General features: G+C 34.8%; 2 protein-coding genes, 1 long non-coding RNA gene, 1 other non-coding gene and 1 pseudogene across 6 annotated transcripts; 2 read left to right on the plus strand and 3 right to left on the minus strand.

Annotated features, from left to right (window-relative positions):
- Positions 1-2,447: 2,447 nt before the first annotated feature.
- Positions 2,448-12,184, minus strand: LOC124986875 (uncharacterized). The gene is made up of 4 exons (XR_007109112.1): positions 11,901-12,184; positions 5,869-5,938; positions 5,583-5,682; positions 2,448-2,501 (listed from the first exon to the last, which is right to left on the minus strand). It is a non-coding gene; the product is annotated as an uncharacterized LOC124986875 (long non-coding RNA).
- Nbn (nibrin) lies at positions 11,971-46,897 on the plus strand. Of its 3 annotated transcripts, XM_047555665.1 has the most exons (16): positions 11,971-12,126; positions 16,482-16,615; positions 18,470-18,618; positions 19,031-19,190; positions 21,717-21,820; positions 25,530-25,647; positions 26,206-26,399; positions 32,100-32,197; positions 36,434-36,563; positions 38,426-38,677; positions 39,853-40,300; positions 41,144-41,209; positions 42,210-42,365; positions 43,375-43,488; positions 45,495-45,544; positions 46,720-46,897. In XM_047555665.1, the coding sequence occupies exons 1-16, from the start codon at positions 12,090-12,092 to the stop codon at positions 46,748-46,750; spliced, it is 2,241 nt and encodes a 746-aa protein (XP_047411621.1). In that variant the 5' UTR covers positions 11,971-12,089; the 3' UTR covers positions 46,751-46,897. The 3 variants fall into 3 exon arrangements, with proteins under 3 accessions (XP_047411621.1, XP_047411628.1, XP_047411635.1); XM_047555672.1 differs by lacking the exon at positions 38,426-38,677; XM_047555679.1 differs by lacking the exons at positions 19,031-19,190; positions 21,717-21,820.
- Positions 46,898-51,339: 4,442 nt separating this feature from the next.
- Positions 51,340-51,413, minus strand: Trnav-cac (transfer RNA valine (anticodon CAC)). Its single transcript has one exon. It is a non-coding gene; the product is annotated as a tRNA-Val (tRNA).
- Positions 51,414-52,870: 1,457 nt separating this feature from the next.
- Positions 52,871-84,855, minus strand: Osgin2 (oxidative stress induced growth inhibitor family member 2). Its single transcript, XM_047559274.1, has 6 exons — positions 84,555-84,855; positions 78,524-78,678; positions 70,262-70,398; positions 69,600-69,791; positions 61,877-61,968; positions 52,871-59,225 (listed from the first exon to the last, which is right to left on the minus strand). Exons 1-6 carry the CDS (start codon positions 84,596-84,598, stop codon positions 58,193-58,195), a joined length of 1,653 nt encoding a protein of 550 aa, XP_047415230.1. The 5' UTR covers positions 84,599-84,855; the 3' UTR covers positions 52,871-58,192.
- Positions 84,856-84,997: 142 nt separating this feature from the next.
- On the plus strand, positions 84,998-91,078 carry LOC124967903 (keratinocyte-associated transmembrane protein 2-like; annotated as a pseudogene).
- The last annotated feature ends 24,506 nt before the right edge of the window (positions 91,079-115,584 follow it).

Here is a 115,584-nt window from a genome sequence, read left to right on the forward strand (position 1 = left end):
CACCCTTCTTGGTCATTTGTGTCTGTTCCTTAAGTGCGCGTTTAAGTCCGTTGTAGATGGCGCGCTAACTCACAAACTACCAGCGGATCAGTATCTCAGATTTAAAACAAGGCTTTGCTTTTCCTAGAGAAGCTGCTGCAACTTTGCAGGACACACCGCCGCCTATCGCCGAAATGCAGTGTGGCATGGACCGTCCGGACAGTTTTTCTCCCAAAGGAACTAATACACAAAGGCAGATGGATCCTGGAAGAACAGGGGTTTGAACCGCAAGGGTCTGTTTACTTCCCCAAAATTTTTTTCCTATTTTTGAGGCTTGGAAAATTTTGAAAAAAACTCGCAAACCATGGAGCATAGAAATACTGAAAAAAATAAAACTTACATATCATGAATGCATTAGATACATATAGCAAAGTCTATTTTATCATGTACTATCAAAAAATATGCACGAATCTTATTTTTTAACGTCAAAAAAGGCACACAAACATGGACCATACATGGTGCTATTTGTTGTCAACAGAAATGTAAAAAAGGTCAAGCTTCAGTATTAAATCATAGATGCATAAAATTAACTGTAGTACATATTATATTACTTTAATCATTTCATAGCCACTTCCTTTTGCTATTTCTGTGAGCTTGGGTGTCACCATCTTTTAGGTGATCTGCAGTACATATTGCAGTAAAAAGCGATCCCTTGAAGTTCTTTCATATTTTTTTGCTGACTATAACATAATCATCCAAAATATGTGCTGACTGTTTATGTTAATGGTAAGGCTTCCAGTTGACAGCAGGGTATTACTAGTTAAGTTTGGGAGGAGTTTCAGAAGGGTGGGTTAATTTACCATTCTTTTATCCCCCTTCAGCACAATAGTGAGCCTTCAACAAACATTTATCCAATGAATAAGTATTGATATTGTTGCCATTTTCTAAACATGGGAAAATAAAAATAGAGGAAAACTTGTAGCATCCATAGGAGTTACTAAGGAATAGACTAGAAGCATGAAAGAAAAATGCCATTCCAGAAGCAACAAATTCTTTCCATTAGGTAGGAGCCATGGGATATAACCAACTTAGTGCTTGGCGCTATATTTCTTATGAAGGCTAATATTTCTCAAAATTCTTTTGGGTGTCAAACTGCTCAACATCCTGTACGTATGTTTCACTAATCCTCAGAAGCATTCATGAAGTTTACACTATTATTATCAACATTTGGGAAACCAAGGCAGAGAGCAGTTAGGTAAATTTTTCAACTTATGGAATCAGATGGAATCTGAGCCCAACTGTCTTGACTGTAGTGTTCTTGCTCTTGGCGACTGTACATGTACTGTACTGCTGAGGTTCAAAGTGAGTTATATGTCTCATGAGATGTGTAATGTTTAACAGGCTATACACTCTGAGTTCCTTATCTGTGAAATGCAGATATTAAGCACTCACGAAGTTCTACCTAGGTACAGGTGAGATTATATATTTAAAACACTTAGAACAGAGCCCAGCACATCAACAACCAGTAAACACTATTATGTACATAAAGAGTGGACCAGTGTTCATCGAAAACTAGAGGAGAACCTCTGACATCATTATTATAATAATGTTTCTTTTTCATGGAATCACAGGCTACAAACAACTATTAAGCAAATTTAACAAGATTATATACTACATAGTATATATACCAAGAAAATATACTATCTCATGGGGAAAAAAAAAAGGTGGGGGAAGAAACTTCAAATGCCTTGGTCAAAGCATTAGTACCTCATAATTACTCACAATACTATTTAAGATATTTGTTAAGAGAGTTTTTATAAAACCTGATATACAGTACCCAAAATCAGTTTATAAAAATGTATTTGGAAAATAAATAAATAAATAAACCATAATACACACACACGCACACACAAAAAAATGTATTTGGACAAAGGCTCAACTTTTCTGGCCCAGGGGAAGAGGTTGAAAAGAGTGATCAGTTCTACCCAGCCTGGCAATGTAAAGACAATTAAGAATACAGAACTTACTTGGGAAGCTGAGGCAGGAAGGTCACAAGTCCAAGGCCAGTCTGGGCAACTTAGCTGCCCTTGTCTCAAAATAAAATAAATAAGTAAAAAGTTCTGGGAACATATGGGCTGGGGTTGTGGCTCAGTGGTAAAGTGCTTGCCTGGCACATGTGCGACAGTGGGTTTGATTCTCAGTACCACATATAAATAAATGAATAAAATAAAGGTCTATCGACATCTAAAAAATACTTTTTAAAAAAAGTTCTGGGAATGCAGCTTAGTGGTAGAGTACTTGCCTAGTATGTGTGAGGCCCTGGATTTAACCACAAATAAACCCTGGGTTCCTCAGCTTTTTGTCACTGTGAACAAAATACATGCAAGAATAGCTTAGATGAGGAAAAGTTTATTTGGACTCATGGTTTCAGAGGTCACAGTTCATGGTCCACTGATTCCATTGCTTAGGGCCTGAGGTGAGGCAGAACATCATGACAGAAGAGCATGGCAGAACTCAGCAAACTGCTTAGTTCAAGGCAGCCAGGACACAGGGAAAGAGAAAGAAGAGAACATGTGTGTGAGAGGAGCCAGGGATAAAATATAATCCCCAAGGGAATGCCCCCAGAGATCTACTTCTTACTCCAGCCACCACTCAGTAGTGCATTCAAATTATCAATCCATAAAGTGGATTAATCCTTTGATGAGGTTGCAGCTCTCATCATTGCCCCCACCTTTGAACCTTATTGTTTTGGGGACCATAATGTATTGGTCTCCCAAATATGGGCTTTTCAGGGGACATTTATAGATCTAAACTATACACACACACGCACACACACTAAAAAGAATATGAGGCTAGCCACAAAGTGGCACACATCTATAATCCCAGCAACTCAAAAAGCTGAGGCAGGAGGTAAATTCCCAGGCCAATCTCAGTGATTCAGCAAGCTTCTAAGCAACTTAGTGAGACTAGCATCTCAAAATAAAAATAATAAAAAGGACTGGAGATATAGCTCAGTTATAAAGCACCCCTGGGTTCAATCCCTAGTACCCCCCCAAAAAAAAAAGTTTTAATTCTCCCTGTTGAAAATAAAGGAAGAAGTTCCCCTAATTCCTTTTCTTAGAGCATTTACAAATGGCCCCTTCATACCCACAGGTTCTGAATTTTGGAGTTCAACCAACCACAAATCAAAAATATTCAGAAAAAGAAAATTGTATCAAACATACCAACTTTTTTCTTTAGTGTTCCTAACAATACAGTATTACAACTATTTACACAGCATTTACATTTCACTTGGCATTATAAGTAACCTGGAGATGATTTAAAGTATAAGGGAGGATGTATAGAGGTTATACGCAAATATACTAATTGTCTATGTACTTTTATCCAGGGCCTCATGCTCATTAGGCAAGGGCTCTATCACTGAGCTACACCCCAGTGCCATCATTTATATAAGGGACTTGAACATCCATGGAGTTTGGCATCCATGGGGATCCTGGAACCATTCCCTGGGGACACTAAGGGTACAGGACTTTTTTTTGTTTTAAGTTATTGCATTTTGTAAAACTTGTGCTATGGTTTGGATCTTAAATATCTCCTAAAGGCCCATGTATTAAAGGCTTGGTCCCTAGCCTTTGGCATTATTAGAACATCATAGAACTTTTAGGAGGTGGGCCTTGTGGGAGGAAGTTAAGTTATTGGGAACATGCCTTGAAAGGGATATTGGGACTCTGGAACTTATCTCTCTCTTTCTCTTTTACTTCCTGGATGCTATGAGGTGAATAGGCCTCCTCTACCATGTGCTTCCTCTATAATACCATGCTGTTACAGGCACAAAGGAACAGGGTCAAGTGACCATGATCTGAAACCTCTGAAACTATGGGCCAAAATAAGCCTTTGCTCCTCATAAGTTGTTTATCTCAGGTATTTTGTTACAGTGATGGAAAGCTGACTAACACAAATTGTCATTATAAATTCTTTGTCTTCGAAATGTATGTAAAATCTTTTTTTAAAAAAGGCTAAGTAAGCCTCTTGCTAGCTTTATAACCCAGCAATGTCTTTCTCAGGGATGTAAAAGCCATCCCTTTGAAATGTAATCCACAAGGAAGAATCCTCAAGGAAGGTCCTTGTAGGTAGGAACCTAATATTTGACGGTTCTGACTCCAAGCTGCAAACCTATTTTCTGTCATTAAGATATGATAAGTTTATTTTTCCTTTGGATTGAACCAGTTAGCTACCATCCCAATTACCAAGTAAATTTACGATGAACTATGTGACAAGTGTAGCTGCCAAGTCCTCTTAAGCATTAGTTATTATTTATCACAAGAACATGTATGAAGATGTTTCTGCTTGGCTGTAGAAGGCTAAGCTTTTGTTATGTCTTTGCAATCTCTTCAGCAGATTGCCTGCATGGTTTGACACTTATTCAATAGTAAAACAGTTTCCTTTCTCTTCTGACTTTGTGGAAAGGTTGTCTGGAGTGGTAGAGATTTTGTCTTTAATTCTATTGCCCTAATAGCAGCAAGCTCTGGGCAAAACTCCTGGTGCCCAGTCCTAAGCTGTTTAATTACAATGGCCTGTACTGCCAGGAGGATAGAATCGTATCTTCCAGAAATGGCTGGAGGGTTGCTTAGCCTTGTTTTGCACAGGGAGTAAAGTGACTGAGTAATTCTTTAACTGATTTCTCATTACTAAAGAACATTAGAGGGCCAACCTGAAAGGAAGAGTCATGCTTACTTCTGGTGGGAAGTTCCAGACATGTGCCCACTGGCATTTTTAGAAGTCTGAATCTATGCATGAAGAAAGAAACTAAAGCTGATAATGTTCCTCTCTCTGATTTCTGACCCAGCATTGACTCTAGGCTGTACACCCAGGGATTGCTCCAGAGTAGAGCTCCAACTACTCTGTCCAGTATGGGCTCTGGGGTTCATAGCTACACTGAGAAGCAGTTCATCTGGCTATTTTGTTGTCATGATTCTGCTACAAATTGGCATTTTGCTATTGGGCAAATAAACTTTTATCAGTTATATTTTCCTCAAAATTAGGAAAAATAGTGTAAATTACAATCACTAGAAATTCTAAAAATCTGTGATTTTGCAAATAAACTTGATTTGGCAGAAATATTATAGGCCACCTGGTGTGGTACTAAGGAGGTCATTGAAATGCTGTTAAGATAAAATAACTGACATGTCTTATGTATCTCTGTGTTTGAATATTTCATCTAATTTACACATTTTAGATGATTATTTCTATGATTTTCAAACTACTTTGCATTCATTAATTAGCTTTTGAATGACTTCTTCAAGGGAGGCTTACCCATGATCCCATTATATAGGCTTATTTATTCTTATTCTGTAAAGTCAGGTTTTACATTCCATAATTTGGGGTTTTACAGTCTTTTATCTTTTGATTTTTTAAAAAATAAATTATGGCCAATCTGATTCAAAGTGTTTCAATTCATTCTATTAATTATACATAGATTAACCTCACATATACTATTATATTCACATATAAAGGTTTAAAAAGTATGTTAGTCAGCTTTTCATCGTTGTGACAAAATACTTGAGATAAACAGTTTAAAGTAGGAAAGATTTATTTTGACTCACAGTTTCAGAGGTTTCAGTCCATGATTGGCTGGCCCCATTGTTGTGGACTTGTGGTAAGTAAGGCAGAGCATCATGGTGGAGAGGGCATGGTGGAGCAGAGCTGTTCATGTCATGGCATCCAGAATGCAGGAGAGAGAAAGAGAGAAATCCAGAGATAAAATATACCCTTCACAGGCACATTCCCAGTGACCTACTTCCTCCAACTGAACCCCACATCCTAATAGCCATTCTGCTATGAATATGAGGTTAGCATCCTTATGAGCCAACCACTTCCCAAAAGCCTTACCTCTGAAAATTGCTGCATTGAGGACCAACCCTTCAACATGTGAGCCTTTGTGGGATGTTCCAGATCAAAACTATAACAACAAGTAAAACACAGAAGTTAAACTACTTATTCTAGTAAAGTATTATTGATTTGATCAATTTCCAGAGTCATGAAAATACAACTTGCATCAACACATTTTCTCCATATGGTTCTCATTCCTCCAAACCCCACTGTCCTTCATGGTTCCAACATATGTAATAAATGGAAAGAAGAGTAAAAGAACTTTAATGAGTAGTCAAGTTCAACAGTTTATCCATCACTATGTTTAATGCTAGAGATATAAATATGATTTTACAGTAAGTACATAAAAACATCTCAAACACCATGCCTACCTTCAAAAAATGGAAAATAACCTAATATTTGTTTTACACCTACCACATATAGCATAGTATCTCATTTTTCCCTTAAAATAATTCTACAAGGCAACTATTATGTAATCCTACTTACAGATAAAAGCTAGTTTTTTTTGTTGTTGTTGTTGTTGTTTTTTTTTTTTCGGTGCTGGGGATTGAACCCAGGGCCTTGTGTTTGCAAGGCAAGCACTCTACCGACTGAGCTATCTCCCCAGTCCTCAAAGCTAGTTTTGTTAGTTAAGTGTTACGTGATCTTGAAAACAAGTAAATCCTAGTTCTATTAAACCTATACTTTCACTTAATCTTAGTTAAACATTTTTGGCAGGGTTAATAGAATTTGAGGGAATGGCAAGAGAGTCTTTTAAATGTTCTTAAGATAAAATGAAGGACAAATAAAAATAATTTTAAAAAGAAAAAAATTGTTTTAAAAATGAATGAACCTGAGAGAAGAAATGAAGATTAAATAGGAGAAAAGGAAACTGATAAATCAAAACCCTAGAAAAATGAAAAAAGATGGTTTAAGTACAAATGGAGAAATTAGTTCTAAACTAAAAAGTCAAATCATGGGGCTGGGGAGATAGCTCAACTGGTGGAGTGCTTGCCTCTCAAGCACAAGGCCCTGAGTTCAATCCCCAGTACCACCAAAAAAAAAAAAAAAAAAAGTCAAATCATATCCTGAAGCCAAGATAAGAAAGCAAGAATGAGATATGGGTAAAGATTCTAAAAGAAAAGAAGTTTGTCTTGCCATTATACGTATATATGTGTATATATATATATATATATATATATATATATAATATAAAACATATATATAATATATACTAAAAGCAGAGTACAAGGCTATTCTTACATGGATTCCCTCAATTAGATATGATACCACAGGGAAAAGATGACCAGATTTGAGGAGTTTGGCAAAGGTCTGAAATCACTCTTCAGGGTTATAGAGAATGGGTTTCTTTTCTTTTTTTTTTTTTTTAATTGTAAACAAATGGGATACATGTTGTTTCTCTATTTGTACATGGAGTCAAGGCATACCATTTGTGTAATCATAAATTTACATAGGGCAATGTTGTTTGATTCATTCTGTTATTTTTTTCCCTTCCCCCCCACCCCTCCCACCCCTCTTTTCCCTCTATACAGTCCTTTCTTCCTCCATTCTTACCACCCTCCTTATCACTAACCCTAAACCTAACCCTAACCTAACCCCTCCCACACCCCATTATATGTGCTCATCCGCTTATCAGCAAGATCATTCATCCTTTAGTTTTTTGAGATTGGCTTATCTCACTTAGCATGATATTCTCCAATTTCATCCATTTGCCTGCAAATGCCATAATTTTATCAGAGAATGGGTTTCTTAAAAGCAGGAAAACACACCAAAGAATTTTGGTCAGTAATTCAACTAATTTTAGAATTTAGGGTTTCCATTAACTCCATATCTTCTGAGATGGACAGATTTTTTTGCCTCTGTAGGGAAGGTTTTTGTAGGATTGACTCAGAGTTGGGAGTTTGGAAGGGCTCATAGATAAGTGAGTTGTAGAGCTGAAAGCAAGAGCTAAGAGATCTGAGAGTAAAAGTCACTCTGAGAGCTACAGCTCAGTACCAAGAACTCATGTGAGAGTAAAAATGATCAAACTAAAGATCCTGGTATCCAGCTTGGAAAGAAAGGAAGATAGAAGAAGACCAACAACCTGGGCAGTGGAGGAATCAGAGACCTGGAAGAGATTAAGCAGCAGGTATGATAGGAGTGAGCACATAAGCTAAAGACCAGGCAGCTCCTGTCAGAATGCAGGATAATAATGGTGAGGGTTCTGCTGATGTGAAGATCTAGAGTGTGGCCATACAAGAGGGCAGTACATGTCTGCAGATGAAAGTCACAGGAGCTGAGAAAGTGAAAAAAAAAAAATGTAAACCTAGTGTGTAAAATGATTTTACTAGTATAGCTTCTGATTAACTCAGAAAGATGGCAGGAGCTGGGATAGAGTAAAGAACTCTTACATAGGTAACAATGTCCTCAGTGAATATGGACAAGTGATATGGACATATATGTGATAGGTAATACTAACAGGAGGTATATAGGATAGTCATGAAATGATCCTGGCCTATGAGAGATGTAAGTATGTAATATGCTGAAATGGATGGGGGACATAGTAACTCTACTGGTGGAAAATTGAAAGAGTGGAGTCTCTTGACCCAGAGAGAGCTTTAAAGATGGGTAGTAGGATATGGCATCCCTAGGAGGAAAGATAAAAGCAAGCCAATAGGTATGCTCAATCTAAAGAGTGAAAAGATACCATGGATGAATGATACAAGGTCAAGGGCAGCAATCTCAATAAAATGTCAGTCTCCCAATTTCCTGATTTGAACCAGTTTTCCCATCCAGCATCCATTGGCTGAAGAAGAGACAGGGCTGCTGGGAAGAAAGACCCTACACAACACCATGACGAGAATATGTGGTGAAGACTTCCTCTGCCCCCTTTGTACTCCCATTCGTTCCCCCAAAGGGACCTGTGGCCACTCACTTGGGAAACCATATGCTGAGGAAAAGAGAATTTTCATTTTGAGGACTGTTGTACATGATGATTACTGATACTCTACTAGTCAGCTTTGCATCACTATAATGAAATGTGGTACATGGGTTACTTATGAAATAAGGAGAGATTTTACTTTGGCTCACAGTTCTGGAGGTTCGAGTCCCATGGTCTGGGCCTCTGTCAAGGGTGGCACATCACAGTGGGAACACATGTTGGAGCAACTGCTCACATCTCCAGCCAGGAAGCAGAGACAGAGAGAGAAGGAGATATGCGGGTCCCACGATCCCTTTCAAGGATATGCTCCCAGTAACCTAAGGACCTACCACTAGGTCTTACGTCTTAAAAGTCCGTAGCACCTCCCAATACCATCACCTTGGGGACCAAGCCTTCACATATAGACTTCTGGGGAACACTCATGCAAACCATAGCAATATGTTAGAATTCAAAATATTATTGTGTCTACCAGTTAGAGTAGAGGTATACAAGAGTCAGATAGTGAAGTCCTTACCCATATGGTGGCATATAGCGGGGTACATGGAGCACACAAACCTCTCTGATGGTCATTTTCCTAGTTTCCAAAAGTATAACAGAAATGGACCTACTTGTTAATTAGTCAACCCCACATCAGTTTCTTGCCTATGATGTAAAAGCTGTCAAAATGGCCAATAGGGAGCCTCTGAAATTGCACAATCAACAAAGTAAATAAAAAATAATATAGAGGAATGGTAGCTATTTTGCTCTAAAGAAATCATTTTTAGAGAAAAAAAAAAAACAGTAACTACTGCAACTGGACCAGGTAATAACCCCAATTAGGACCACTGTACACTATGTGAAATCTTACAGAAGCAGCTGGGCATAGTAGCACACACTTATACTTCCCCACAACCTGTGAGGCCAAGACAGGAAGAAGCAAGCTTGAGACCAGCCTGGGCAATTTAGCAAAACATACAGCAACTTAGTGAGACCCTGTCTCAAAATAAAAAAGAAAAAGGACTGAGGGTATAGCTCAGTGGTAAAGCTCCCAGGTTCAGTCTTCAGTATAGACAAAAGGATGAAAGAAACAGAGAAAAAAGTCTTACAGAAGCAGAGCAACATAACTTCACATAAGTGGTTTGAGGTAACTGGTATGAGGAAAATGTTCTATCCCAACTTTGTCAGAAAGCATAGTCTACTATGAAAGTATTCACATTCAATCAGCATAAGTAATTCCAATAAGATTCCTAGATATACACCTATATATCTGTTTGTTATAAACTTGAACCTATACTAAATCCTGTGAATATGTACTGATCCCAAGTAACAGAAAATATTTACAAAATCCTAAATGCTCCAAACCAAAACTTTTTAAATGCTGACATGAAGCCACAAGTGGAAAATTCCATACCATGAAACTTTGTTTCATAAAAAAATTTATTTAAGCTGAGGACATTTCTCAGTAGCAGAGCATGTACTCAAGACATGGAAGACTTGGGTTCAATCCCCTGTAACAAAATAATGATAATAATAATAATAACAATAAAATTAAAAATAAAATATCATATAAAATTACCTTCAGGCTATGTGTATAATGTATATGAAAGATAAATAAATCTCATGTTTTGACTTCAGTTTCATTCCCTGGATATCTCATTATATATATGCAAATATCCCCAAATCTGAAATAATCCAAAACACTTCTATCATGTTTTGTAGACAATCCTGTTTTGTATGACATCTCATCATCAATTTACTACTAAGTAATTGATTTTGGTGCAATTATAATCACCTAATTTTATATTTATTCAATAAAGTTATATCCAATGACTTTATTAAATTCAATTCAAATAATTTGTCAACAGATTCTTCTAGATTTCCAGTGTACTCAGTCACATCATTTGTGAATAATGACAGTGTTGTTTCTTCCTTTCTAGTCTGTTTTGTTTTTCTCTTTTATTATTGGTTAGAACATCCAATACCATGTTTTCAAGACCAGCCTTAGCAACTTGGTAAGAGCCCTTCTCAAAAAAATCCTAAATTCAATCACAGTAGCAAAAAAAGAAAATTAAGAAGACATCAGGCTGGGGATTTAGCTCAGTTGGTAGAGTGCTTGCCTTGTAAGCACAAGGTTCTGGGTTCTAACCCTAGTACTGCAAAAAAAAAAAAAAAAAAAAGAGAGAGAGAACAGAGAGAGTCTTATTTCATTCCTGATGTTAAGGGAAAATGATCAATAAGTTATCTTAAGTATAATATAAGCTGTACTTTTTTTGTAGATGTCCTTTGTCAGATCAAGAACGATCCTTCTATTCTTATTTTGCAAAGAGCTTTGTCATGAATGAGTTTTGAATTTTATTAAATGCTTTTTCTGTATCTATTAAGATGGTGGTAAGCTTTTTCTCCTTTATAAAGAAATTATTCTGGTGAATTAGATTGATTGTTTTTTTCCTCTAGTGTTAACCCACCCTTCTGTTTCTGGAATATACCTCACCTGGCTGTGGTTATTCTTTTTATAATACCACTTGATTCAATTTGCTAATCTTGTGTTAGGATTTCTGCATCTATGTTGGTAACTAACACAGACTGGTAATCCAAGCTTTTAAAGTAATATATTTTTATTTTCTGTTACAGTCCACTTTTGTCAACTAGAAATTATACGGTCAAAAGTGTGACTTCAGGTGTTTATTTGGCAATATGCAAGAGGTGAGCGGTGTCCTCCTGGGGAATACTGGGCTAATAAGAGGACAGTTGGAAATGGAAAGTAGTTTGGCCAGTACTTTGAATGCGATGAGATGAGAGTGTAACCTGATGAAATAGAGAAGTTTATTTAAAGTTGGAAAATATTTAATGTAATGAGTTGACTTTGAGGTGAAATCCTTATCTTCATCATTGTCAGCATCATTAGGACTGATACAAAGGAACAGCCGTAACTTAAGACATTGCAAATGCATGATCAGTTAGTGTATTTAACCAGACGATGTCCTCAAATTGATTTAAGGCTAATTTTTAAAAATTATTTCCTTTCACAATCAGAAAAAGTAGATATATTTTATGAACACCTTAAAATAAAATACGGCTTTCGTTCTCTTAATGCAACACCCTTCGATTCATAACGCGCTGCTCCTTTTCTTACCACCAGGTGGCGCACTAGCGCTCAATCGTATTCCCGCCTCATCCCTCGGTTTCCAACGGGGCTTGCGCGGCTGCCGGGAGCGCGCACGTCCTCGGGTTCCCGCGCATTGCAGGCGGTGGGACCGCGTGCACGTCGGCTATCCCCTGCGACGCGGCCGGTGGTCCGCCCGGGTCCTGAGGAACCGGACCCATGTGGAAGCTGGTTCCCGCCGCGGGCCCTGCCCCAGGTAAGGGTGGAAGGGAAAGGTAAGGGGCCGGTTTTCTCCGGAGCTGCTGCTGCTGGAGTGTGGAGAGCAACACTTCCGGTCCGCTCTCATTACCTTCCGGCGCTGCCTATATACCCGCCCTGGGATTCTGTGCAAGCGGGATGCGAAAGTCGGGAGTTTGCGTGAGGACACCGTCGGTGTTTTCTTCCGGGGCTGTGCGGTGACTTGTTCCAGCGCCAGACTGCAGCCGGCCCGGCTCACACGAGCTGCGGGAGCCAGCCCCGGCCGCCTGCCTGTTGGGACGCCTGGTCTTTTGGACACACACCACCAGCAAATTACCAAAGCCAGACTGCAGACTGACAATGAAGCCATCTGTCTGGGACATAGCGTTTCTTTCTTATTTTTATTTATTTATTTATTTTTGAACCACATGGCAAACAGGAAAGCTTGCTTTCAGATTTGTTTCAGACCTTACCCAAATAATATCTGTGCAGTGGAAAAAGTTGAACCCCACCCACCCATCCACACACTTTCCTGCACTTCCAGCAGTAGAGATTTTTCATCATAAGTTAACTGGTTGCCTCCGGTGTGTATTTATTCACTGATGGAAGTTTAAGCCAGTACCTGTAATTGGGTCTTGTCCTCGGAAAGTTTACATATGATTGGGGGGAAAAAAAAAGATCAGTGAAGAGGCTAAGTTGACAATGTATGGGAATGTGAAGATTAAATACTACAGAAATGCAAAGAAAAGGGCATCCCCGTGGCTTGGAGCACTGTGAAGGTAGAACACAAATTTTGTGTTGATGGGCAAGTTAGAATTCCGTTCATTTAAAGAAACCTGACTCTGTTTTCCTATAGGTATGTTATAAGGAGAACATCAGCCAGCCAGGGCCTCGGGTGCATTCCTGTAATCCCAGCTACTTGGAGGCCCAGGCAGGAAGACAAAGTTTGAGACCAGTCAGGACAGTGTAGGGAGACCTTGTCTCAAAATAAAGTGATAGGATGCTTTCCAGCATGTGCCAGACCCTGGCACTGCTGAAACAAAGACGGAAACTTGGAATAAATTAAGTTGAGCAGAGTGTGAGGAAATAAGAATTTGTGGATCAAGCATAACCCTCAACCAATAAATGTTCAGAGGGCTCCACCCAACATCTGGGCCAGGCAACATTTATAGACAGAACGTGGAAGTGACATACAAAACAGCTTGATTAGTTCCACCTCAGCACTTGCCTCATTTGGGCATAGTGTGATGAGACATGTAACCTTGGTCTGATCAGCTGGCAGACACTCTAATAGACTGATACTAAGGTTGTGGTTCACTATTTACATTTGGAGGGTCATAAACTCTTCTCATAATCTAATGTAAGCTGTGGACCCATCCCCTGGTCCGTTTTTGTGTTGTGTGGTAAACCAACACAAAGTTTTTTTCTTGAAACTGTCCAGGTTATGAATCTGTGATTAACAGGATATATAGTCCAAATTACTTATTAGAATGGAGATCAGGGCTTTCCTGGGCTCTTTTCCAACTGTCTAGCATCTGCTCCAATCATCCTACCATTGTGGGTAATAGAATCCCCTACTTCTAGGCTAAATTCCACAAGTTTCCAACATATATCCTGTTACTCCAGCAATTTGTGATTTACAACATGTTTTTAAAACTAATAACCTTTTCCTGCTGATGCTACCTTTAACCTAAAAACAGAAGTCCCCAAAATATGCATCTGAATCCCATCCAGACTTTATTACCTTGATCTATATTTCTTACTCCTAATCCATTTAATACCTTTTATTTGTTGGTTTATGTTTGAATGCTTTCTAATTATTCAATTATATTAATTGCAAATTAATGAGTTTCACTGTATCATTTCCATATGTACATTTATTATTTTGGGATTTGGTGGTACTGGGGATGGAACTCACAGGTACTTTACCACTGAGCTACATTCACAGCCTTTTTTTTTTTTAAATACACTTAGTTACCCAGGTGGGCCTCAAACTTGTGATCCTCCTGGTTAGGCCTCCTGAGTTGCTGGGGTTACAGGTGTATACCACACCTGGCTACACATGTGATGCTTTGATTATATTCGCCCTCTTTAGTACCCTCCAGTCTCCTTCCCCTTCCCTGACAGTCCATTTTCTATTTTCAGGTCTTCCCCCCCCCCCCCCCCCCCAGTTTTGAAAACATGTAGTACTTAATTTTTCTGTGTCTGGCTAATTTCACTTAATAGGATAACCTCCATTTCTATTTGTTTTCCTGCAAATGGCATTCCATTCTTTTTTATGACTGAATGAATTTCTTTCTGTATATATACCATATATATATATTTTTTAATTCATTTATTGGTGGGCACCTAGGCTGATTCCCTGTCTTGGTTTTTGTGAACAGTGCCACAATAAACATCGATACGCAGGTATCTCTTGCTTACTGACTTCACCAGGAGTTGTATAGCTGGATTATAACTTTCTTTTTTTTTTTTTTCTTAGTTTATACAATTTATATTTAAACATTGTAAATTAAATGCACAACTTAAAATACAAAAGTAGAGGGTGGGATCTCTCTTAACTAATGTCAGGATCCAAATCTTTTTTTTAAGTTTTTTGTTCTAATTGGTTTTACATCCCCACTGCCCTACCCCTGCCCTCACTCCCCTCTGCTTAATCTAAAGTTCCTTCATTCTTCCCTACCCACCCCCCCACTATGGATCAGCATCCGCTTATCAGAGAAAACATTCGGCCTTTGTTTTTTTTTGGAATCGGCTTATTTCACTTAGCATGATATTCTTTAGTTCCATCCATTTAACAGCTTATGCCATAATTTCACTCTTCTTTAAGGCTGAGTGATATTCCATTATGTATATGTACCACAGTTTCTTTATTCATTCATCTGTTGAAGGTCATCTAAGTGGTTCCATAGTTGAGCTATTGGGAATTGAGCTGCTGTAAACATTGATGTGCCTGCTTCACTGTGGTATGTTGATTTTTAAGTTCTTTGGGAATAAACCAACAAGCGGAATAACGTTCAAATAGTGGTTCCATTCCAAGTTTTCTGAGGAATCTCCATACTGCTTGCCAGTGTGACTGCACCAATTTGCAGTCCCACCAGCAATGTATGAGTGTACTTTTTCCCCCCACAACCTTGAAAACATTTATTGTTGCTTGTATTCTTGATAATTGCCTTTCTGACTGGAGTCAGAATGCAAATCATTGCATTTCTCTAATTCCAAGAGATGATGAATGTTTTTTCATTTATTGATTGATTTTATTTCTTCTTCTGTGAAGATCCTTAGCCCATTTATTGATTGCATTATTTGGTTTTTTGGTTTTGAGTTCTTAATATATCCTGGAGATTAGTACTCTATCTGAAATGTGTGGTGGTAGACTTTTTCCCATTCTGTAGGCTCCCTCTTCATGTTATTGATTGTTTCCTTGACTGAGAAGAAGCTTTTGAGTTTGAATCCATCCCATTTATTGATTCTTAATTTTATTTCTTGTGCTTCAGGAGTCTTGGTAAGGAAGTCAGGTCCTAAACTGACATGATGAAGATTTAGGCCTACTTTTTCTTTTGTTAGGTGCAGGGTCTCTGTTCTAGTGTGCTAAGTCTTTGATTCACTTTGAGTTGATTTTTGTGCATGGTGAGAGAGATTTTAATTTTATTTTGTTACATATGAATTTCCAGTTTTCCCAGTACTATTTGTTGAAGAGGCTATCTTTTCTCCAATATACGTTTTTGGTGCCTTTGTCTAGTAGGAGATAACTATTTATGTGAGTTTATCTCTGTCTTCTGTTCTGTACCATTGATCTACATGTGTATTTTGGTGCCAATACCATGCTGTTTTTGTTACTGTTGTTCTGTAGTATAGTTTAAGGTCTGGTAGTGTGGTGCCTCTTGCTTCATTCTTCTTGCTAAGGATGAATTGTAACTTTCAGACTTTTTAATTACTATGGCTTTATGGCACACTTTGCCATCTGATGGGGCAAGTCCCTGTAATATTATTCAGATTTTTCTTGACTACTTTTAAACGTACTTTCCCAGTGAATTTTTAAATCCTTCTCATTGAGTTCCAAACACAATATGTGATTTTTTTTGGTAATATATTAAATTTACAATTTAATTAGAAGAAACATTGACTTCTTTCGATATTGTTTTCCCTTTAGAAAAATGGTATAGCCTTTCATTTATTTAGGTAATATATTTTGTGTCCTTCTGTGAGACTTTATTAGAAAACACAAGTTTGATATAAACAAAGTTGATTAACATTTAAACCATAAAAGTTTTGTTTAAATATTTGACATCACATTTTCTGTATACATGTATACATATGTATTTATGTATATTTACACATGTGTACCTTCAATTTACTTTTTTTTTTGCTTAGGAGAACCATACAGACTTTTGACTGGTGTTGAGTACATTATTGGAAGAAAAAACTGTGCCATTTTAATTGAAGAGGATCAGTCAATCAGTCGGAACCATGCTGTGTTAACAGCTAACTTTTCTGTAACCAACCTGGTATGTTACTAATTTTATTTCATTAATTTGCAGTAAGGCAACTGAAATCACAAAAGATTATCTTGGTGCAAATGAGAGTTCATTTGAACCTTTCTTTTTCATAGAACTGGATTTTTTTTTTTAATGTTAACAAAATTAAATACTTATAATTGGGGTTGGGGGTGTTGCTCAGTGGCAGAGCACTTGCCTAGCATGTGTGAGGTCTTGTATTTAATTAGCAGCACTACAAAAAATATATATAAATAAAATTTTAAAACAACCTTATAATTGGCAGTGGTACCAGTGATATTTGTTTTGAAATTTGAAGTTTCTCTGTCAATAACTTACTCTTTCTTTTAGTGATTTAGAAACTCAGAGGAAGTAGGACATGTTTATATTTTTTCTTTTACATTTTTTCTTTTCTTTTCTTTTACATTTTTTCTTCTTTGTTTTATTTTGATTCATTGTACACAAATGGGGTACAACTATCATTCTCTGGTTGTACACGAACTAGAGTCATACCATTTGCATAATCATACATGTACATAGGGTAATGATGTTTGTCTCATTCTATTATTTTTCCTTTCCTCTGCCCCCCCCACCCCATATTTCCTTCTACAAAGTCCACCTTTCTTCCATTCTTCCCTTACCTCCTCCCCCCTGCTCCCCCTGCCGTCCCCCATTATGTATCATCATCCACTTATCAGAGAAATACCTAACACACAACCTAAAGGGAAGAAGGTTTATTTTGGCTCATAGTTTGAGTCCATGGTCACCTTGCCATGTTGCTGTGGGCCTGTCACAGCACAGGATATTATGGTAGGAGTTCTTGGTGGAGGAAACTGCTCATCTTCATGGCAGCCTGAAAGCACAAAGAGGAATGGCCCAGGGTTCCATTATCCTCTTCAGGGGCACATTTCCTTCCTCCAGGCTCACCTTTAAAGGTTCCACCATCTCCCAGAGGAGGAACAGGCTGACAACTGAGCCTTGAACATATGGGCCTTTGGGATGCACTCCAAGTCCAGAGTATCACACATTTATTGAGTGGGTAATGTGTATCAGTCATTGTGCCAAGTCTAGGAATAGAGCAGTGAATGATTGGACCTTCATGACTCTCCCTATACATACAAGCATTTCCCATATAAAATAAATTTTCACTTAAAGTCTGCCACACAGCTCCTTTGAATAGCTTTGAGGTTATTTATTTTCATCACAAGCATGGGTAGAAGTGTATAAGAGAAATGTATATAAATATGTGTGCTCATGATAATGCTTATGATACTAAAAAAGATGATCTATTATTTTGAGCAGTGACCACATTTAGCAAAACCTGGGTTCATTCTGTGATATTTTGGTTTTGTGTCTATTCTTTTAGATATTCAGAAACATTATTATTGAAATTCCTACAGAAAAAGAAAAATTATTACTATAAGTCAGAAACTCTAGCTAAACTCTTTATTCTCATTGAACCAGTTTTTACAATGTTATTTTGATAATGTAAAAAAAGAGAATTTTTTTCAGAATGAAACATGTTATACATGAAACAGACTGGCCCAAAGCAAAAGCTTATAAAATGTGTGAAATCAGGGAGTCAGGAAATCCTGTAATTTATGATTATCAATATAAATTCACTGATTTAAAAAAGAAAAAGACAATATATGTCCTAAAAGGAGTAATTCTGGGTTTAAGAAATTTCTTTAAGAAAATTTTAATTACTACTTGAGTGACCATTCCCTGAAGACAACCTTAAACTATATTGTCTACTTAGCTTTTTCCTATTCAAAAAATTATTCATCTTTTGAAATGCTTTTTCCTGAAAATTGAATTACTGAGTGGTAAAAGACTATAAATTATTTTTGATTTTTTTTTTTTCAGAGTCAAACAGATGAAATCCCTACATTAACAATAAAAGATAATTCTAAGTATGGTACCTTTATTAATGAAGAAAAAATGCAGAATGGCCTTTCTCGAACTTTGAAGACAGGGGATAGAGTTACCTTTGGAGTATTTGAAAGTAAATTCAGGTGAGAAGTTTTAAATTTGATATTAAAATGAACAGTTTTATTTCACACCAATCTAGTTCTAAAAGATGAGAATATTTATGGATAATGAATTAAAAACCAGTCTTTATATCACAGTCGTAAACCCATGTAGTTATGCATTTGTCAATCATAGTGACAAGAGTGAATGTCAGATTATGTGGACTCAGAGCCTTAATGGGAGTTCAGTTGCTTGACATAGGTGAAAGTATAATGTTAATTTTGATCATTATTTTATCTTCATTGGAACTCAAGACTTTGGAAGTGATAATTTCATAGGTTAGAAAGTTTAATGGTACATAAAAATGTGATGTGAGCTTAAAAGTTTAAATCACTAAAAATTGTCATGTTTATAACTATAATAATAGAACTTTTTATAACTTATTTTCATTTACAGAGTAGAATATGAACCTTTGGTTGCATGCTCTTCTTGTTTAGATGTCTCTGGGAAAACTGCTTTAAATCAAGCTATATTGCAACTTGGAGGACTTACTGTAAACAACTGGACAGAAGAATGTACTCACCTTGTTATGATATCAGTTAAAGTTACCATTAAAGTAGGTCTTCTTATGTTAAAATTAAGTTCTGTAAACTTAAGCTTACTCACCTAAGCTTTTTTTTTTTTTTTTTTTTTCGTGATACCAGGGATTGAACCCAGAGTCACTTTACCACTGAGCCACATCCACATCCTGTTTTTTATTTTTTAATTTTGAGACAGGGTCTCGCTATGTAGCGTAGGGCCTTGCTAAGTTACTGAGGCTTTGAACTTGCTACCCTACTGCCTCAGCCTCCCAAGATGCTGGAATTATAGGTATGTGCCACCATACCTGGCCTATATGCAGACTTTTACACAGACTTTTAAAAAGATTTGCTTTGAAACTGTCAAAACTGTTAGTCATAGATTTATGTATTTCTACCCCCTGGCTTTATTTAGGTTCAAATGGTTTTTGAGTAATGTGTTTATTATCTGAGACAAGCAGAAGCACATAAAATTAGACTGCAGATTTTGATTTAGCATTTTCAGAAAGGATTTGTGTTATCCTTTCACCATGAAGTTTAATGGAGTACATAGTTCGTGCTCTCAGTCTAGAAGCAAAAAGACTAGTGATTAGCTGCCTGCCAGTCTTCAAAATGAGCATGTCATGTCTCTTCTCTCAAGTTGTCTTCCTCCAGTTTCTGATACCATTTTGTGGTTCAAAGCTCTCTTATTCAGTATTTATTTGATTTAAGGCCCTAATCACAAGGACTTTTAAGTTCTTGTGTAGTTGTACACTAATGAATCTTCACAACCTAAAGATATGTAGATATGTACCTTCAGAAGATGCTGCTTATATATTAAAACAGAAATATATTTTGGTATGTTTTCAGATTTCGCATCTTCCTCAGATTTGTTTATATCTAAATCTAATTAAAGAATGGCATTGGGAGGTGATTTGTCTCCTTTTAAACAGGTTAACTGTAGATATGTGGGGTTTTTTTAGGTTAATATCTATATAGAGATGATGCAAAAATATTTTAATGTTTAATATAATTAATAAAATTAAAATGTAAGCATTACTCTAAAGAAGTGTCATAGAAAAAGACTTGCAGCTTAGATTGAACCTCAAGTTAAACTTGTACCTTGATTTGGGGTTATCTCATCAGGAATTTTTCATTTTTGCAAGTTTATGAAATTGATTCACATATTCAGCAAATGAATAGCCTCCATAGTACTAATTCATGCTGATAAACCCACAGGTAGTATATTCATAAAATCAGAATGTCTATTTATTAATTTATAGTAAGAATATACTTTTACAGTGTTTGGAATATTTGAGTATGGGCTTCAGGAAATCCCCATTAAAATAGTAAGGTACTTAAGGAAATGGAATAGATAATCATTACACTGGCTTGGTAGGTGTAAAACAGATCAAAGGCAGCTAGATTGTCTTAAGAAATTGTACTGATTTCATGACAGACCTAAACATTATGGCCATTATGGCTAATGGTCATCTTGTGACTCTTTCTCCATTAGACATCAACATGGTTTGCAGAATTTTTTCATTATTTTTCATCTTTTTCCCTATTTCTGATTAATCATATGCCAAAAAAGAAAACTTTGTCATTATATTGGTCTTTTGGAAAATTTTCCAAAATGCAAGTTAACTTATATTGTTAGAATTGTAGACTGTTAGGACCAGAAGAGAACCTTGAAGTATAAACTGAGATATGGAACAATTAAATAATTTTCCCAGAGTCACTTGTGTTACGGTTTACACAGGCCAGTATTAAATTGCACATTACTGCTTCATGCTGTAAGTTGTTTATTTCATATATATTGGAGGTAGCATCTCAGATTCTCTTCTTGAGATATGCTCTATATCTGCTCTCTCCTGTTTAGGCCATACCCTTTGTTATTAAAAGCATCCTTATAAATTCTTTTTTTGTATTATTTCATAGAATTACGCCCAGTCTTCTGTATTTTCATTTCCATTGCCCACTGTCATGTTTTCAAATCTTTTCAGATTTTGTGACTGTATCTTATTTGAGGCTCATAGCTTATTTTCATTTTAAAGTTTTTTTTCCTGCCTGATACTTATTTTGAATTTTGATACTTCCCCATATAATTCCTCATTTTACTTTCTTTAAATGCTTTATTCCATGGTTGTAATCTTTTCAAAAGGCAATTGGCTAAAGTGATCTTATGTCTCACATTTATGTCTTAATAGTCTTCTCTGCAACAGATGCATTTTCTCAGTTCTATAATATGCTTTTCACATTTTTAATGTTTTTAAAATTGGAATGTGTTTTAAATTGATTGACATTTTGTTACATGTCCCATCCTCCCCAAAAAAAGCAGTTATTAAATTAAATTTGTGAATGGTGGCTTCTTAAGCTTGAGTTGATTTTATAATGACTTGTGTTCCAAAACTAAGCAATGACCAAATGTATTTTATAAATTGTGCTTCCTTTATAAATTTAGGACTCTAAAAGGAAAAACAACATTAAACAGTATCTTTGTAATTTATAACTTAAAACGTTTCATTTTTTAGGAAAAACTGATTTATGATTATATATATTTATGTATATTTTCTTCATTTTAGACAATATGTGCACTCATTTGTGGACGGCCAATTGTAAAGCCAGAGTATTTTATTGAATTTCTCAAAGCAGTTCAGTCCAAGAAACAGCCTCCACAAATTGAAAGGTACATGATATATTTTGAATGTAATATAACATGATAGAACATATAAAATAGCACTGATTTTATTTAGATTAATACCCTGTTTAATGACTATTTTAGCATGTAGTAGTTGCTATTTTTGTTCAGTGTTGTTAATGGCACTTTTTTGTTGTTAGCATGTAAAGATAGGATTCCCCAAATTCCTTCTTGGTTGTTTCTTATGTTCATGAAACAAATGTTAATTAAATAACTAATTATGTAAAGAAAAAAATTGAAGGATAGTAAAGGGCCCTCAGATTTGGTCAGAAAAGCACATGTTCCATCATGTAAAAGGAACCCCTGAAAGTGCATGGTGCAGCAACCATCTTCAGGAGCCATGTAGCACACAACAAAAATATTAGTGAAACTATTACCTTGATTATAGAGCTTTTTTCTTCCGAGCTTCATTTCAAAATCTCATTTCAAAAATGAGACTACTAATGGTGCAGCTGAGTACTTAAAAGTATTAGTAAGGGTGCTGGGGAGATAGGTCAGTCGGTAGAGTGCTTGCCTTACAAGCACAAGCATAAGGCCCAGGGTTCGATCCCTAGCACCACAAAAAAAAAAAAAAAGTATTAGTAAGAATATACAGTATTTAAAGTCTGAGAATGTTGCCTGCCCGATGTAATAATTAGTGCTTGTTTAAAAAAATGATCTTTGTTGCTAATTAAAACAATATATGGGAAGATTCATAAAAGCTTTATTATTATTTGATGCTGTCAAGTTTGTGAACCAACAGACTAGAAGATCTATCCCTGTATATATTGTGTTAGTGATGCATAGAAGTAATATAAATTGTCCTTGAGGTGGAAGATATTTGCCTTCTTTTTCAAATTGCATGATCAATTTAGTCAATTGAATAGCACAAGAACATCATTAGTTAAAAATACATGTCAGTAGATGATAGTCTGTATGGCATAATAGATTATCTGTTAGCTTGTCATATATCTATAGGACAGTTTTTAATATTTGAGCAGGTTTTAAAAATTAAAATATTTTTCAAATTAAATTTAAACTATCCATAGTTATTATAAACTGTTGACCCAATGCAGAATTTTTAGGTGCTATTTATATCCCTATTAATAGTAAATGTCTGGGCTGGGATTGTGACTCAGTGGTAGAGCACTTGCCTAGCATGTGTAAGGCACTGGGTTCGATACTCAGCATCACATATAAATAGATTAATAAAATAAAGGTCCATTAACAACTAAAAAATATATTTAAAAAAATAATAATAGATGTTTTTTCTTAGTTGCCAAAAATCAGATTTTTCACCTTTATGATTTTCATTTGGGAGGTTTTTTAATATTTTATAACCTGGCAAACAGTAGTATAACTTCTGGACTCTGGAAAAGGGTTCTCAGATTTTGAAATAGAACATTCTTAACTCTTCTTGAGTCTTAGACCCTTATGAGAATGTGAAAACATGGGGCTCTTCTCAGTAAACTTCACTTATATGTTACAAACTTGCTTAGTGTTTAACAAAATCATGTTTTTCCCCCGAAACTTATTCATGAACCTCCTGAGGGAGTTCATAATTCCTGTAAATAATAGATAGGCCATTGGTCATTTTAGATTACTTTAGGGTAGAGAGTCTGATAAGTTTTCACTACTGGTGGATGTATTTTTTGGTCTTGGAATTTTTAGAATTAGTCATTGAGCCACTGTACCCAGATGTAATCCCAGCAACTCAGGAGGCTGAGGCAGGAGGATTGCAAGTTCAAAGCCAGCCTTAGCAATTTAGCAAGACCCTAAGCAACTCAGCAAGACCCTGTCTATAATTAAAATATTAAAAAGAGCTAGAAATGTGACTCAGTGGTTATGTGCCCCTGGGTTCAATCCCTGATACAGAAAAAAAGAATTGGTCTTTGATTCCTCCATTTTTTCATATTCCTTTGTTTAATCTGGATCTGTCTTTGATCACAGGTTCGGCACAGTTTCTGGCTTTAATTTCTGGCTGTGCATTACTATAAGCTCATCATATTTCTTCAGGAGAGTTTTTAATATTTGAGTAGGTTTTAAAATTAAAATGTTTCCTAGTTGAATATAAACTGTTACTAATTATTATAAGGTATTTCATTCAATGAAGAGTTTTTAGGTACTGTTTATATCACTATTAATGATAGATGTCTGCTTTTAAAAACATGACTATAAGAAAACATCACTAGTTTAAGGTTGTTGAATAATTTCTAATTCACTGTTAACCAGGAAAGTCTATTACATTAGCCCATATTTGATGATGACAATTAATAATCAGGTTCTTAATATCATTTTAAAGTACCTAATCATTTGCCTTAATAGATTCCTGCACCTATCTGGATCTATTTTGATATACTTGTTGAAGATTTCTTTGATTAAGTACTCAGTTACTAGTAGAAAAAAAATTTTTTATTTAAAAACATTAACTAGTAATAGAAATGAGTTCCAAAAGAGATAGGAAATAAACTTTAGTGACTCTTTTGACTACATGAGTAACTTTTATTTTACTTATGAAAAATAATTACTAATTCTGTATTTAAGTTAGGGGGCAAAAGATATTTTTACCCAAGAAAAAAGTGCAATCCTGTTTAGTACAGCTATATCAGCTATATCTGTATCTTTGAACTGTCATCAATAAGCAGCTATACCTTCATGTACCTGACATGATTTGTGATATCTCATTTTCATAAACCATCCTCAAGGTACTAGTGTAGATGAAGTCATTTTTAAAAGATTCTGTTTAAAAGGCATATTTAATTTTGATCATCTTTATTGTAATAAAGGACGTTTATTAAAATATTGCATATGTCTGAATGTAAAGACATTACCCCTTAGAAAAGAAGGGGACTTTAATTTTCACAGAATCTCTCATATTATGGAGTGCTTAATATATTACCTTATTTCAAAAAAGTATTGTTTTGGGAAAACACTTTTTAGGACATCAGTGGGTCAACACTGTGGACCCATCTTCCATGGATCTCTTGCGTTTATACACAACTTGTTAGATATGCCAAGAATACACATCCCTGAAAGCCCTTTACACAGTCCCCTTCTCAGTAATGTTTACAGTGAGAAACCTTGAGAAATGAAGTAATGTCTCCCTCCCTAGGCAGAGAGCAGACTTCCTTCTAAATAGTTATAAAAAGCATAATTTCTCAAGTTTGTTGTTCCTCGCTCTCACAACAAACTACTATAATGTACCTTCTTTTTTTTCCTTGTAGAACTTGGGTGAGGAGGCCTGCCACAAAACTTTCAACCTTTTTAATTCATATAATTTTTTAAAAATATTTTTTAGATGTTGATAGGCCTTTATTTTTATTCATTTATTTGTATGTGGCACTGAGAATAGAACCTAGTGCCTCACACACGCTAGGCAAGCATTCTACCACTGAGCCACAACTCCAGCCCTAATTCATATAATTTGTTTGATTCATATGTTTAATTTGTATCTTGTTGTGATTACTACCTTGAATTTTTTTATTTTGAGAAAGTAAAGACCAGTTCTGCTATAATATGTGTCACCTGCCACCATATACTAGAAAAGGTATTTAGATGCATTTTATCATTTTGTGCCAGATAGAACTCTAATTATTTTTTAAATACAGAAATGGTATTATGGAAATTGAGTCTTTCTAGTATCAAATAGTCACTTCATTTACAAATTTAATAGTAAACATACAAGTGGTATAAGAGTATACTTTAATTATTTTTACAGTTTTTACCCACCTATTGATGAACCAACTATTGGAAGTAAAAATATTGATCTATCAGGACGACAGGAGAGAAAACAAATCTTCAAAGGAAAAACATTTGTATTTTTAAGTGCCAAACAGGTAATGTTTCCCAAAGAAAACATTACAGAATAGCGCACATTAATACTCTTCATAATAGTTATTAATGGCATTTCATTTGGGAACATTATGTAGCTATGAGAAATAGAATAAAAAACTGCCCAGGCACCAGAACCTGCCAAGTAATCCTGTGTATGATTACAGTATTTCTTATTATCAGTTAATTAAGCTTATATAAATAAACTGGAGAGGACAGAAAACTTATATCTTAACTTCTTTAGTTGGTAAACATCTGTGGAATGTCTTGTCTACCAAAATGCCCATTCCAAGAGTTTATGTTGTAGTGGAGAATTATGCAGGTAAGTTAGACTGTGGTAAATGTGATGAAGCACAGGCAAGGTAAATATTAGAGGACTGCAGAGACACCTGCTGAACCAGGGATTTTTTCCAAAGTGGAACCTTAAGTTGCCCATTCAGGAAGTAGAACAAATTTTACTTCGAATCCCTAAATTCTTAAATATGAAGAATGTACTAAAAAAAAAAAAAAAATGAACTGTGGCTGTTACATCACTTTTTAAAAATGTTTCTTTTCATTTTTAGCATAAGAAATTAAGTTCAGCAGTCATTTTTGGAGGTGGAGAAGCTAGGTTGATAACAGAAGAAAATGAAGAAGAAGATAGTTTCTTTTCAGCTCCTGGAATTTGTGTTGTTGATATAGGAATAACAAATACACAGATCTTAATTCCTGACTCTCAGAAAAAATGGGTCCATTCAATTATGGATATGCTCCAAAGGTACAGAATTATTCTATATTAGTTAAGAAAAAAAATGCAAGGAGGAGATTTTATATGTAACTTTCCTTGTTGTACTTCATTTTAACAGTATAAAAGTAGATAGACTTATTATAAAGGATTTAACCTGTAGTATACATGAGAACTGATTGTGACTTGGTATGCTAGAATTAGAATATCTGTGTACATAACAACTTTATCTCAAGATTGTTTGCCTTTTTTACTCTAGAATTTATAGAACTTCTCTCTCTAAATTAATAAAGTAATATTGTTTTTCTGTAGAATATATTGCAAAGTGAAAAGTCAGAAAGTAATTTTTTTTCTGAAATTGAAGCTGAAATGTATTTGCCTCTTGATGTTTATTACTCATTAAAATGCATATAAAATTTCTATCCATCTTATATGGGCTCTTACAGATAAGTAAGGAGAAAATGTCATACCTTAGAATGGTGTTCATACTGGTGAGGGAGAATATAAAAGAGCTACATCAAGCGTTTGTTTCCATAGACTTTTTGTTTTTCTTTTGTGGTATTTAAAGTTGAATCTAACTCTACTACTCAGCTGTATCTCCAACCCTTTTTATTTTTTATTTTGAGGCAGAATCTCACTAAGTCGCCCAGGCTGACCTCAGACTTTTGATACTCCAACCTCAGCCTTCCAGTGAAGTAGGATTACAGTTGTGCACCACCACACCTGACTTCCTTAGACTCTATTAATCATAATATTAGCATTGTTGAAGCCAAAAACTAATAGAAATACCAGACTTGACTGTCTGTTGATTAAATTTCTATTCACCAGCAAAAAACATTTGGGGCCTAGAATGTAATGTCTGAAAAGTCCACAACTAGCTCCCTCCAAAAGACCCATGTTTCCTTTCCCAGAAGTCCTTTTGACTATGGGAATTGCTTTTTTTCTAAATAGATTTCCCGAAATAAAAAGTTAAAATTTAATCATCTGTTCTGTAAATATTTTACTTACTAAATATGTGTTAACCATTGTAAAAGCAGCTTTTGTAACAAAGTTACACCATTCTGCTCTACAACAAAATATACTGTAGTTTTCTAGAACCTTAGATGAAATTTGGAAACTCTGCCTGTTATTACTTTAGTTATTTTTTTTTAATCATCTCCTTTCCTCATCTGTTTCCCGGACTTGCACAAAATTGGATGAATTATAAATGATACATTGCCATTGTCAAACCATGCATAAATGGTTTGTACACAATAATTATATAATTAGTTATTTTTAATACTGCAATAAATATCTTACAATCTGCCACTTATATGCTAGACCCTTGATCATTCTGAATCCTGTTATCTTCATTTATCTGCTTGTACTTTTTCCTTCCTTCTTTCTTTTTTTTATTGTGTGTGTGTGTGTGTGTGTGTGTGTGTGTGTTATTAGGGATCCAGCCCAGGAGTACTCTACTACTGAGCTACACCCTCAGCCCTTTTTACTTTTTCTTATTTTGAGAGTCTTGATAAGTTGTTTGAGCTGCCTTCAAACTTGCAATACTCCTGCCTTAGCCTCCTAAAGTACGAGGATTACAGGCCTACACCACACTCAATTTACCTGCTTGCTGGTGTATACAGTTTCATTGTTTTTTAATGTGTTCCTAATATGGATTTGTATGTGTCTCTTTTATTTAACTTTATAACATGGTTATTGTGCTACATGTAATCTTTGTTATTTTCTCATTTGTTTTTTTTTTTAATTATTTTATTTGTTCTAATTAAGTATACATGACAGTAGAATACATTTATGCACTTGGATATATCATACATAAATGGGGTATAATTTCTCATTTTTCTGATTTTACATATTGTAGAATTACATCGTTCGTGGAACCATATACGTACATAACGTTTCATTGTCTGTTTCATTCTACTATCCTTCCTATCCACATATTCCCTCCCCTCCCTTCACGCCCATCTACTTAATCTAAAGTAACTCTGTTCTTCCCTAGTGCCCCCACTTACTGTGAATTATCATCCACATATCAAAGAAAACATTTGGCCTTAGATTTTTGGGGATTGGCTTATTTTGCATAGCATGATATTTTCCAAGTCCATCCATTTACCACCAAATGCCATAATTTCATTGTTCTTTAAAACTGAGTAATATTCCATGAAATATAAATCCACATTTTCCTTCTTATCGTAAGTATTTTGATTTTATACTTTTTTTTTTTTTTGGTAGTGCTGAACCCAGGGCCTTATGCATGCTAGGCAAGCTGTAAATTATTTTTTTCCAATAGTAGAATGTTTCACTTTGTGAATATATCAGTTCATTTATACAGCTTCCAGATTTACTATCTGGTTTTGAAACCTTGATTCCAGATTTTTATAATTATAAACATTGTTATCATTTTTGTACCTTCCCCTGTTGGTACTTATACAACATTTCCTTTTAAAAATATTTCTAGTATCAGGTATGCTTGCCTGTGCCTGTAATCCTAGTGACTCTGGAGGCTGAGGCAGGAGTATCACAAGTTTGAGACCAGCCTCAGCAACCTAGCAGGGCCCTATGCAACTTTGCAAGAACCTGTCTCAGAATAAAAAAGGGCTGAGGATGTGGCTGAATGGTTAAGCACCCCGGGGTTCGGTCCTCAGTACCAAAAAATGTGTGTATATGGAATAGGAATAGAACTTCAGAATCACAAGTTATGTGAATGCTCAACTTTACAGTAATATCAAACTATTTTCCATCTTACATCCCTACCCACAAGATATAAGAGATCCTTCTAGATGCATATCATCTTTTTTTAATATAAATTTTATCATAGGTTTTTAAAAAATAGTTCTTTTTAGTTATACATGACAATGAATCCATTTTGACCTAATTATACAAGCATGGAATATATCTTGTTCCAATTCAGACCCCAGTACCTCAACACTTGGTATTGTCACATTTTCACATTTACCTAGTGAATGGTTTTGTAATCATTTCTTACTGTGGTTTTGATTTGTGTTTCCCTAATCACTAATGATATTTAATTCTTCACACATTTATAAAACATTTGATTTCCTTCTTTTGTGAAATACCATTTATATCTCTTGTCCAGTTTTCTGTTAATTATGTTCTTTTCCTTTTCTTTTCTCCTTATGCAGAGGGTGAAATTTAGGGCTTTGCAAATGCTAGGCAAGCACTCTACCATTGACCTATACTCCCAGCCCTGTGTTCTTTTTAATACAAATTTACCCAGTATTATTTATACCCAGTTTTATATTTTCCTATTTTTATTTTCTTCAGTTTTAGTCATTAGTGTATGTGTATTTAGTTCTATACAATTTTATCACATGTATGTCTGTATTCATCACCAGAGTCAACATAGAAAACAGTTCCATCACCACAAAGATCCCTCACACTGTCCTTTTGTAACTATATCCACCTCCAAATCTCCTTTCCCACTATTCATTCCTTGTCCTGAAACCCTGCCCACCACTTAAACATTTTTTTTTTTTTTTCTGTGGTAATAGGGTACCGGGGATTGAACTCAGGGGCACTCCACCACTGAGCCACATCCCCAGACCTATTTTGTATTTCATTTAGAGACATGGTCTCACTGAGTTGCTTAGCACCTCACTTTTGCTGAGGCTGGCTTTGAACTCAAGATCCTCCTGCCTTAGCCTCCTGAGCCGCTGAGATTACAGATGTGAGCTACCCCACCTGGCTTTTAAATAAAATGTATTTGAATGAAATCCTAGAGCATGTAGCCTTTTGGTATTGGCTTTTTTCACTCAGCAAAATTCCTCAGAGATTCACCTAAGTTGTATCAATAGTTAATACTTCTTTATTGCTGAGTAGTATACCATGGTACCAATATACCACAGTTTACTGTCATTCACCACGGAAGGAAATTTGTATTGTTTACAGTGATTGTTACAAAATAAAGCTGCAGTGAAAATTCATTTACAGGTTTCTATGTGAACAAGTTTTTATTTCTCTGGGTTAAATGCACAGGGATACCAATTGCTGTGCCTTATGGTAATTACATTTTCCTGTATTCTTTTTGATCTATAGCAGTTTTCTACATTTTCTTGATGTTATAGTCTTTTTTCACTTCAGTACATTGCAAAATCTATTACCACTTTATAACAACATTTTTTAGTGGAATGAAAAAGAAGACATTACTTAGTTTTAATATAGTAAAAATTAATATCCTTTTATAATCAATTCTTTTTGTATTTTTTATGACTTTTATTCATAGATCAAAAAGATATTTATATTTTTCTAATATTTTGATATTTTGATTTGAAATATTTTTATTCATTCATTTTATTTTTGGTACCGAGAATTGAACTCAGGGGATCTTGAGCTATATCCCCAGTCTTTTTTATTTTGAGACAGATTCTCACTAAGTTGCTTTGGGTGGCCTCCAACTTGGGACCCTCCTGCCTTTGCCTCCTATATTGCTGAGATTACAGTTGTGTGCCACTGTTCCAGGTTTTGATCCTTTTTTGGGGAGGTGGGTACTAGGGATTGAACTTGGGCATTCAACCACTGAGCCACATCCCCAGCACTATTTGTATTTTATTTAGAGACAGAGTCTCACTGAGTTGCTTAGCGCCTTGCCATTGTTGAGGCTGACTTTGAACTTGTGATCCATCCTCCTACCTCAGTCTCCTGAACCACTGGGTTTACAGACATGCACCACCGCACCCAGCTAGGCTATATATGATGTTTTTAAAATCTTGGTTTGTTAGTGTAATACTGTTATAATTGACATACTGTTGAATCCTGTTTAAGTAAATCAGTACACACACAAAAAACGTGTTAAGTATTTTAGACTAATATAACCACATAAAACATCTTTACAATGAGTATTAAAAGACATTGTGTAGTTTTTTGTTAAAATTTATGGGCTGGGGTTGTAGCTGAGTGGTAGAGCACTTGCGTAGCACATGAGAGGCACTGGGTTCAATCCTCAGCACCACATAAAAATAAATAAATAAAGGTATTATGTCCATCTAACACTAAAAAATAAAAAGAGGACTGGGGAGATAGTTCAGTTGGTAGAGTGCTTGCCTAAGCACAAGGCCCTGAGTTCAATACCCAGCACCGCAAAAAAAAATAAAAATAAAAATAAATAAATGAAAATTTCTCTTAAAAAATTTAGGTGCAGTTTCTATAAAGCATTATCTGAAAATTTTGTTGAGTATTCCTTGTTTTATAAAATCATTCATATTACAGGAAAGCAGAAAATAGATTGATCAGATTTCTTTACTGAGATACCTTAATATATGTAAATTTGGTAAAATGACTTAATTTATTAAACTTATACACATGAACAGATATAACTTACACATAGTTATTTGTACTTCTCTCCCTTCTTCCCCCTCTCTTCTTCTTTCCTCTTTTAGAATCACAGTTATCAAATTTGTTTTTAAAAATTTATTTTATTATTTCATCTGCATATTAATTTTTATTCTGAAAATTATTGAATTTTAGAACTAGAAAATTAGGTATCCTTTCCTCTAGCTCCTTATTTTACAGATGAAGTTAACTGAGTTACTAACAGATGATGAACTTGACCCAATAAAGTTTCCCAATGAGTAAGCTAGTGCTCTGTGTATTTCAGATTCTGTCCACACCATAAAATTCTGCTGTGACTTTGGGAGGGAAAAAAAGTGTATTCAGCTTGATACCATTTCAGTAAAAGTCATTTTAATATATTATACTTAAACTATTTTTTTCTGACAGGCAAGGTCTTAGACCTATTCCTGAAGCAGAAATTGGATTGGCAGTTATTTTCATGACTACAGAGAATTACTGTGATCCTCAGGGCCAGCCCAATATAGGTAATTAAAGCATTATCTGATTGATTCCTTAGCAACATTATTATATAAATTGATGATGGATTGTATGCACTTTGGAGTTATACCAGCCAGATGTGACTGTATTCACCTTCTTTTAAAACTAAACTGTGGGTTCGATCCCCAGCACCACAAAAAAAAAAAAAAAAAAAAAAAACTAAACAGTGTATTCATTTATTTATTCACTAAGTATTTCTGCCATGTACTAATCATTGTTCTAGGTGCTGAAGATTCCAGTGGTGAAAAAAGTAAAGAAGAGCCCTATTCTTGTGAACTTTATATTCTAAAGGTCAAGATTCAAATAATGAACAAGCAGAAAAACACACACCATGAGTTTAGACAGGGCCAAGTACAAAAAAGAAAGCAAAACAACGTGATGTGATAGTGACTAGAAACAGGTTATTTTAGAGAGTTAGTCAGGGAAGGTCTCACTGAACATGTGACATTTGAGCTTCATGCATCCTGAATGACAAGAAAAAGCAAGCATGTGAGAATCTGTCATAGGATCCCAAGTAGAAGGAACAGATCACTCTGGTGTGGAGAATGGATTCCAGGGGTCCACAATGGAAGTGGGGTTATCAATAGAAAGCGATTGTAGTAGTACTCAGAGATGGTCATTGTTATTCCTTTTATATTCAGTCCTCTGTTGCTGGAGCCAGTCCTCTGTGGATGCTTAGGAATGACTATATGTTCTTATACTTTTTATGGAAATATTTCTTTAAAAGAAAAATTATTTCTTTTTTGGAAATAAATCAATACTGTCATTATAAAGATAATTCCTTTATTATTTTCTTGTTATTTTACCTTAGAAAATTTGCCATTTTTTCTTCCTAATCACTGTCTCTTCTTTGTGTAGCTACCAAAACATCCAGCCTGTATTACTGTGCACATTTATTTGCTTCATGGTTACTTTCTGCAGTTATTCCATGAACAGTTATCGCACTTTGGCTAACAGACAAATACAGAACAAAACCATATCATTATATGTTATCTGGGGGCAGGAGTATCATTTACACTGTAGTCCATTGAATGACACCTATGAAATTGGTGCTGAGTGCTCTGCAATCTTGGTTTAAATAGGTAAGGAATGTGTTAAGCTACATTTTGGAAGATGTAAACCATTTAGGGCCTAATGACTAGGAATTTATTAGGTGTGTAGGTCATTAGTAATTATTAGTAGTAATAATAACTGTCATCTTTTGAGTATGTAGAAACTAGAGTTAGCATTTTACATACATTGTTGCAAAAATAGGTCTGGAGATGTGACTCAGTGGTCAAGTGCCCATAAGTTCAATCATTACCATTACCCCCAAAAAACAAAACAAAAAAAAGCCTCTGTTGAATATGTATATCATCATTTTTATAGTTCCCACATTCCTAACCTTCCTCATCATGTTCCTGGTTTCAAAAATGCCAGTACTGTTCATCAAATCTGATTCATTCTGCAAATGCTTACCTCTTTTGTGAAGATTTTCTAAGTTGTTTTTCTCCCACACTATTCTGCAAGTCAGAATTAGTTTCTCTATTCCAGTAACATTTTTGTGGTGGTGGTGGTGGATGGTTAGTTCGTTTTTTACATTCCAACTATAGAGTTTCTTCCCTCTTTGAAGATACAACCAGTTGTTTCCATGCCTCTTTTACCCTACTAGATTAATTGTAAGATCTTACTAGTTTTGGACCCCTGACAGCAGCTGGCATAGTACTTATTTGTAGTAGGTGTAAGTATTTGCTTAATTTTACTAACCTATTGGTGTATGAAATTATCTTTATCAGTATGGAGCAACAAAATTTTTTCATCCACCTGTTATGATTGAAAGATCCTTCAAGATCATCTAATTTTTCTACTAAAAGACAAGTCACTGGGCATGGTGGTACATGCCTGTAATCCCAGTAACTGGAGAGTTTGAGTCAGGAAAATCACAAGTTCAAAATCAGCCTCAACAACTTAGCAAGGCCTAGCAACTTAACAAGATCCTGTCTCAAAATAAAAAACAAAAAGAAGTGGGAATTGAGGACAATGGTAAAGTACCTCTGGGTTCAATCCTCAGTACCAAAATAAAAAAAGATTGGTTACTGGGCATAGTGATATATACCTGTAATCCCAGCAACTCAGGAATTTGAGGCAGGAGGATGCCAAGTTCAAGACCATCCTTAGTAAGACCTGTCTCAAAAAATATAAAGAACTGGGGATGTAGATCAGTGGTAAAGTACCTCTGGATTCAATTTCCAGTATCCAAAAAAAAATGTACCGAGTCTGACACAAGCAGCCAAAGAAGACATAAGTAAATATATCAAGGTATCCTTAAACAGGATGTTATATAAAAAGTAAATCTAAATTATCTAAATTTAAATCTAAATTATCTAAATTATGGACTTTATTTAATAATACTTTATCAACCTTGGCTTATTAATTTTAAAAATACACTATACATATGAATATTAGATGCTAACAGGAAGACTGTGGAAATTCTATTAGCTCCTCAACTTTTCTGTAAATCTACAGCTATTCTTTATTAATAAAATTTTCAAAGAAAAAAATAGAATTCTCCAAGTACTTCATGGCCAATCCTAAAATTTGATTTCTGTTACTAGACCAGCACTTTTTCTAATGTGTTAAAGAATGAAATGTAAATTGTAATTAGTAATACTACTTGTGCATATTCATAGGTACACTTAACATGGGTTACAAGTCATGGACCCCTCACATAATTTTATAACAACCAGTTTTGGGGGAACAGAGTGAATATCTCTTTCATTTCTTCCCTCCCCTTCTTTATTTTCTCTTTTCTGTTCATATTCATTCATTCATTTATTCAGTAAATATTTTTCAAATATTTGAAACATATTTGTAATCAAGCTAAAGGCTAGGAATAGTGAGGTGAGACAGTCACATCAAATCCTTGCTTCATGGTGTTTCGAGTAAGGAAAACATAATAAATAATCTTATTGTTAATGAATACCAGTTACTCTGGGTCATAGATTAGATTTATAAATGTTTATTTTAGTGATTGATAAGCATTTATAATTTTTATTCTTTACAGAGATATGTGCCTTTAAGGAAATGCAGTGGCAGAAATCATTTAAATAATTTGAATTTAGACTCAGTAGTAAATGCTTCTTAAGTACCTTCTGTATCATGAGGACCTAAACCAAGTAATAATATAGCTTAAATACTTAGCAAATGTCAGCTTTTAAAATTTTTCAATTAACAATTTCCTATATACCAAATATCACTCTAGGCCCTGAAGTTAATAGAAATGAAGAAGAGTTAATTGCTATTCTCATGGAGCTTCCAGTTTAATAAGTTATGATAATGGTAACATCTAACATTGGCATAGGGCTTACTACATTCCAAGCATTTCTTTGTTTTCTTTTTTTCCTTTTTGTGGTACTGAAGATTAAACTCAGGACCTAATGCATGTTAAGCAAATGCTTTACCACTGAGCTACCTCCCCAGCCCTCTAAGCATTTTGCTAAATGTCATCTTTATATCAATTTATTTTGCCACAAAACAACTTTGTGAGGAATGTATTATAATTGTTCCTATTTTATAGATGAGGAAACTGAGGCATGAAGAAGTTAAATAACTCACATCATGCAACTAGTGATAAGTGAATCTTTAGTGTGATTCATTAGGGTAGGATGGGAACAGAAATGAGGATCACATAGTCCAATGAGGGAGTTTCCAAAATAATTATTCCCAAAGAGTGATGCTTGAACTACATTGCTGTTCTGGGAACTAAATAAAGAATCATTATGGTTTTCTGGAGTAGTCAAAAAAGATAAGGTGTTACATGTTTTCATTGCAAATAATGTATTCCTTCTTAAATTAAAACTCTCATTGGTTCTGATTTGTGTAGATGGCAGGGTAGATACACTTTCTATGGGGAATAAATGGAAGGGTTTTTTTTGCTAAACTGTCTTAAAACATTCAAATTAGAATTTAAGTTGATTTTATTTTTATGAACGTTGATAATTCATCACAGCGAAAGAGTTAAAGTCATTTGTTTTAGATAAACCCATCATAGATCCCACCCAACAGGCTGTTTATAGACTATTTCATTAAGTATTTATTGGCTCCACTGACTGGAGACCACCAGGTGCAATATTACCTAATTAATTCTCAGTGTGACACTTTTTTTTTTTAATTTTAAGTGATCAAATGTCCATCTTGTGTCTAGTAGTCATAATATTTTTTATTTCCACTTGTACATTTTATAGGATTAAAGACGACAACTCCAGGACCCAGCCTTTCACAAGGTTTATCAGTCAATAAAAAACTAATGCCAAGGGCTTCCATGAATACTACAACATGTGTAGCTGACACAGAATCAGAACAAACAGATACATGGTAAAGTTTCTTTGTTAACACATTGTTACTATTGTTTTATCAGTAGGTTAATAGAATACTCAAGAAGTGAAGTCAATGTCTTTAGCAAGTCATTCCTTAAGAGATAAAGCATGGGAGAATGAGACGTCAGGAAAAATAATATTTTAGGACAGGAATCAACAGATATTCTATAAAGTAAATATGGCACTGTGGGCCACTGGTTTCTCTTGTAGCTACTTAATTTCTGCCATTGTAACATGAAAGTAGCCGAAGACAGCCAGCATATAATTGAGTGTGGCTATGTTCCAATAAAACTTTATTTACATAAATAAGTGGCAGGCCTGATTTAGCCTGTAGACTGTAATTTGTTGATTCCTGTCATAGGATAATTTGTTACATACCTTTATAAATATACATGGAAACTAAAAGAATTATAGTACTGGTGAAATAAATTTGAAATTTGGTAGTTTCCACTTACCTGCAGTTTCACTATCTACAGTTTTAGTTACTTGTGGTAAACTGTGGTCCAAAAATATTAAATGGAAAACTCCTGAAATAAATAATTCATAATTTTTAAATTGTACTCCTATCTGAATAACATGATGAAATCTTTTAACGTCCTACCCAGGATGTGAATTATCCCTTTGTTCAGGGAATTCACACTTTATATGCTACTTACCTGTTGGTTATTGGCAATCAAGATTATCAAATTGACTATCTTGGTATTGCAGTGCTTGTGTTTAAATAATCCTTACATAGTATCCTAACTCTACATCACAATGCCTATGTCATTCTTCTTACTTCATCTCATCACATAAATGTTGTATCATCTCACATCACAAGAAAACTGAGTATAGTACAATATTTTGAGAGGCACTACATTTGTATGACTTTTGTAATAGTATTCTGTTATAACTTATTATTCACTTTTAGTCTCTTCATCTAATTTATGAAGTAAACTATCTTAGTTTTATTTGTATAGGAAAAATGTTTATATAGTTTGGTTCTATCATTGGTTTCAGTCATGCATAGAATGTTTTGGAATGTATCCCCTAAAGATGGTGAGGTATCATATGTATATCTGTCTTGTATTATGTTTATATTTAAATATTACTTTTAATTTTTCAGATACTTGATAGAGTCTGCCTAGCTATATGAATAGTTAATATTTGTCCATAAAGATTGTTTTTCATTAGTTATTTGAAGAGGGTTTCTAGGTTTTGTTTTGTTTTGTTTTGTTAAAAAACAATGGACAGGATTCACTTTTTTAATTCTATGGTATTTTTTATTTATTACAGTGTATTTTAAATATTCCATATCAAAGTATTTATTTAATGTACTTTTGATATCACTATATTAGATCATACTTATTTAATTTTTACTACCATCATATTTTATATTGGGTCCAGATTTAACTTTTTAAAGTTTGGATCGAATCATATCAGTTTATCTAAAGTGATCTTATTATTCTGGTGCTTAGACACTAGAATCATAGGAGTTTATTCTAATTTTCCAGTTTTTAAGGTACTTTTGCACAGAAATAATTTAAAAATTCTAAACAAAACAAATTACCTAGTATTATCACCTGGTTTAATTTATAATAGGATAGTAGGTTGATATTCCATGTGTGCTTGATAGTTATTTATAGTAGAACATGCCTCTACATATGTATCATAGGGAATGAAGAAGAGTAAGATATCAGCCTTCTTCAGGGCACTTCAATGACCAAGGAGCTACTTTCTTGGGATGATACAATATATTACCCAAATTATTATATAAATATAGTTTTCTAAAGCTATAGTACATTAGAACCATTTAAAGATCTTTGTTTCTACATAAAAGTTGCTATGAACTTTACCTTCTATTATTTTCTTTTGCTATAGTATGTTTTTGAGTGAAAATTCAAAAGAAATAAGTATCTCCAGGATGGAACAAAAAGAAACTGTACAGGAACCCTCCAAAACAAGCTTCAGTAATAACAACATAGTATCAAATACTTTGGTTAGGACAAAAGTTCCAAACTATCAGCTTTCACCAACCAAATTCCCAGGTGTAAATAAAAGTAGAGATCAGTCTTCTCAACAGCAGCAGACAAACTCCATCAAAAACTACTTTCAACCATCTGCCAAAAAAAGGTATCTCTTTAATAACTTTTTTCTTGTGTCTCTGGAAAAAAAATAGTATTTTTTTATATTACTGTAGAAGAGTTTTTTTTTTTTTTTTTTTTTTTTAGTCTCTTCTGCTTTAGTATGCTTCTTTGGAAAGCTCTGGCCCCCTATCTCCTTCCCTCTGAGAAGTACCCTAATTTCCTCCTTTTTTAAACCATTAAACAGATTCTTCATCTTTCTTCTTCTATACCTTAGCTTATCTATGGTTTTGTTTGCTGAACTTCTCTTGAGAAGATTTTACTCACACCTGAATTCCAAAATCACCTTTTTGCTTTTTTCCCTTGATAACCTCTCTCACAAGGTAAAGCGAGTTTTACCTTAGTATAATCTTTGGTATTTCTCCTCTGCCTTCCCAAATGAACATTGTTGATTCTTATTTTCAGTGACTTATCAATCCTTCCCTTGCCATCTATTTGTGTTGTCAGCTCCCTCCTTCAAACTCTGACCACCTAAGTTATTACAAAAACCTTTTGAATAATCTGTGTGCCCAGTACCCTGACATTAAATTAGTGTTATTAGTACATTACATTTACTGTCCAATTCACCATGAATCCCTTAAGCTCTTAGAGAGTAGAGACTCAGTCTATGTCTTCTGTGGACTTCACTACAGTTTGCATGAACAGAGTTTTCAATGTTTATTGAGTGAATGATACAGTATTGTATAGAATACTCTCAGTGATAGATTCACATAGTATATGCATTATAAAGTTTGTTCTATATTTAGCCACTTTTGTTTATTATCTTGAATCCACCTCCCATTAACCCATAGGGTTATATACCCAATTTAATTTTTTCCTACCCACAAGTTCCCTACACTATAAAGTAAGCTGTGATCTCCTGGTAGTAGTAGGTCCTTTGTGTATTTATCTCTATTTTCTTTCACTTTGATATATCAACTGATTCTATTTCAGCAAAGGGAGTTCTCCATTGCTTTATAGGGCCTATAAGTCCTCTCAAAACAGAACATATGTGAATTGTGTACTGTTTTCAGATGTTTATTTGTTGATTTCTAATGATATTATTAATAAAATCAGGATTACATTGTGAATTAAATGGAGGGACTGGTGAATAGTGACAAATTTAAAAAATTGCTTAACCGTGTTGATCTTCTGGTTTTGTTCTCTTTTCTTTTTAAATCTAAGGGAAAGGGATGAAGAAAATCAAGAAATGTCTTCATCCAAATCAGCAAGAATAGAAATGTCTTGTTCTCTTTTAGAACAAACACAACCTGCTACACACTCACTATGGAAAAATAAGGCAGAAAATCTATCTCAGAATGAACCTGTGGACCAAAAATCAAATAACTTATTTATAGATGATGAAGATTTAGAATCCAGTGTGAAAAATTCTTCTGATAAATCTCTTTCTTCAGAAAACCTTAGATCAATAAAAAGAAAAGAAATAGATGATTTGTCCATAGAAGATGAAATATCAAAAGAGTTATTCAAGAATATGAAACCTGAGTTAGAAATTGAAGTGAAAGTTCAAAAACAAGAGGAAGAGTTCAATATAAGAAAGAAGCCAAGGATGGAAATAGAAACAAATATTAATCCTAATAATGAAACAATACCAGAAAGTAGCAAAATATCTGTAAGTAACATTTTTAAATGAGAACTTTTGCCAATAGAAACTTAGAATGGTAAAAACTACTTTAGATTTTGTATTCACAGTATGAGCATCCATACTTGTCTACTTGAAAAAGAAATTAATGTCTTGAACACTCAGTATGAAGTATAAGAATTTGTTGATCAATAAAGTAAGTATAAAAATACAGTGGTTTTTCAGCTTGATAAATTAAATGAAAACAAATAGAACTATTACACATGATTGTTTTAGTAGACTTCCAGATTAAACTATACTGCTATAAAAGACGTTTGACCATGCTAGTAAGTATGGAGGATGCTTTAAAGGAATAAACAGCCCAGAAAATTGAAGGACGTTAGTAGAATGAAGTACTTTATCTACTAAGTAAAATTTTAGATTAAAACATGTATGACGTCACTAGGATATTCGTCATGAATTTTGCTCTTTAATGTGCGTTTCTGTTTTCATGAATGTTGGTAATTTACTTTCACTAAGAAGGCTCTTCATGTTATTTCCTATTTTAGGTATCAGTGAGTTGACCAACTTTCTGTAGTGATTAACTCATTAGATGAGAACACAGATCTGATGAAACTAAAATGTGAATTCTAAATTATGTTCTCATATTTTTGAGTATTCTCTAAGTATATAATTTATATGAATTTTGATGGCTTCCAGTTATTTGCTTCGATACTCATACTAGAATATTTCTACATTTATTTTTATTTTCATCTCATAATTTAGGAAATATACTTGAAGGTCACATAGCTGGGTCAGCAAGAATATCTCAAAGATTTTTAGAAATGTTATTAATAACTTCTATGAAGAGTATTTTTTATTTTAATTCTTTAGCAAGAAAATGAAATTGGGAAGAAACATGAGCTCAACAAAGAATCACTGTGGTCAACTAAAGAAGAGGTATCTATAAGGAAATTCTTTTTTTTAATATTTATATTTTTAGTTGTTGATGTACCTTTATTTTATTTATTCACTCATATGTGGTGCTGAGAATCAAATCCAGTATCTCACATGTGAAGCAAGTACTCTACCACTGAGCCACAACGCTAGCCCAGGAAATTCTTTTTTATCTGATGTACTTTGCATGAAGATTTGACTTAAAAGGATCATTGTCTTATCAGTTTCTCTTATTTTATATTCTTAGGATTAAATATTGCATAGTATAATTCTGAACTCTTTCATGATTGTGCCTCCTCTGGAAATGGATAAATCAAACTATAATCATGATACAGTGTTGTGTAGAGAAAAGCCTGGTGTAATTCTCTGCTCTACTGCAGAGATAAGTGACCTTGAAAAAGTCATTTTCATATTTATGAACTTCAGGTCCTTTGTAAGATGAGGTTGATGCTTTTCTAGCTGGGTTGTTGTTTATATTAAATACAATAATTGTTGTTTATATCAAATACAGTAATAGATGTGAGATATTTATAAATTCCAAAAGAGTTAGGCCATTTTTATTTAATTGAGGTCCTGATTATATTCTATCACTATCAGATGATCTTTTTTTTCTGGTTTTTCCCTTTCTTTTCTTCCTATTTGCGCGTATCTTAGACCTGATAGCAACTTTCATTTGAATTATATAATTCAGCAGTGAAAAGAATTAAAGTGGTTAGCCTTAAGCAGCTGTAACAGTGTTGATATGTAACTAACTATATAGTACTAAATAATATAAAGCAAGAAATTTCATTGAACAATTGAAAAATCTTCAGATTTAGTAACTATTGATACTCATAGATGTTTTGATTCCAAATGCAAAATTCAGGTACAAGAAATAAATCCTTCTTACTGTTTTGTTTTGTTTGTCAAATAGTTTAACTTTTTTCTTTAGATACCCAAATAAAAAGTAATTTTCCTTTTCCTTCTTATTTCTTCTAATTTATCCATTGTAACCCCATTTAAGAACAGTGATGACTTTCAGGACAAAAGTGAGATGCTTCCAAGAAAGGTGTTACTGACTGAATTTAGATCACTGGTGGTTAATAACTCCACTTGCAGAAATCCATGTGTGGTAAATAATGATTATGGTCAAATAAAGAATTTCAAGAAATTCAAAAAGGTAGGCGTTTCTTTAACTGTGTCACAAGAGGGCAATGTTTAGAATGTTTTTAGAAATACCAGCAGCACTAAATAGCAATAAAAACAGTATGTTAAAAACTAATGCAGTTTCTTCCACTTTAAAAAAATTAGTAAGGACATAAACTAATAATATATAGAACACCTGTATATTATTCTTTATAGAATAATATATATTCTTTATAGGTTACTATTTACCTGGCATGTTCCATAAATACTAAGAATTTATTTATTACTTATTCTCTAAAATACAATATTATCAGTGTACTTGATATAAAGTTTACATAGGATTTTTTTTAATCCCTTTGGGTTTTTTTGGGTTTTTTTTAAATGTATTTTTAGTTGTAGATGGACATGATACCTTTATTTTATTGATTTATTTTTATGTGGTGCTGAGGATTGAACCCAAGTCTCACCCAAGTGCTAGGCAAGTGCTCTACTACTGAGCTACAATTATCCCTTTGTTTTTCAACAACTAAAATGTCAACTGAAAGTACAAATTGTTGCCATCTGCAACATCCCTTGCTAAGGCTCTATAAACTGAAAAGTTTTGAAAAGTCTTAAAATTTTCATCAGTACTAGAAAGGGAGGTTGTAAACCTTCTGAAATCTTTGAAACAAAATATGGTGCTTTAAATTACAATGTGTGTATTCACTTTGGTTGTTTTAATTGATAACGTAAGGCCATTTTTAAAAACTACAAATTAAAACTTTTAAATATATAAATAATATATACTTTTAAATATATAAATTTAAATTTATATTTAGTGACATGTCTAAATCTTAATACGGTTATGACTAGAGAAGAAACAGGCAAAAGCAGATGGGTTTAGTAGCAGTTTCCTTTCTCTCACTTGTAGTTGTAGAATATCTTCAGAGTTGTAGAACATCTTTGAAATTTATGCATGATGTATAATCTTTGCTTTTTAATCTTTTTTTTAAATGGTCATCTTAATTTGCTATCATGTTTAACCTCACTACTGTTATTAACAGGTCACATTTCCTGGAGCAGGAAAGCTTCCACATATCATTGGAGGATCAGATCTGATAGCTCACCATGCTCGAAAGAATACAGAATTAGAAGATTGGCTGAGGCAGGAAATGGAGGTTAGTAGGAAGTAAAGCCCAAAACTTTTTGAGTTGCACTTCAGTCTTTTGTGATTTTCTTAGAGCAGATTCTTCTTAAAAGCAAACTTAAGGTCTTTCAAAAATGTATTCATAGAATACAGAGCATTGATATTTATCTGTAACATTTCTTTAAGGGAATTCTAGATTTATTTTTATTGTTAAAGTGTGGCACTTCAACAGATGAATTAAGTGTATATCCTAATGTAAAGGGGGATAAAAAACTTAAGTCACAAAAATCTGAAAGGAAACTAAAGAATAATAAGTAAAAGGATGGCTGTATAGTCATATGGAAAATTACAAATATATCAATGATGTAATATATAAATGAAATGTCCATTTTAAGTCTAGAAGTTGTGTTTCAACAGTTCTGCAATTTTCTCATCTTCTTGAACATTACCCTTTTCCTGTTTTGTTCATTATCTCTTTCTAGAACTTCCTTTGACATTAAGTTAAATTTTCTCATCATCTTTCTTTGTTTCTCTGGATGATATTTTTAATAATTTCTTCAGGTTATCTTCAACTCTGGTTAGTATTGCACCCATTCATTGAGATTTAAACTCAGTCTGTTTCATTTTTTCATGACTAGAACTATATTTCATTCTTTTCTAAATCTTTTTATTCCCTGCTGACGTGTTTGCCTAATGATACCAAAGTGTTTGTTGATCTGTTTTTTGCTCTTAGGGTGTCTTATTTCTGAGTATATCCTTTGTGATCTTTATATAGAATAGATCATTTTTCTTGAAATGTAATCTGTAGGATTTCCTTAGTCCTAAATTCAAGTTTATTTCCTCCAGAAGATAATGCTTGTGTCTGCGAGTCTTTCTACCAATCTAAGTCTGCCCCCACCCCTCGTGGTGCACGCACGAACACACACACTTTTTTTTTTTCTTTGCACTGCTAGGATCAAACTCTCCTGCATGCCAGGCAAGCACTGTACACTGAACTACATTCCTAGCCCTCACTTTTATGTTAAAATCTCTTCTTGTGATTGTTTTGGGTTATTCAAGCATTTAGTATGTATTTGCAATAGAATGAGTGATAGCCAACTTGTCCTAAACTTCAAGTAAGACTTTTCATTCTTTCTTTCACCAAGTGCTAAAGTCAAAATAGGTAAGTTTCTTTGCCATTTCCTTCTATTATTTCTCTTTCTCCCTTTAGTACTGGGATCTTTAAAGTTCGCACCTTGGGTTACCTTTCATATCACTTATACCCCAGATATCAAATGAGAACAAATTGTTCACAGTTTACAGATACCTGAGGACAAAAGCTGGCTGTTGTACTTGTTAACCTATCAGAATTCCTTTTCTTGCTTTATTGTGGGCATAGTGTATCTCTCAGTGATTCATTTTCATATTTTAAGGATCAGAATCAGGAGTGTGTATTGTGTTTGGTAGCTGACGGAAGTCAGGGAAGGGTTTCAAATGGCAAATGATAAGATCACAGTTGGACTTTAGGAAGATGTATTCAGCAAAGGATTTTTCTAATCCTAAGGCCCTTTTGGAGCTTAGTGAGTTTGTGTTTAAAATTATTTGGTGGGCGAGGTAGTTCAGCAACTTCTAAGCTCTGATGTAGAAACAGGAAGGAGTCCCTTTACCTGCAGAGCTGTTCTGGTTGAAGGTGGGGTGAATAGTGCCCTCTTGGTCTCATCAGTGATCTGACCCCAGAGTCCTGAATTTTCATTTAGTTAAAGGATTCTGCTGGAAAGGATATTTTAAAACTCAGAAAGCTAGCAATCTATGTTTATTGCCTTTCAGAGGCAGTTGGCTGGAGAAAGTTGTTTAATTAGAGCAATTTTGCAATAATCTTATCATGCAGTGAAAATAGGAACTGTTGAATGGGATAGTTGTTGAAGAGACAAGACTATAATATAACATCTTGGATGTGGAACTCACAAAGATGGCTTACCATAACCTGTAAATATAGCAGTTCATTTAACTGTATATTTACTGCAAAGCAAATGTTTGAAATTCTGTTAACTTTGACAGGTACAACAAAAACATGCAAAAGAAGAATCTATGGCTGATGATCTCTTTAGGTAAATTTTTTTTTTTTTTTAGGTAAATTATTGATTCAGCTTTCTTTTGTACCTTTGACAGATGTATATAAAATTCAGTTTTGCTCACAGAGATTAAAAATCTGTTTCTTCTGTCTTTATATCTTTACTTAGTCCCTCACCTAAAGAATATTATTTTATATATATATTTCTTTTTATTATTTTCACCTCTTAATTATGTTTACTAGTTATACTTTCAAGGATTGGGGCTGATTAAGTTGTACAATAAGATACAAAAAAATTGTGTGGAGCATTCAGGCAAAATGAGGCTTCTACTGGGTGAATTTTATTTTATAAATTTGTGAGTTTTTTAAGCCCTGAGAAGAATTATGAATCAATAGGTTTGAATTTAGACAAGTAAAAAGCCAGAGCACATGTTTAGTTTTAATTGGCACATGAATGAAAACAAAGACTAGATTAGGATTTCAAAGCAGGTTTTTGTGAGAGGTATAATGAGTGATTATAATATAATTCTGGTTTAACACAATTTCAGCATTTGTGGAGGCCCAACAAACCTTATGATAATTGCCTCTCAGAAACTAATAAAATACCATGTAGGTGGTACAGGCTGGCAAACAGAGGGTAACATTTTCCCAAACTTACGAAAGAAAATACTATATTTTTAAATATGTTTTGCAGCCGGTTTTATGATTCCCAAATTACATATTTGACATTATAAATGGCTGATGAAAATGTTGATAAACAATACTGATTTTTCATAAGTAATCAAATGAGACTATCTGGTTTCCCAGGTATATTTGCTTAATGTCTATAGGAGAAACTTTTGTAAAGAAGTAATTATATTTTAGGTTAATTATGCCTTTTTTGTGCAAATGGTATAGTTTGATTTAAGGAAGGGCTGGTGTGGGACCTGTTTTGATGCTGTACTAGATTTTTAATATTTCTTTAATTATTTTAATGCTTTACACAATTTTTTGTTATTGGGTGATTTTTGGTTTTTACCATATATTCATCAAAGGACTATCAAGAGAATAAATGGAAATAAAAATGTGTTTATTTTCTGATTCTGAGAACAAAAATTATCACTTTCATCCTATTTGTCAAAGTGTGGCTATAGTTAATCCCTTTAACTTTAAAGGTGAAAAAAATGGGATCATTTATCTAAATGTCTCTTAACACCATTTCTTGTTTTGCAGGTACAATCCTAATGTAAAAAGGAGAAGATAACTGAGAATCTGAAAAGGACACTATGGACACACTTTTCCTAACAATCATTTGCGTCCATACTAACAGAGATATATGAAATAGTGTATAGCAGAGATTTCAATCACAAGTACTCCATGTCCTAAATTTATTAAAGTGCCCAGAACTCCATTTGTTGTGTGTGGTAATGAATATTGTTTGTTCTGTTTTCATGCTTTTGCCATCTCATCTCTCATGATAAATTTTTTTCTATTTTTAAAATGTGTTTACTTTTTATCTGATGGTTGATATAATCACAGTCCAAATTCTTAAAAATACATAAGGGTGCAGTGGTGCACTCCTGTAATCCAGTGGCTCAGGAGGCTAAGACAGGAGGATCAGAAGTTCAAAAACCAGCCTCAGCAAAAGTGAGGCATTAAGCAACTCAATGAGACCCTGTCTCTAAATAAAACACAAAATTGGACTGGGGATGTCGCTCAGTGGTTGAGTGCCCCTGACTTCAATCTCTAGTACCCTTGAAAAAAGTACATAAGGATAAAGACCAGCATTGCTTTTACCACCCATCTAGCTATTACAGAAAAAAATCCATGATGCTCATTTCTTGGGAGTCGTCCAGATTTTTTATTTCTGTTCAAATTCCTATGCATATCATTTTCATTCATTTTATATAGATGACTATATAACACAGTGTTGCACCTTGCTCTTCATCTAATGGATTTGAAGATCATAAGCATATCAATGTAATTTTGAATTTCTTTCTTTTAATTTTTTTCTTTTCCATCATACTGTAGCCTTCCTACACTGATGTTACCCTAGTGAAATGGCTTCGGTGAACATGTCAGCCACATGTTATTCTATTACTCGAAACTGAAGACAAGTTTGATGGGTAACTTCATCAAACTTATAGCTAAATCTCACCAGAATGAAGAGCCCTATATCCCTTTTTGATGGTCTTACTGAGCTAAGTGTGCCTGTTTTGACCTTCTTAAAAATCCTAGTTTTACTATCAAATAGAAATGATAAGACAATTTTTTTTTTTTTTTTAACCTTTAAGGTAGATGGTAACAGAAAATATCGTTTTTCACATTCATTAATATAGATAGTGGTTTTCAACTCTGGGTGTATATTTAGAATTATGGTCTTATTATCAATTCTAAGGACTGAGGCATTATATACTACAAAGTATGACAAGGCTTTTATACTGACTGAACGTCTCCTGTTTTGTGCAAGTTTTGCCACCCTAAAATTTTACCTTTTATAGGTTGTTAAGAGTGTAAGATGTAAAACTAGTGTAAGTTAATATATACAGTAGCTAGATCTTCATGAAAGATTCAATGTTCATATATAATCTAAAGAAGTCACCACATTTCTAAGTTTGTCCATGATACCCTTTGACGTGCCCTCAGAATATACTCTTTTTTTTTTTTTTTTAATGGAGATAGTTTGTACACATCCTAGGTCTGTTTTATTCTCACCTTTCATTATACTTTCAAATTCTTAACTAGCAGAGGAAGGAACTCAAAGATTAATAACTGAAGATCTCTACTTGAAACTGATGGTCCTTTCTTAAAATTATAAGTTTTATTTAACGTAGAAAAAACGTAAGTGGATGGATGTGTTTCCCATTGTTTTGCTTCAGCACTGTTTCATCTGTGTAATGTGGTTCTGACCTGAACAACTTGAGTCACAGGCTTGCTTAACTGGGGTCTGTAATGTTCCCCCTGCCTTTGTTGGGAACTCTTTTTCTAACTCTGTTTTAAGAGAAAGAAGAGGAGGGATAATGTGCCACTTTCCTTTCTTCATTAGATGAATAGGAACTGTGACCCCATTTCTAGCCTAAGGTTTTAGGTGCTGAGGATCAGTTCAGCTCCCCAGTGGCAGGGAGGAGGTGACCTGCCTTTGCCACAATCTGACAGTTACTATTCCCCAGCAGGCTCCATCCTGTGGCACACCCTCTTCTCTTTCTTAGAGCACAGCTTACTTATTATTCAGGATTCTATTTCCCCCAGACTTCTTCCTGATTGTTCAGCTGAAGCTTTGTGGTTGGTCACACTGAAAATCTACATCTGATTATCTGAATTGGAATCATGACCCAAATTCCTTAAGAGACTGCAGCAAATTGGGACTTGGATAATGTCTTCTCCCTCAATATAGCAAAGCTCTGTATAGCTTCCCTTTTGAATGCTTTTGCCCTTCTTGTCAGGCAGTTGACTGAATTTATAAGAATAAAAGTATTGAATCAGACCACTTTCCTTTAAAGATGATGACATGGGGTGGGTAAATGTGTTGGAAGGTATTTTATTGCTGAACCATAGCACTGAATTGCTTCTGATTTGTCACTCTACAGGCTCCCAAACTAGGGGAACAGCACTTCTTTAAAATGAAGCATCAGCTTTGTTAGCAAATTTAAACATCAGGATAAGAGATCTGGATTGTATTCCATAGAAAATGGGGGAGTTGTTGACACTTTCTGAATAGGAATTTCAAAATCAGTGTATTCTACATAAAGCATATGAGGAAATAGAAGACAGACATTTCTACACTGAATGCTAACTGATGCAAACCACTGTATCTTAGGCAGGAAAAGATTATAAGGAATTAGAAGCTTAAGATGGTTAGACTTGGAGTAGGTTCTAGTCAGGGTCTTAGAAAAGACCTATTCAAGTAATTGTTACCTCGGAGGCCTCAATGGATCTCCCAAGTTCAATAATACCTCTGTGTACCTATGATCCAGAGAGGAGGAAGGTCCAGTTAAGAATCACTCCAGCTGATCAGTTTTCAGGAGAATGAGGAGTGGAACAATGCTTCCTGGAGAATAAGGAATGGAACAATGCCACAGGGAAATTATTTTTTTCCATGACTTCCCTTATAATTAGAAATAGCAAAAGGGTCAGGAAGCTGTTTTCACCTTCCATTTGCCAGAATCTAATTAACCTATTTTTGCAAGTTCAGACTACTTGTAGGTAGAACTCTGTAGCTGCAAGGTAGTCAGTCATGTGGTTTGTAAGTTTTCTTGACCTTCCTAGAGAATGGAATGGGGTGAGCCAACCTACAATTTCTACTATAGGAGCAATTAAGAAATTCTTGAAATAATCTAGGATATTGTGAAAAATCAAATTGGATTTTTTGTTAAATTTTTTATTTGTTCTTTTTAGTTATACATGACAGTAGAATATATTTTGACATACATATGTAGAGTATAACTTCCCATTTTTGTGGTTGTACATGATACGGAGTTACACTGGTTGTGTATTCATATATGAACAGTAAAGTTTTAATTTCATTCTACCATTTTTCTTATTCTTATCCCCCGTCCCTTCCCTTCATTCCCCATTGTCTAATCTGCGTTCTATTCTTCCCCACCCACTAACTGTGTATTAGCATCCACATATCAGAGAAGCTTTGGCCTTTGGATTTTGGGAATTGACTTATTTTACTTAGTATGATAGTCTCCAATTCCATTTATTTACTGGCAAATGCCATATGGCTGATAATATTACATTTTCTTTATCCATTCATCTGTTGAAGGACACCGAGGTTGGTTCCATAACTTGACTATTATGAATTGAGCTTCTATAAACATTGATGTGGCTGTGTCACTGAAGTATTCTAATTTTAAGTCCTTTGGGTATATACGAGGAGTGGGATAACTAAGTCAAATGGTGATTCCATTCCAATTTTTATAAGACATCTCCCTACTGCTTTCCATAGTGGTTACACCAATTTGCAGTCCCACCAGCAATGTATGAGTGTACATTATTCCACACATCCTCGAAAATATTATTGTTGCTTGTATTCTTGATAATTGCCACTCTGACCAGAGTGAGTTTTAATTTGCATTTCTCTAATTGCTAAAGATGTTAAACGTTTTTTCATATATTTGTTGACCAATCATATTCCTTCTTCTGTGAAGTGTCTGTTCAGTTCCTTTGCCCATTTATTGATTAGGTTATTTGGGGGTGGTTAAGTTTTTTGAGTTCTTTATATATCTTGGAGATTAGCTCTGAGGTACAGGTTGCAGACATTTTCTCCCATACTGTGGGCTCTCTCTTCACACTGAGCACTTAAATTGTGATAGTGGAATGACACTGGAGAAAACATGGGTCATGTTAGAAACAAAATTGAAAGTTTTTTAATTGGAGAATTGACAGTGTTTTTTAATTAATTAAATGGAATCATTTGAGACTCTTAATGATCTTCCTTCATAATTAGCCAGTGACTCTAATGGAACATATGTAGCCCTCATTTTACAGGTGAGGATTATAATGGATGGATTAATATTGGTCATCTGTGCCCACTGTTTCTAAGGCAGGCTGCCCTACTACACCAGTTTTGATTTCTATCAGAGGGAATGTAATGAATGCAAGAGTTCCAGTAGCTTCTCTCTTTCCACATTGTGTTTTTCTTTTCTCATCATTCCATTGGGTGTGTAGTAATGTCTCATTTGGTTTAAATTTGCATTTTCCTAATAACAATAATTAGTTTATAGAAGTTCTTTATACAAATCTGGATGTGAGGCTTTTATTACATGTATTTACTGAGAAATATCTCCTAGTTCTATGACTTGATTATTCCTTAATGTCTTCTGATGCTTTAAATTTATTTATTTATTTTTGCAGTGCTGGGGATTGAACCCAGGGCCTCATGCTTGTGAGGCAAGCACTCTACCAACTGAGCTACATCCCCAGCCCCCCGCTTTAAATTTTGATGAGAACAAATTTATTTTTTCTTTGCTGTTTTTTTCTATCCCAAAACACTTAACCAAGATTCCAATATTCTATTATTTTATTCTACAAATTATATATTTGTTTATAATCTATCTTGAATTAATTTTCGAGTATGATATGAAGTATGAGTCAGGGTTCATTTTCCTCCATGTAGGTATCCAGTCATTCTAACACTGTTCAGTAAAAAAAGTATTCATCATTAAAGTATCATCATTACATTTTCTTGGCCACTTGAAATCAGCGGACCATAATGGGTGGATCTGTTTCTGGGTCTTTTCTATTCTTATGTTGCCTATTTGTCCTTCCTTACACTCATATTACACTGTCTCAGATGACTATAGATGTATATTAAGTAGTCTTGAAATCAGATGTTATAAGTTCTCCAAGCATGTCAACTTCTATCAAAAATCTGCTAGGATTTTAATTAAAATTGCACTAAATCTAAAAATCAATTCAGAAATGTTATGGTTTAGATGTGAGATATCCCCCAAAGCTCGTGTGTGATATAAAGAATGTGACAGATCAGACTGATGTGTGTTAATGGGGTGGTGACTATAGGCAAATAAGGTGTGTCAGGAGAAGTTAGGTCATTAGGAATGTGCCTTTGGAGTTTACATTTTGTCCCTGGTGAGTAGAGCTCTGTGTTTCCTGGTGGCCATGTCCTGAGCTGCTTTCCTCTGCCACACCTTTTAATTATGATGTTCCTCCTCTCAAACCCAGAGCAATGGAGTAGGCCATCTATGGACTGAGACCTCTGAAATCATGAGCAACAAGTAAAACTTTTCCTCATCTACGTTGCTCTTTTCAGATCTTTTGGTCACGTGGTGAAAAAGCTGACTGAAACAGGGAAGACCCAATATCTTTAAAATGAATCCAATACTCCAAATCATGAATATAATGCACCTGTTCATTTACTTAGACCTTCCTTAACTTCTTTTCAGCACTGTTTTGTAGTTTCAGTGCAGAAGCTTGCATGTTTTACATTTATTCCTAAAGCACTCAATATATTTGACAAATAGTACTTTCAAAAAGTTCATATTACAAAGATTTATTGGTTGTATATGGAAATATAATTTTTGCATATTGAATTTGGAGTTTGTGAAGTTGATAAATTTACCTTTATTCTAGTTTTTTTTAAAGATTCCTCAGGATTTTTACATAATGTTATCTGTGAGGAAAGCTTTACAATTTATTTTTCCTTTTCCTTTCTCACCTTATTGCATTGGTTACAGCCATCAGAACAATGTTAAACATCTTATTCTAATCTTAGCTCTTCACATTTCCATTTGTCGTGGCAGTTTGTGTCTTTCAAGGGCTTTATTCATTCTTTATCAAATTTATTGGCATATGGTTCATAATACTGCTGTTAAAATTTTCGTGTCTAATATGTAATTATGTCTCCTTTTTCTTTGTTATCAGTTTTTGGTTTTTTTTTTTTTTTTTTTTTTTCCAGTCTAGCTAGAGGTTGTTGATACTGTTAAAATTTTTTTCAAAAAACATTTCATTGCTGTTTTCCCTTGTTACTTCATTCCTTCTACTTTGGGTTTCATGTGCTGATTTTTCTAGCCCCTGCAGATCATTGATTTTTAAACTTGTCTTCTAATTATCAGTATTAGAACTATAAATTTCACTGGTCACTGCTCTAGCTGAATGTGACATTTATATTTTTTGTTGTTGATATCCAGGTTCAAAATGTCCTAATTTTCTTGTGATTTCATCATTCACACATGTAGTTCACACATTTTTCCATCCATCAAAAAATGTAATTGCTATTTACTTTTGTTACTATTCCTAAATTAAATTCCACTGTATTAAGATCATATTCAGTAAGTTTTAAATCTTTTGAAATTTTTTGAAATTTGCTGGGAAGCATAAGATTGTTCTGTTTGTAAATGTTCCACGTGTATTCTACAATTTAGGAAGTAGGTGTGCTAAAATCTTCTCTTTCTGATTTTGCATCTTTTTGTTACTCAGAAAGGAATAACATCTCCTGTAACTGTGAATTTCTCTACTTTTCTATTGTTTTGTTTTGCTTCATATACCTTAAAAATCAGTAATAAACTACATATACATGTAAGATAGATCTTTTGTTATGAAACACCTATCTTTAGTAATACTCTTGAAGTCTTTATTACTGTTTACATGGTGTCTTTGCCCATCCTTTTACCTAAGAATGATTGGTTTAACATTTGTCTCTTGTTATTACTTTATTGTTGAAAGTTCACTCAGCCACAGTGGCACAGGCCTGTAATTCCAGAGGCATAGGAGGCTAAGCCAAGAGGTTTGCAAGTTCAAGACCAGTGTCAGCAAATTAACGAGGCCCTAAGCAAATGTTAGCGAGACCCTTTTATTTAGTCTGATCTTTGCCTTTGAATCGATGATATTTAATCCACTTATATCCATTGTAACTATTTGGTATGGTATGGCTGGATTGGAGTCTGTCATCACACTTGTCTTCTCTCTATCCTATTAAGACTGTTTTTCTTCTTTCCTTTCTGCTTTAGTATTTTAGTATTCCATTTTATCTCCTGTCAACTTTTTGTCTTTTTTCAGTAGTTTCTATAAGAATATGCATTCTTATCAATCTACCACCAACTACCACTTCATGTATAATGTATATACCTTATAAAGTATACTTCTGTAATTTTTACTATCATTGTCAGATATTTTTTCTGTGTATCCTAAATGTCACAATTCTTAAATCTGTATTAAACTGTTTATGGTTACACATTTTCAACAATTAGATTTTAAATAATTTAGGAAACTTCTGTTTACCATTTCTGGCACTCCTCTTTCCTTCACATACATGTTTCACTAGGTACGATGGACCTTCGATGAGTATGAAGAACTTCCTTTAAGATTTCTTATAGTGCCAGTATCTTGATATCACATTTTCTCAACTTGAAATGTCTTTATTCCACTTTTGGAAGGACATTTTCACTGGATATAATCATGGTGATTTTGCACTTTCACCTCAGCACTTTAAAACATTTATAGAAGTGTTTGATACTCACCTCTCTTCTTCTCTCTAGATTTCAACATTAGACCACTGACATCATCCCCTAAGTCATTAACTCTGCTAGTTTTGTCCTTTTACCTCTGTATTTCGTATTAATCATTTTTAACCTCTGCCATTAATGTGCATTATCTCCTGCACTGTCCTTTGTTATGCTCATCCAATGAATTTTTCGTTTCAGAAAATTTTTCATTTGTAAAATTTCATTTAAAAATTTGAGATTCCACTAAATTGTCAACCTTTTATATTAACTTTTAAAGTACGTATCTGCTATTTCTAACATCTGTATCAACTCTAGGTCTGTTTTGATTGCTTATTTTTTTTCCTGGTTGTTGGTCCCATTTTTTTTTTCCTCACTTAATAATTTTACTGTATGCTGGACATTGTGGACACTATGTTGAGAGTCTGGATTTTATATTCCTTTAAAGAATGTTAAGTTTTGTGCTGGCAGGTAGCTAACTTACTGTCAGATCTGCTAAATCCTGTTGAGGTCTAAGTTTTAGGCAGGGTTACAGTAACCCTATCCTCAAGACATGGCCTTTTGGAGCTTTCAATTGAATACCTGGAATGTCCGGCAAGGTCCATCTCCCTTGGCTGGTTAGAACTCTTGTCTTCCAGAAACACATGCCTCCAGAATCTCCATCTGGCCTGGCTTACACTTGCTGATTGCTCCCAGGCTCCATGGTTTTCCACTCTGCACTCACTTTACATAGTATTGAGCCAGATGTTAGGGAAATCATTGTTAATTTCTGGGGATTCTCTGTGCAGCTTTCTCCTCTCCAGTACTCAGCTCAGCAAATTCCAACAGGAACCTGAACTGTTTTCTCCCACCCAGACAGTCTATTTTGTGTGTTAGTTTACAAAGTGCCAACAGGCAGAGAGTCATCGTATTTACAGAAAAAAAATCTCATTTATTAAGAATCAGTCCTATACTATTATTCATTGTAAATACTGCTTTATATATTTTTTAAACTTTTATGATTATCACTACTCCATGGCTGGAATCAGGAAGCCTTCTTTTTGGTTTCAATTTTTAAATTGAAGGTTTTTTTCCTTCTCTTTTTGGTTTGTTCTGTATCTACTTTGCCCTGCTTCTTTTCCAAAGACACCACTGTTCTTGAAAAACCTGGGTGGAGATCAGTATCAGTATCAGATTAAGGATCAGTAGAATGTTTTATCTTCTTCCACATCCTCTCTTCAGGCTCACTTTGGGAACCATGGCCCTTTACCCCAACCCCAAGAATGTATAGAATGGAGTTTTTGTAAAGACTATATGATCTGATGTGGTCAAAATAGCTTTATGCAACAAGCAGTCCTATAATGACACTGGATGATAAAATGACATTTAAATTCATCCTATTTCATTTCATTCAGGGTTCTGGTTTCCAGAAGGTGGAACTTAATAGAACTTGTTTTTATTTAATAATAGGGTTTATTTTGAATTTTTCACCACTTCTGACATATTTTAAAATAATCTTTCAGTTTAAAAAAAATTGCTAACTAAAATTTGATGCCATGGAAACATATGATAAAAATTAGATTTTGAAAAAAAGTACAGTTGCTGAGTTCACATACCCAAGACACTGAAAGCTGTAACTAAATCTGATTTTTATCATTTTATAATGTTTTAAAATCCTCAATAGGTTGTGCACTATAGACTTTCTTTCGACAAGTATGGACCATTTGCCATAAACCAAGATAGACTTGGAGAAATAAGATGTTCACATCAGTCCATGTCTACTCAAGTATTTAGTAATTTTCCTTTCCTTTAATAGTTGGCTTATACTGAAATAGAAGCAGAGATCTGGAATTATGGAACAGAAATTAATAAAGTTAAAAAGCAGAGAAGTATAATACATCAGAGAAAAGACTTTAGTGTCATATGTTGCATAGGATAGCAGGATTGAGGGAGATGTGGGAAATTGGAGATTGTCAGAGATGAAGTTATCCACTACATTTATTTAGGGTTTTACTGAAGCTTTACTTTCCCTGAAGCCTTGTTTAGAAAAGGAATACTCTCATTACAAAAATGTTATAGGTTCAATTAAAGCAGCCTTCTGAGATATAAGGAGATGTCTACAGGTCTCATCCTTCCCTAGAAACAATCTTTATACTAGTCACTTAAATTTATCCAATCCAACTCATTCAGAGAACAAAAATAGGCAAACACAAGAGTACTTTGTATCAAGCGCGGTCAGAAGATGTTAACGATATTTCAATAAGGTGTGAAATTAGTTTGAAAAAAGTTACCATAATAGGGAACTAAAACTGGATTGCAGTTATAAAATGAAGTTAAAAGAGTAAGAGTTCACCTAAAGCAACCTGTTGGTAGAAACAAATATATTCTGAATAATTATATTTAAGGTAAATTATGATCCTGTAAACTAAGCACATAGCACTGCAATAAAATGGAGAAAAATATGGACACATTAGTCCACTATTTTTAATTCTAAGAAAAAGAAGTTCAATGAGCACATTCCAGATGAAATAACTGTGCAAAAAGAGAAAGAAAAAAAAAGGCTGAAAAATTCAATTTTCCAAGAAGAACTTCAGAAAACTTACCTAACATTAAAAATTCTGGTGATGTATGGAAATACAGACATGAAGCACAAAACATATAAATCAGAATTATTACAGCAGATAAATCCAATAAATAACCATGGAATTAGCTGCTATGTTTTCTCCAATGAACAAACACTATTAGAGATGTCAAAGTAATAATCACCTTGGGAATGGAAAATAATCTTATTTTCCAAATTAACCTTTAATAATTGTCAATATCCAAATGGTATTACAATTTTATAAGGTCATACCCAAATATCTTAGTTTCAGTGACAGAAATTAGTTACTCAATGTTCACACAAAGGTAAGTAGTTCCATCCACAATTTATTGAATTATAAATCAGATTAATTAGATGTTATGATGATTAAGTAGAGAATAAACCTGAAAAATAGTCATAATGGGCTCTTGGATGTCAAGGTGTCTACCAACATTATTGGAATGTTTAAATTATTAGAAGTTAAGAAAATTAAGTACCTATCAAGGATTCAATAAAAATATTTTTAAAAGACGATCATATTTGGTAATAAATTATTTATAAAACTGATAATTTCAAAATAAATAAAACCTGAGTTGAAAATGCCTCTCCCCCCCTACCCTACCCTAGCACACATATCGTATATCCCCATTTTCATTCAGGCCAGTGTGCCTCAACCTTTAATGAGCATACCTATTTCCCATTAAGCAAGCAGGTTGTGGGGCCTGACAGTACACTTCTAACAAGCAACAGATAAAGCTGATGCTGCTGAGCCTTGGACCACCCCGGAGCAGCAAAGTGACCCAAATGTATCCTCACTAGGACAATATCTGGCCTAACAAGTGTACGGTTTTATAGTCTCCAGGTTGTAATATTTTGCAATCAAATAAATAACCAAAAATGATCACAAAAAATAAGTCTTAGAAGAAAAGAATGTTTTAGTTAAGTGAAAGCTTGAAGTAAACCAAGTTGGCAGTGTTTCTATTTCTCTGACAGGGACATCTCTGATACATTATAATATAAATCAGTAAGCCAAGTTGTGGTAGTTTTAAAAAATGAAGTTACTATAGCTTGAGGCTCTCCTCCAGTTAATTCAAGTCCAGAAAATTCAAGCCGTACACTGCAAAACCACTATTAAAAAATCTTTAATGGTAAAGTGTCCATTTAAATTATTTGTAAACTTGTTTTAAGCTACCCCATCTTCTCCTCCTCTTTCAACAATCAAATGCTGCTTTTTCTTCTGTCTTGTAGCTAAACAGCGTGTAACACCCAATGCTCCTCCCTTTAGAAATCGAACAAAATTGTCTCCGACCAAAGGGCCCAATGCAAAAAGGTTGGCTTCTTTAACACATTCATAGGTATATGCATCTATTTCCACAGGATTACCCTTACATGTGATTGGCTGGCTTGAGTTATGGCCTAGGTAACACCCTTGTTCCTTTAGAAAAGAAAGATTAGGATGAGAACCTATCAATACCACGGCTGCAGACAGCTTAAATATTTTCTTCAATCCAGAGATGCTTTGAAGAATGCATTTCATGTCCGACTTAAAGGAAAGCACATGGTGCTCAGGAAAACTGGTATAATCAGACAAAAGATTTGAGTCAGCAGAATATATCTGAGTACACATCATATGATAGACTTTATGATATTCAGGATAAAGCTTTTTGGGAAGCTGCTTGAAAATTAAGCTTGGATCAGTTACTCGTCTGCGAAACACATGGATCACAGGGATATTATTGTTGTAAGCACATAGTACTGCATCAGCTGCAGTGAGCCCAGAACCTACAATTAACACTGGATCCACTTTGCCACATAACTTTCCTTTGCTTATAGCAGCTCCAAATTCAGACATTGAATGAAACACAAAAGGAAAATCTTCCCCTTCAATTTCGAGATGAGCAGGAGAATCCAATGTTCCAGTTGCTAGAGCTACATTCTCAGCAAAGAGGCAAAAGGGAACATGAGAACCATCTGCTGTTCGCTGATAACCTCTGATTTCCCAGTTTCTCTTGATAAATTTTGACTTCTCTATCTGTAAATGCTTTGTTGAAATATCTGAGTCTTGACTATCATTATCATCCTGATCTCTGTAGAGTCTTGATACAGAGGTTATATAAGTATTCTCTCTGAAATTCTTCTGAAGACCCATGACTTTTACATAATGTTTATAGTAGCGAGCTATTTCTTCTGGCATAACTCGATCCCCCTTTAGATTCCTAAAAAAGGAAAAGAAAAAATAGCCTATGAAGATAGTACTTAAATTGCCACATTTATTACTTCTCTAATCAGAATTGAAATCTTTTTTTTTGTTATCTATTACCTTGTACTGTCTTAGCTAAAAATTATCCTAATATTTATAAAGAAAGTCGGTTTTTGTTTTTAGTTAAAAATTGTTATATGAATTAGTTTATTAAAGAGGAAGATCCATGAGGGCAGGGACATTAATGCATCTTTGTTCCCCCAATGCCATTCATAGTGTTAGCTCAAAATAAATTGTGTGATAAACTTTCATCAATTAAATGAAGGGATTAACATGTAGACATCTGAAAAATCAGACTATTTTATATCTCAGTTGTAATCTGTAACTGTCAACTGAATTATTTAGATTATAATCATTAAGAAATTACAGGTCTAACTGCACTATCTATGCTTCTTAAAAGATTTATAGATACCATCCTGACATGATTGATTATTTATTTATTTTTGGTACCATGGATTGAACTCAGGGATGCTTAACCACTGAGCACAACCCAAGCCCATTTTTTATTTTTTTATTTTGACATAGGGTCTTGCTAAATTGCTTAGGGTCTTGCCAAGTTACTGAAGCTGGCTTTGAACTTTCGATCCTCCTGCCTAAGTCTCCAGTGCCTCAGGGATTATAGGGGTGTGGCACCATGCCCAGACTGACATGATTTTTATTAAAGTTACAGTTTTCTAAATGACCAAAAATAATTCAGATCTGTCTTCTGCCGAATAAAATCATTTTACATCTAAGTAAGATGTAACATTTTGCTCAATGTGCTTTCCTAAATGGTTTTTTCTTAAAAGTGTCATCTGTTCTTTATGAACAAAGTTCATTAGCACATCCTTCATTTTTCACTTGGCTTGTAATGTCCCTAACAAACATACCCAAATTAGAAGTAGGTAACAGTAAAAACAGACCAAATCATTAAACATAATTCACTGTAACTTGTAAAGAGAAGTTCATAATTTTTTAAAAAAATTTAATTCATTTATTTAGAAAGCATTAAGTATTAGTAATTACAGAAAACCCACAAAGTGGTTACTATTATTATCTCCTATTATTTCTCCTTCTTTATAGAATAGAAAACTCACATCTACTACTAATGTATGTCTCTACATTAGAAGTTAAAGTCAGGACTCAAGCCTGTCAATCTCTAAGAGATATGAATCTGCTATTAACACTGCAAAGGCAGGAGATAAAGATAATATTTATCACAAGACTAATTTTCACATAATATTCAAGATACAATATGCATAATATAGAAAGACAAATGCTGTTACAAAATCATAAAGCATCTTCCCTTACTCTTTTTACAAAGGAAGTATGTGCTGAGCAATTTGGCTTGCTTACTTAAAAAAATCAGGAACTTGTACAACCTGCGTGATTTTGTAACTCTGTTTAAACCCATATATAATTCCATTTTACAAAATCCAAAATGAAAATTTTAAAAGTTTAATCTCAATTTCTTGATTGTTTTAAATTTCAAATGAAAAAAAATTTCTATGGATTAACACGGTTTTCTAATAACTCAAATGTTACATCCCTATTCTAAAAAGGCTAAGTAACTTCCTGCTTTAATTTATTTCCATTAGTGGTCCAATTAGAGTAGAGTCTCTGTATTAGTAATTCCTAATTTAATATCTACTATTTATGAAAACAATAGTTTTCCTTATTTCTCCCTTCAATTTTGGGTTCTTTCCCCAAAAATAAATAAATTTATATTCTTCCAAGAGATTTCTTCTGTTACTCCTACTTTCATATTTTCTTAATTAGATACTTTCATGCTCAAGTAGCCAATGATATCCCAAATTCTGAGTTTATTCCATCATTCTACATTGTCAATCATATAATACACACCTGTTACCCTGAAAGTCAAACACTTTAGGTATATACACAAGATAGGAATAAATGAAGTTACATATCCACTCATAAAAATGAGTAGTTGAAAATGTAAAATATTGTATGTGGGGCTGGGGTTGTGGCTTAGTGGCGGCAAAGCACTTGCCTGGCACATGCGAGGTGCTGGGTTCAATTCTCGACACCACATATGAATAAATAATAAATCAAAAACAAATTTAAAAAAGGTCCATTTAACACTAAAAAATTTTTTTTAAAAATGATATGTGGGTAGTTGAGAAAATAACCAAACTGATTTTTGGGGGGAGTGGGGGGTGCGGGTACCAGGGATTGAACACAGGGGCACTGAGTCACATCCCCAGCCCTATTTTGTATTTTATTTAGAGATAGGGTCTCACTGAGTTGCTTAGCCCCTCACTGTTGCTGAGGTTGGCTTTGAACTCACGATCCTCCTGCCTCAGCTTCCAGAGTCATTGGGCAAACAGTGATTTAACAGGAGTGATTTAACAGGAAAGAAAAAAATTCATGATTAACAAAGTCACACACACAAAAAATCTATAAACAACTTCTTATTTCTATGCTTAGTTTTATAACTTCTCTGAAAGGAAAGTAGATCAAAATCACTGCTTCAAGGACACATTTTCATTTGAAAAACAAGTATATTTATATTCTTCATTCAGGACAGGACCACAGATAGTGTGAAATTTTAGCAGTCTCTTTTTCATCTTACACCAAAGAATTTTTAAATAGCTTGATCGTAGTTACCTTCTTTTGTTAGATATCCAATCTTTAAATTTAAGTCCAGGAAGCTCCATCCAATTTCCAAAGCTGATTGTCAACATGGAACCTTCCATATTCTATTAAGATAAAAAAAAGTAGGTAAAAAACATAAATTTTTTTAAAAGCTAAAAACCATCCCATTTATAACAAGACTCAGGATATGGTGTGCTTTAAAGTACTCATAAATGATTGTATAAATTGCATCTGAAATTTTAATCCAATAAACTTTTACATATTTTCATTATTTAGTATTATCCATTTCTACATCTTCTTTCAAACAGTTTTACATTTGTAAAACATTTAAAAGATTATACAATGCCTATACACAATACTGATAGCTTTGGTTTACAACTGATGTGATAATCATGTATATAATACATATTAATGTTGATGGCCTATGATGGATATGTTAACTCAGACGTACCTGTGATAGGAATGTCACTATTTTTACTTTTTTTTAACAAAAGAAAAAATGTTCAGTAATTTCTAAAACTTGAGACTTTTTCCCATTTTAAAATTACTTACAGAATTTTATTTTTGGTAGTACTAGGGATCAAACCTAGGGCCTCCACATGCCAGACGAGTATTCTACTTTGAATCCAGATCCCAATTATAGCCTTTTAAAAATTAGAAAACTACTTTTTACTCTTCACCAATTATAATTCTGAAGTCTAGGTTGGTTTGGATATAGCAGCATCTTTTCCTACAAATAGAAAAATAAGCAGTGGTTTCCTGAGAAACAGACTCACTGCTGGAGTTAATGATGTCATCAAAGAAGTGAGCACTTCAAGCTTCCTCTACCTACTTACTTCTGCTCTGCTTGATACAAAGGAATCAACATCCCAGGGTCAAAGCACCTATCCCATAACCAATAATCTCTATCAGTCCACTGCTTTAGATAATGGTTTCTGCTTTCATTATTTTCTTGCTCTGTTTTTATACAGCCCAGCACTGAGAATGGAGCCTATATTAAATTTTTTTTAACTAACATTTATAGAACACTTAGCATGTGCTAAGCCCTATGTAGCATTATTTGAGAGAGCATATAGGTCACCACCATGGGGAAAGAATGCACCAAACTGCACATGATACGAGGCAGACTGGCTTTGATAATAGGTTCAAAATCAAGAAGATTAATCATTATTAAGAGGAACGGTTAAAAATTTACTGAATCAGAGATTTTCTTGAGTAATAACTGCCTCATCTAGAAGTCAACCTTCAAGCACAACTACTGTTGAGAGGTAGTATTGTTTAGAGCCTTAGTTCTTTGATGTCTTCACTTTTCTACCAATCAGTAGTTTGGTTTTTTGATTTTTGTTTCCTATGCAATCTATAAGCCATGAATGCTTGCTGTCATGGAGACTGTAGTGTATTATGGGAGGCAAACCAGACACAAGTATCATAGGAACATATGCAAACTATCTATTTCCTCAAGGATACATACAAATGGGTTTCCAGGAGTGTACCATTAGAAAGAATATTCCAGGCAAAATAAAAATTAACATGAGAGCTTAATGAGAAAGAACTTAAGTGTCTTTCAAAAAATAAAATTCAGCAGGCTTGGGTTATTCCAACCTTTCATTATTAAGAAAGGCTTGTCTTTAGGACAGGTCCTTGTCTGCCACCTCCTAGAAGATAACTCCGAGTCCCTGAAGTATTCCACTTGATGAGACTTTGTTTTTTTTTTTTTTTTTTTTTAAGCCTCAGGCCTTGGTCATGCTCTACCAGTGTGACCATGTAAGTTTAGACCAACAATATGATTTACCATTAATGTCAGTGTTTGCTCTGGAGGCAAAGGTCTGAGTGGCTGGGGTCAGCCACACAGGCACTGCTGGCCTACATGACTGCTGGTCCATAAAAAATTCCTAGACACCAAGCACGAGTGATTTTCCCTTGTTGGCAGCTTTACCCATGTTGCCACATACTGTTCACTGTTGGGAGATTTGAGCACATCTCTATGTGAGTCCACTACGAGGGAGAATCTAGAAGCATACTTTTGGTTTCTCCTTGACTTTGCCCCATGAGCCTTTTCCCATTGCTGTGCTAAATCTGTATCCACTCATTGCTATAAACTGTAAGCAGGAGTAATCATTTTTCTGAGTCCTGCGAACACTAGTGCATCATGGAGCCTGAACATGAATTTGGATTCTGCAATATGAAAATGCTAGAGCACATACTGCCCTCTCCCACAGCAAAAGGACAGGTCCCCACTGCAGGTCCGGCAAGTGCCAGCTACCCTTTGCACATGAGCTGTTGTTAAGGGTCATTGCATGTCTTTCTGCTCATCTGGGTTTTCTTTAGTAACTGTGAGACACAGACAGTTTTTATGTCAGATTTGGCCTTCGTACTCTGCTGCGTGCCTGTGTCCTCGCCTGTTGTCACATTGAAGTGTTCCTCATTTTTGATGTGTATAAGCTCAAAATGCCATGAATACTAACTGTTTGTCCTTTATATGTATTGCAAATATTTTTCTACTGTTATTTGTCTTTTAGATGTGTTTTTTTTCCTTATACAAATGTGTCTTTCTCTGACTGTAACAGTAATGTAGGTAGGTTGTTTTAGCATAGAAAACCTGGAAAATACAGAAGAGCACAAGAAATAAAGAGCTAAAGAAATAAACATTGCCAGTCGCATCTCTGGAAAAAAGAAAATGACAGAGCACAGAATGACAGCATGGGAAGTTAGGCAAGAAAGCTAACTAGGAGTTAAATCACACATCAGGGAGTTTGTATACTATACACTAAACAAAAGGGGAACAATTAAGGGTTTTATCCATGGGCATAACATCTCAGATGATGTTTTAGTAAGACAACTCTGGCTTTGGTATGAAGAATACAAAACAAGCTGAGTGGGAAAGTTAGTTAGAAAAGTTTTGCAATAATTTGGGTGAAAGATAATAATGGCCAATATTAACAACATTACAATTATGATAGGGAGAAGCAGAGTAGGTGGACTCAAAATATGTCTATGAGATAAAGAATGTTAGGGTTGGGGGTGTAGCTCAGTGTATAGTACATACTGAGCATACATGAAATAATTGGTTAAATCCCCAGCACACAAAAATAAGAAAGAAAAGAATAGAAAAGATCTGGTGATGAATTTGAAATGGGAGTTGAAGAAAGAGACATCAAGGAAGACTCCCAGGTTTCTGGCTTGAGAAACTACATGACAGTATAATTTAATCATAAGGAAATTAAAGGAATTAGATGACTAAGATGATTACTTTTAGGCATGTTGAGTTTCAGGACACCTTTGGAATAAAAAAAAGGTGAGTATCTAGTTAGATATAGGAAAAAGAGCAATACAGGGTAGAGATTTTTATGGGAGAATCAAGCAGCATCTACATGCCAGTCATTGAACTAGATGAGATAACCCAGAGAATATGATGATAAGACCCTGGCTTGGAATAAAGTTCACAGAAGCACAGTTTTAAAGGAAACTTTTTTTTTTTTTTTTTTGCGGTACTGGGGATGGAACTCAGGGCCTTGTGCTTGCAAGACAAGCACTCTACCAGCTGAGCTATCTCCCCAACCCGAAGCACAGTTTTAAAGAACGAGCGTCCACAAAGGTAAATGAAAAGAAGTACTGAAGAGGAAGAAAAACAGGGAGACTGAAGGTTCAGAGAATCTAAGAAATATGTTAAATTTAAATGTCAAATGCTACAGATCTGTTATGGTTTGGATGGGAGGTGTCCCCCAAAAGCTCATGTGTGAGACAATGCAAGAAAGTCTGAAGGCAAAAAGGACTGAGTTATGAAAGAATTAACCTAATCTGAGCATTAATCCCAATAGGGATTAACTGAGTAATGACTATAAGCAGGCAGGGTGTGGCTGGAAGAGATGGGTCAATGGGGGCATGTCCTTGGGGTTTATATTTTGTCCCTGAGGGGAACACTCTCTCTCTGCTTCCTGGTGCCATGCTCCCAGCTGCTATCCTCTACCATACTCTTTCACCATGATGTTCTGCCTCACCTAGTGCCCTGAGGAATAGAGTCACCTGTGGTGGACTGAGACCTCTGGAACCATAAGCCCTGAAATAAGCTATCCTCCTTTAATTGTTCTTGTAAGGTCTTTTGGTCACTGTAGCAAAAAGGCTAAAAACAAGAAAATTGAGACTCTTCATCAAGTTAAGCAAAAAAGGAAATTACTGGGCTGGGGTTGTAATTCAGGGGTAGGGTGCTTGCCTCACATGTGTGAGGAACTGAATTTGATTCTCAGCACTACATATAAATAAATAAAATAAAAATCCACTGACAACTAAAAAAATATTTTAAAAAAAGGAAATTCCCAACTTTCAGAAAGAACATTTCCTATGGAAAACCAGGGACAGAAACTAGAGTGAGGGAGCTAAGAAACAGGAGGCAAAGGCATGGAAGATGGTATGTACAGGTAATCATCTCAAGACGTTTGTGTTAAAGGAAAGCATACAGGCAGGCTGATACTTTATTTTTTTTTTTAAAAGAAAAAAATAAATTTAGCAATTTACATAATGACCAATAAAAGTTGGCAGAGAACTAACAACTTAAGAAGATATGGAGAGATCACAGATTGTCCTTGAGAAGACAACACCCCAGAATATAGCTGGAGGTACCCCTCAGGAGAAGTGATACATCTTCCACTGTAACAGGGACAAGAAACAAAGAATTAACATGAACACAGGCAAATCTGTACGATAAACTGTGGAGCTTCAATCTTGTTCAATTCCATTTTTTCTGTAAAATAAGAAACAAAAGTATAAAAGAAATAGGTCTGAGAAGAACTGAGTAAGGAAACATCAAATGCCACCATGTACTGTTTAGGGCCCAGAAGAGTTTGGAAAATACTTTTCTGAGTTGTATGATTTTTCTCCCCAGGGGGTTTAACAGCTTAGATAAAGCATACAGACAGATGAACTGTCTTTTTGCCAAACCTACCTAATAGAAGGACAATGAGCCAAGGAAGTTAACTAGAAAAATGGTTAAATCAGTAGACTGTAGAAACTAAGCTGGATAAGGAGGTGAAGATCAGGGCTGGATCATTCTGTTTTTGAAAACTGGGTTCAGTCTAAGTAACTGGGTAATGCAGTTTAAGAACAGAAATTGTGTTCAGAACATAAGATGTTTGAGGACTTAGGTTTCACAAATTGAGCAATTATGCAAGATAAGATCTATGGTGGAGCTGCTGGAAGAATACAGAAAAAAACTATTGGGAATGAGGAGTGAAGAGACTATAATGAGGTTAAGGTGCTAGTTCTGCATCATGCATGTAGAGGCAAAGTCATTCACGGCGATTTCGGAAATAATAACCAAGGACCATGAGTCAGATGTCACAAATTTAGTAACTGATGGATACAGTTTGGAAAGGTAAGGAGCTAGAAAATGACCGGTTAAAGGATCATGAGAATTTACAAAAGAGCAACTGAGAAGTAAAGAGAACTTCAATCTCACTGGCAAACTGATAAGACAAGGGGCAATGGGAGAATGAATAGGTTTCACTTCAGAGGGCTGCAGTGGGAAAGGTATCTTTAGGAAAAAACAAGTCTTCGAGAAAGGGAGGAGGAGCATCAAATGGTTAAGCCTTCAAATGGTTAAGGATGTAGGGAAGCTTGTTTAACACTGAGGTTCTAGAGGATATAGTTTATAAAGCTTGGAAAAGAAGAGAGTGGTGAGAAACTGGATCACAAAAGAAAAGAACTATATGGAGATAAGAATGAGAGAGTTAACTAGGATGTGTGTAGCACATGGCAGAGGAGAAAGTAGCACAAACACATAAATAGTACTACAGGCAAGCATTTTAAGATTATGGTATGCAATGGAGAGATGGGAAAAAATAATTATGCCTGGGAAGGTCAGGAATCCTCATTAGAAGTATTCTTGACAAGTGTATCATGGCTTGAATATAAAGTATTGATATCCCTATTCTGGTCAACACATTCATGAAAAAAAGACAAGGAATTTTTAGGTATGTTTCAAATTTTATCTCTGATTCAAATATGCTTTTAGTAATGATGGTTTATTCAGATGTTAACTTTTCTATATTAAAGTGAAAGAAATGAAGTACAAAGATAACAATTATTCCCTGCACAATTTTCTAAGCAGAAAAAGTTAGGTATACAATAATTTATGGCTCAGGAATTTATGGCTTTTTCAAGAAATGAAGTTTTATTAAAAATTCTTCTCAGCTGGTGGGATATAGCTCAGAGGTAGAATGTATGCTTAGCATGTGTAAAGGCTGGGTTCAATCCCTAATATCAACCACATAAAAAAGAGAGTACTAGTTCACAGAGCAAATACAAACACAGCTTTTCAAGTAACGGAAGTCTTTCTTATCTTGTATTAGTGGTTTCACAGTTACAGACATTTGTTATAGCTCATGAGATTATACACTAAATAAATGCAGCTTATTGTAAATCAATTCTTAAATGAAGTTAATATTAAAAAGTAAAAAAAAAAAAATCTTAAGCTAAAAGGTACAGATAATTGGACAGCTGCTACATATTACCGTAAAAAAAAAACTAAGATTTTTAAAAGGTATTAGTCATATATATTATCTAGGAATATTCCAATACCCAGAAATAGTCACTTAACAAATGTAAGCCACTTTTTAGATGTGTAACATTGTACTAATACAGGAATAGTCAACTGAAGTTTGTATTAAATTAAATTGTATTTGGTTATTTAACATGCTAAAGTTCTTATAAAGTCTATTTCATAACACAACAAATTATTTAACATTTATTTGTATAACATATGAACATTCATTACATTTTGAATTCTAGACACTGTATTAACTACTAAGGGTGCAAGAATAAAGAATAAATGGCCCCCTCCTAATAAAATGCACTGGATGAATCTTCAGTTTATTGGTTCTCTGCTTTAACCTCTGCTATGGACTAAAACTATCCCCCTACCCCAAATTCTTATGGTGAAGTCCTAATCTTCCATGTGACATCATATAGAGATGGGGCCTTTGGGAACTGAGGGTTAGGTGAGGTCATGAAGGTAGGTCCCTTCAAATGGGATTGATGGCTTTATAGGAAGAGACTATTCTCTGCACAGGTGAGGGCACAGTAAGAATGTAGGTGGCTGCTTGAAAACAAAGAAGACAACCCTTACGTGGATCCAAATTAGCCAGTCTCTTAAACTTGGACTATGCTGCTTCCAGAACTGTGAGAATTAAATACCTATTGTTCAAGCCAACCAATTTATGCTTTTTGTTATAGCAACTGGGCAAACTTTTTTAAAAATATTTTTTAGTTATCAATGGATCTTTCTTAATTTTATTCATTTATATGTGGTACTAAGTATTGAACCCAGGGCCTCACATATGCCAGGCAAGTGCTCTACCACTGAGCCACAACTCCAGTCCCAACTTCTTTTACAGTAAATTTTTCATTTTTATCTTGAAAATGTCTGGAAATAATGGATACTGGTTTTGAAATAAGATGTGAGATGTTGTCAACTTGAAAATGAATGAATTTTATAATTCTTGTAAGATACTATAGAAAAATGCTAATGCTAAGATTGTATTAATAATAAATAAAATTTGACCTTAACTACTACAGGTAATTAAATGATATTTAAACAGAACAGCATTAAAATTCTTCTCAGATAAAAATGCAGTAAACATACATAAGAGTATTATAATGCTTATGAATCAACTTGATTTTTCATCAAGTCAATATATAATAATTCATGCACACTTAAAAGGCTAAGAAAAAATATACTCACATGCCACGCCCCACCAGGTGGACCTTTACCAAGAACTAAGTGAGGGATATAGTGATGCTGTTCTAATTTCCAATGCAAAATGGATGGATAATCATACCCAAAGTCAGCATCTGGATGAAGAAGTGTGTCAAAAAGTACTGCAACTGGATTGGATGATCGGCCCTCAAGGCCCTCAGACAAGTATTCTAAGTCCTGAATGAAAAAAAAAAAAGATAGAGTGAAAAAAAAAATCACAATGACCATGATAACAGTAAAAGTCATTACTCTAATTCAGCATTTCCCAGATAGTGGGTTATAGAATACTGACGTTCCTTGAGATCTTAAATTTAGGTTCAACAAAGCTAACCAGATCCTTACACTGTGAAAGTTGAAGATGGCTTTTGAATGCAAGTATCAACTGTTATGCTCACACAATAAAAAGAAGCACTTCCCAAACTTATGTGAACATAGCACCTATTAAAATTCCACCAAGATACAATTTGGGAAATTCAGAAAATAAGTAAATATAAGTAGACATAACTTAGCAGAATATATTTATGAATCTAAAATAAAAATGACAGTTTTATTTAGAATAAAGGATTTTTAACTAAGAAACAATATTTACATAAATAATCTTGTGTCAGCATAAAAATTTTTTTTTAAATTGACATAATAAACAATACCTGATCAACAATGGAAAGATGTCTTGCTTCTTCTAATTTACTATGTAAAATTGTATTTGGATGTATTGCTTCTGATGATAAATATGGTCTGTAGCCTGATAACATATAAGAAAGGCATATTCCTGAGGGTCCATTTCCTATTGTTAAAAAAGTAGAAAGGGGTAAGTTAATAATCTTGTTATTGGCTTTTCTCCTATTTCCAAGATGGCTCTTCTCCCTCACTTATTCTTTCTTCTCTAATTTCTTTAAAATGTCTCACAAGACAAGATGTCTCAAAGATTCTGACCTTTGCTTCTCTCCTATTTTCTTTTGGGAATCTCATCTACTGAAGATTTCAGTTCTTTAAATTAGTTCTTTTCATGGACTTTTTCCCCCAAAATATATCCCACATTTCCATATGCTACTTCCTCACTCCAACTGATTCCTACTAATAACAAACACAATGTGTTCAAAAGCAAACAAAAGTCCCTTCATTTAGGTGCCCTTTCCTTTAAACTCCATCACCCATCTCAAAATGTGGTACCAGCAAAAACCTGAATTAATCAAATTCTGATTCAAAACCTATTTTGCCACCTATATCCCATCATCTGTCTTTGCTATTATTATTCCTGTACTTTCACAGAGAGTAATAAAGTCTTCTGTTTCTCCTTCTTAAGATTCACCCACTCCACTTGACATACTGCATCCATGTGAGTTTTGGTAACACACAGTCCTTATGTTACTCCTCTATTCTAAAAGCAGAACTGCTTGTTTCTGACTATCCAGTGTTTTCCACACTCTGATCACAACCATCTTGCCATTCCCAGCAATTTAATAAAGTTTTTCTATAGGCACATATGTTTTAACTAAAGCCAAACTGGATTTCTTGATGAACCCACTGAACTACTTTCATTCATTTAGTTCTTTTAGGCTGGGCTGGCTGTCACTCTTTTTAAAATCTCTATCATAACTGTAATCCAACAGAGAAAACTACCGGCCATCAGGGTGAAAAAAAAAATCATTTTTCTTGTCTATTGCTCAAATAAAATAAACTATGCTTAAAGACACAAACAAAAAAAGTAAAAAACCATTAAAAAAAACTAGAAAAAGGTAGTATTTCTACATATAATGCTAGCATGGAAAAGCTTTAAGCATGACAGAAAACCCAAAAGAGAGAAAAATAAACCATTTGACTTGATAAAAATTAAAAACAAATTTTCTCATACTAGACAAGGGTGCCAAAAATATGCAATGGAGAAAAGATAGCCTCTTCAACAAATGGTGCTGGGAAAACTGGAAGTCCATATGCAACAGAATGAAACTAAACCCCTATCTCTCACCCTGCACAAAAATCAACTCACAATGGATCAAGGACCTTGCAATCAGACCAGAGACCCTGCATCTTATAGAAGAAAAAGTAGGTCCAAATCTTCAACATGTCGGCTTAGGATCAGACTTCCTTAACAGGACTCCCATAGCACAAGAAAAAAGCAAGAATCAATAACTGGGATAGATTCAAACTAAATGGCTTTCTCTCAGCAAAGGAAACTATTAGCAATGCGAAGAGAGAGCCTACAGATTGGGAGAATATCTTTGCCACTCATACTTCAGATAGAGCACTAATTTCCAGAATATATAAAGAACTCAAAAAACTCTACACCAAGAATACAAATAACCCAATCAACAAATGGGCTACGGATATGAACAGACACTTCACAGAAGAAGATCTACAAACAATAAACAAACATATGAAAAAATATTCACCATCTTTATTTAGTAATAAGAGAAATGCAAATCAAAACTGCACTTAGATTCCATCTCACCCCAATTAGAATGGCGGTTATCAAGAATACAATCAACAATAGGTGTTGGAGAGGATGTGGGGAAAAAGGTATACTCATACATTGCTGGTGGGGCTGCAAATTAGTGCAGCCACTCTGGAAAGCAGTGTGGATATTCCTTAGAAAACTTGGAATGGACTCACCATTTGACCCAGCTCTCCCACTCCTCGGCCTATACCCAAAGGACTTAAAATCAGCATACTACAGAGATACAGCCACATTAATGTTCATAGCTGCTCAATTCACAATAGCCAGACTGTGGAACCAACCTAGATGTTCTTCAATTGATGAATGGATAAAGAAACTGTGGTATATATATACAATAGAATATTACTCAGCTATAAAGAATAATAAAATTATGCCATTTGCAGGAAAATGGATAAAATTGGAGAATATTATGCTAAGTGAGATAAGCCAATCTCAAAAATCCAAAAGGCGAATGATCTCACTAATAAGCGGATGATGACACCTAATGGGGGATGGGAGGGGGGCAAGAATGGAGGAAGGAGGGACTGTACAGAGGGAAAAGAGGGGTGGGAGGGGTGTGGGGGGGGAATAACAGAATGAATCAAACATCATTACCCTATGTAAATGTATAATTATGCAAATGGTATGCTGTTACTCCATGTACAAACAGAAATAACATGTATCCCATTTGTTTACAATAAAAATAAATAAAAATAAAAAAAGGAAAAAAAATTAAAAACAAATAGGAGGCAAAAATCTAATATCCTAGACTCACATAAACAAAACAAACAAGTAAAAAGAAAAAAATCTAAAGGAGAAAAATCATATGCTAATATCAACACACGCAAGAGAAGCATTTGACAAAATCAAACATCTGTTCATGATTAAAAAAAATAAAAGAACTTCCTCAAGATAAAGAGCAGCTATAATAAAGTTACAAACTGGGCATGGTGGCACAAGCCTATAGTCCCTGGTACTCAAAGGCTGAGGCAGGAGGACTACAAGTTTGTAGCCAGTCTGATTAACTTATTGAGACTCCATCTTAAAATAAAAAACAAAAAAGGCTATTGCTGTACAGCACTTGCCTAGCACACGAGGCTACGGTTTCAATCCTCAGTACCACACATCAAACAAACAAAAATACCTTAGCTAACATCAAGCTTAATGGTAAGAAACTAGATATGACCCTTCTAAGATCAGGAACAAGACAAGGATGCTCCTTCTCACCACTCTTACTCAACACCATAACATAAGTCCTAGCTAATACAGTAAGAGAAAGAAAGGAAATAAAAGATACACAGACTGAGGGGGAAGAAAAAAATCCATTTTTGCCAATTACATGACATTTATGTAGAAAATTCCAAAGAATTGATTAAAAAAAGAAAGAAAAAAAAACTTCTGAAATTAACAATTATAGTAAGATTAAAGAATGCAGGTCAATATGCAAAAGTCAACTGTTCTCCAATATACCAGCAATGAACAACTGTAATTTGAAAATAAAAACACAATACCATTTACATTTACACCAAAATGGGGAGAAATAATTAGGTATACATAGGTATACATCTAATGAAATACATATAAGATGTGCATGAGGAAAAGAGCAAAATTCTAATGAAAGAAGTCAAAGAACAGTTACCTAAGTAGAAAAGATATTCCATGTTCAAGGACAGGAAGACTTGATATTGTTAAGATGTCAGTTGTCCTCAACTTGATTCAATGCAAACCCAATTAAAAAAAAAAAAAAAATCCCAGGAAGATACTATATGGATTTCAGAAAACTGATTCTAAAATTTATATATAAAGGCAAAGACCCAGAAGAGACAACTCAATACCGAAAAACAACAAAGTAAAAGGACTGATATTATTATTCATCTTAAAGTGTTACTGTAATGCTACAATGTTAATGTTTTATAACAGTATAAAACTGGTGAAACAGATAAATATGTCAAAGTTACAGAGCAGAGAGCCCAAATATAAACCCACACAAACATAGTCAATGATCTTTGACAACCGCACAAAGGTAATCCAATGGAGAAAGCACAGTTATTTCAACAAATGGTGCTGTAACAACTGAACATTCTTGTGCAAAAATAAAAATCTAGGTACCAACCTTATATCTTTCACAAAAATTATTTCAAAATGAACATTAGACCTACGTGTGAAATACAAAACCATAAAACTTCCAGAAGACAACTTAGAAGAAATTCTAGATGACCTTGGATTTGGTAATGCGGTTTTAGGTATAACACCAAAAGTCAGATCCACAAAAGATAAAATTTAAATTTAAAACTCCTGCTCTGCAAAAGACACTGCTAAGATTGGTGCAAGCACTTTGGAAAGCGGTATGGAGATTCCTAATAAAACTTGGAATGGAACCACCATTTCACCCAGCTATCCCACTCCTCAGCCTATACCCAAAGGACTTAAAATCAGCATACTACAGAGATGCAGCCACATCAATGTTTACAGCAGCTCAATTCACAATAGCAAAACTAGGGAACCAACCTAGATGCCCTTCAACAGATGAATGGATAAAGAAAATGTGGTACATATATACAATGGAATATTATTCAGCCTTGAAGAATGAAATTATGGCATTTGCAGGTAAATGGATGGAGCTGGAGAATACCATGCTAAGTTAAATAAGCCAATCCCAAAAAACCAAAGGCTGGATGTTTTCTCTGATAAGTGGATACTGATCCATAATGGGGGGTAGGTAGGGAAGAATGAAGGAACTCTGGATTATACACAGGGGAGTGAGGGGAGGGATGGGAGTGGGGATGGGAAGGATGGTAAATTGAGACAGACATTATTACCCTATATACATGTATGAAAATTTTTTTTAATTAAAAAAAAAAGATACTACCAAGAGAAAAAAAAAGATAAGTCACAGACTAGGAGAAAATATTTGGAAAGCACATGTGATAAAGGACTTGTATCTAAAATATACAGAGAACTTTTAAAACTCAAAGCTAACAATTTACCTTCCCCAACCCCCAAAAAAAGACCCAATTTAAAAGGAGGCAGAGTCAATCAGATGTTTTACTAAAAGCAATACATGGATGGTAAATATGAAAAGATGCTAAATACCATACATGATTATGGAATTAAAAATTAAAACAACAACATATCACTACACACCTAATAGAATGGCTAAAAAGCAAAACACAGACCACAAAAATGCTTGACAAAGATGTGGATTAACAGAACTCTCATTTATTGCTCCTGGGAATGCAAAATTATATAGCCACATAGGAAGACAATTTGTCAATTTCTTAAAAAGCTAACCACAGTCTTAACATAGGACTTAGCAATCATACTGCTAAGTATTTGCCCTAATGAGCTGAAAACTTATGTATATGCAAATACCTGTATATAAATGTTACTTTATTCATAATTGTCAAAATTTGGAAACAAACAAGATATCCTTCAAAAGGTGAACAGATAAATTGTGGTATCCTATATAACAAAACATTCTTTGGTAATTTAAAAAAAGCAGGCTATCAAGCCACAAAAAGACATGGAGGAACCATAAATATGTAGTGCTAAGTGAAAGAATACAGAAGAGGTTACATACTCTATGATTCTAACTACGTACATTCTAGAAAAGGTAAAACTGTAAGACTGTAGAAAGATCAATGGTTTCCAGTGATTGGGAACTGAATAAGTGGAGCATAGATTTTTAGGGCAGTAAAAACATACTGTATGATACTGTAATGGGAGATATATGACATTATACTTTCTGCAAAACCCAAGGAACTACTTATCAGAGTGAACTCTGATGTAAATTAGACACTTTAGTTAATAATAATGTACCAAAACTGATTCATCAATGTTATGGTTTAGATGTTGTATCTCCCAAAATCTCACGTATAAGACAATGCAAGAAGGTTCAGAGAAATGATTAGGTTGTAAGAGTCTTAACTGAATCAGTGAATCAATCCCCTGATAAGATTAAGTGAGTGGTAACTGAAGTGGTCGGGTGTGGCTAGAGGAGGTGGAAATTGGGACATGGCTTGGGGGTGTATATTTGTAACTGGCCAGTGGAGTCTCTCTCTGTGTTTCCTAATCACCACGTGAGCTGCTTCCTCTACCACACTCTTCTGCCATGATGTCCTGCCTCACCTCCAGCCCTGAGAAATGGAGTCAGCCTTCTATAGACTAAGACCTCTTAAACCATAGGCCTCCAAATCAACTCTTCCTCCTCTACAGTTGTGCTGGTTGGGTCATTTAGCCACAGCATGGAAAAAGCTGACTAAAACAAACAACACCAATGCAAGATGCTAATTTTAATAATAGGAGAAAATAAGGCAAAGAGAGGAGGAGAATATGAGAACTCGATTTTCTGCTCAATTTTTTTGTAACCTAAAATGTTTTAATAAAAAGTCTATTAATTAAAATAACTAACCAATAGAAGAAGTTGCTAAAATTCCTTGAAACGGAAAGGTACAACATTCAAGAGAAAATAGGCAAAGAAAACAAGAAGGCAATTCAGAGAAACAGTGTGATAGGAAGAATACAACCTCATCCCCAAAGGATGTCTCAGTATCCAACTCCCAAAACTTTTGAATGTTCTTAGCCAAAGAATGCTGTTTTTAATTAAGGACCCTGTGATGGAGAGTAGCCTAGATCAAGTAGGTAGGCCCAATACAATCATACTGAGTCCTTAAAAACAGAGAACCTTTTTCAGCTGTGGTGGGAGAGAGACATGACTATGAAAGATTAAGAAGCAAACTGGCTTTGAAGATGCAAGAGGGAACTAAAAGCAAGTAATGTGACCAGCCTCTCTAAACTGGAAAAGGCAGGGAGACTGATTCTGCCCTGCAGCCTTCAAAAAGTTAACAAAACCCTGCTGACACCTTAATTTTAGACAAGATCAGCTCTGAACTTCTGACATAGCAAAGAATAAGATAATACATTTATGTTGTTTTAAGTCCCATGTTTGTGGTCAATTACAACAGCAACTGAAAAACCTTACACATATTAAGGAAATCAGGTCTTAACCTATGCTCAGGTGTTGCTACTCCAAATAATAATGGTCCTATGTTCACTAGTGTAAGCGACTCATGGGTTAGATAAGGCAAAACAGGGATAGATTGGGGAGAAGTGGGGTGGACAGGTGCATACATTTTCTGAAAGAGACAGAGTCCTTTGTCATCCTGGATGAAAAATCAGAATTGGACATAAAAGGGATAAAAATGAGATATAGGATATGGCCCCTGAGATCTATCTTGGATAAGAACTATTGCAAAAACTGTCATCTGTCGTATTTCCTACAGGAGAACAATCCATATGGAAGAACAATCTTGTTTTCCTGCCCCTCTCTCTCCCTTCCTTCCCACCATATCCACGTGTTAAACAGAGAATGTAACTTTAATTCTCTTCCTACTAACTTTGAACTAAGGTATCAAAGAAACTCAGGAAGTTGTATGCCACCAAGATACACATGTTCCATAATTCTCTCTTTTGGCTTGTCTTCACACTATAGTAACTGTCTTACTTGAGTTTGATGAAAAACATACATGAAAGATAACTGCATATGGACTGGAGATACAGCTTAGCTGGTAGAGTGCTTGCCTTGCCTTGCATGCACAAGGCCCTAAGTTCAATCCCCAGCACCGAAAAAAAAAAAAAAAAAAAATGACTGCATGCAATTATAAAAAGTTTTGTGATTCTTAACTGTTTTACTAATACTTTAATTTTTAATATCTTATATGCCTATCTGCTAAGGTGGTACAAAGGATACACAATAGGAAAGTTATGGTTAAGGAAATTATAAATATCACAACAGAGTACTATAATGTTGAATTGAAGACTAGTTACTAACTTGGATAAATCACTCAATTTGAGTCTCTCCCTATATGTGTCCCTTGTGAATATCAGAGGGCAATAAAGCTATAAGGTATAATCTAATAATATACACAGAATGCTCACTTCAGAGCTCTAATATTGGTTATTATCATTTCAATGACACTATCATAGTTAAAAGCATTCTTATTATCTGTTCTCCAGTGAAATGGTACTGCATTCTAACATAGCCACTAACATCACACTCCCTCCAAAGATTTGATTATTAGTTTTTTTTAACACCTCAAACAACTTCAGAATATAACTAATTCCTTTATTATAACTAATTTCTTTATTATCTTTCCCTCTACAGATTCTCCTTAAAAACTATTTTTAAAAATTATTTCAAATTCACACATAGTAACTGTACATATTTATGGGATACTGTGGCATTTCAATACATATATACAATGTATAATGATCAACTCAGGGTAACTGGCATATCTATCACCATACATATATATCATTTATTTGTGTTGAGGACAATGAAAATCCTTTGTACTAGATATTTTGAAATAAGACTACTTTTAAATACAATCCTAAGAATTTGGCCCTGACTTATTGCAGATTTATGAAAGCAGTAGGGTCAACAATAATAATTTAACAACAGAATGCAACAACTTACCTATTATTACTACAGGCAAAGTCACTGACGAATCTTCGAGTAAAGAAGTTTCTTCAACCAATGGCATCGCTTTAACTTTTTGCCCCAGATTATCACCAAAATATTGCACTAAGGAATTAAAAATCTCTCCTTCAGTTTCAGTGTCACTGTAATTTCTTTAAAAAGAGAGAGAGTCAATATAGCCTTGATACAAAAGTCACTTTTAATTCATATTTTGTTTAAGACATAAAATACTTAATACTTCCACAATGCTTTGAAATTAGGTAGTTTAGCTATATATCAATCTATACCACTTTGAAGGTCAAAAGTTCTAAGTAGCTGTTTATTTGTAGGCAAGCTTCTTCAAGAAGTTCTCTTTAATGATCAAAGACACAGCATTAAGGATTTTATAATTCTGAGAAATCCTAGGAAGACTAGTTTTCTACTTTTCTCATTAATTAAAAAGGTGAATGCATTAAAATATAGTCATAGATGTTTTAAGGAAAAGTTAAATATTACAAATTGGGTATTTGGTAAAAGAGGCTTATACACTTTTATTATCAAGAAAATATTAAAATAAGATTTGAATGTTATTTCCAATCTTTATTTCCCAATTGCCTCTCTAGAAACAAGTTCAACACTGTGGCATATTCACGAAATAAATGGAAGTATTCAGGGCTGGGATTGGGGTTCACTGGTAGAGCATTTGCCTAGCATGTATGAGGCACTGGGTTCAATTCTCAGCACCACATATAAATAAATGAATAAAATAAAGGTCCATCAATAATAAAAAATAAAAATAAATAAGTAGACAGAAGTATTTCCCGAACGTGGTTAATGCTGTGCTATTTTGTGCATTACTTTGAAATAGAATTCCTAAATTATTTTTCATATTCATACAGTCAGTAATAGTTATCAGGTCTAGAAGTATTAAACTGAGTACCCACTAATGAATGTGCTTATTATTCCCCAAACAATAAATATGAGATTGATCAGTTATTTCATAAGACTAAGGTCAACCCACTAATCCCAGAAGAGGTTAGCAAATGAAAAGAATTAGATGGTGACAGTAAAGTCTGCTTCTGTGTAACCCTCAGAGGTACCCATTTATCTTCAGATGGGGCAGAGTTCCTCGAGATATAATGAGAGCTTTCTTAAACCAAAGAAAGTAATGTCTACCACTAAATATCTGGATTCATCTTACATTGCCAAAACAGATAACCCTCTGGACATGGCTGCTAAAGGAAGTCCCTCCTCACTGCAAGACTGCCCCTGGAAGGAAGTGTCTTTTATCCTTAATCCATCCCTTTCAACAGCATTCTTAACTATTGCCTCTGATCAGATCCAGATGTATCTGCTGTCTTGCCTGCTTCTGCTTCTTAGGGTCTCCGCTAAACCTGTTTTATACTTTGGTCTGTCCCTGATATTTCTCCAAAGTATATGCAAAGGACAAGTTCCAGCTCCCTTTGGAGGCTTCTGACCAAAGTCATTTTAGCTACCCAGGCCCAAAAATATTACTGTTGTAACGGTCATGATTCTTTCTAAGGAGATGCAGACTTCTCCTTCAATCTCCCAGACATCCTACCTCAAACACTGTTGCTTCTCTCTCTAATAACCTGGGAAATAATAACTTTAAGTCTACAAATAAGTGCTGTGAAATTAATATTTAATATTCAAATGCTGTAAGGATAAAACAAACTCATGAAACTCCAAATCACATTCACTCAAAGGAAGAGAACTCAGTTTCTACATGACTCACTTCTGGGGGCATTTAATATTCTAAGTCAAGTTGTCTCAAGCAATTATTTTTCTGGCAAGTCTTACAATTTTATTCATCTATAAATTAAATATGTAGACTACTATCTTATAAGCAAATACCTATCATTTCACTGGACTTGTCCTCTCAGTTTTTTTAGAAAATTAAGAGGTTAAGACAACCAAATAAAATGCCCTCTGGTGGGCTTGTTAATCAAGAAAAACAGCTTTCAAAGGCTCAAAAACATAAGACAATAGGCTATTTGATCAAGCCTTACATTAAGGCAAATAAGAGGAAACACCGAAAAGAAATTTTAAAAGACTTTCAATGAAGTATAATTCACCCTTAGGGTGTATACTTGGTTTTCAGTATATCCCCAAAATATACCACACCCATTAGCAATAATCCTCTTTTTCCCTTAAGTCTAGACAATAGCACGCACTAATTTATTTTCTGAATTACTGGATTTGCCTATTCTAGACATTTCATATGTATGTGATCACTCATAAAACATGTTGCCTTTTGTGCCTGGCTTCTTCCACAGCATGTTTCCAAGGTTCTCTCATGTTAGAGCATGAATGAGTACTTTTTTTTTCTTTTAAAGACTGCATAATATTCAACTATGTGGATATGCCACATTTTGTTTGTTCATCAGTTGTTGAACATCTAGGTTTTTTCCACTTTTCTGCTATTATGGATAATGCTTCAATGAACACTCACTCAAGGTTGTGTATGGACAAATGTTTTCATTTCTCTAAGGAATAGTCCTAGAGAATATATAGCAATGACTTGGGCATATACTCAATCTATATTTAACATCTTGAGGAACTGCCAAACTATTTTCCAGTGGCTACACAAATTTTACATTCCCAACGTATAAGAGTTCCAATTTCTCCAATATTAACTTGCCAGCATTATTGTCTTTTAGCTTAAATACCCTACACCATGTGTGAAGTGGCATCTCAACTGCAATTTTTTTTTTTCTTTTTATATACTGGGTCTTGCTATGTTATCCAGGCTGGCCTTAAACTTGCAATACTCCCTCAGTGTCCAGAGCAGTTGTCATTATGATTATTTACATTCCCTAGTGACTAAAGTTAAGTACCTGAAAAGGTGCTTTTCATTTCTCTATTTTCACTAGAGTATCTATTCAAACCCTTTGCCTGTTTTTTTTTTTTTTTTTTTTTGGGGGGGGGCAGGGATTGAACTGGGGGACACTCACTCAACCACTGAGCCACATCCCCAGCCCTATTTTGTATTTCATTTAGAGACAGGGTCTCACTGAGTTGCTTAGCACATCACTCTTGCTGAGGCTGGCTGGCTCTGAACTCAAGATCCTCCTGCCTCAACCTCCAGAGCCGCTGGGATTATAGGCCTGCACCGCTGCGCCCAATCCCTCTGCCTATTTTTAACTGTTTTTTGTTGTTGTTGTCGCACTTTAAAAGTAATTTATATATCCTGGACAAAAGTCCCTTTTCAGATATATAGTTTGGAAACATTTTCTCCCATTCTGTGAACTGTCCTTTTACTTTCTTGATGATGTCCTCTGAATAAATTCAAAATTTTGATCTAATCAAATTTATTCTTTTGTTGCTATGCTTTTGGTGTCATATCTAAGAAACCGTTGCCTGATCTAGTCACAAAGATTTATTCCTATGTTTTCAGAAAGCTTATTTAAATTTTCTATATATTAGATTAGCTTGCCTAAATTTACACAGTATAAGTAATCTGTTTTGATTTCTTATCACTGGCGTAATCTGCATGGCAAACTGTCTGTAATAAACTTGCACGCTATTTGATAACAGTGGTTTCAGAGATATGAAAAATTCTGAGTCAACAAAAAAAAATGAAAATATGTTTAACTGGTTTTACATAAAGTAGCAATAAAACAAAAGCCTATTAGTAACTATTCTTTCTTTAAAAAAAAAATCAAAGCCTGTTATAAATTTAGTATCGATATACATGTTTTATAGTATATGCATATACTATGAACAGTGTTAATTTCTACTTAGATTTCCAACTTTATGAAAACTTGAAGACTGGAAATTTATTTTGAGTAATAAAAATATTTTTTTCTCTATTTGGAGCACCAATTATATTGGAAAATATGTAATCACATTTAGAAAACAGTAAAGAACAGCATTTTATACACATGCAAAAAGTTACCAAATCTTTCAGCATCAAAGCAGAACATAATTGAGAGGATTTTAGAAGCCTCCCGTTTTTTTGTTTTTGCAACATTACAATCTCAAGTTTCAAAACAAATTTAAAAGGATGGTGTAGGCAAAATATTTAGATAACAAAAAGATTTTTCCCACATTGTAGCAATATGTCTTTAAGTAATTAAAGTAAAAGGCTTTACTACCTCAATTTTTATAATCTTTGGAAGCACAATCTTACCAAATCAATATTAACACATGAAAAGAAGTCCTAAAGTCACCAAGGCAGTCACAATATTCATCTTCCAGAGTAGGAAGTATGAAGTTTTATTTTCTGAAAAGTTAGTAGACAGTGCTTTCACTATACCTATCAATTCAAGTATTAGACAAATCCCAAAATATAGAGTTTGTCTATATAAAAATGGGTTTCTAGTGAAGCTGCACAAAAACAGCATGAGAAACATTCCTAAACAATATTTAGGTAACCTTTTTTTTTAATTTCAGAGGCAAAAAACATTTTTACAAGGCAAACTAGCAGGCTCCTTGTCCTTTCTCTTTAGACCAAAATGTATCCAACACTTTTGTTTTTACCCCCTACTCCAAATTTCTATGCACAGAGATAAGCAGATGGAGTTTACTGCCTAATATTTGAGGAAAGGATATAAATCCCAACCTGGCGCCTTGAGAGTTCAATTGTGCACAAAAGGTATCAAAAGGCTTTTGGATATTATTTTCTAAAAGCGATGTTAGTTTCTCAGGAGTTTAAATTTAACAAGTTTTCATCAAGGAACCTGTTCTCTAAAACTCTCCAACTCTCCAAAATGTACCTGATACTCTCAAAACTCTGTTAGGTGGACAGCAATTTGTTTTGAAGTTACAAAAAGCAATCTATTACATAGACAGTTTTTTGTAAATACCCAGAATTTGAAGACTCACACAAAACTCACTGGAGCTGGGCAAGCCAGCTTATTTCTAGTACAACAGGAGTCCTGAACTTTCTCTGTGACTTATATCCCTTTTGTAATTTGGTAAAGCCTCAGGACCTCTTCTCTGAATAACAGCATTAAAAGGATTTACAAAGAAGCCATTAAAATAGTTATTAAAAATTCGTGATAGACATGTGCATTAAAGAAAATTTCAGTGATATATATTAATTACTGTGATTCTGAGGAAACGTTAAGCATAAACAGTATTTCCAGGTATCTGCAACTAATGTGACAGGGAAATATTTGTGATTTCTATTGATGTCAATCACAAATATTACTGTGATTTATTACTTACATTCCTAACTGAAGGAAATGCTAGTTTTTCTGTGAAAATAATATACTTTCCAAAGTTCACAGGCCACCTGAATTCTATGAACCCCAATTAACAACTCTTGATTAGAGTTTCATATCTTCCCCCCAAAATAAGCGTTACACACCATCATTCTGGAACATACATACAAGTAAAACAAGGCACTTAAGTCTTTACTGAGTTTAACATTGTTTTGCCCCTGGATTAAAACCATTTCTAGGGTCTTTGGTCGTTCTCCTTTTAACTGAAGTTTTGACCAACTGTGCTAGACATAGAAAACACATTCACTTTTATTTTTAAAATGTATTATCTTTCTCACCCCTTAAAAACTTTCCCCATAACTGAATGTAAAACTGTCACACTTTTTCAAATTTCTAAGCTGTATGTAAAAATTGACTTGTCATGAGCAACATCGTAAGTCAGAACCTATTCATAACCAGATCACGACGCTCCAACGTAGTTTCCTACCTTGTGTCAACCCAGTAACTTATGTGATCACGAACAACGATTTTGTTTAAGTAACACATTTTTTAAGGAGGCCCTTCGCGGGAACCCGTCGCTACAACTTGGCGTGACTTGGAAGTCCCAGCCCGCCGCAACCGAGCCATCCCGGGCCTAGCCGGTCTCGCAGCCCCGTGACCCGCGCGGTCCAGGGCGAGGAAAGGAGGACGAGCGCAGGGAGCCCGTCCGCAGGGCGGCCGAGGCGGGACCTGGACGCGACGGGACCCCAGCGGCGGCCGAACGCGGCGCTGCCCGCCCTCCCCGCCCGCTCGGCTCGCCCCACCGAGGCCCCCAACACGCTCCACTCCAGCTCCCTTCCCGTCCCCGGAGGGGAAATCACCTGAAATGACCGGCCAGGGAGCAGCGGCAGCACCACACAGGCATGGAGCGCTGCGCGAGGGGCGCCCGAGCGCGGCCGCCACGGCCGCTGCCGCCGCCACCCCCGGCGGGGCTGCCCGCTCGGGGCGCCCGCTCGCTCGGGGTCGCGGGGTCCGCCGGGCGCCCCTGCCCCGCGCCTCGCCGTTGCCGCGGCTGCCCGGGCTCAGTCGCGCCGAGTCCGCCTCCGGGTGGCGGCTTCCGCTCCTCGCCTGCGGGGACCCGGGCGCCGGCGGCGGGTGATCTCCGGGCGCCGCGGTGGGGGCGGAGCGGGGCGGAGCGGGGCGGGGACGCGGCGACGACGGCGCAGAGGCGCGCGGGCTCCTCCTCACAGGTGCGGCGCGGCGGGCGAGGCCTGCGATTGGTGGAGCCGCGGCCGCGGCGAGGGGCCGGGCCTGACGGAGCGGAGGCTGCGCTGGCTGCCTGCCGAGCCCAGTCGGCCCACCGCGCGGCGTCGGCGAGGCTCTTCGCCGACCTCGGCCAGCGCCCTGTACGCAGTCTGAGGGCTCCACGGGGCCCGGGGACCGAGCGGAAGAGAAGGCGCTGCTAACCCGGCCCGAGGGAAGTCCCTGCGTGCCGCGCGGCCTTCGCCATCCCGCCCAGGTCCCGGGAAAGCCCGAGCTCCCCGCCCCGGCGCAGCCTTAGCACATTTGCTCGCGCTGGCCGGTATGCAGACCCCCGAGCTCCTGGGTACTGCCGCCCGACTCCGCATCACGGTCATTTATGGGGGGCTCAAACCACAGGTGCCCGGCCACACCCCCAAAGGTGCCATCCTCCAAGGGGTCAGCCTCCCTTCTTAAGTAAGTGGCTCTCAGACAGCCGCAAGTCTGAGCTGCACAGACCTACTGAGTCGTGTGGGGAAGTGGACGGACAGAGTGCGTATTTGAGTCCCTCTAGGTGATTGTGGTGCGAGTTAGAGTTAGAGAAATTCGGAATAGCGAGTGTCCCTATTTGGTGTTGGTCAAAGGGCGCGGGGAGGAGAGTCAGGAGGTGGAGGCAACTAGGAGGGATTGATTGCATACTGTACTAAAAGAAATGTCATTCCATCCCTTCTCCGGAAAAGCCCCCATTATTTGGGAAATCTGTGTATATGTTTCATCCTCCCTCCCCCCGGGGTTTGAACCACTGAAGTGCAAAACTCTCTATAGCTTTGCCACTGATCTATATCCGCAGCCCTTTCTATTTTTTTTTTTATTTTGAGAAAGGGTATTGTTAAATCACTGAGGCTGGCCTCCAGTTTGGGATCCTCCTGGTTCAGCTTCCCTAGTTGCTGGGATTACAGGCAAGCGCCATGAGCCCTGCGTGTTTGTGTTTTTAAATATAGTTTTTAAAACAAATTTTCGGGTTTTGCAGGATGTTTTCCTTGATCAGACTTCCAGTTTGCAGATATTTTAGGTTTTGTGGTGCCTAAGGAGAACCGTAGGATTCAACCTGCCAACAGGTTTATACAATCAAAGAGTATGTTTGACAATTTTAAAAGTTCTGTTTCTATAAAGTCGTTTCTCTCTTCTTTGAACTGACAATGTGACACGTTCAGTTTGTTGATTCTGAGAGTAAAGCATGATGTTTAATATTCATACCATTATCCTTTTAAAGCCCCTAAATTCTTGACAGCTATGCCAGTGCTATCCAACACCAAGAATGTGGACAAGTGCTTTATTATATTCACTTTTCCTTTATAACTTTGTTTTCATTTTTAATTTTCTTGCAGTGTTTTCACAATAAATAAAAAGTAGGTATGTCAGGTTTTAGGCTTACTCTGGTTTGTATTTAATCTCGTGAACTTGCTATGACAGTTCAAACTTGTTAATGGCCTGTGGTGAAACCAGACCTCAATGACTGTGTAGAGGATTTTTCTTAGGGCAAATGGGACATATCAGAATTCTCATATTTTGAATTTAAATTGTAGGTGAAATCTTATTTAAGTATAAAACCTAAGTTTGGTGAAGTGGTAGGGAAATAGAATCAGATACTGTTGGTGAGAGTACAGATCAATAAGTAATCCAAAACTCTATCACTTGCATTTGAGGAACTCAGTCTTTTGTATGGCCACAATAGTCTGTCTTACAGTGGCCAAGAGGATTCTATACTGGAATCTTCACTATGTTATCTTTGTGATCTTGGGCAAGTTACTTTAGCATCTTAGAGCATATTCTCATAGGATGTAAATGAAGATAATGGAACTTACATCATCAGTTGTAATGATAAAACATTTATGAAGCATCACAGTGCCTGACTTATATTAGTTGCCACATAATTGTTATTTTTCTGTATTATCTATATTTTTGTAAAGTATTTTTATGTTTCCCAAAAGCAAAATTCTAGAAAATATATGCCGTGGACTGAATTGTGTTCCCCCAGTTTTTTTATTGAAGCCCAACCCCCAGTGACTATATTTGGAGCTGGGGCCTAAAAGGGGACAATAAAAGTTAAATGAAGCTATAAAGTTGGGACCCTAATGGGTTATGACTGGTGCCTTATAAGAAGAGGAAGAAACACTAGAGCTCATTCTCCTCCATGTAAGGATACAGGATAAAAGGGCACCTAGTCTATGGTATTTTATTATAGAAGCCCAGACTGACAAGACAGTATATATTTGCATTTTCAAGAAACAAACCAAAACTTTTAAGGTAAACTATTTAAAATAAACTGGTTGCAGTTCACAATCTCAGCAAATCACTCAGTGGGCCATGCCAGGAAAGGTAATTTAATAGTGTAAGACTCAGATGGTTCTAGAAAACACTCTGGAGAAACAATTACTTTATTAAACTTGAAACTCTGAGAACTTCAGATGTCTTTCAGATTTTTTATCCTCAGTCCTGTTGATATACTTGTTGGTACACTAAATACCTGTAGTTAGCTGCCTGCTTGTAACTCTCATCAATTCAATTTTCCACATAGATGGCAAATAATAGGAAAGCTTCCCTGAGTAAGTACAAAGTTGTTTGGGACTTTAAGATGAGACTTGCTTCTACAGTTTGCTCTCAGGGGACAGAAAGAAAAATACCAAGTCAGCTTCCCACTAAAAATTTTTTGTGACTAATGTAGCAGTCCTGTTCAGTTGCAGAAAACAATTCATAGAATTCACTCACTAATTTAAGGATACAGGATACAATTTAAGGATATCCTTAAATTAATACTTTGCAGACTTAGAGGAGGACTAAAGAAACAGGTAGAACTAAGAAAAATTCCCTGTCACACTGCAAGAGCAGGTCACCAAGGGAGCTGTTGCCTGTGAATAAAAAGTTTCCTGCCATAGCAGAAAACGATAGAACAGCGCAGGCTCCCGGTGGAGTCCAAGGATGAGGGGGCCCGTGCAAGCGAACCTGCTTCCCGGGGCGGGCATCCAGACCCCTGGAGCGCTGGCGTGTATACTGGTCCTCGTACTCCGGATTGCGTCAGCCGTGTCCAGTGCTGTATCACAAACAGATCTACCAGGCCAAACTGTACGAAACTCAGATGTGTCTACCTCAAATATGAATGCTTTAACACGTGAAAACCCAACCAAACCTTCTATTTCCCAAATCAGTACCACTCTCCCTTCCCCAACCAGTACAGAGAGAAGTGGAAGAGCATCTGCAGCGCCCCCATCCCTCTCCTATCACCTCTCTGTCCCAAGAGGAAGCTGATAACAATGAAGATCCGGGCATAGAGGAGGAGGATCTTCTCACACTGAATAGTTCTCTATCCACAGCCAAAGACCCTCTGGACAATGGAGAGTATGGAGAACCAGACTATGACTGAACCACCAGCCCCAGGGATGATGAGTCCGATGAGACTTTAGAAGAAAACAGGGGTTACATGGAAATTAAAACAGTCAGTGAAATCTTTAAAGGGCCGGTCCTCAAATGTAGAAGAGGAAGACAGCCACTTCTTTTTTCATCTTATTATTTTTGCTTTCTGTATTGCTATTGTTTATGTTATATATCACAACAAAAGGAAGATTTTCCTTCTAGTTCAAAGCTGGAAATGGCATGATGGCCTTTGTTCTAAAACTGTGGAATATCATCGTCTAGACCAGAACGTTAATGAGGCCATGCCTTCTCTGAAGACTACCAATGATTATATTTTTTAAAGCACTGTGATTTGAGTTTGCTCATTATATACTTTTATTTGCTTGACTTTTTATATGATATTGTGCAGATGTTTGCCATATGCAGTTGGTACTTAAATGAGAGGCAGATCTCTTTCGCCTTAGTGCTTTAGAAATTGAATGTCGCAAACAGGGAATATATAATTTTTTAATCTACATTTTTAGAGCTGAATTTAATCAAGTGTCTGAAATGTGAGTTAAGCATTACCTTCATTTGCACTGGTAGTTTTTATTATTTTCCATTCATTGTACTACTTCTGGAAGTAATGCTACTTTTGAAAGATCCCAGACTTGTAACTAAATTCTAACATAGTACTATTGACTTAGATTCATTCTCTGCCACCCAGCTACTATCTTTTAAACACACATTACTTTGTGGTCCCAAACTGAAATGTGCAAGGGCATATGTTATAATACTTTGCATTTAAGTAACATGCTTTTTTTCTCTCCAGAAAACTGCTTTGAGTATTTTAGGCAATTAAAACACACTTTAAGATAACAAGACTGCTCAATCTCACTAAAGTTTTACATAATATATTAAATATGTCTAGAAATTTTGCAGAAGAGACTGAAATTTGCTGTGAACATGGGTAAAATGTTATATAGATATCATTTTTTGGTTTGAATTACTGAATTAAATAATAGGTAGAAACTGGTAAAATATAAAACAAGTGAAGAATTGCTTTTAGTTAGCAGTCAATTGTACCACAGTGTCCTTAAAGGTTTCAAGCAATGGGCAGAGTTTAAAATTATACAATTTGTTCATTTTGGTTCTTATTGTGTAGTAAATTTGAGTTAAGTTTTAGGGCCCATTATCACTTAAATAAGACTGTATCTTGGTCTTTCAAATTAAAATTATACCTGAATGAAGTTGTTTGTATACATAAAATATATGTGTACAATGACCTTTTTCCCTCCTGAACTTGTTCTATTTTCTTGTTTATTTTTTACAGCACTGGAATAATACTGGAAATTATTTCCTGTATTTCATTTGAGTCTGTCTTTCTGACACCAAGAATTGATTAGTAATGTAAATAAGTGATTTGAACCATGTTTGACTTAAAATGTCACTACACCTTTTCAGAAAGCATCACCTCTACTACATGTTAAACAAAGCCTGGTGAGTCATGGTCATATGCTCTTGTGTAGAGATGGAAGAAGCAATACTGTCCATCCTTCCTCTTGACTGGACACTTGACTGCCCTAGTGAGGAAGGGAAGTACAATGGAAATACACCTGAACTGTTTTATTGCAGTAATTTTTTTCATATCTGAAATTGTATTATTTAATATTTTGAATAAGATTTTAAAAAATAAATACAAGATATAATTCAAAAAAAAGAAAGAAAATAATAGCTACAGCCACTGACTCCAGAAATATACCTGACATGCAATATTTTAGTCTATTTTTTTTCTTTTAATTCTGCCTCCCTCTCCTATAAAGTAAGTTCAGGAGGTCAGGAAATTTTTTTCTTTGTTAAATGTTGTATACCCAACACTGAGAACAGATCTTGGCTTATGGTAGGAGCAACACACAATCAGATAACACTCACCCAGTAAAACCAGTAGGGCCAATGTTGGGTAAGCCTTGAACTAAATGGAAGGAATAAACATGAGTTATGAGATTTTTCTGTGTCATTGCTTTCAAGGTTAATTAGTAGGGCACTGTTTGTATACTGCAAGATGAAGTAGAAAAAAAGAACATATGACAAGAGATAAGTCATAAGAATTAATCTAGATTTTTAGTATCAGAAGTTCTAGAAAGTGAGATTAGAGAAAGTGGTTGGATGAAAGTTATTTAGCAAGAATTTTAGAACTAGAGGGAGATATGAGTGCAGATGTAGAAAACCTACTGAGTACTGAGCAGGAAAAAAATAAACGCATATACATACATGTATATATACACACATTTTGATAGATCGTGAAATTTATGAATAACAAGAATAAAGAGAAGATTCTAAAAGCTTTCAGAGAGCACATTTAGGTCCTTCATAAAGGAATGAGAGCCAACAGACTTATCAATAGGACTGGGTATTAGGAGACGAGTAATAACTTGAATGTTCCGAAGGGAATTATTTGAACTTGAATGCTGATTTAATCAGTGTTAAACCTATCAATAAATTATAGGAACAGAATGAAAAAGAAAATGTAACTGAGAAAACATTGCATCCTAGATTTTTTTTTTTAAATAAGATATTACTTGCGTATATAGAGCATCAAAACAAGGAGAGTGTCCAAGAAACTAGATCAGGTGGGATCTGTGGGACTAACTCAGAAAAAAACAAGGTAGGCAAGATCAGGGAGAAGCAGGAGCCTGCATATTCAGATTAAAAGATCACAGGGTTGTACAAAAGAATTGCCTGTAAGGGGAAAAAAAAAAAAAAAGGAATTTGTAGATTCGATAATATCCTGAAAATGTTGGAAGAACCTATTCAAGTGACAAAAATAAAAGGAAACTTTTGAGACAAAAGTAAAAAGGCAATTTGAAATCGTGTGGGGTTGTTTGTATGACAAAAACAAACAAATAAAGTATAATCATAGAATATAATTTGCCTGGGCAGTGAATAATGTTTACATAGATATAAACATTGTTTACTCATATTCAAATTTATAGTCCACCTGTAGACAAAAAATCACTTAACTATGGTTATAGAACCAGTTGAAATGTTAAGTATGGTAATATAAAACAGAACAAAAGAAAGAAAGGTTATGAAATATAAAATTCTTAACTGACAAAGTGAAGAGATACTGCTTATAGTTGAAATAAGAAATGTGTTTTTAAGTATAGTATTTAAAATCAAATATAATGGAAAAACTAACAACAGTGACAATTTATTAGGTATTGCAGGTAGGGAAAATTTGGGGTGATTTAATGTAGTTAAAACCTCATCATGGGCTGGGGATATAACTCAGTTGGTAGAGTGCTTGCCTTGCATGTACAGGGCCCTGGGTTCAATCCCCAGCACCACAAAAAACAAAATCCTCATCATGATAAGAACTGAGTATATGAGATCTAACACTGACTCATCAAGAAAAGTACAGTAACACAGCCACATCAATGTTTATAGCAGCTCAGTTCACAATAGCTAGATTGTGGAACCAACCTAGATGCCCTTCAACAGATGAATGGATAAAGAAACTATGGTATATATACACAATGGAATACTATTCAGCCATAAAGAAGAATAATATTATGGCATTTGCAAATAAATGGATGGAATTGGAGAATATCATGCTAAGTGAAATAAGCCAAGCCCAAAAAACCAAAGGCTGAATGTTTTCCCTGATAAGTGGAGAATGATATATAATGGGGGTGGGAAGTGAGAGATGAATGGGGAAACTTTAGAATATGTAGAAGAAAATGAGAGGGAGGGGGTATGAAAAATGGTGGAATGAGACAGACATCATTACCCTATGTACATGTATGATTACACGAATGGTGTGAATCTACATTGTGTACAACCATAGAAACGAAATTATGTACCCCATTTGTGTTCAATGAATCAAAATGCAATCTGTAAAAAATTAAAAGCTAAATAAAAAAGAGTATTATAAGCATAATTACAGATAGAAAGGAACTAAAACTAGTGAGATGTGATTGTTTCTTGGAAACAATTCCCAAGATATGAATAGAATTGGTTGGAGATCTGCTGCTTTTTGCATTGAGCCCACTTGAATTTGTTCATTCATATAAAAATATGTATATCAGGCACACATAAATGAAGTGGACTTTACTGAAAATTTGGAGGAGGATATTTCTATCACAATGGAAATTTTCAAATTGAATATTAGATAGCTTTGTTCTTAAAATTGTTTACTAGGCGATTGATGCCAACTATGTTGTTACTCTTTGCTCTCTTCCATTTTTCCTCTCAAACTTAAAGTTTACAGTCCTTAGACAAAGTCTTGTTTGTTGGTGTGGGGATCTCACAAAGGGGGCAGTAAAGGAGAAATTTGGCTTGTCCTACCTTTTTATTCCCCTGGGGTGGGTGGCAGAGGTCCCAGGATTTTTGTGGAGGGAATTTGTGATTTGGGGGTTCCAGATAGTGACAGTACTGGAGGAGCACTTTAAGCAGATTACTTGAAAACAGGAATAAGAAAACAAAATCTCTTTTTTACATATACCAGAATAGTAGTTCTCAACCAGGGCTGAATATTAGAATCACCAGCAAGCTATTTTAAAAAGCATCAATGCTTAAGTGTATGGGGTATACTTATACATTGTTGGTAGAACTGCAAATTAATGCAATCCCTCTGGAAAGCAGTGTGGAGATTCCTCAAAAACCTAGGCATGGAACCACCATTTGACCCAGTTATCCCATTCTTTGGTCTATACCCAAAGGAGTTAAAATCAGCATATTACAGTGATGCAGCCACATCAATGTTTATAGCAGCACAAATTCACAATAGTTAAGCTATGAAACCAACCTAGATGCCCTTCAACAGATGAATGGATAAAGAAATTGTGGTATATATACATAATGGAAGGTTGTTAGGTCATAAAGAAGAATGAAATTATGACATTCGCTGGTAAATGAATGGATCTGGAAACTGTCATGCTAAGTGAAATAAGCCAATCTCAAAAAACCAAAGGTTGAATGTTCTCTCTGATGTGTGGATGCTAACACAGAACAAGGGAAGAGGGAAGACTAGTTCAGTGAATTAGACAAAGGGGAATGAAGGGAAGGGAGGGGAGATGGAAATGGGAAAGACAATGGAATGAACCTGACATAACTTTCCTTTGAATACACCACAGTGAATCTCACCATCATGTACATCCATGAGACTGGGATCCTAATTAGAATAAGATATATTCCAAGCTTATATAAGTATATATCAAAATGGATTCTACTGTCATGTATAACTAAAAAGAACAAATAAACATTTAACAATTTTTGAAAGTCAACATAACCAACAGGGGAAAAATAACATCAATCCTGGGTTGGGGAATAGCTCAATAGTAGAGCATTTGCCTAGCATGCTTAAGGTGCTCTGTTCAATCCCCCAGTACTGCAAACAAACAAACAAAAAAAGCAACCCAGACTCCTCCTCCCCTCCCCATTCCCGCCACTACTACCAAGTAGGCTAAGAAGTCTCCAAGGAAGGGACCTTAGGCCCATGATTCAAATCATTGGGATGTGACAGCAATCTGGCTGTGGCATCTGTTACCCCATTGATCTCCAGTGTTGATTCGGTTGATCTGGCTGGTTAGGTGGGTGTCCCCTTCCTCCCTCTCTGCTCCATGTGCGTCCCTCCCTAAGCTGCTCTGTCAGTGAAAGAGGATGACCTTCCCAATTAGACGAAGACTGTTTTTCTGTCAAGGGTACAAGAGTAGCTGTGCTCCCCTGCTAGAACCTCCAAATGAGCTCTCGAATCATTAATATGTAGTCTATATGTAATTTCTGCACAATTGATTGAATTGGCAAAACAAATAGTGTCAAAACACTTTGACAAACATTTTCCTTCTGACAGTTGTAATATTGCTAAACATCTGAAAAAAATACAATCACTTCTTTGATGTTCTAATACATAGTTATGGCATACACATAAAATGTATGATTTTTATTTCATTAATAATATTAATTCAATGGTAAAAGTCCCCCTGCACACACACACCCTAATTTGTGTTCTGATCTCACCTGTTGGTATTCTCAGTTTTCCTCCCTTTCTAACATGTTCTTCAAACATGCCAAGCAAGTTCTCTTGCTTGAGATTTTGTACTACCTGTTCCTTCTGCTTGGAGTATTTCCCACTATACAAAGTGGCTAACTCCCTCACCTCTTGAATGAGGCTGACCTTGATCACCTGTTGAAAAGTTTAGACTGTACCGTTTCGAAATGGCACCTCCAATCTAACTTACTTTGCCTAATTTTATCACTAGCACTTACCACTTTTGCCTACTTTTATTCACACCCACTAGAATGCAAACCAATAAGATAGGGTTTTTCCATTTTGTTCACTAACTGATGTGTCTAAAACTGTCTAACACTACTGAATAATCAAATAGATATTTGCTGAACTAAAGTGGCCTCTTCAATAACATTTAGCTCATTATAAAAGAGATGTGTTTAGCCATGTTATATAATATGTGTTTGGAATGTGCTAGCATTACATTGTTATATAAAATCTTTGTGGAGTTCTAAATCTCCCCAGGCAAATTTGTCTCCCAGTGAAGCCTGCTGGGCATCTGGGCTGGCCAGCAGAAGACTGGACTTTGATTTTGTCTGTTAACTAGATATAATATTTGGTAAGTTATTTCACTACTCTGAGTTTTATTTATATAATCTACAAAAGAAAGGATAAATGAATTCTAAGTTGTCTTCCTCTTGTATTATACAGTATTTATTACCAATTGTGAGCTTGAAATAAAATGAAATGTTAATTTTATATTTTATATTTCTTATGAAAGGAGTTAAACATTCACCTATCTTAATATTTCAAGCTGAATTTGGTATAGTGATTAAGCATTACCTCTTTGGCCACAGATTGTCTTTAAGACATTCTCAGCTACTTATTACCAGAATATCAACAAGTTATTCAACATCTCTCAGCCTCAGATGCTTCATCTGTAAAATGAAAGCAATAATGTCATCAATTCAGGAAGCATCGTTATATTTATTGTGAAATTAAATTAGATAATCCATGTAAAAACATTTAGTACAGTTCATGGTCCATGATGAGGGCTTAATAATTTTTAATTATTAGCTTTTTATGAAATACCAATCATAGTGTCACTTTCTATTGCATGGGTTGTGGAAATAAGTGAAGACATGACTAATTGATAAAAGTAAAAACTTTTTGTTTTAACCTATTTGCAAGGGAGTCAGCCCTCATTGCTTGCATTTTGGCAAAGACTCAAAGGCAAACAGGAGACTGGGAAAGCTTTCAGGTGTTCTCTAAGTGGAGGCTAGTGGAACGTGGGTAAGTTGTTGGCAAGCTAAATAGAAGCAGAGTTATGTGGTTGGTTACTGGTTTTCTCTAGTTGGGTCTAAGTTGGAAGTGGGAACAAAAATCAGGGGAGTTGTCAGTTTCTAATTAAGTCCTTCTGTAACAATAAGTTAACAGAAGTTACTATTTAGTTTATTGTCATAGAAGTTATTGTTTTACTTCCTGGATTGTCACTAGAGAAAGCAATCTGAGTTTCTGTAAGTCTGTCATATATCAGACTGGCTTTCTAGGTTGCTTATTGTAGGTGAGAGGGTTGATTTCTTGATTGTTGTAGATTGTTGGTCAGAGTTCTATTTTTATATGTGGTCTGGCCATTGTCCATTGGCATATTCAGCCTTTTAAGTTCATAAGAATATGGTAAAATTTTAAGGTCTTTCATAGAATTAGGCTTTTTAATGTCTCAGAAGAATATTAGTGTGGGAGTAATTTAATCAATTAAATTTACATGGATATATTCCTATTGGATATTATTTCAATTAAGGGCTAATTTAGTGCCACAGTGAGATTCTATTTGAATGATGATTGGCCTTTATTAGCCAAGTTATTGAGACTATTGACTAGAGAAATGGATGATTTTAGTTCTTTGTCTTGATGGAGCAAAGTTTATTTGATTTAAATATTGCTACTTGGTTGGTACTATATAAACATATCCAATCAGGATCTTGCAAAGCATATTACCTTCCCTTAATCCATTTTATCTGTAAAACAAGACTTAGAATGAATACAATTTTAGAAATCTTTTGTACCTAATCATCTGTTGTACTGCTTATTTGCCCATTAAACCAGGAAAAATGTTAAGATACATGGCAAAGTTATTTTGGAAAGGGACATATTTCCAACATCCCAGTGCAGAAACTTCAGAATTTAAATTTATGCTACCAATTAAGATAATTTCATGAGGGCACAGATAGTATTTTTTTCCTTTTAAGTGTATTTTATGGGCTGGGAATATAGCTCAGTTGGTAGGTTGCTTGCCTTCCGCAAGGCTCTGGGTTCAATCCCCAGCACCACAAAAAAAAAAAAAAAAACAAAAAAAAAAACCTCCCTGTTAGGTGTATTTTGTTATTTTGTTTTTAACTTTATTCTCTTTTAGTTTAAAAAAACTAATCTCCTAAATCAATAAAAAGGATTTTATGACATAACAATTCTTTTGTACATATATTATGTATACTCATTGTTAAATTGTTTCCAGTCTTGGAGTTCAGAGGTGACTCAACAAATAGCAGTGACTTTTTTGAATATCCACAGCTATTCTGCATTTATTTCCTATAGAATTGAAAGAAAGCACTGCAGTGTCAAATACACCAGAGATCAGGTTATTTGGAAAGAATCTTGAATTTTCACCACTGTAATTTATTCTTGATATGTTTCCATGATTTAAAAAGAAAAAAAAAATCATTTACTTGACATTTTAAGACATTTAAGATTGTAGAACTATTTTATAATAAGATAACTTACATTTAGGTTATAGTGGTATTATCAAATATTTAGTATGACTAGAATAGCTATGTGCTTTTTCTTGTTCTCTGTCTAAAAACAAATATTTATAAATCCCACAAATAATATCTTTAATCATAAGTGCAAATAGTTATTTCTTAAATTTTGTTTTAGAATATGTACCAGTCATGATATAATTAAAATAATTCTTTGTTTGACTATCTAATTGCCTATTACATTGCACAACTAGAATGTTATTAGGGAATCCTTTTGTGGGATTGCCAAGGAATGTGCTTATTTTATGCATTTTTATGTTAATTTATGCACCACAATAGAAATCAATGAAAACTTATGCTAAGTATGTTAGGAATTTTGTGTGACATCTAACACTTAAAATTAGTTTGAAATGAATTTCCAGAAAAGCATGAAAAACCCATCTAGCCTACCATGTGCAGTTTCAGAGAGGAGGAGTTAATCTTCTTTCCTGTTTAAAAATCCTTTGTATTCAAGAGTTAATTTTCACAGTTAATAACACACAACAGAGCCTTAAATAAACTAATGAAAGAAAAGAGATTTGAACTCTATCCACTGTTTTTTTTTTCCTTTTATCTTATTAGGATACACTTTGTTTGCAATAGAATTATTTGACTTTTATAAATCTGTTAGCTGTTATTTAAAATACTGCTTTGTTCTTTCATTATGATTTATAATCTTTTCTTCCTTATAAATATTTATTTCGAAGCATCTTTACAACTAGATTGTATCAGTTTTTCTTGTCCTTGGTAACAAATTCTCCTATTTGTTGGGCCTGCTAGTCCTTTCTCACAGTGATCACATCCTCAGATTATAATCTCTGGCTATAAATTCATCTCCAGTGGGAGGTTGACTTGTGTGTGTGCTGTGTAGAATCTTAACCACAGGGCAGTTTCATATTGGCCTTGCTTAGACTGGATGGGTTTTGCCTTACCTATTAGCTCTAATGGAAATATGTAAGTTCAGGATCATTTGTGCCAGCAGACAGAAGGAATTTGGACCCCACACCATAACCCACAGGTTAAGATGTTGGTTTCCTATGGGAGATTTTGTATTTTTTTGTACTCAAGAAACTATACAAAGGACAAAGCTTCCTGGCAGTTTTCAAGGCAGGGTTAATGCCTGAGCTGCTTCCATTTATAGAAGAGTCACCCTCATGACTTCTACTTGTATGCAGGGAACTTATAGTTAGAACTTTTGGCTAGGATACTCCTTGCGTGAGTTTATCAAGTATTCCAACATCCCATTATAAAGCACAATATCTATTTCAAAATATCCATTCGCTAGGAGGAACTTATAATTTATCATCAAAGTCTGGACACTTTGGAAATTGACAATGCACACTTTTATTAATTACCTTGAAATAGTAGGTACAAAGCAGACCTGTCCCTGGCAAACAAGCCCATGTATGGTCACCTTCAGTTATTTTAACTTCCATTTCTGCTCAGTAATCACTGCCATACTTTTTCCATTCCTTATGTTTCCATTCCTTTTTTATTTCTACAGTCAGGAGAATTTCCTGTCAATTTCTAGCCTGACAGTATATACAAATTATTCATTGTTATGTTTGATTCATGTGTTTGTGTTGGAAAGAAGGGGTCCTCCTACTAAAGCTTGTGCTGACGTATTAACAAAAATTTATGAATTTCTTTAATATATACAAGTCTTTATAATCTTACATTGTTTCATTGTGAATCCTAATTGGGTTTATTAATTCCTTTTTATAATTATAATTACTTGTATCATGGATATGAAGATGGTAAGCAGAGATTATTTTTCTTTTTTTCTTAATCACCTTGAAATAGTTGTATGAACATTTTCTAATATGTGGTTTCTGAATGTTCATAATTTCTAGGATAAGGTAAAATAACATTTTTTTCTTTCCAAAGAATCAAATTAATAATTTTTAACTTAAATTCACTACTGATATGCACAGTACTGAATATTTTTTATTATTTGGCATCTAATTACAGCTAGTAAAACTATTGGCAGTAGAATTTACATCTAATTACTTATTACTCAAAGTCAGGATTCTATCCCATTAAAGTGGGACTAGCAAAAGCTAAGAAAGTTCCAAGTAGGCCGATGTACCCAGAAAACTAACTGGAAATGACACTGACATTTGGAACAAAGTAGGTCTATTTTTAAATCTGAATTAAGTCAAAGTGGGCACTAGAGTTTTGGCTTGCAATAAAAGCCTAGTTACCAGAATTGGGACACAAGATGGACAAGCTGAAACAAATCAAGCAGAGTCTATGTATGTGCTGAATTTAGACATACATGGCACAGTCACAAATTAGTTAAGTCTAAGTGGGTTATAAGCTTTCATACAAGGAGTTAAAACCTATTGGAGCTGATTCATTGTCTTAACACCTACTCTTCAGTCCCCTGTTTGTGGTTGTTTCCTTTGGACACAGATCCTTTCCTTGCAACATGGTCCTACCATTATCTCCTTGGATGCTACAGGCCCAGGCACGGCACTCAGGACTGTCAAGGGGAGACTTGGTGTAAAGATAGTAATTGGCAGTAAACTTCCATCATTGTAACTGACTTTTTGTAAACAATTCTGATCACTGCCTCCCCTACTGGGTCTCAAATTTTCCCTGCGAACCATGATCCAGGTTCTTCCTATTTTATATTTCCACCTGGGATACTCCTTTGATAACTTGTCGTGATTGACTTTATTCAACTAAGCTTTTTACTTTCTTTTGTTGTTGTTGTTTACTGTGGGTTGAATTCTGGGGTGCTCTACCACTGAGCTACTTCCTCAGTCCTTTTTATTTTTATTTTTTAATTTGAAACAGAAGTCTCACTAAGTTGCTGAGATTCTTGCTAAGTTGCCCAGGCTGGCCTGGAATCCTATCCTCCTGCCTTAGTCTCCCTAGCTGCTGGAATTACAGGCATTATACCACTGAACCCAACTTCACTTTCTTAAATTGAAGACTGAGCTATAAAGTATGTCATTCTTTTATGTGTTAATTTTTTTGGCTTTATCTTGCAAAGATACACTTTAGAGTCAAAACCTGAAGAAAGAGATTTAAACTTTTATTTATCTTACTGACAGAAAAAATGATTGTGTTCTTCTGTCCTTGGTAATCTTTTGGTTAGTTGAAAAAGTACGATATTTATTTAAATCCTATACGTTTAAATCACACCTTCTAGAAAATATAATGCATGCCACTGTTTGCATCCCTGTCTGACTCTAGTCTACCTGCACAAGTTAGGGTACCTTGATGTCAATTCATGCACTATTGAACAGATATTTTCTATTTTATCTCAGTACCTGCCTGTTGGCCTTATTGACCTAAGTCCAATTGTATAAGTTGGAATGACCTAAAATCTAACACTTAAGTCTTAGCATAGCATACAAGGTATGTAGTTTATTTTAATAACTGCTTACCCCCCTCAGAAAACCTCCAAGTGACCCCTGAATTCTAATAGTTACTTTAGTACACAAAGCAATTTTTAACTTTTATTTATCATTTATTATAAATTATATTATAATTTATATTATAATTCATTATATTATATCTATTAATCATCCTTTCTTTGTAATGTCTCCCCTTTTATTGCTGAGTAGAATTATGAATTATTGCAACCTACTTACCAGTCAGCAGATATTGAAGTCTTTTCCAGTTTGTGGCTATCGTGAATATAAATTTAATTTAAAAATTTTTTTGTCTTAGATGACACAATATTTTTTTTTAATTTTTTTTTTTTGGTGCTGGGGATCGAACCCAGGGCCTTGTGCTTACAAGGCAAGCACTCTACTGACTGAGCTATCTCCCCAGCCCCAACACAATACTTTTTTAAAAAATTTTTTTCAGTTGTCAGTGGACCTTTATTTTATTTATTTATATGCAGTGCTGAGAGTAGAATCCAGTGCCTCACACATGCCAGGCAAGCGCTCCACCACTGAGCCACAATCCCAGCCCATGAATATAAATTTAAAAATAAAACTGCTCTAGACATTTCATGCAGGTCTTTGTGTAGATATATTTTCATTTCATTTGTGAAAATACCTAGGAGTGGGATTACTGAGATACAAAAGCAAGAGTAGGCTTACTTTCTGTTATGGCTTGAATGTGAGGTGTCCCCTAAAACCTCATGTGTGAGACAATGCAAGAAGTTTTCAAGGAGAAATGATTGAGTTATGACAGCCTTACCCCAATCAGTGAATTATGGAATGAATTGAGTGGTAATCCTGGGCAGGTAGGGTGTGCCTGCAGGAGGTGGGGCATTGGGGGCATGGTTTTGGGGTATATATATTTGTATCTGGCAAGTGGAGATCTCTCTTTCTGCTTTCTTATAGTCATGAGAACAGCTTCCCTCCACCATACTCTTCCACCATATTGTTCAGCCTCATCTTGAGCCCCAAGGAATGGAGTATACTGTTTATGGATTGAGAACTTTGAAACTGTGAGCCCCCAAATAAACGTTTCCTCCTCTACGGTTGTTCTAGTCAGGTCCTTTAGTCACAGCAGTCAAAAAGCTGACTAAAACACCTTTATAAGAAACTTCCAACCTTCATAAGAAACTTCCAAACTCTTTTCCAAAGTGGCTGTTTCATTTTGTATTCCCACTCGAAATGCATGTGTACTTCAGTTGTTCAGTATCCTCACCAACACTTGGTGGTTTTAAGTCTTTAATCTCTCTCTCTCTCTCTCTCTCTCTCTCTCTCTCTCTTTCTTTCTCTCTCTCTCTCTCTCTCTCTTTGGTGCCTGGTATTGAACCCAAGGGTGCTTAACCACTGAGCACATTCCCAGCCCTTTTTTATTTTTTATCTTGAGGCAGGGTCTCACTAAGTTGCTTAGGGCCTCACTAAGTTGCTGAGGCTGGCTTTGAACTCAAAATTCTTCTACCTCAGCCTCCTGATCCGCATATTACAGGCTTGCAGCACAATTCCTGGCAGTCTTTTTCATTTTAAACCTGTAATGACACATGTAGTGTCATCTTATTGTGGCTTTATTAGCTTTTCATGTTTAAATTACACCTTCTAGAAAATGTAATGGATGCCAATGAGCAATTAATACTGTTGAGCATCTTTTTGTTCATTTATAATTCGTATATCTACTTTAGTGATTATTCAAATCTTTAGCTTATTATTTTACTGTTTTTGTTTTCTTATTAAGTTGTAAGAGTTTTTTTGATTTTTTGGTTTTTGTTTTTCTTTTAGATTCTAGAACAAATTCTGTATCAGAAAGCAGTCCACTACTATATAAGGGTCCACTGAACAATTTCCACTTAGTATTCACTGATGCAATAAAGATAGTACAATAGCTTGTAAACCATAACACCAATCTTTCTTGTTGTTGCTGTTGAAGATACAACTTATATAAACCTATAAGCACCATTCAACATAGCAGCAACAGCATAAGCAGAAACTTATAGAAAAATAAAGACAATTTGATGAAAGTAAGACTTTGAAAGACTCTTAACAAGCATCTCAGATTTGACACATTACATGATACCAACTGTTTTTTCATATTTATTATTTATTGGTTCATAATAGTTATATATAACATTAAGATTCATTTTGACATAATTATAAATGTATGTTCCCATTAAGTCCCTAGTGCTTACCCTTACCAACCCCTCCTTCTTCCTCCCTCTTCTTGTTCCCTTTCTTTTACTCTACAGATCTATCTATTTACATTTTTTTGGTAAAATTAATGTCTTGTAGATATACATAATAGTGAAATTCACTGTAATATATTCATATATGTACATTGGAAAGTTAAGTCAGATTCATTCCACTGTTTTTCCCTTATGATACCATCTCTTGAAAATGAGCCATGAGAATCATACACTAAGTATAACCATTATTAATATTTTTATGCATTCTTCTCTCTAATAAACATATGTACCTGAATAAATACAGAATAGATGTATACATACATATTTATACTTTTAAAATTCTACTTTCATTAAATATTCTTTAAAAACATTTTAGTAGTTTCCCAATAATACACTATATTTTTATATCTTAGCATATTTAACTGCATTCCTTCCTGTTAAACATTTAGGCAAAAAATATGGAATTTAGCAACTCAAATATTTAAACCAGAGAAAATCCTCTCTGAACTCTTTTTCATGCATTTTTATCCCCAGTGAAGTGCAAGTTTGGGTTGGCTCAGCATTGAGGTCTTTTTGTATCAATTCCAGTTTTCTGTGGAGAAAGCTGGAAGGTCATGGCCCTATCTCCATTACAGCTCTGTTCCTTCTCTCCAAATATGGCCATGGACTCACAGAAAGTTCTTCAAAAGAAAGAGGGAAAAGCAAACCATGCTGAGTTCTAACCAGTGCCACCCTTCCACAGACTCCACCGGACATCAGGCGGATCACTGCTTTAAGTAGCGAGTTCATATAAGGTCAGTGGTTCCTTATCCAAGAAGCAAGTTCTTTTTCTGGAATCAAACAATCTTGAAATTAATTAAAGAACTAGAGGATGCAATGTTGTCTTACTTGGTATACAGGATACATTTAAAAAAATTAATCTGATCTGAAAGCAGATACAGAAACACCACCTGGCAGAAAACTTAAGGAAAATATTTAAAACTACATTTCCTCTATATTTTTGGAAATGTAGACCTCATAATTGCATAATAAGACAGGGCTTAGTGGCTACATAAGCTGGGATTGAAAATAAAGACTCCAAATGAAAATTTAGAAATGTGGTTGATAATAGGAGCAAAGGGCTGGGTGGGATGGGAAGTGGGAGTGAAAGGCCCACAATGCTGTTTTCTCAAAGCCCTCAGCAGGTCCTCTTCACTCCCCATGGAGATTAGAGGACGGCTCTATAACCAGTGTAGGAACTAGGTTTGCACCAAGAACATGTAGTCACTTCAAAATAGCTCAAACGTCCCAAGCCTAGAAATTGCCCTCCTTAAATGGTCCTTTCATGAGACCTGGGATCATTCGGAAGTTAGGCCAATGGAATCACACATTGGCGCCACCACCCCTTAGATATTATGTTAATTTAATGAAAGCAGCTGTAAGCAAGGATGGAGATTCTAAAGGGCCAGTAGGTGAGAATATGGAAGAGGGCACAGAATAATAAATAAACTTATAGAAATCTTGTCAGGTACTTCTAAGAACATTATACATATCAATCCATGTAAGACTTACAACACAGAGAAAATTTTTTATTATAAAATTCATTTCTAATTATAGTGATCAGTCATTGGACATTATTGAAGCAAAGCAGGACCCATTTTCGAGTTTCACCCAGGCAATAGAGGAGAATATAAAATATAGCTTTAAAAAGGAGAGTAGACTGCTACACGTGGAAATGGGAAGATGTCTCAGTTCTCATGGTTTGTCATAATATAGTGAATGACTCCACATAGTGAGAGCACATGTGAGAGCACATAAGAGTTATTTACAGGGCTGGGGAGATAGCTCAGCTGGAGAGTGCTTGCCTTGCAAGCACAAGGCCCTGAGTTCTGAGTTAGATCCCCAGTACCGCAAAAAAAAAAGAAGAAGTTATTTACATAATATTTATGTATTTATTATAAATAATCTAGAGATATTTTAAATATATAGGAGGATTGAATAGTTATGTGCCAATACTAGGTCATTTTACATATGTGAATGGAACATCCATGAATTTTGTGTTTTTAGGGGTCCTGGAACTTATCTTCCATGGAAACTGATAACTGATTATACAGCTCAGTGTACAGGCACAGGGAGATTAAATGATTTACCAAGATCACAGGGCTCAGAAATGGTGAAATAAAGATTTCAACCTTCAAAATCAGCATTTCCAGTTCACACTCTAAACATCTATACTCTGAACACCTCAGTTCTAGTCCTGCCCAGTCATGTGTGGTTGGGTAAGTCACAGAATATCCGTTTCTCTGTTTTCCTTTCCTTGATTCACTTACCTTAGAAAGTTGCTGAGTGTGGGAAATGATGAAATATATATAACACTGCAAGATACTATTTTTCTTTGTTTTAAGCATAACGTTCTAGCAGTCATGAGAGCTCCTTTAAAGATGATATGTCAGTACTTCCTCTTACTACTGATGGAACTCCCCATGCTGAGTCTCTTTGCACCCTCTTTAGAATGTATGTTTTTGGACAAGACTAGAGAGTGAGCACTGAAGAGTACATTCCTTACTGCTTGGTCCATACTGAGGTAGAACTAAAAGAAAAGTGACTGAAGGTGTTGTAGGAATCCAGAGAAGTTTGTTTATGCCTTCAGTTTACTTATAATTGGTCTATGATCTGCTTTGCTGGTTTTTTGTTTGTTTGTTTGTTTAATGATTTTTGGTGCTAGGGATCAAACCAGGGGTGCTTTACCACTGAGTTATAACTCCAGACCTTTTTATTTTTTATTTTGAGACAGGGTCTCACTAAGTTGGCCAACCTGGTCTTAACTTGTGATCTTCCTGCTTCAACCTACCCAGTCAGTGGGATTACAGGTGTTCATCACCATGCCTGGCTGTTTTTGTGTTGTTGTCAGTGACTGCTACTATATCTGCTCTGGCGCCTCTGACTGCCATGGTCCCTTCTTTGCCATGGATTGGGACTAAATGGTGGGAAGACGTTAGTAGGTGGTAAGAGTAAGGAAGGTACAGAGCTATCACTGTGAAGTATGGCCAGAGGAAGTATAGCCCAATGAAAAGTACTGTAACAGCAGTAATCATGTGAACAATAGAACAATAACAAAAACAAAACAAAACACACACACAAAAAAAACACATACATGGAATTTAGCCAGAATATTAGGCTAGACAAAGAGGAGGAAAATTATTTTCCCTTTCTCTTATTCTCATGCTGCTATGGTTGGTTCATATATGAAGGCTTGATGCCCAAGGTGACAGTACTGAGAGGTACTGTGTATTTTTAAGAGGTTGGACCTAATGGGAGGTCCTTAGGTCATTGGGGGCATGCCCTTGAAGGGGATTGTGAAACCTCAGTCTTCTCTCTTTTTCCTGCCCTAAGATGTGATAACTTGACCTGACATGTGCTTCCATTATGATGCGCTGCCCTCACCAGAAGCCTAAACCAATGATGCTGCTGATCTTGGACTTTAACCTGCAGAGACATGAGTCACAACAAACTTCATAGGTCTCCTGTGTCAAGTATTTCATCATAGTGACACAAAACCGACTATTACACATGCCTATTCACTCATTGCAACAGTTCTGGGATAGGAGACCAATTATAATAAAATAATAACCAAACCTCCTGCCAATCAAAAGTCATAAAATTTAAAACTTTTGATGAACATTCTTATCATGAGATTTTCTAAATTTTAATTATCTTGGTAAACATAACTCCATAATTTATGTGATTCTTATTAAGACCTACCTATAATTGATTTTTTAAACATCTAAGAAAAAGCTTAAATCCAGTCTTCTGATACAGTTTTTCTTTATTTTTTTGCTAATTTTAACATTATATCGATTGTGAAATAAATTCAAAATGATTTTTCTATTATCTACATGCTTCTGTGAGTATTTTTGACACACTATGGTTTTGGTTCTCTTGGACTGTTAGATGTTGCACTGGACACTTCAAAATGTTTGCAGATTGTACAAATAGCGTGTTTGCATGAGCCAAAATGTGAGGAAGACATACTGCTTCTGTTTTGGAAAATTCCTGTAGAACCCAATCCATTTTTTTTTTCTAAAAGACAAAGTATGTTTTATTGTTTGCTTTACCTGTAAACATTCCATTTATATTATTTGGGATAAAGACTACAAGGGCTTGGGGAACATTAGGGATATGAGTGAGGGAGAGTTGGGGAAGTAACCTAGGTGATTAAAATTTCCATTGTGGAACTTGTTTAGTTATTTCATCAATCATTTATCATTTCCAGATATAAATGTGTCTAGTAATAAATGCAAGCTTTTAGTATTGGATTCTATTTTGGAGAAAACAAATTTAATTCCAAAGGGAAACAAAAAAGAACTTGTCAAGTGTTAGTTCAGTTCTATTTTAAAAGTCTGGTATTTTTAAGTATAAATATAGTTTTTACTGCATCTGTGGTCTTCAGCCACATAAATATGCATATTTGCTTTACATTATATTCCATTTTATTAAGAGTAGACCAATAAATGGGTGAAAAAAGTACAGAATGTCTGGAAAATTAGACGGAAGAATGAAACTAGAATCCTCCCTCGCCAGTTTAAAAATCAACTCAGAATGGATGAAATAATTAATATAAAACCTAAAATTATTAAATTACTAGTAGAAAAAATGAGGAAAATATTTTAGCCATTGGAATGGAATTCCAACAGGTGAGGATTTTTTTGGTTAAGACCATGGAAACACAGGTAACAAAAGCAAAAATAGACAAATAGGATTATATTAAAATATAAAGCTTCTTCACAGCAAAGGAAATAACAGAGTGAAGAGACAGCCTACCAAATGGAGGTGATGTTTGAAAATTACACACCTGACAAGGGGTTAATATCCAGAATATGCAAAAAACTTGATAGCAAAAAAGTATATAACTCAATTGAAATGGGCAATAGACCTAATTAAATATTTCTCAAATAAAGACATGCAGATGGCCAACAGGTATATAAAAATCACTCACATCTTTAATCATTAGGGAAATGCAAATCAAAACCACAATGAGATATCACCTCAGTCCAATTAGAATGCCTGTTTATCAAAAAGACAAAAGTGAACAAATCCTGGTGAGGATGTGGAGGAAAGAGACACCTTAAATGTTAATTATAAGAATGTAAATTAGTGTAGCTATTAGGGAAAACAGTATGAAAGATACTCAAAAAATTAAAAGTAGAATTACTATAAGATCCAGCAGTACTACTACTGGTATATAAGCAAAGGAAATTAAGTCAGCATGTCTAAGAGATACCTGCACTACCATGTTTATTCTAGCACCATTCACAATAGCAAATAAAGAGAATAACCTAAGTGTCCATCAACTGATGAATGGATAAAGGAAATGTGACATATATACACAGTAGAATACTGTTTACCCATAAATGGAATCCTGTCATTTGAGACAATATTAAAATATTTTGGAAGTTTTCACTCAAAAGAAATGATAAGTGTTTGAGTTAAAAATATTTAAATGGGTTTAAACATGACACAATATATTCATGTATTGAAACATCACATGGTACCCCATTAATATGTATAATTTTGTGTTTTTATGTATCAGTGAAAATAGATTTAATTAACAATGCAGAATGTGATTTTTCTGCAGTTAAATCAAATAAAGTTATTAATATAGGCCCATATCCCCTTATCTAAAAATCTTGAGGTCATGTGTAGTTCAGAGGTTGTTTTTGAAACTTCTACTTATTATTATTCAAGTGATACTCCATCAGGGTCTGAAGCAGAATCCTCTAAGCATACATTAATATTTTTAAAACAATATTTTTGCAACAAAATATATACATATTCATATGAAGTGAAATAAATAAGAACCATAAATAACACAATTTTAGGTGGATTTTGCTATCTAATAGGTTTTCACCAAAATTATGAAAAACTTTCAGTGTTCAGAATTCTTGCATTTTGGAATTACAAAGAAGGCACAGTAGAACTGTAATGATGCAGCAAACCCTATAGGGGCAAAATATTACATTTTTATTCCTTGTAAAATTTATATTTATGTAATATAAAATGTATATTTAAAAAAATAGTGTTCTTTTAAAGCCAAACCTTTTGAAAGGAGAAAGAACAGGTGTCGTATTTACCCTTGAGAAATGTACATTTTTATAATCAGTAGTGATTACAAGTACAGAGTCATTATTAATATTTAAATACAAACTGTCCTGGTGTTCTTTTGCAATGTTTCTAATTAACTTTAAGTACAATATTTAATTGATTACCTACTATCGTCACCCACTTTGCAAATATATGATTTACTATGAAAAGATATCTGATGTTTGACTTAAAAACTTCACCCAGAAAAGAGTGTGTGGGGCAAATGATGAAATAAGATGGGCAAAATATTAGTGATTGTTGAAGCCAAGTGATGGAGTTTCACCATATCATTCTATTTTTGCGTGTATTTTTGAATTTTTATAATAAAAAGATTTATATACAAATGAACAAACTATTAAGGTTAATATCTTAACCTATTACACAATTCCTGCCTTTTTTTAAAAAAAATTGTAGCCATAGGTGGACATAATATCTTTTTTTTTTTAATGTGCTGCTAAGGATCAAACCCAGTGCCTCCTGTACTCCAGGTGACTACTCTACCACTGAGCCACAACCCCAACCCCAGGCCAATTCCTATCTTTTAAATTTTTGTTCTACTCTCCCTTCACACTTTTATGGTTTTTTTTTTTTTTTTTTTTTAATTTTGGGGTTTTTTTGTTTTGTTTTGTTTTTGTTTTTTGGTGTCCCAGGGATTGAATGTAGGGCCTTTCCTTGCACATGCTAGGAAGAATACTATTTCTAAGCCAAATCCTACCCTCTTAATGCAATTTATAAGCTTGAAAATCTTATCTTGACCATCCTAGCATTCTTCTTTGCAATAATACTTTATTAATTGGATTTTTAAAAATTACCTTCTACAATCCTAAATCTCAGTGTTATAATTTTTTCTCAATTGAATTTATGAAAAAATCATAATTGGTATAAAAATGAAATCTTTTACATATAATTATGCAGTTATGAAAAACATAAGCTAAATTTTATTAGAATTGTACCTCTTAAGAAGGTAGGTAGATTTGTTGTTTTTTAAATTTTCCAATTAGTACAATGTTACACTGAAGAATATTTTTAATTGATAGATTGAGACAAGGTTCAGTTTCAATTCCATTTCTATTTTAAAAAAAATTTATTTGTTGTAATTAGTTATACATGACAATTGATAAATCATACATAAATGGAGTATAATTTCTCATTTTTCTGATTGTACATATTGTAGGATCACATCAGTCATGCAGTCATATATGTCCATGAGTAATAATGTCTGTTTCACTCTACTATCCTTCCTACCCCCACAATCCTTCCCCTCCCTTCACTCCCCTCTACCTAAAGTAACTCTATTCTTCCCTAATGACCCCCCACCCCTTATTGTGAATTAGCATCCAAATATCAGAGAAACCATCTGTTTTTGATTTTCTGGGTTTGGCTTATTTCAGCTAGCATGATAGTCTCCAACTCCATTCATTTACTAACAAAGGCCATAATTTCATTCTTCTTTAAAGCTAATATTCCATCATATATGTATGTGTGTATATATATATATATATATATATATACCACATTTTAAAAGTGTATATTTTAAGTGGTGAAAAACTGGGTTTACATAAATGAGTCAATACGAATATAAAAAGTTTGTTGTAACAATGTCATTTTGAAGTCTTTCCAAGTTATATGCCAATCCCTCTTCATAATGATCTATTATTAAAGATTGTTTTAAAATAAGTATCAGTGGTTAGATTAGGTTCAACTTCAATTCTGATAAAATCAAAGAACTGTAAAATCAGTTTGCTGCCCAGTCATTAGAAAAATCCATTTTTTCAACACCAACTTCGTACTTTCCTTTTGTGTTTCCCATTATAGTACAAAGTGATGATTGAGAAGTATGCATTTGTTTTGTACCAGGGGAACTAGGTCATTGTAAAGAACTCTTGGGAAATGATTCAGTTTAAGATGAAAAGACCTGGCAAATGATTCCTTTAAAAGGGTTGTGCCTTTCTATCTCACCATTTAAAGTGATCTATTTTATTTTAGAATTTGCAAAAGTCATTCATGCTGGTTGGAAAAAACTGGTTAAATGACATAGATGTCTATAATGTCATTTGCCCCATCCTTGAACTCCAATTTAAAGACTATTCAACTAGAAATTCGGTCAAAAAGCCTAGCCACGTTAAGAGGCAAGGCAAATATAAAATCTGTGAGGTTAGAGAAAGAACAGAGAACCATATTTAACATTGGGCAAAGGAGAAAAGGGTTCTTCACAGTCTGATGGGAGTCAACAATGTGAAGTCTCCAAATATTTTTTCTCCTTTCCAATTTCTATTGAATTCCAGGTGTCTCTGTTGGGGATTAGCAAGTTATTAGCAGGTTGGAGTAAAGTGGCAGTTGCCAATGAAGGGAGCAAAGCTAAATGCCGCAGAAGTGTGCTGAGATGAAAACAGCAGGAACAGTGGAGAATTTAGAGGTCAACCAGAATCAAAGCCAAACTTAATTATCAAAGAAAGGCTGCTGAACCTAGTCTGGAGCATAGAAAATCAGCAGGGACTTCAATTGGAAACAATAGGCAAGAGGTGAATGAGAACATCGGTGAGTAATTTATTTTCTGGAATCTGAGTACTTGTGTAAACGCTAGATATCTCACCCTATTTGTGCCTTGCTTTCAGAAGTGACCTAGGACATGTTTGTTCTGACATGAAGTACTTTGAAAGAAATAGGATGCTAATACCTAAAGTTTTATCCCTTTGGTAGAGAGTACCTGAACAAGATTTCTGTTAAAGTGCAAATGTGCATGAAAGAATGAATGATGAGCTTCTGAACTGGTGAGATATATATGATATGCATGCATAATTACACACATGTGCTTATACATACATACACACATACACATACATACTTAAAACATGTTTTTCCACAACTTGTAAAAATTTATTGTGTATTTAAAACTAGTTCATTTTTATAAGTGCACAATTTATTGCAACTCAATAAAAATAATTTTTAAAAATCAAGTAAATAAAAATAGCACCTTTCCATTTTTAGGGTTGGATTTTTCAATTGAGAGAAAATTGAACTAAATTTTCCAGCTCTAAAGTTTCTAGTTCTGTCTCCTTAATCTGAACTTCAGATTTTCTCAAATCAGTTTCTATCTATGTACTTTGAATTCTCTGAGAAATGTTTGGTCACTTTAAAAAATTACCAAAATTTTTTAAATTTAAAAATATTTTCATTTGATATTTGGAAATGGTTGAAAAATACCAAATCTTACTGAAATTATGTTTCTTATCCACTTCGAGTTGCAACATTGTCCCTTAGATGTAACAATTTTTAAAAATTCAGTTTCTGTTCTATTACACCCTTCTTTATGCAAACCAGTCATACTTCTTTTAAAAACCAGATTATTGATGGCCAGTAGTTCATGCCTATAATCCCAGTGATTTAGAGAGGCTGAAGCAGGAGGATTGCAAGTTTGAGGCCAGCCTTGGCAAACTTGGTGAGATCTTTTCTCAAAATAAAAAATAAAAAGATCTGGGGATGTAGCTCAGTAGTAAAGCACCCTGGGTTCATTCCCCAGTACTTAAATAAATAAATAAACAAACAAATAAATAAATAAAATATGACTAGCATAGTATTCTCTAACTTGCTTCTTTTTATTCAATAATATATACCAGATGTCCTTCCATTACTTATGTATCTACTTTATTATTTTAAAACTTGAATTTTATTCTATTGAAAGAGTATAACACACTTTATTTAAGCATCTCTTAACTGATTTTCCTTGAATTTGTTCTAACTCTTTACAATTTAAAAAATACTACTAAGATTATTCTCAAACATATATCCTTACTGGTTTGGGTGATGATTTTTATTGGAGAAATACTAAGAAATGTAACTGCTAGATCAAAGGGTATATATATATTTTCACTTTGTTTTGATAGCTACAATTTAGCTATTATTATTTTGCACTACCAAAATTCTTATATAAAAGTATCCTTTCCTCCACTGAGATATTTTTAATATTTTCTCTCTGATAAGTAAAAATGGTATCTTACTTTAATTTGCAATTCCTCATTTATTAATAAGGTTAAGTATTTAAATATATGTTCCCTGGTCATTTGCCTCTATGTTCCATCATCTACAGAAACAATTGGGTTTTTGCTTTTTTTTTTTAAATTTACCTTTTTGGTAGTGTGCTAAGAATCAAACCCAGGGCCTCATGCATGGTAGGCGAGTGCTCTACCACTGAGCTACATATGTCCCCAGCAATTATTTTGTGTTTTTATTATCAAGTTCTCTAGAGCCTCCAGAGATGGTTTCGTGTTCATTTGATTCAACTGGTACTGCTCTGACAAAAAGACATAATTTTAGAAAAACTGAGATGCATTATGAAGAAGATGCATCTTCTTCTAAACACAAAATAGTTTATAAGCTTTCCTTTACTATAAATATCTTTTGAAAAGAAGACAATTTTGATGTTAAAAGCCTTATTGTGTAAATATTATGTCAATAGTACCATATTATAAAATTATGGTCATCACAGCTATAAGTACATTATTATCAGCAAATACCTATTGGGTACCTATTTTGTAGAACATAAAAAAAATTGTGGATATTTATGAAGTAGTTTTTTATAAATATAAATTCTTCAATAATTTTTTATATCCTGTATTATTTTATTTTTGTCTTTTAATATATTCCGTATTCAGTAGAATTTTCAAATATTTAATTGACTACCATAATGCATTGCTTCTTTGTAAGTTGATATAACACCTTTGAAAAGTAATTCGGCATGCAATGTACTTTTAGAATCTAAAATGTCACAATCTGTTCAGGCTGCACAAACTCCACCTGCATCCCCTTAGGGTCCTAGCAGAGTCCAAGAATTAAATGAACATGAGACTGGTCAACAGGAGAAAGCATGCATATTTATTTAATACAAGTTTCACATGGCAAGTCAGCTTTCATAAAGAAATGAAGACTCTAAGAAGCCAGTTATTAACATCCTGAATAGGACAAAGAATAGTAAGATATGAAGAAGTAACTAAAACATGTGGGGAGTGTTAAAAAGATAAAGAGTTACTTTACTGAGTTCTATACAGGATTCTCTTGGTCTCTACTCTGTCCTTGAGGACAAAGATGTTGCATATTTCCCAAGGGAATCTCATCTTTTGCTTATAAGAAATAGCATGAGGGTCAGAGTGAACCTTTTGCACCTGCTGTTTTTCAAGTGCCTTTAACTTAAATATTTGACTATGATCAAAAGAGCATATTTTTAGCTCCTTCAATCTCTAATTTACTTATTTATTTTGATATGGTGCTGAGGATCGAATCCAAGCCTCACATGTGCTAGGGAAACTCTCTACCACTGAGCTACATACAACCCCAGCCCTCTTCAATCTTTTTTTTTTTTTTTTTTTTGGAGGGGTACTGGGGATTGAACTCAGGGGCACTCAACCACTGAGTCACATCCCCAGCCCTACTTTATATTTTATTTAGAGACAGGATCTCACAGAGTTGCTTAGTGCCTCACTTTTGCTGAGGTTGACTTTGAACTCGAGATCCTCCTTCTTCAGCCTCCCAAGCTGTTTGCACCCTCGTTCAATCTTAATTTGCAACTTTTTAATTTATCACTAAGAAAGAAGTAAAACGGCCATATACTAGGATACAATGATTTATTATTTATAACATTTGTTTTATACTTTTAATTTCAGACTTCTTCAAACATGACTTTTATTAGTTATACTAGTGTGGTATGAAATGTAAAGTACAAGATGTCTTTATAGTCAGAAACTAACTCTGTGTTACATTGGAGTTATATTCACATTTTTCATTACAATTTTATCCTCTGTACCATCCAGGGTAAAATACTATGTCCTTCCTTCAAAGACAGCTTTAAGTATCTAAATCGCATTGTGTTCGGGTTAAATTTTGAAACATGCGCTTCTTAATCTTGCCAAAAATGTCAATGGAGTTGTTTTCAGAGGACAATGAAGATTCTTGTATTCTTCAAAAGGTTCCTAACAGGCCCTTTGACAGAAATTCTGAGGGTTACAGTGGTCCAGTTGTTGCCACCAGATATAACCGAGTGCCCACATACACAGGCAATGACATCTACAGTAGGACAGTGTGAACCATGGGTTGTATGGTATGTCTCAATTTTGAAAATTTGAAAATGTAAAAGGAAGTGCATCATAGAACAATGGAATATGGTTGACAATGGTGAACAAGATTTTCAGTGATTTATATCTTTTTTCCTCTTGCTAGCAACAACCAGTTGCTAGGAATCTTTCCTGAATAAAGAATAATAACTGCAGAAAAGTCTGTGTATAAAGATGTTTGCAACAATGTCACTTATATTCATAAACATTAAGACATTCTGTATTTCTGACTGTAGAATTGTTAAATAAAACATGGTAAATTCACAGAATACAAAACAGGTGTTCAGAATTTCAATTGTAGATAAAAATGCACAAACATTATATTTGGTAAAAAGATAACAAAGAAAGTACACCAAAATATTATTATTTGTGTTTGGAGATTTGTTTTTTGCTCTTTACTTTTCAGTAGACTACACTTGGAATTTTCTTTTTAAAGTTTATTTTAGATTTTCTAAAAGTATGCTTTGATTTTGCTGTTAATATTTTTGATTTTCAATTATTTTATGAAAAACACAGACCAATGTTGTATAAAGCAGTTTTAATCATATAAGTTTTCCATTGTTATCACCTGCCTGAAGCATTTTAGTGATTTTTAAAACTTGCCTATAGAAAATATTAATCAGAATGTTTAACGTGTCTGCTCCTTTTCAAGATCTTTAGCTGACTACTGAGAATGTAACATTT

The sequence above is a fragment of the Sciurus carolinensis genome, chromosome 1, assembly GCF_902686445.1.
Source record: "Sciurus carolinensis chromosome 1, mSciCar1.2, whole genome shotgun sequence".
In the NCBI taxonomy this organism is placed as follows: Eukaryota; Metazoa; Chordata; class Mammalia; order Rodentia; family Sciuridae; genus Sciurus; species Sciurus carolinensis.

What these genes read in the sequence shown, in the direction of transcription:
- Nbn (XM_047555665.1), top strand. Translation starts at nt 12,090, where the DNA reads ATGTGGAAGCTGGTTCCCGCCGCGGGCCCTGCCCCAG. An exon ending in TATTTTTAAGTGCCAAACAG is followed by an intron (nt 25,648 to 26,205) that starts GTAATGTTTCCC and finishes TTTCATTTTTAG; the next exon opens with CATAAGAAATTAAGTTCAGC. An exon ending in CAACCATCTGCCAAAAAAAG is followed by an intron (nt 38,678 to 39,852) that starts GTATCTCTTTAA and finishes TTTAAATCTAAG; the next exon opens with GGAAAGGGATGAAGAAAATC.
- Osgin2 (XM_047559274.1), bottom strand. Translation starts at nt 84,598, where the DNA reads ATGCCTGTGTGGTGCTGCCGCTGCTCCCTGGCCGGTCATTTCAG. An exon ending in ATCTTTCCATTGTTGATCAG is followed by an intron (nt 69,792 to 70,261) that starts GTATTGTTTATT and finishes TTTTTCATTCAG; the next exon opens with GACTTAGAATACTTGTCTGA. An exon ending in CACCTGGTGGGGCGTGGCAT is followed by an intron (nt 61,969 to 69,599) that starts GTGAGTATATTT and finishes TTATCTTAATAG; the next exon opens with AATATGGAAGGTTCCATGTT.